Here is a 144,179-nt window from a genome sequence, read left to right as displayed (position 1 = left end):
TGGCTTGTTAACGACAGAGAACAAACAGGGTTGATGGAGAGAGGTGGGTGGGGGGGTGGGCCAGATGGGGGATGGGCATGAAGGAGGGTGCTTGTTGGGATGAGCACTGGGTGTTGTATGTCAGTGATGAATCACTGAATTCTACGCCAGAAACCAATATTGCACTGTATGTTAACTAACAAAATTTAACTTAAAAAAAAATAGATAAACTGATACTGATTTACTGGGGGGAAAAAAAAAGAAAAGAAAATGACACAGCAGGAAGCACTTCCAGGACAGACATGGGGTAGAGGACAGTGGGACCGACAGCCAAGCCGAAGTGCGACAGCAGGCCACGTCCCACCGCGGCTCGTTCTGGCTCACCTCCACTGGAGGTAAGGACTTGTTAGGGGAACGATGCTTGGAAACCGCCAAGCATTGGCAACAAGGCTTCCTGCAGCCCGAGGGCCATTCTAGGACAAAGACACCAGAGACTCAGGTGCTGGCTGGGGACAAAACCAGGATGGTGTGCAATACGAACAGCCCCAGCTAGGGCGTCGTGGCAGTCCTGACCACCTCATTTTGTGGTTGTGCCTCGCTCTGGGTCACTACGTAGTTCACAAAGAACAAAGAGGAGAAAGAGAAGAGGAAGAAGAAGAAAAAGGCGAAATTCTCTGCTTGTCCAGTGGGTTGAACCATACCTTCTTCAGTGAGATCTAAACATCTTCCAAGTTTGGTCTTCCTTGGGTGTGCTCCCTCAGCATTAGGGTACCATATGTTTGCTCTTTTATCTTTTTTTTTAAATTTTTTATTGTTATGTTAATCACCATATATTACATCATTAGTTTTTTGGTGCAGTGTTCCATGATTCATTGTTTGTGCATAACACCCAGTGCTCCATGCAGAACGTGCCCTCCTCAATACCCATCACCAGGCTAACCCATCCCCCTACCCCCCTCCCCTCTAGAACCCTCAGTTTGTTTTTCAGAGTCCATCATCTCTCATGGTTCGTCTCCCCCTCTGACATACTCCCCTTTTCTTCCTCTCCTGTTATCTTCTTCTTTTTTTTTCTTAAAATATGTTGCATTATTTGTTTCAGAAGTACAGAACTGTGATTCAACAGTCTTGCACAATTCACAGCGCTCACCGTAGCACATACCCTCCCCAATGCCAGCCACCCCATCCCTCCCACCCCCAACCACTCCAGTAACACTCAGTTTGTTTCCTGAGATTAAGAATTCCTCATATCAGTGAGGTCATGTGATACATGTCTTTCTCTGATTGACTTGCTCTTTTATCTTAGTGAAATACTCCTTTACGTAAAACTTCCCCTATTCAATTTACTGTATTCTTCTCTCTCCTACTTGGACCCATACTGCTGCACACGCGAAGTGAAGTTCCTTTTTACAAGAGGAAAATATCAAGAAAGCTATCAGGGTACTCAGTTCTGATTAAGGGCCGAAAAAAGTCTAACTGCAATTTTCAAATAATATGAAGCTGTCTTGCCAGCAATTCGTGTTAAGTGCTTTTAGGAGCAAATAGTTGTTTTTTAAAATGATTTATCGGAGCCTAGATTCATCCTTTCAATCATTGGTCTAAAAATGGATAAATCTAAATTACATCAAAAATAGAATATATCAGGTAAGGATCTGCGTGTTTCGTATGACAAAATCAAACAAAACAAAACCAACCTCCCCCTTAAAACCTCCAAAACCTCAAATTGCCTTAAAAATAAATGGACTGTGTTGGCTCATATGACCAAAATACCCGAAGGCAAGGCTGTCTTTAGGAACAGTGTGATTCAGGGCCCAAATGATGTCACCATAGAAAACTCTCTCCTTCTGTGTTTTTAGATTTATTCTCATACCAATTGCCCTTCTTCCAGCAGCTTTAGGCCCTTCTCTTGTATGGCAGCAAAATGGCCCCAGCAAACATATTCTCTCACTAGTTCTGATTGGGTTACATTACTTTTCCTAAGCCAGTCAACATGGTGATTTAAGCCAACCAGGGCCCAGTCCTAGAACTGAGGGTAAAATCAATCCCATCTAAACCAGGTGGCTGAGAAAAAGAAATGGTTCCCTACAGGAAAAGCAGGATAATGTTTTAAAGGGGAATAGATGCTGAGCAGTTTTTATTTAATTAATTTAATTAATTTATTTATTTATATGTAAAATTTTTAAGTAATCTCTAAAACCAACGTGGGGCTTAAACTCACAAACCCAACATCAGGTATCACTCTACATCCCGGATGCTGAGCAGTTTTTAAAGATGACAAGTGTCATCTATAGACACATGGTGAAAATAAAGTAAAGCAAAGAATTTCTGGCTTCAGCTCAACTTCCAGAACTTTGAAGAAACAGATATATCTTAAGGAAGAAAACCTAGTATAGTAATGTGCAATAGGAGAAAAACCCTTCAGAATGCCAGCCCTGAAAATCCTAGGAATCTAATATATCAGCGTGTTTTAAATACACTGTGAAAAAAAGAAGTCATCCACAAGGCCACGCCAGTTAATTTGGTGCCTCTGTACAAAAAAGGGAACTCCTGATCCAAGGCTTTAATGCCAACTGCCAGAAAATTTATCCAGATCTAAAATGCCTACCATGTAAATAGTGCCTCTCCAGATAAGGACTCCTTTGTGCAGTGCACAACTGGTACAGCAGTATGCAAAATACCTGTACATTCCAATGGTTCAAAATGCCAAGGGCGGGAATAATGTATCTCCTTCCAGCCCTAGTATCTCCCTCTAGGGGCAGTGTTCTCACAGAATGTGAGCTTCCCAACATGTTTTCTCATATCACTTCACCTCCTGGGTTTGGAGAATATGGGAAGAGGAAAGAGGTGTCAGAGACAGCTTCAAATCAGATAAGCTGGCTTTCTTCCCAGTTGCAGGCAAGCTACAACGCATTCTTCTCCCCGAATATCCAAGGGAATGTGGCTAATGTGCTTCCAGCAGGAACCCTAGGGCACAACTTCTTTTATCTATTTGAAATATTTATGATCACTCATTACCATAATGTTGTTAACACATGTTAATATACAGGACATCCTTCTAAACTGCAATGTGAATATCATTCCTCTTTGGTTCTATACATGATAAGATTTCTATACAGAAATTACTACCTGCCCCCAGGATTTTCGGAAATTCTTATCATTACTTTCACCAAATGTCCCCTGGCTTCCAAACTTAATTTTCACATAAGCGACTTTCTCCTTGCCACACTGCTGCAAAAACGAACTTTCTACAGCACTGCTATAATTACGTCATTCTCCTGCATAAAATACTTTAATATTTTCCTACTCGTTTCAGGTTAAAATCAATGACTCTCAGCATAATTTTTAAAACTGAAAAACCTAGAAAAATGCTAAAATTTGTTGAAGTCATTAGTGAGGAAACCAGTAAGAAAATAAATCTGGTTCAAGAAACATATGAGGAGGGCACCTGGGTGGCTCGGTCAGTTAAGTACCTGCCTTCGGCTCAGGTCATGAGCCCAGGGTCCTGGGATGGAGTCCCGTGTCGGGCTCTCTGCTCAGCGGGGAGTCTCCTTCTCCCTCTGTCCCTCCCCCCCACTCGTGCTCTGTCTCTCTCTCTCAAAAATAAATAAATCTTTCAAAAAAAGAGAAACATCTGTGGAACTGAGGTTTTACATAGACCTTTTCAAAAAAGAAAGTTAGAATAATTTTGCTAAATGACCTACAAAACTGTTCAAAGTCCTACAAGGCAATACACTGCAAACCTTGAGATGATCTTTTCTGCCAGACAGAATTTATTTGCATCTCTGCTAGAGACAAATCTACTAATTTTCATGGAACTTCCCAAAGTCTGAGTCCTTAAGTAATAGTATGTAGCCAGATCACACAATGCTACAGTCACCTGGACAACTGAGTGATCTTCGGGTTGGGCCTCTTACTCATGGCTTCAGTAGGTCATTGGAAGCATGTGCAGTAATCTCCTTGGCCTAATTGCTAGGTTTTCTATAATTTTCCCTAACATTCTGCATAAATATGACCCTCATGTACTTTGCCAGGCTCACTTCCTGCCACTTCGGAGATAGTCCAGGCAAACGGAGCTGGAGTGCAGTGCCCCAGAACATGTCCTGCTAACTCATGCCCTTCATCTTTTGCATAGACTATTCCTTCTTCCTAAACACCCTTCCACTCTTCACCTCATTCCAGTCCTTTCTCCCCTCAGTTGAGCTGGGTAACATCTCGTTAACTCTTGAAGGACAGCTCCAAAGCTGAGCGGAAGGATCGCCTACAGTGAGGCTTTCTGGGTTAACCCTCTCCCCCAACCCCTTCCCCATCTGCCCTGGATTAGGACCCCTTGTCAGTTCCCCTCCTATGCCTTGCATTCCGTTGCAATAATCATAATGGGGACATTTACTGAGCTGTCACTATGTGTTTGGCGCTGTGCCAAGCAAACTCTTTATCTACTTGATTTATTTCATTCTCCCAACAGCCGCATGAGGTGGGTACTATTATAATACCAGTTATAATATGATCACTCTCATAACTAGGAGATATAATATTATAACGTCTCTCAGTTGTGAAAAATGGAGGCACTGAGAGCTAAAGGAGCTGAGCCAAGGCCACACAGCTGATTGGCGGTGACCTGATTTCAAACCTGGGTCGTCTGACTGGAGAGTCGGGACCTCACTGATCACCTGAACTGTAAACAGTTAACCACTTGTTTCTATCCAGGCCCAGACTATGAGATCTGGAGAGAAAGCTTCTCTTCCATCTCTCCACAGGGCTTGGCACTGACTAGGGGGTCGTTCACCATTTGCCAACCAAATACAAAAGCTATTGCTGTAGGTAATAAGGTAGGAAAGAAGGTAAACCTTATTTCACTGGGGAATTCCACAGTCTTTTCTGAGAGCAACCGTGCTCCTTGGTACCAGTGCTTGGAGGTAGAATACCAGGATGAAGGACGTCCTCATGGACCCGAATGATGCTTCTCATGCACAATGTCCTCTTTGACCAAGTTCTTCTCAGGATTATACACGAAAACTCAATGCAATTAAACTGTGTCCCACGGGAAATGCAATTATTCTATGATTAGGACAGAACGCTCTTTGAAGTGCGTGGTAGGACAGTCAAATGTATTATTTTATTGTACACTGGAGTCAGACATTTCCTACGGAAAGCATTTCCAAAATTATACCAGACAGGCAACTCCATTTTTATCAACTATAAAAACCAGACACAACTATTCTATATTGATAGAGGTCAGGATATGGTGGCTGGCACAGGGGCAGGGATGACTGAAGGGGGGGCCAGGGGGCTTTGGGGGTGCTGGAAATGTTAGTTGCTGATTTGAGTGCTGTTACACAGATGTATTCAATTTGTGAACGTACATCAAGCTGTTACACTATGAAATATGCACTTTTCTGTATGTACATTATACTTCAGTACAAAATGTTTAGGGGCGCCTGGGTGGCTCAGTCAGTTAAGGTCTGCCTTTGGCTCAGGTCATGCTCCCGGGGTCCTGGGATCGAGCTCCCTGCTGAGCCTGCCGCTCCCCCCACTTGTGCTCTCTCTCTCTCTCTGAGAAATTAAAAAAAAAATCTTTAAAAAAATGTTTAATTATATACTAGATAATGGATGGGAAACTGGGACAAGTATATACACTTTTCATTCAATTTTCTAAAAAATATATTCAAGGTATTGCCAGGAAGTTAAACCTGAGGTAGCTAAACTAAAACCTAAAAAAGCTAAAAGCTAACTAAAACTAAAACATAAACTAAACTAGAAACTAAAAAAATCAGGGCTGAATGATAGACATATGCAAGTGAGAGGTGGACCCAGGAGGCGGGGGAGGCAAGGGGCAGCCACTACTCAGCTTGCTCAGCATTGGGAGGTTAGTTTTTTCGGTGTTGGAATGCTCGCCCAGTGTGATCAGCCCTTCCAAATCATCAATGGTAGCAAGAAATCCATATCTTTATAAGGACTCTCCAACATTTTAAATGTCAGCAACAAGTACGGGCCACATGAAACACATCTGTGAGCCAAAGTCCTGCCCGCTGACCACTGGTTCATGAACTCTGTAGTAAAGAGATAAAGCAGTACATGGAGTATCTCTTTACCTGCATTTTGCAGTAAACATTGTCTAACTCTGGGAACAATCCTAGTGGCTAAATGCTACGGGCTCGCAATATCTCACAGGGAACTCATTAGCCAGGGAACTCAGTATCTCAATGGGCCACACCTAGCAAAGTGTGTTAGGCCATGACTCTGATAATATTGAGAACAGTAGGGCAAGCCAATACTGTCCCACCCTTTACCCGGCTAGTGCACCCACGCCCTACGCTACTGTTGAGTTTTGCTGGCTAATAGGTCACAGCTCCTCACCTTCCCCAGAGGGCTGACCTCAAAGCTGCTTTGCTCAGAGACTCCAACCCCCTACATGAGAAGGTGGGGGTACCTAAAGCCATTGACAGACTGATGTAGAAGTATATAAGCCCAGTCCTCTTACCGTAGGGTAGGAAACTCCCTCTACAGGGTTCCCTTGAGATCAAGGTTGAGGCTGGAGTTTGGCTGAACACACATCTTCACGTTGCTTCAATCCCCTGGCTCTATCCTGCCTCCCTTCATCCTTATGGGATTTTTCTGAGATAACAACCTCAACAAATAACTTGCACAGGAGAGTCCTTGGCCCAGGCTCTGCTTCTGGGATCCCAACCAAAGGTAAATGGTTTAGAAGGAAGAGTTGTTGGAAGAATCAAATCTTAGACTGAGCCCTTACTAGTTAGATAATCCTGGATAATTAATCTTTTGGGGCCCCAAGTTTCCTTATGGACTCATTAATTAATTCATTCATTAGAACCAATGGTTCCACTTTTTAAAAAATTTTGCATCAGACTCTTGATCTTGGGGTTGTGAGTTTGGCCCTGTGTTGGGGCCAAAGAACTTAAAAAAGAAAGAACTTAAAAAAAAAAATCTGAAAGAAGAAAGAAGAAAGAAAGAAAGAAAAGAAAGGAAGGAAGGAAGGAAGGAAGGAAGGAAGGAAGGAAGGAAGGAAGGAAGGAAGGAAGGAAGAAAGAAAGAAAGAAAGAAAGAAAGAAAGAAAGAAAGAAAGAAAGAAAGAAAGAAAGAAAGAAAGAAGAAAGAAGAAAGAAGAAAAAAGAAGAAAGAAAGAAAGAAAGAAAGAAAAAAGAAAAAACAACTCTGTCAGCTAAACTAGGAGATAACATCATTTAGAATTTTTATTTTATATTTATTGATAGACTCTTTTACATTTATTTAATTTTTATTTTTTCCATCATTTTATTTTGAAAATTTCCAATCATACAAAAAAATAAAACAATTTTATACCCATATAGCCACATAATAAGGCTCCAAATTAATTTTTGTGCATGGTGTGAAGTAGGGGTTGGGTTTTTTTTTCCTTTTCTTATAGGTATCCATTGTTCCAACACCATTTGTTGAAAAAATTTCTTTCCCTATTAGATTGCTTTGGCTTTTTATAAACTTATACAGACATAGATTTTTATAATTTATCTCTCTTACATATATGCAGAAGGAAGACATATCTGTTCATACATATATATATTTTTATATATAATGTGTTATATGTTATATATTACACACATGTATAATGTGTGCCTATTAATATAATTGTAGTAAATTCACATTTATAGTCTTATTCTTCTGAATCACTTTTCAACCTAGAGTCTTCATGTGAATGATATTTATACCTGATATTATCCTCTAAGACATTAAGAATGTCATATATTCAGGCTCTCAAGATAGTACTCCACTATTGTCTCCAGGATTTTTTTCCAATGTCCTGACTCCATTTTGCAAGTTTTGATGTTGGTGCTTTCTAGATCTTACTAGAAGGGTCAATGGAAGATTTTCAGACAACAGCTAGGACTCATATTCCTTCTTCAAATGCCTCCTAAATGAGTTTTTGACCAAGCCACTGAAGGGTGGCCATTAATCAGTTTTACACCCAGGAATTATTGCTAAATTCACAATATGTAGGCAGTGACAAGTACATCAAAACTGCCATATGGCTAACAGTGATTTTTAAGCCACCTCTCTATTTCTGAGATGTCAAAATGTGAAAAAAATGTCTAATCCGTTAGACACCACTAGCCATTAGTTACCTTTCTATATCTGAGATGTCAAAATGTGAAAAAAAAAAGTCTAATCCAGCATTATGCACCCAGTGCTCAGGCCTGTCCCTGCCTACCAGGTGATCTTTAGTAAGTATTTCTTGAATAAATAAATAAATTTTTTAAAAAAAATTTAAAGATTCCTTTGACCTGCTATTTCCCTCTGTTCAGTAGTTCTGGCCTATAAAAATATACCATCATGTTTTCCAAGCCTCAAACCACCTGCTTAATAACTACAAAACTGCATTGTGGTGATACCCACATTACCTTATAATTTTTTTCTTGGGTGTTGCTGAATGCAATCTCAAGAGTGAAGGAAATGATGCACTAAATGTAGGTGTTTCCCAAATAAATTAAAACCCAGAGCTTTTGAGAAACTAATGTTAAGGGCAGCCTTAGAGGCAGGGTTTTATTTTACAGCTAAAACATTGGTGTACTTTAAAAAAAACTTATTTCCAAAATCATTACTGCTAAGTATACATATGTTTCACCCACTGATGTCATTTGTTACTTTCAATTCAGCTTCTTGAAGCTAGGATGGCACAGAATTTAAACCAACACATAGTCCACCAAAGCCCATTAAATATTCTGTGTTGACATCCATCTGGCCTGTAACTTGACGTCAGATTACACGTAATAATAAAATTTGTTAATTGGTCCTTCTACAATATAGATACTTTGTAGAATAATTTTATTTGGGCATAAAGAATCCTAGGGGCCTCTTGTGTGTAAATAGCAGGACTTTCCCAAAATACTTGGATGCTTCAAAAAGAAATGATCTTGTCAGTGTCCTGGCTTAGCTAGTATGCTATAGTTATCAGATGTAACCATTAGGGGAAGCTGGGTGAAGGGCAGCTGGGACCTCTCTACTGATTTTGCTGAGCATGGAGCCTGCTTAAGGTTCTCTCTCTCTCCCCCTCTCCCTTCCTCTGAGACTTAGTCAGTTTGGGCTGCTATAACAGAGTCCCATAGACTGGGTGGTTTATAAACAAGAGAAATTATTTCTCACAGTTCTGGAGGTGGGAAGTCCGAGGTCAGGGTGCTGGTATGGTCGGGTTCTGGTGAGAGTCCTCCTCTGGGCTGTATCCTTACATGCTGGAAGGAGAGCAAGCCAGCTTGCTGACCTCTCCTCACAAGGGCACTAATCCTATTCATGCGGGTTCTATTCTTATGACCTCGCTCGTCTCCAAATACCATCACCTTGGGGATTTGGGCTGCAACTTATGAATTTGAGAGAAGGAGCACAAATACTCAGTCCATAACAAGACTATCAGCATCTCAAAATAAAAAATTTTTTTAAAAATTAAATGATCTTTTGGATCACTAGATCTTAGCATTATGGCTGGAAAGTGATTTTACACCATTGAAAAGTAAAGAGATACTGCCCTCTGGGAAAAAAAGTGCCCTTGCATTGATGTTAGCATATTTATAATTGTAAAGATTTCTTTCTCTCTTTCTTTTTCTTTCTTTCTCTTTCTTTCTTTCTTTCTTTCTTTCTTTCTTTCTTTCTTTCTTTCTTTCTTTCTTTCTTCTTTCTTTCTCTTTCTTTCTTTCTTTCTTTCTTTCTTTCTTTCTTTCTTTCTTTCTTTCTTTCTTTGAGAGAGAGCACAAGTGCAGACGAGGAAGGGAGAGGGGGAGAGAGAGAGAACCTTAAGCAGGCTCCATGCTCAGCACAGAGCCCGATGCAGGGCTCCATCCCACAACCCTAAGATCATGACCTAAGCTGAAGTCAAGAGATAGAGGCTCAACCGACTGAGCCACCCAGGCACCCCTCAAAGATTTCTTTTAAAAAATCCTGCTTACACTGAAAATGAAAGTGATGGTTACTTCTGGAGGGTGGCCTGGGGAAGAAGTAATTTTCATTTCTTGCATTTCTTTACTGATGGAATGTTATACATAAAGTTTTATTGCTTTTATAATTTGGGGGCATGGAGTGCTGGCAGTGGACATTTCCTTAAACAGTGACAATACTCATATCACTCAATGAAAATGTTCCTGAATATTCTTCATTTTCAGAAGGAAATCTTACTCCTTTTTCAGTGGTTCTGAGAGTTATGTTTTAGGAATAATTTCAGCAAGGGAATAAATTTTAAACATCAAAACTACTATTTCTACCATTCTGCTAAATAAAAGTAAACTACTAAATTAAAACTGAATCTTCGCATGCATTTCTCCAAGTATTCTAGATCTCTTCATGAAGGATTAGACAGTCATTATAATTTTATAAAGTAACATTTTTATATTTTCAAGATCAAAATATATCAAATACAGCCACAGGCAGGCCATACACCATAAATAATTTTGTCTTTCCAGCACATGATAGCACTATAAATATTGAAAGATCTTAATAATTTTTGGCTGCAGGGTACATTGCATTTTCCAAACTAGTCTTACAGTAGCTGATCCTATTAAATAAAAAGATTCTGGAATCATTGCTGTATTTGGAACACTCCCTGGCTTTTGATCATATTTACCTCCTTCTTCATTTCCCCCTGCCTAGTAGGTTATTGTAACTCTATCATTGGCTTTTTCTTTCCCCACCATAATAATGGCCAATTGCTGATTAGCTGATAGGCTCAAGTGTAATTCAGTAAATAGAATGAAATCACTAAGACTGGGCTTAATCAATGTATCTCGATAAGAAATATCCATCCTTTAGTGACTGGTTTTCAATTCTTCAGTGAACAGTTCCTGAGTACCTACCATGTGTCAGGTCCCGTTGTAGGCGTTGAGGACAGAAGGACAGAAAGAAAAGTTTGGGGATCTCCATAGGGAGACACCAGCACTCAGTGTGGCCTGCGCAATAATTGGGGTGACTAGGTAATACATCCTCTAAGACAGCGTTGAGAGTCAGAGGGGACACAAATAATATGGCATCTAGGCAAGACACGTAGACTCAGATTGTCCCTGGTTCTAATGGAAGTTTATACAACATGCTATAAAAAAAAATAAAAAGGAAGGAACTGGCTGGAAAATCAGAACTGGAATAAAAATCACCATCCATTTCGGATCCACCAGTACTTTAAAGCTATGCTCTGAAAAATCACGTGCAACTAAGTTATTTAACTTGTAAAGAATCTTCCTTCAAACGACTATTGTATGAAAGGCATTTTTTAAAGATTTTATTTATTTATTTATTAGAGAGCGAGTGAGAGAGAAACAGCATGAGAGTGGAGAGGGTCAGAGGGAGAAGCAGGCTCCTCGCTGAGGCGGGAGCCGGATGCGGGACTCGATCCCGGGACTCCGGGATCATGACCTGAGCCGAAGGCAGTCGCTTAACCAACTGAGCCATTTTTAAAATCAAGGCTGCCCAGCATAATTTTTTGAAAGTTGTGTGGGCATTTGGATATATGGAGAAGGTTAAAGATAATTTGTTCCTGGAACAAGTATGCCATAGATCTATTCATTCCATATCAAAAGTTAATAAACCAACTCTAACGGAGTAATTATTTGAAAGCTCCCATCCAAATCTCTTTTTCACCTGTTGCTATTCCCAGGACTCTTTAAAACTGCAACCCTAGCCACAGCAATTATATATGCTTCTCCGGTTTAAGGAGTAAATTAATTTTGCACGTAATTCCCCCCAAAGATCTATATGAGAGGCAATTCTATTTTACACTTTTTTTTTCCAGAATGGCAATAAATAGTACAACACATGGATATGAAGCCACACCTTGCTATGGTTAAAATGTCAAGCTCTTTAAAACCTGCTTGCTGAGATAGTTCCAATCCGAAAAACAAAAAGGTTTTCTAGAGGGACTTAGTTAAAACCCTGTAAAGTAACTTTTTTGCATATGCCTTTAATGACTGTGCCTATCAATAGTTGTGTTTGTTTCCACAAATCAGCTGCACTGGGGAAAGGTGGCTGTGGATACTCTGTCTACAGAGGTGTTCGGAGGGAACAAAGTCTTGTTTGCCATCCAAACACGCCACTCCAGCAGGCAGGTTGGAAATGACATTTGCATGTGTGTTGCAGCTATCTGGGCAGTGGGGCCATTGTGAAAAAACACCTGGATACACATTACCTGATATTTTGACAAATGTGGATTGTTCCTGACCTGGAGGCGGGACCCAGGCTGCCGGAGGGAAGAGTACTGAGTTTGTGTCCTAGCTTTGGGCACTCACCCACCGAGCTCGCTCTTGCATCTGTGACTTGAGGGTTTGGGGCTCCATGGGCTCTAAGCCTCCCTCCCACCTTATTAGCCCAGTCCACGGCCTTGAGACAACGTGTCATTGGGAGCAGCTGAGGGGAGCAAATTTTCTTTTCAGATGAGCTTTCGGGCTTAACTAGACGGTGCAATGTGCCAAAGAGGACAGGGGGAGGTGATGGAGGAGGAGACACCGTAACCCCCACCTGGATGCACAAGGCTCTGCCCCCCGCCTGTGAGTACACAAGGGCTGGCTTTCGGTGGGATACTTAATAGCATAAAGATTCAGGGTAATAATATAAAACCTCAGAAGTCACCTACAGTGTTGCCTCATTTCCCAACAAATAATCATGATTATTATCACCCAAATATGATAATTATTTACCACTGATAAAAAACTTTAAGTAGACAAACCCAGGTCTTGCGGGGTCAGAAGCTTTTGCAATCTTGAGGGCCATCTTTAAGAAGGACAATACACAATTATAAATACAAAATTAGGCAAGAAATGTAAAGACATTGGTAGGGGCCCTCATAGAGCTTTTGGAAGGATCTGTGCAATTGAGGAGCTTAGAATGTAAGCATCTTTAAGGTAAGTCTACCTCTGCTGGGTGCTACTAATAGCCTTGGAATGTAAGCTCCAGAAGGGCAGGGATATTAGTCTATTGTCTTCACCTCTGCTCCTCTGCCCCACTCCCCCATGCCCAGATCAGGGCTTGCACACAGTGGCTGGCTGCTAAGTACTTGTTGCACAAATGAACGAAGGGAGAACATACTATCTAACACTCCTATGTCCAGGAACTATGCTGAGTGTTTTACATGTATGAGCTTATTTGATACTTGCCATGACACTATGAGATCATAATTGCCAATGGTTATTGTTAGTTGGCGCCAGGTGGTGGCTGTTCTCAGTGCTTGACAGTGTTAATAGAATTCTGACAAGAGCACTAAAAGGCAAGTGCTTTTATTAAGATCCTTGGTTTCCAGATGAGGAATCCAACGCACAGAGCAGTTAAGTCAGTTGCCTAGGGTCACACAGCTGGAAATGGCAGAGCTGAGATTCTGGCTTCAGAATCTGTGTTTCTGGCTATGCCCCTGCCTCCCAGATAAGGCACAGACCCAGCCATTTGCATTTGCCTACGGTATACACACCTTGGACACCACAAATATTGACTACCTACCAGCAAAGGAGACAAACGTGTCTCAGCTCAGCCCTTATTAGAATCCAGTCGTAGTTGAAACACAAGAGAAAAGTAAGAACTGAGCTGCAGTCACACTGTAAACCTACCTGGAAAAAGGGGGGGAAATGTTGGGTGTCTTCCCATTCCCAGGATGGTGCTTTCCGGGGTTCTGGGGCAGTTACGTCACCACTGTCACCTCTCACCCCCACCCCCTACTCTTAGCCCAGCCTGGGCTCAGCCCAGGGAGAGAAACACTTTCCCAGTCAGGCTAATTGACATAAATAGATTTTAAAATCAGATTGGAATATATTTATGCCCCACTCCCTCCACCACCACCACCAAATAAAAATTTGGCTCTGATAATATCAAGGAACTTGGATTCAAGACGTATTTATAAAAAGGAATGACTGGGCCATCCCTCCAGGGAGAGTCATCCATTTCCTTGTATTTGGGGAATGTTATTTAATCTTTTTTGAGCCTTTACTGGTTTCCCACTGAAAAGTAAATCGGGACAACAACACTGAGGGGGATTATTCTCGTCGCCCTCTGGATCTCTTCCCCACCCCCCCACCCCCCGCCCCCGCGCCACTTTTCCATCCTGCTCTGGCATCAGGCTGCCTTGGGTAGCCAATAGGGAGCCTCAGCAGGTGGCTGGAAGGAGGAAGGACGGGGGAGACAAGGTCAGGGTGTTCATTCTTCCAGCATCTTCCCTGCAAGGTCAGCAGGACCTGGCTGCTTCAGCTTTCGTAGGACAGCAACCCCCACCCCCACCCCCATCCCCATCACTCAGCCTCTCCTGTTCTCCCTCCCCCAGGCCCAGGAGCAGTCACAGCGCCACCTGGTCCTCTCCCTGGGGAACTGCACCCTCCCCCGCAGGTTCTCATTCTTGTCACAACTTCCTAAATAGTCCCTCTGCTCCGCTCTTCCCAAAGGACCAAATCTGAGTGTGCCATCATTTTCCAGCAGGGGCCCTGAGGTGGGGGGAAAGGGAATTTGGAAGACTGTTCCTCCTGCTGGCAGCTAAAGTGAGCCAGCTGGGCCCTGGGTGGGGAAGGGAGGAGAGTGGGTATACAGTTGTCACATGCTCCTGCTTCCTACAGCCTAAATACGTATCACCTGTGGCAGGCGAGGAACTGGGTCTTTGGGCGAAGGATTAGTCTTAAAACTGAAACTGCTTAAGGGACCCCAGCTGAAAGACAACACTGTTGGTTATTAGATAATTCTGCAAGTGACACCGCATACATAAGTTCACGATTAATGGAATAATTATTATTAATGGAATAGTCCATCTGCTTTAAGTTAGCATCATTAAGATAAAAAATGTTAACATTTTGAAGTAGGAGTTAGTGACAAGTCAGTTTTTAGAAAGGAGTTTGTAAACCCTTCCCTGACTGACCCCTCACAAAGAGCCGGTCCATAAATATTTGCAAACCATCTATCTGATAAGGGGTTAATATTTAAAATATATAAAGAACTCCTACAACTCAAGATCAAAACAAACAAACAAATGATCCAGTTAAAAAAATGGTGCTGAACAGACATTTTTCCAAAGAAGACCAACAGGTACATGAAAAGGTGCTCAACATCGCTCATCATCAGAGAAATGCACACCAAAACCACAATGAGGTATCACCTCACACCTGTTAGGATGGCTTTTATTAAAAAGACAAGAGACAATAAGTATTGGGGAACATGCAGAGAAAGGAAACCTTTATATACTGTTGGTGGGAATATAAACATTAGCACAACCATTATGAAAAACAGTATGGAGATTCCTCCAAACAAACAAAACAAAACAAAACTTGCAAGGTCACAGCCCTGAGCGCTTGACCATGCCAAGGAGAACGATAGTGAAAACATTTCTTGAGTATTTGCTACATGCCAGACACAAGTCTTTTATCTGTACTCACAAAAGCCTGATTAGAAAGGAGGTACCGTTATTAGTCCCATTTTTCAGATGAGGCCCTTGAAAGTTTAAGTAGCATGCACAAGGTAAAAAAGTTAATAGTGGCTATTCTGGTTATCTAATGCTACATAGCAAACCACCCCAACAGCTAGTGGTGTAAAACAACCACCATTTTATCATGTCAGGGACTCTAAGGATCAGGAATTCAGACAGGGCAGTACAGAACTGATTTGTTTTTGCTCTATAATGTCTGGGAAGACTTGGCAGTGGGGGCTGGAATAATCTGAGAGTTCTCACTCACTAGTCTGGCCTCTGGGCCAAGATGTCTCCAAGGCTGGGCTTACCTAGGACAGTACTCCAGAGTGCCTAGACATGGCCTCTTCATGGGGCTTGGGCTTCCTCACATCTGGGGGTCTCAAGATAGTCACACTTCCTACATGGTAGCTCTGGGCTTCAAAAGTGAGAATTCCCAGGAAAAAGGTGGAAGCTGCCTAGCCTTTTATGACCTAAGTGTCCAAGTCACATATCATCACTTTCATGCACACACAAAAGTGGGACATAGATGAGGGGACATGGACCCCTCTTGATAGGAGTATCAATAAATTTGGAGCTGTGTTTTAAAACCATCACCATAGTGGAACACAAATTCAACACTAGCCAAGACATCAGATGTGAGTGACGCCCTCTTGGATGCTCCAGACTGGTCCATCCCCCAGTCGAGCGACCTCAGCTGATACAACAAAGATCAAAGAAATCACCCAGCCAAGTCTTCCTCAAATTCCTGACCCACAGAATCCGGGGTAAAAAAAAAAATAGTGGTTGCTTTCAGTCACTTAGTGTTGGGGTAGTTTGTTACACAGCAATAGTCAGGGGAACACATGCTTCTATTTCATGTAATGCATATGGCAACCACTATTGCTTCCAGATTAGGAAACCAGGGCAGGAGACATTAAATAACTCACCTGGCACTGCCCAGCTAATAACTGGGGCTATCTGAGCAAGCAATCCCTGTTCCTTCTACTGTCACACACTGTTCTAGAGGATGAGAACAAATCTGGATTTAAAAAACCGCAGAATGCTAAAGATGCCCTGGGATGCCTCCCTCATGCTTTTGTCTGGACCAGGCTTGTTCAAAGATTATTAATTATGAAAACAAATACCTCTCCCCACGGTTCTAGGGCTAGACTCCAGTACTTGCTTCTATGGATTCAGCCTCAGAAAGTTCTTAAAGAAGTGTTTGTTTATGATTTATACTTCCCTGGGCTTCACGGAGGACAGGAAGTAGCTGGAGAGAGCAACAGGTTTATTGTCACCACATGGGATGCCCCTCTGGAGCAGGGATGGGACTCTCCTTCACTACCCTCCCACAGACTGATTTCCCATCTCAGTTAATGGCAGTTCCATCCTTCCTGATGCTCAGGCTGAAACCTTGGAGTCATTGTCAATCCTTTTTCTCACACCCCAGCCAACCAACAGCAAATTCTGTTGGCTCTATTTTGAAAATACCTCCAGAATCCAACCCCTTCGCACCTCCTCCACTGCAACCACCAGGATTAAGCCCCCATATCGTTCTGCTGGATTACTGGGGTCACCTCCTCACTGGTCTCCCTGCTTTCTGCCCCCTACAGTCTATTTACAGGAGTGGTCCTCATAAAACCCACCTCTGAATGAGCTCCTCCTCTGCTTGAAACCCTCCAGTGGCTTCCTCATCTCACTCAGAACAAATGCCAAGGTCCTCGCTATGATCTAGAAGACCAAGATTTGTCCCCAACACCACTCTGACCTCATTCCTTCTGTTTACCTCTTACAGCTGCATCAGCGTCCTTTCTGCCCTGGGATGCATCTCCTTGGGGACTTTGCTCTTACTGTCCCCTCTGCCTAGGGGATTCTCTCCCACATCCTCCCATGGGCATGAGCCCCATGGCTCCCCTCAGATCTTTGGGGTAGATGCTGCCATTCCCAAGAGGCCCTCCCTGGCCACCCTAGCTGAACAGCATATACTCCCTTTCCTCTTTCCTCCATTATTTTTCTACATGTCACTGATCTCCATTCACAATTTATTTTTTTTCTCCCTCTCTGGTATGTAAGTTCTATGAGGGTAGAGATTTTGTCTGTTTTGTTCACTGTTTTCCACACAGCATCTAGCACAGTTCTTGGTGTGTAATTGGTACACGATTATTACTAATGTTGTTGAATGAATCGAGTCAAAGACTCTCTTGAAAAATCTGATGACAGCAAAGATCTCCTCAGATAAATGCCCAGACATGCATGGTTCTGCAGACAATTTCTGGGGGCTCCCAGGTCCCCAGAATCTGTGTAGGTTAAGAACCTCTGTTTAGAATGGCAGTTGAAATAAAGGAAATCTAACCTCTAACTTCTAGAGAGCTGAATGCCTATCTCTAGTTAGATGCTGGTTAGACATGAGTCACTAGTTAGATTATTCATATATTGATTCAAGCAATATTTACTGAGTGCCAGCTATGACCAAGGTCTGTGCTGATCCCTGGGGAATAGAGATACCTGTCCTCAAGGCACTCAGTACAGAAAAAAGACTGCCAGGTGAACACCTAATTCTGACAAGGTCATTCCAACAATAGGGTATTGTACACGGTCTAATGATGGCATAAGGGAGGCCATGACTAACTCTTAGGTGGGGCAGGCCCTGGGGCAGGGTCTTGAAGCATGAATAGGAGTTTGTCTGGCAGAGACTAAGAAGAAAAGGCATCCAGGCAGAGGGTCAATAAGCACCATTGCATGCACAAAGGGAAAGCTATGCATTTGGTCTAAAAATTCAACTTGAACACAACTTAGTTTAGGTTTTCCCCAGAAGCAGACCTGAGAGAAGGAATTGAGCATGAGTAGTCTACCTTTGCATCTGAAGGGAACATGAGAAGAGAATTGGGAAGTGATAAGGGGAAGGGACGGCAGCCAATAAAGAGGGCATTGTTAAATTAGTTATAGATTCTGAACACCTGAAGCTTAGTCCCTCCAAAAAATGGTATGCAACACATGACATAGAATTCTCCCATCCCAGGGGCAAGAGAGCTGGGGTATGTACACTCGGATTCCTGAGAGCCATCCCTGAGGGCTGCATCTCTGTTTTTCAGCTCAGTCTTCCTCCCACAGTCCAACTTCCCTTCAAACCAATTGGGATGCCAAAGGGAGGTAGGATTCTCCCAGTTGCTTGAACCAATCAGGGTCCAGCCATGGGGCTATGAGTGGAGTCAAACTTATTCTCCCACTATGGCCATCCCATAATGATGGGGGATATGATAAATGTTGGAGAGGTAACCTCAATGTCCACCCAACCCATCCTATTATACATGTACTCATCCTTCAACTTCAAGACCTGGTTCAAAGAAGATCTAAGGAACCGTGGCATATTTTCATAGTTCCAGACGGCTGCTCATTTGAACCAGATTTGGGGAGATGACCAAGCTCCTTGTTCATTCAGTCTTCTATCTCTGGCTGCGCCATATTTCGCCAGCCACTGATGGCTAGAGCCCCTCATTGCCACCTACCTCCCACAGATCTACGTTTTCTGGTTTTGAGTTTCAGTATCTGCCTCAACCCATTTTAGGAAACATGATTCCTCCCCAAGGGGGGAAGAAGGAGGGAGTTGAGAAGATTGAAAGGTGACAATGAAAAGCCCAGGATTGGGGGATGATGGCCATTCAGGGGAGAGCACAGACCCTTTCCTGTGAGGCTAATTTCGAGGATAATAAAGCAAAGGGGTTCCCTCTCCCAGTAAAGGTCACCTTGTTATAAAAGGACAATTGTTCCATAGTAGTTTTCAATTATTTCCCTCTGATGATATCTGGCTGAAAAAAAAAAAAAAACCACATGAGCCTGCTTGATGGGCTCTGGAGTGCTTTTTGGTTTAGCTGCTCAGAGCAGGGGCAAAGCATAAATTGAGCAGCCCAGAAGGCGGAGCTCTTAGGCAAAATGAAAAATCTCTCTGCCCTGAGACATCAAAACAAGAAAAAATGGCATTCTGTGCTGTGGACACAGAAGTGTGCCTCAAAATGTCTTCCCTTTTCCCTGCCTTCAGAAAGTGGCTTGGAGAGAACTCCAGGCTGACACCTAGGGGTACAGCTCTAGAGAGGAAAGGGCTAGAGGATTAGGCATACAGTTTCCAAATCAATACTCATAAAGATTTAAGTTGAATCTTTGGGGCTGTATTTTGCCTGGAGCTATTTACCATCCTTAAGCCTAAGTCAAATAACACAAATAGGATAACTACTTTCTCACAGTTGATTCACCAACCTAACAGAGGTGGGATTTGCAGTGTTGGCTTCCCTAAATTATTTATTTATTTATTTTTGGTTGAGGAGAGGGGGTGTATGGGAAGGAAAGACTGTTACGGCCATGGTTCTCAAATTTTGCTGCCTACTATGGTCATCTGGGGGGCTCTCAAAAACCCCAATATCCAGACTCTACACCAATTAAATCAGAACCCCTGAGGGTGGGACCTAGCCTTAGTAGTTTTAAAAACGGGTATTGTACACGGTCTAATGATGGCATAAGGGAGATGACTCCCCAGATGACTCCAATTGCAACTATGTTTGAAGACCAGGGTCTTAGGGTAGTGCTTCTCAAATTCCAGTGTGTACACAAGGCACCCTTGGATCTCGATAAAATGCGGATTCTAGTTTCGCAGGTCTGAGGTGAGGTGCGGGGCTGAGACTGTGCAGTTCCAAGAAGTTCCCAAGTGATGCTAATGCTGTCAGTAGGGGAACCACTCTTCACGTAGCGAGATCTTCAGATGTTTCTTTAATGTAAGAAGTGACAAACCGTAGAGCAAAGGGGACAGCCTTTCTGAACACACAATTTCATGCTTAAAATCTTTCTGAAAGAGTTCTTTGCTGTTAAATACATTGCAAACACCTTACTATGGCCTACAAAGAATCATCTGGGGGACTTCCCTGAAACATTGAGGCCAGGATTCCATCGCATTTAGACCAATTAAATCATAGTCTCTAGGGATAGGGCTTGGACTTTGGTGGTTTAAGTTTCCCCAGGTGATGCTAATGTTCAACTAGAGTTGAGGATCACTTTACTAAGTCATCTGGCCCCTACTGCTTCAATGGGAATGGTTTTGTCCCCAAATCCACATGGTTGCAGTGCATTTACCATTGTTGATTGGATGAGGAGGTAGGCAAGGGGCTTAAGCCCTTGCTAATTCCGTTCCCTGGGAATTTGGGAGGGAGATGCAGATTCCAGCTTGGTCTGTCTGCCCGTGTTAACCCTGGAGATATGAGGGGGGAAGTTTGAACATTTTCTCCCAAATAGACCAGGAACCGAGAAAGTTGGTCTCCTGCAGGAAAAGAAAGAATTCAACAGTACTTTGGACTCGGGGGTCTCCAGGTCTTCCATCTTGAGGCTACACGTGGAGAGAGCAAGTGAGAATCCCAGTGACCACTGCCTTTGTCTCCAGAAGAAGACCAGCTTCCAGGTTAGGGGGGCTTTATGTAACCATCCCCTGCAAGCTGGAAGGTCTAATGTGACCAACAAACCTTGAACATAGTCAACCTTTCAGGAAAAACCTCTAAAACTCAGGTTAAACACAATATTTCTGTGCTGTCAGCAATTGGCTTTCCTCCCTCCATTGTTAAGATTCATGAAAATGAGAAGACACTTTGTAAGTTTGATGAATAAGGACTCTGGGTTCTCAAATTGATTGTATTGGGAGAAGAGTCATCAGCCCTGAATTTCTGCGGCTGTGTTGACTAAATCTACACCCTCTGTGGACTTTGGGGTGTTTAATTGTTTGTCTTGTCTGTTTTCTCATCTATGAAATGGAACTAAGGATACCGATCTGATCAGATTGCTTTGAAGAGTAACTAATAAAAGGGTTATGAATCACAGATGTTGTGGAAATGCCTCTTATGAGTAAGTCACCTTTCCCCAGAGCATTGCTGTAGAAGAGTGAAAAAGAGGCCTTTGGAGAAGTTTGTTGAAATCCCACCCTATCTACATACCAGCTCTGTGTTCTTGGGCAAGTTACTTAACCACTCTGAGCCTCAGATTGCTCATTGCAGATACTGGCTCACAACACCTATATGCAGAACTTTGTGGGGAGTGAATGAGATAACGTGTGAAGACACTGGATATATAGTAGGTGCTTAGAGACCTGTTTCCCTTCTCTCCACGACCTCACTCTTTACTTAAGATAGATTAATTGGGATATATTAACTACCCGTCCCTCCCCAAATAACTGTGGTTAAAATCAGATAAAGTCTTTCTCTCTTCTGTAACAACCTGAGCATGAGCAATCCAGGCTGATGGGATAGTGCTATGATGCTGGACACACAGTCTCCTTCTATCTTGTCCTGACATCCTTGACATGCGCTTACATCTTGTTGTTTAAGACCGCAGGAAGCAGGAAGCAGGAAGCAGCTAGCAGGAAGGAGAGAGGGGGCAACAGAGAGCAAGTCTCTCGCCTTTGAGGCCATGACCTGGAAGTTCCACTCACATTTCCTTGGGCTGAATGTGGGCCCCACTTCTGGGGCTGCAGTCCCAGCTCTAGCACTTGCTTTCCATGTGGTCTTCCTAAGTCACGAAGTCTTTGCACCTCTGTTTCCTAACACTACCTGTGATGGTGAAAATCAGATGGGCTATATGTCTAAAGCACTTAGAATAGTTCCCTGGCACATATAAGAGAGCAAGCTATTATTTTTATTTCTTTAGGCACTTGGCCACACCTAACTACAAGGGAGGCTGGGAAATGTCGTTTAGCAGGTGGCTGTGTGTCCAGCTAATGCTCTGAAGCTCTGTTAGTAAAGGAAAGAGGGGAGAGGGGACATTTGAAGACAACTTGAGTCTCTGACGTAAGAGTTGCCAAAATAATGAAAAAGACTGCAGATGAAAAGTAATTGAAATTTCTAATGTGGGCCTAAAAAACCCATGTAAATTCCTTGGGTGGTGGGGTGGATGTGACCCATTATAGAGATGGAGACAATATTAAACATATCGTGTGAGGCTCCGTGCTACGCTCTGTCTCTGTCATCCATGGTGACCTGTGGACAGGTCTCATATTACTCTGGTCTTATGAAAAGGACCACTTCTTTTTACTCCATTATCTCCTCAGATTTTGTTGAGTGCTTCCTCTCTCCCAGCACTGGGCTAGGTGTCCATGGTGGACTCCATCTTTGCTGGCACTACCATCATTCTCTCACGTTTACGATATGTTTTGAGGATTCTGCAGGCAAGGCACCAGAATCCCCCATTCTGAAAAGCACAGATGCACTGAAAGCAGTCCACCTGCTCCTTCTCCAGCAGCCTCCACCTCAGAGCATGCCAGGAGGCCTAACTGGCTTTTCTGGTCACAGACAGAGTCACCAGGGAGGGGAGGAACCAGAGTGCAGTTTGTCATCCAGCAATAACTCTGAAGCTACTATGAGTTCAGCTTGTACAAACAAGGCCAAGCTATCCAGGCTCAGAGCCTCTCCTCCAGCCCCCAAAGCAAGCACATGCCTCGACCGAAGGAACAGGTACTAATCTTTGCGCAAAGCAGATCTGACCGCAGGCATTAAAAACCTAACAAGGTGACATTTGGCATTGTAAACAGAGAAGTGATGGAATTTCTAGAGCAAACCTACAATACACTTTACCTTTTATTGGCCCACGAGTCTTCAAGAACGTATCTCTTTGTACAAATCTGGTATTTTATTGGTGCTTCTTGGACTCTGGATAAAGACTCTAGCTACCTTTAGGTTTCTCAGCTCCATCATCTCACCTCAAATGTTAATCATCAATAAGCAAACCCTCCAATTAATTCTTTCTAAAGCAAAACCACTTAATAAGCAAATATCCACTCCCTAAATTCCTTGCTTTTTTTAAAAATACTTTTTTGAGAGAATGCATGCGCATGTGCTCGAGTTGGGAGGAGGGGCAGAGGGCGAGGGAGAGAATCTCAAGCCAACTCCCCACCTTGCACAGAGCCCCATGCGGGGCTCCATCTCATGACCCCGAGATCATGACCCGAGCTGAAATCAAGAGTTGGATGCTCAACTGACTGAGCCACCCAGGTGCACCAACCTTGCTTAATGTGTTCCTCTTAGAATCTTCTGGTGAGACACATTATGGGTATAATTGCTTTGCTTTTTCATCTCTGCTAAATACTTTGGTACAATTCTGCCTTGACTTTGGAAGATTTCTGGCACTTCTTTGGGTGTAGTCAACTTTTAAAGGGCAGATCTTTGCTCATCTAATACCTTGGGCGGAAGAATTTGTACATGGGTGCCTAATTAACGCTAATGAATAAAGGGCATTAGGACCTTCAAATTCACCTCTGTTTCAAATTGTTATGATTGCTTAGAAGTTTTTCAGTCATACAAATAAAACCTGTAGGTTTTGGCCCATGGAGCCTTGACAAGGTACTATTAACAAACACAAGATACTTTTAGCAGCTGCTGTCTTCCCACTTCCCACCATTCTCTGGAACTTCTAAAATGGCTTCTCCTAACTGAGTGGATCTCCTCTCTGAAACCAATGTCCACGTCGCTTGGGCCTCATCCTCAGACACAGATCTCTGGTGGGTTTCCGTCTGCTTGTGATCTGTGCTGTTTCCTTGTTTGAATGTGATAAACAGGCCCCTGCGAGATGTGTTGCAGGAAAGCTGGTCCCTTCCTTCAACAAACCTGTTATTTTCCACTCTGCAATCTGGCATGGGGGGTCAACTAGGCTGTCTTATGGGAGAAAGTTAATGGTACCTACCCCCCACCCCCCCAGTCCTCTTACTGATTTTTGGTTTTGCAAAAATAGTGTTATGTATCATCTATTTAATTTTCTACTGGGTTATAAAAGAAATTGCTGAAAAAGTAAAAAATCTGCAGACCAGAAGAGCCTCAAGTATCTGATCTTGACTTTATTCACCCCTCTAAGAAGATTATATATACATACATAAGCGCGTGCGCACACACACACATCCCTGTGCCTCTGAGTCTCACACAGGAGTGGGTATGGTATGACCTCCAGATGCATAAATCCTCATTGAGAGAATTTCTCCATATCTTCACTTTGCCACGTGCAATTTAATAGATGTTTATTTACCAAATGGAGAAGGAGCAGGAAGGGCCCATTATTTTCTACCCTGGAAGGGTAGTGGCTCTACCCTCTAGCCACTCTCTCAGAAAGCACACTGGTCCAGCGCTTCCTGATGGGGGGTGGGGGGTTGCCTCCCTGCTCCTGGAATTTCCTTCTCTATCCCCTTAGTCTTTGCTTAGCTAACTTTGAAGGGCCCTTACAAATAGTTAAAATGTCTGCTCCTTGGGGAAACTGTCTCTGGACCCCAGGCTAACCTTGCTGCTCCCTGTCTGTGCTGGCTGCCCCTGGGCCCACCCCTGGCCTGGTGGGGATCCCACCCTGCTTGCTCTCCAGCTCCTGATGACATCTTCACTAAGGGAAGGGACAGTGTCTTACTGAACGGTGTAGTGCACCAGTGCATGGCGTCTCGTGGCCAGTGGATGAATGTTTCTTGAGCCAAGAACACAGCCAGGATCTTTGGAGAGTCCATCTTTCTCACTGAGATCAAGACCCCTAAGATTTTTTTTAAATCAATGACTTCATAGAATTATTTAAGGAGTTGAGCCAGCGAATGACACAAAATAGGCCAATAATAAGTTAGTTACTATTTAGTTATTACTATTATTTTCCAGGAACCCCTACTTCTAAATAAGCTGATTCTTAGCATCCCTTTACCTTTTCCCAATCTTAACCTTCCTTGGCTTCAGAAAACCCTCTCTTGCCCTTAGCACCGTTCCATTTATTTCACATTTCACTCACCACTCTCCTTAGAGTTCCCTCCAGCTATTCTGCTCTTAGAGTCACCCTCTCTACCTAAACTCTGCATGCCCCAGCCCTCTACAGGGCCTCCCAGAGGAAGCTGGGGGTCTGAAGGGCTAGAGAGGGAGAAGGGGGCCTTCTCGCTTTGCCTGAATCAGATGGGACCAACTGATGGTTCTCAGATATATTTGTTCGCCCGAAAAAGGTGGAATATACAGTTTTAAAATAATGTACGTTAGCTGCCCATATTTAAAAATCAGGATTTCTAATGATACTAGGGCCCAAATTCTTACATGGTAACAATCAGGTGGAGCAGAAGCCCAGGTGGTGCCTTCAGAGCATTAGAGCTCTTTTCCACCACAGACCCCACTACTCCCTATTACATCCTCCGCAACTGAGTTTTGAAAGTTGGGTGCTGATTTTATTGCATTTCCAGATTCCCAAATGTTGCTTTATGGTAAGAGGAAAGTGAAATATTTCTGGTTCCTGTGTGTATTCTGTACTAAAACATTAAAAATGAAACCCAGGAGGTCATACATTTCAAAAAACAGGAATGAATATACTCCTTTGTATGGCTGAAGAACTTTCTACAAAGTTAATATTTAAGCTCAAGGGTGCCTGGTTCAGAAGAATACAATTCAAGAAGCCATTCTGAAACAAATCTAGCCTGATTCACTTGTCTTACCTTATCTCCTAGCCCCAGAGGATTTAAAACCTCTGCTCATACAGATAGAGCCTCTTGGAACCCAAACAAACCCCAGATCCAGAGATTCATTGGCAAATGGATTTGGGCCGTATCTCCACCTGTTTCAAACTGAAGACAGACCAGACTGCCTGGTAGCTCTTGGCCTGGAGTGGAAGGTACATTCTTACTTCTCAGCCAAGCTCCTGGTTTTCCTACAGGATGTGTTCATAAGAGGAGGGGAAGCAGGAAGTTGTAGGGTGGATAAACCACAAAATCAAACGTGTTTGGAAAATGTGAACTACCAGTGAGTGGAATTAGGTAACTCTATTCTTAATCAACCATAAATTAAAATTATTTTTATCTTAACCTTTCCTTTTGAAATAATTTCAGACTAACAAAAAGTTGTAAAATAAATAAATGAATAATGAATAAAGATTTGCTGTAAACTTTCACCCAGAGTCCCCAAATGTTAACATTTTACAGAACAAGAGTACCAGGATTATAACCGTAGACTTAACATTGATACAATGATGTTATATAACATACAAAGTTTATTCAGATTTTACCAAATGTCTTGCTAATATTCTTTTTCTGACCCAGGATCCAATCCAGGATTTCCCATTGCGTTTAGCTGTCAGGTCTCCTTAGTTTCTAGCAGTGTGGAATAGTTCCTCGGTGTTTCTTTGTCTTTCATGACCTTGACACTTAATTTTAAAACATCCCTTAATTTTGGTCTATTTTTTCCTCATGATTAAATTTGGGTTATTTTGGCAAGAGATTCACAAAAGTGATGCATCCTTCTCAATGTATCATATCAGGACGTTCATGCTGTCTGGTAGTACCTTTGATGTCTGGTGGTATCCCACAGGTTTCTCCACTGCAAGGTTACTTAAGAATTACAAAGGGAAAATAGTATCCTTTGGAGAATCTCTGAAAACATACTGTATGCCCAAAGCAACCTACAGATTCATTGTAATCCCTATTAAGTATCTATGACATTTTTCAGAGAACTAGAACAAATAATCCTAAAATTTGTAGGGAATCACAAAAGACCCCAAATAGCCAAAGCAATCCTGAGAAAGAAGAACAAAGCTGAGAGTATCACAATCCTAGATGTCAAGACATACTACAAGCCATAGTCATCAAAACAGTATGGTCCTGGCACAAAAATAGACACATAGATCAATGGAACAGAATAAAGAGTCCAGAAATAAACCCACACTTATATAGTCAATTAATCTACAACAAAAGGAGACAGGAGTATACGCTGGGGAAAAGCCAGATTTTTCAATAAATGGTATTGGGGAAACTGGACAGCTACATGCAAAAAAATGAAGCTGGACCACTTTCTAACACCAACCGCAAAAATAAACTCAAATGGATTAAAGTTCTAAATATGAGACCTGAAACCATAAACTCCTAAAAGAAAACATAGGCTGTAATCTCCTAGGCATCAGCCTTAGCAGCGTATTTACAGATATGTCTCCTCAAACAAGGGAAACAAAAGCAAAAGTAAACTATCAAGACTACATCAAAATAAAGGCTTCTGCACAGTAAAGGCAACCATCAACAAAACAGAAAGGCAACTTACTGAATGAGAAAAGATATTTGCCAATAATATGTCTGATAAGGGATTAATAGCCAAAATATATATATATATATATATATATATAAACTTCTACAACACACAGACACACACACACCCGCCCAAATAATTTGATTAAAAAATGGGCAGAGGATCTGAACAGACATTTTTCCAAAGAAGACATACAGATGGCCAACAGACACACGAAAAGATGCTCAGTATCACTAATCATCAGGGAAATGCAAATCAAGACCTGAATGAAATATTCTCTCACACATGGCTAGTATCAAAAAGACAAGAAATAAAGGGGCATCTGGGTGGCTCAGTCGGTTAAGCATCTGACTCTTGGTTTTGGCTCAGGTCATGATCTCAGGGTAATGATCTCAGGCTCATGAGATCAGGCCTCACATCAGGCTCTGTGCTGGGCATGGACTCTGCCTGAGATTCTTTCCCCCTCCGACTCCCTCCTCTTCTGCTCCTCCCCCCCCCCATGCACTCTCTCTGAAATAAATTTTTTAAAAATCTTAAAAAAAAGACAAGAAACAGCTAGTGTTGGCGAGGATGTGGAGAAAAGGGAACCCTCACACACTGTTGGTGGGAAGGCAAACCAGTGCAACTACTGTGGAAACAGTATGGAGGTTCCTCAAAAAATTAAAAATAGAATTATGATATGATCCAGTAATTCCACTACTGGGTACACAAAGAAAACAAAAACACTCATTGAAGATATGTGTACCCCTGTGTTTATTGCAGCATTATTTACAATAGCCAAGACACGGAAGCAGCCCCAATGTCCATAAAGAGGTGAATGGATATGGATAGAATATTACTCAGCCCTAAAAAAAGAACAAAACTTTGCTATTTGCCACAACATGATGGACCTAGAGGGGATTATGCTAAGTGAAAGTCAGACAGAGAAACACAAATACCATACGATTTCATTTGTATGTGGAATCTAAAAAACAAAAGAACAAACATAAAAACCAGACTCTTAAATACAGAGAACACCCTGGTGGTTGCCAGGGGGGAGATGGGTGGAAGGATCAGCAAGATAGGAAAAGGGGATTAAGAGGTATATGGACTTGTAGTTATAAAATACGGAAGTCACAACAATGAAAAGTATAGCACAGGGAACATAGTTAATAATACTGTAATAACATTGTGTGGCGACAGATGGTGGTTACACTCACCATGGTGAGCGCTAAGTCATGTACAGAATTGTCAAATCACTATGTTGTACGCTTGAAACTAATATAACATGGTACGTCAGCTATACCTCAATAATAATAAAAAAAGAAAATGACTTTATAAATGATAACCCCCTTGTTCCTCTCTCAAACAGCAGGTAGAAATGACAAGGTGTGCACTCATTTCATTAAATTATTGATGAGCCCTGGGTCCTCATGGAATGGCTTGGGCTCCACGGACCCTTGAAGTGCTAGGTCTCAAAACTTGCTTGTTGGGTGATGCCGTCTTTTTAAATTTTTATTTATTTATTAGATTTTATTTTATTTATTTTGAGAGAGAGAGAGAGAGCACAAGCAGGGGGAATGGCGGGCAGAGGGAGAGGGAGAAACAGACCCCCCGCCAAGCAAGGAGCCCAATGTGGGGCTGGGATCACGACACTTAATTACTGAGCCACCTAGGTGCCCCTGGGTCATACAGTCTTATGGAAACCATATCTCAGATTCTGTATAAACCCTCTACCCCATTACACGCCACATATCTCCCTCATTCCATTCAAACAGATCACCTTAGATTCCTCTGTATCTATTTGCACATGGCCTGCTCATCCTGGCACTGTGGTGTCACTTGGGCTGTTCCTGTAGGCTCCTTCTCCTCCATTTTTATCAATTACATGCTTCCCACAAGTCCCCACTCAAAGCTTTGTTCTGCATGAAGTCTTTTATGGGAGAGTAGGGCCTATCTTTTCTTTCTTTGCTATTTTTCTGCACTTAAGAATAAAGTTGGGTTTCAATATTCATTTAATACCTCCTATGGTTTGGGGAAGGCAAAAAAGGTTCGTTCATAGACCCTCAAGAAGTGGAAAAGAGAAGTGCACAAAAGTAATGCATTCTGAGGCCAAGAAGAAAAGAACAAGCTTTATGGCTATCCAGAGGAAATCACAGAAAAAGGAGGCTGTTGAGCCGGATTTTGAAGGATGCAGATTTTAAGCTGTGGGTGAAGGTAGGAAGCTCGCTTTCTTTCTTTTCTTTTTTTTTAAGATTTTATTTATATGACAGAAAGAGACACAACGAGAGAGGGAGCACAAGCAGGGGGAGTGGAAGAGGGAGAAGCAGGCTTCCCTCGGAGCAGGGAGCCTGAGATTCAGGGCTTGATCCCAGGACCCTGCGATCCTGACCTGAGCCGAAGGCAGACGCTTAACGACTGAGCCACCCAGGTGCCCTGGTAGGAAGCTGCCTAGGCTGAGAGTAAAGCTGGTTATAAAGTGGTCACACCTACAGAGACATATGAAAATGTATTTGGGGCTGGAATAGGAAGCATTCTAGACTGGTTGGGAAGAGACCAGTTGAGGCACCCTACAGAGGCACCCTTACGATGTGCACAGTGGAACGCGAGCCCAGCTTTGAGCCTGGGATTTCAGGATAATAATTCTGGCAGGAAGAAGGAGGGGAGTTTGGATAACGGCATTATTGGAGAAAGGAATACAGATCAGGAGGGTTCCAGGCAGAAGAGGAGCACCGCAACTTAGGCAGCAGTTGGAAAGGGGCAGCCCATTTGTCAGCATCCAGTGTATAATTGCTTCTTTGCGATTCTGGAATTTAAAAGGCTGAAAACTAATAGTTTCTTCTTAAGTTTGCAGAAAATTTATTTTATGGAAAACGTGACCTAAACTGATGTGATGATATTTATGGTCTTTTCTTATCCTACTTCATGGATCAAAAGATGGCCACCATTCATTTCTGCTTCTCCCAGCCAGAGGTGGTATCTCTTTCCCCCGTTTGAATCTAGGCTGCTCTTGTCACTGGCCTTGACCAATAGAATGTGCTGGAAATGGTTCTGTGTAGCTCTCAAGGCTGGGCCTTAAGACATCTACAACTTCTGCTTTTGCCCCTCTTGGAATGTTCTGGAAGACAGTCGCCATGTAGAAGTCCAGAGACTCTGAGCCTACCATACTGTGAGGACACCCAGGTTTCATGAAGAGAGAGAGGCTACGCAGAGGAGCACTGAAGTGCCAGAATGGGAGCCAACAGAATGTCAGCGAAGCCTTTTTGGACTCTCTAGAACTGCCCAGCCATCAGCTGAAAGCTGCTGAGTGAACGACTCCATGCAACACAACACCGAGCAGAAGAAACTGTCAGCCAAACCCTGCCCAAATTCCTGACCCCCAGATTCATGAGCAAATAAGATGGTTGTTATTTTAAACCACTAATGTTTTGGGAGCGTTTATTACATTGCAAGAGATAACCCAAACACACACGTCATTTATATATTTTTTATTGCAGAAAATGACTGCATTTGATGAAAGAGCCACTCTAGACCTCACCAAGGGTGTTATGTAGGATATGGTCTGTGTGTATTTTACTTTTTTAAATTAAAAAAAAATCTGAATTTTGAAATTCACCTGGGCCCAAGGTTTTGTTTTGTTTTTTTTTTTTTTTTTTGAGAAGGAATTGTCCTTTGTATTACAGAAATAGAGTTGTCTAGACTTCCTTCCGGTCTTCCTGCATTCACTAAATGTCATGCGTGATGCCATAGACTTTTTCCCAGCCACTTTCTATGTGCACCCCTGATCTCCCCAGCTGCATGGCCAGGTTCTCTGAAGCAGAAGCTCTCAAACTAAAGTGTGTATCAGAGCTCCTTAGAGGGCCGGTTCAAACACAGCTTCTTGGGCTCTGTCCTCAAGAGTTTCTGACTCAGTGGATCTAGGGTGGGGCTTGAGAACTTGCATTTCTGACAAATTCCTAGGTGAGAGAACCATTGCTCTAGGGGGGAGTGCCATTATTTCCATTTTTGTTGCATTTACCCACCAGCACAAGGTGCTTAGTAAACTCTCATGGATGGAGTTTCTCCAAATCCTCATCTTTATAATGCTGTTGAAGCCTTAACTTTTACTCCCTGAGGTAATCCTGACAAGGCCCTACACTTAAAAAGAAACGAATTCCTTGTTTTATTAGATTCAGTTTTTCTTTCTTCTCAACTGATAGGACATGGTGAATAAAATGTCCCTTCTGACCTCTTTTTTGATCTGTCTTGGAGCAGATCAGAGGGAAGGCCTTTCCTGTGACCTGGAAGCAACCCTCTATTTGTGACCAAATTATTATTCCTTTCCTTTTGGTGGTTTCCGAATAAAATTTGGTTCTTGCCAGCCAGCCTTTTACAAAAGAGAGGGAGGGACCACCCAGAAGATCCTCTTTTTGGCGAGAGGACCAGTCTCTCAGAGCCTGCATTTTACAGGTGGCACCACTGAAGCCGAAAGGGGTGGAGCCCACTGGCTCAGGGTCATACAGCTGAAACACGCAAGTGCCGCGTTGGAGCTCAGGTCTAACTTGACCCCGTAACAAGCTGTCTCACTCACGCGGCACCCTCATCCCCTCCCCCATCCCAGAAAAGCACAGCCCGTTTGACTTAACCCACACCTTTCAACCTTCCACCCCCCCAAACATTTCCTTCCGAGTGCGACGGGATGGTCACACCGATTCATCCTGAGCGGGAACCCCCCCCCCCCAAAACTCCCCCGTCCAGTCTCCGGGCCAGGCGCCGTCACCTAGACTCCACGAATCCCCGATAAAGCCACTGCGAGCGCCTGGAAGAGTCTCGCCCTCGAAGCCCAGCGATTAGGTTGGTTCCTCAAATTGTTCCCGACAGGAGGAGCAGGAAATAACGCCGGCCCTCGGTGGCGGCCGCAGAGGGAGGGGGAGAAGCTCAGGCTGGCTCCCAGGCAGTCGCAGCGGCCTCGCATCGATCTCGGGTCTAAGGTCCGGCCGGGTCAGAGTTCCGGCGGCTCTTTCTCGCGTTGGAGTCACCTCTCGACCCCCGGCCTCTGTTATCGCGCAGTGGGTGGCTCCCGGGGCCTCGGAGCCCCTCAGGGGCCTCGCTTTCCCGGCGGCCGCGCAGCCCCGGCCCCGCCGCCAGGTGGAAGGAGACAGGTCAGCGGAGCAGACAGCACGAGGGGGCGGGGCCTGGCGGAGGCTGGGCGGGCGGGTTGCAGCAGGCGCCCGGGACCCCCGGCGCCCTCTCCTCCGCGCGGCCAGCCCCGCGACCCTGGCCGCACTGTCCCCTGCAACAGGTGAAGAGGCGGCGGACCCGCAGCGCCTCCGCGGGGCGGTCCTTCTCCAGCCCGCCTCGCGCCCGCCCCTCTCCACGCCCCCTCCCCTCCTCCCGGCCTCTGGCGCCTAGCTCGGCCGCCCGGCGGTCTCCCCTAGCGCGGTCTCCTCCTCCTCCCGGGCCCCAGCGCAGCCCGAGAGCCCCGCGCCGAGAAGCGGGGGGCGCCGGGCACTCGCACGACACGCGCCGCGGCGGGACAGTCCCGGGGGGACGCCCCCGGCGCGCCTCCCTCCCCGCGCCCGCAGCGCTCCCCTCCCCCCCGCCGGTGTCCCCAGGGCTCCGGGCCGCCAGGGCAGCGCCAGACGCGCCGGGGGGTCCCCGAGGAGGGGCCAGCCCGGCCGAGGCGCGGCGATGGAGGAGCCGCAGCGCGTCCGCTCGCAGACCGTCACCACCACTGCCAGCTCCTTCGCCGAGAACTTTTCCACCAGCAGCAGCAGCTTCGCCTACGACCGGGAGTTCCTCCGCACCCTGCCCGGGCTCCTCATCGTGGCGGAGATCGTGAGTGCCGAGCGCGCGCGGTTGGGGGTGGGGGGGGCGGCGTTGGTGGACTCGGGCGTCGTGCCTCCGCAGACCCGCTTCCAGGGAACCGTTTTTGCTCAGTCTCGCCTTCTTCCCAGAGTGCAAAACTCAGAGACCCCCTCTTCGAGCGAGGCCCGATCACCTTGCGCTCTCCTGGGCAAGAGGGTCGTGACCCTCAGGATGTCTGCTGGGGGAGAGACCCGACTTGCTGGGCCCTCTCGGTGGTCGTGGCGTCTCTTGGGAGCGGGATGCTTGGTGGGCGTGGAGTTTGTTTTAATGACTGTCATGGACACCTGATGTCTCCCTTCCCTGATCTCCACGTGGATGGCTCCTCCCTGAAAGCAAAGCTTTCTAAAATATAGGGGAGCGGAGGGGACTTTTTTCTTTGCCTATTTATCTCCCTGGTAGTAAAATTGAGGTGAATTAAGAAACTTTTCCTGCGTAAAATCTGAGGGTTTCAGCCCCGTTGAGGACCAGAAGTTTTCCTGCCTGGTTTAGGCTCAGAACATTCCTGGGGAGGAGGCCTGCCTTGGGCATTCTCCTCTTCATAGGACATGGAGGCTAAGAGATCAAGTGATTTCTCCTGAAGTCCCAGCCAGTCCTTCTTGGCTGGAGCCCTGTAAACAGCTAGTGATGGCTACTGTTTATTGACCTCACCATGGGCAGGGGTCCTCTCAAGACCTTTAAATGCCTTTGTGCCCTCATGTAACCCACACAACAGCCCTACCCTGTAAAGGTGGCTTCAATTATTCCATTTTACATGGGAAGAAACTGAGGCAGAGCGAGGGGAAGTCAGTCATACCTGGGGGTGGTGGGACTGTGATTCAGCCCCAGGCCAGCCTGACCCCAGGGCCCTGCTCTTAACTGCTAAGGGGTATCCTTCCCAGCTGTCTCACCAGTCCCCTTTCCATTATATGTCACACACATTCATTTACGCATTTGTGGAGTTGAAATCTAGCTCATGTGGGGTTAGAGAATGCGAGCTATGGTGATATAGATGTGGCAGAAGACTCAGATGCTTTCTCCGAGAAGCCCCTAACAAAACCTGTGTACATCAAGTAGCTTCCCTGCTCCTCGGAAATCTCAGACCCCACCCCAGAATCTACTGAATCGATTCCCCTGCACATAAAGTTTGAGAAGCGTTGGCTCAGCTCAGCCCCTAGCTGGTTCCCGCAGTTGGTATTGAGGACTTCAGGAGACCCAGTAAAAAAAACTAAGGTATTGGACTCACCTTGCAGGGCCTGGCTTATAGGAATTCGACAAATATTTGCTGTGTGAATGAAGTAGTTGGCAGGCTTCCCTGCTTGAGCAGAACAAACAAAGCTAAAGTCAGAGTTGGGGGCTTCTCCCCCAGGGGTGGTTTCGGATCAGGAATGAAGTAAAATGCCTCTTGTTTTCTGATTTCTGACCGATGTGCTCTATGTTCCATGCTTTTTCAGAAAATAGAAAAGTGAAGGACAAAATGTAAATGGCCCACAATCCCATCCCTAGAAATAACCACGAGTGGTTGATACTTTGGCATGTATCTTTTTAGATCTCAATAAATTTTTTTAAGATGGAAAAACAGGTAAGAAAAATTACCCATACCACTACAATAGTTCAATTTTTATTTTTGACAACTATACATGCACATGTTTTAAAGAGTCAGTGTTAACAGGCAGAGTTGTAAGTTTGCCCCCGCGTCTCCTCACTTTCCAATCTCTTAGAGCCATAAACGTTTATAATCTGTTCCTTGATTTTTTCCCCCCAGTTGTAGGTGTTATCCACTGGCTTCCGCCTCTGAGAGAAGAGGCTTTAGCCCTCTTTGACCCATCCCCCCACCCTGTATTATACATATAGCCTTCCTGTCTCCCACAATATTTTGGGTGAGATTAATAACCAGTGTAGTGTTGACCTTAGGACACCATAGACATTGTTCTCAGTTGAGCCACTGAGTGGTCTATGAGCCCTTTTCCTTTCCTGCCCAATTTGTTTCCCTGGAGTCGGTAATTTTCTTTTTCCATTTCTTCATTCTCTAGCTGTTTAATCACTAATTTTACCTTAATTGTCAAAATCTCCTGTCAGTCAAGTGAGAGACATCTGGGAGTCTATCGAGGTCATCTCATGACCAATCCTGTCTGGGAGCCTCTGACCTGCCCGTTCCCCGCCCCCCCCCACCCGGCCTGCTCACCTGGGCATGGGGTCTCGTGCAGCAGCACCCTGGAGAGTCTTTCTCTCCCCTTCTCTTCTGGGTTGGGTCCCCTGCTTCTCCTGACCAGTGTCCCTGTCTGTTTTGCCTTCCTCCCAGTGGGGGGACCACACAGACTTTAGTCGTTTCCTGAGAAAGGATTATGTGTGGATTGAGATTTACATCTTCCAAAACACCTTGAATTGACTCTTACACATAATTAATAGTTTGACTAGGTAAAGAATGTTAGATTGGAACTTGTTTTCCTGCAGAATTTTGAAAGCAGTTCTCCATTATCTTTGAGCTATTCTGTTTTTTGTTTTCATAAATTTCAATTCTTCATCCTTTTCTTTCCTTTCCCTTCTGGATCTTTCTCCTAACAGATCTGTCAGATCACACTAATGTGCTTTCCTCTGAGGCCATTTTCTTCCATTATAATGAGGACCTCATGTCTTCTTTCAATCCGGAAAGCTCATGTATATGTAAGGAGATTTTTTTAAACTGATTTTTACCTTTCTGTTTTCTGGGTTTTTTTTTTTTTTTCTGAAACTCCTTTTATCCTTTTTTTCTATGCATATATTTTCTTGTAATTTTACTCATGGGTTCGGACATGCCGTGTTCAATTACCATGCCATAAACATTTCTCAGGATCTCGGATTTCTCAGTTATTATAGTTTCTGTTGTAAGGAAGTACCGTATTTGATTTCCTCCATTTTCATATTTTGGGGGTGCCTGGGTGGCTCAGTTGGTTGGGTGTCTGCCTCTTGATTTTGGCTCGGATCTCAGGGTTGTGGGATCGAGCCTGCACTGGGCTCTGTGCTGGGTGTGGAGTGTGGAGCCGGCTTGCGATTCTCTCTCCCTCACCCTCTGTCTCCCCCCCCCCCCCCCCCCCCCGCTGCTCATCCATAGCGCACACGTGCGCTCTTTCTCTCTCAAAAATAAATAAAAGTTCAAAAAAAATAAAACCTAACATGTTTCTAGGTTTTACTAGTATAGCTAATGCTATGGCAATTTTCCTGCTTTGTCCCTCTTTCCACATTTATCCAGTGATTTTTTTCAAGGAAAAGTTCTTTAAAGTACAATTGTATGTCAAAGAGTGCACAAATTTAAGGGTTTTGTTACATATTCTGAAATTATTTTTCCACGAAGTTTTGCTGGTTTAAATTATTATCAGTAGTGTAAAGCTATTAAACTAAAAATACTTTTTTAAGTTAGGGGAATTTCTAAAATAAAAAATGTGAAGTATTATCTTAAATGATATATGCTTTCTTGATCTAAGATACTTTTTTGTTCATGTTTTAATGTCTAAATCAGGATGTGGCTTACCGTGGCTGGTTTCTTGGAGGTAATGCAATCCGGTACCACTGATTCTTTATGGGGGGTGAGGGGAGCAGGTTTCAAACTATTGCTGTCCCCGCGCGGGCTGGCATTAAGATAGACCTGTCCCCAGAAGAATATTACTTTCTGCCTTGAAAAAACCCCAAATACTGAGACAAAGAATTGCTAAGACTCTGACTTCCTGCTTGAATCTGGGAGAAATGAAATAATTGAGAACAAAACACAATGTTTCCCCAAATCTGTTGTCAAATTCGCTAGCCCTGGCTTTCCCCCAGGAGTGAGTGGTCGTAACTAACCTACTCAAACACTTCAGGCTGTGCCAATGTAACATTGTGTTGAAACCAAATTGTAGTCATTTCCTTCCGTTTAAAGTTTTATAAAAGCTAGAAGCAATCCAGTACTTGACCTGTGACTTGTAGGATGCTGTGATCTTATGACAATTACGAGTACTTGAAGAATTAAAGTGATTTGTCAGAAGCTGAGTTAATTGCACCCTTCCTGTTATCGGTGACTTTGAAATGAATTACAGCATCGTGTAATAATGTTAGGTCACCTTTCATATGCTTACTGTCATGAGCAGACTTAGGTGGGGAAGGACAAATAGAGTTTACTGAGAGCTGGAATCTAAATCATACTATCCTGTTGAATTCTTAAAAAACAAAAAACAGTGAACATAGTTTCCATTTCACAAAACAATACCTAGTCTTTGTAGAAAAAATAGAAAAATGTAGTTAAGAAAACCCCCCTGTCATTCTAGCCCCCATGGTGGTTCCTAACAGGCATGGTACTAGGAGTGGATAGGATTAAAGAAAAAAAAAAATTGTTTATTGTAATACCTGAAGCTTCTGCTGGTGTTTAGTGCCCTGGGGGTCAGGGTCGCTAAATGTCCTGAAGTGCATGAAGACAGTCCCCAACAATGAATTGCTTTACCAATTGCCAACAGCACCACTGTAAAAGAACTCTGAGTGAATCACTATTTAGCACTTGGAATAAACCATTCCAGAATTTTTCAAGTGGTTATGTATCATTTTTCTGTATTTTTTTTTTTTTTTTTGATGCAGTCACTTGTAAACTATTCTTTGGTTTACTGCTATGGCCATCTGGGCTGGATATCTCCCATTTGTCCCTCAGATCCACTCTACACCCTTCTCCACTCTGTTCTCCACCCTGAAGGCTGACTTGCATGGATTGTCTCAAGGGGCTCCCCTCGGACGTTTCACTGGATTCATCCAAAAGTGGTACCCGCAGGGGATTGGGGGGTGAAAAGGGGAGCTGGTTCTGGGTATTTAGTCCCTGGGATCCCTCCCTGCTGACTCTCAGCAGGTTGACTGTGTCCCTCCATGCAAGGCGGGCTGTCTGGCAACCCTCTGCACACAGCTGTTTTTCCTGGCCTCCGATAGCCATTCACTTCCAGCTGCTCACCACTGCCAGGCCCTGCACTATCACTGTGGTTTTCCTGCACCCTGCTTTATAAATAACACCTTTATTAAACTCAACTCGGATTACCCAATCTGAAAGTGCCAGGTGTCCTGCTGAGCCCTGATAAATTACCTTTCCTCATTAATAATTAATTTCTTATGACATTCTTAATAGCCACATAGTATTCCATAAATATCCAGGCCCTTACTGTTCAGGTTATGTTTCTTTCCTTTAAAAATGTAACAAACTTCCTTTATGCTAACTCTTTCTGGTGGTTCTTTAGTGTTCTCTAAGGATGAGTACTTAGAATTGAATAAAAAGTCTATGAATTTTCTTTAAAGTCAAATTTATTGAGGTGTCCAGGAAAATTCACCCTTTTTAGTGTAGAGTTCTGTGAGTTAAATTTAGCATATGCATTCTTAAAAAGCAGCCCTATGGAGATAGATCATAAAATCGACCTTTTTAATGTGTACAATTCAAGGATTTTTAGGGTACTCACAGAGTTGTACTACTATTTTAGAACATCTTTGTCGCCTCAGAAAGAAACCCCATACCTATGAGCAGTTACTTCTTGTTCTTCCCTCCTCTCAGCCCTTCGTAACCACTAGTCTGCTTTCTGACTCTAGATTTGGCTATTCTGGACATTTCACAAAAATGGCCCTATAATATGTGGTCCTTTCTGTCCGGTTTCCTTTACTTAGTATGATGCTTTCAGTGGTCATCCATGCTATAGTATGTATCAGTACTTCATTCCTTTTTTTGCTGAATAATATTCCGTTGTTTTATATATATATTATTTTGTTTATTCATCAGTTGATGGACATTTGGGTTGTTTCCACATTTTGGCTATTATGAGTAATGCTGCTATCAACCTTCATGAACAGAGTATTTTTGTGGACATATGTTTTCACTTCTCTTGGGCACTACGTAGGAATGGAATGGCTGAGTCATAGGGTAAGTCTTTGTTTAATAGCTTGAAGCACTGCTAGACTGTTTTCAAAGTGGCTGCACTACATTACAATCCGGCCAGCAATCCGAGTTCCCATTTCTCTACATCCTCACTAAGATTATTTTCTGTCTTTTTGATTCTGGGCATCCTACAGGGTGTGAAGTGGTATCTCATTGTGGTTTTGGTTTGTATTTCTCTAACGACTAATGATGTTGAGCAGCTCTTCATATGCTTATTTGTCACTTATATATCTTCTTCGGGGAAATGTCTATTCAAATCCCTTGCCGTTTAAAAAATTATCTTATTGTTGAGTTGTAAGAGCTCTTTACATATTCTGGATACAAGTCTTCTATCAGATAGATGATGTGCAAATATTTTTCTTCCATTCTGTGGGTTGTCTTTTCACTTTATGTGATGATGTCCTTTGAAGTGCAAAGATTCTTAATTTGATAAAGTCCAATTTATATATATTTTTTCTTTTGTGGCTTATGCTTTTGATATCATATCTGAGAAGACTTTCTTAACCCAAGGTCATGAAGATTTACTTTTATGTATCCTCCTAAAAGTTGTATAGTTTTGTCTTACCTTTGAGTCTGTGATGCATTTTGAGTTACTTTTATATAGTGTGAGATAGCGGTCTAAGTTGATTCTTTTCTATATGGTTAGCTAATTGTCCCAGCACCATTTGTTGAAAAGACTATTTTTCTCTCATTGAATTGTCTTGGCACCCTTGTCAAAAATCAAATGTAGCATAAGGGTGTATTTCTGGATTCTCAGTTCTATTCCATTGATCTCTGTGTCTTTTGGCCAGCACCGCACTATACTGATTACTGTAGCTTTGTAGAAAGTTTTGAAATCAGAAGTTATGAGTGTGCCAAATTTTTCTTTTTTCAAAATTGTTTTTTGGCTATCCTGGGTCCCTTGCATTTCCATATGAGTTTTAGTATCAGTTTGTCAATTTCTGCAAAAAGGGGCAGCTGAAATTTCAATATGGATTGTGTTGAATCTGTAGATCAATTTGGGGAGTATTGCATCTTAACAAAATTAAATTTTCCAATTCATGAACATGGGATGTCTTGCCATTTAATTAGGTTTTCTCTAATTTCTTTCAACAATGTTTTGTAGTTTTCAGCACACAGGTCTTATTTTTCATTTGTTAAATTTCTTCCTAAGTATTTTATTCTATTTGATGCTCTTGCAAATGGAATTATTTTCTTAATTTCATTTTCAGTCTGTTCATTATTAAAGCATAGAAATCCAATTGAGTTCTGTATCCTTGATCTTGTATCCTATAATTTTGATGACCTCATTTATTGGTTCTAATAGTTTTTTGTGTGTGTGGTTTAGCATATGTGTTTTTAAGACTTTTGATTCTGCTGCCAAGTTGTACAGAAAAGTTTATACCAATTTGCATTTCCTCTAGTGGTATTTCAGTGTGTAACAGGGTTTGTTTCTGCAAATACTCGAACTTTCTTTTAATATTTGCCAATTTTGTTGGAGTGGGAGATACTCAAAATAATAAAAACTAGTTTGGCATAGACACCATTAGTCAGGAAGAACATCAGCTGATATTTAGGGGACCCCGGATATTTGAAAAAGAACAAATTGTTTTTATTTGCATGTCTGTGATTATTAAAGTTGAATATTTTAAATATGCTCATCAACCATTTATTTCTTTTGGTAACTGCTTGTTTTTTCCTCTTCATTTAAAACATGGGCTCTTTCTTTCTTTAAAAAATGTTTTAAAGATATAAAAGAGAGAGATTACACTTGATCTTAGCCAAAAGGCCGAGAAGTGATAAAAGATATAAAAGAGAAAGAGAAAACTTAAATGACTATTACCTCCCAGGAGAGAAGTAAGATTGCTTTGGAGAATGTGTTTGAATGGGTTGTTTGCTTTTTAACTGCTTATCTTTTTACAGGTTTACATTTTTTATAATGAGGATGTATTTATGAGTTAATGGAATAAAAGAAGCCTACAGCAAAGTAATAAGTGCTCATTGTAAAGATAAATTTCAAATCATTTATATATAGAATGAAAACTGAAAGTCTCTGCTAACCTATGTCCTTCATGCCACCCCTCATCTACCCACCTGCCTTGACGTACTTACCATTCACATTTCTCTCAGACCTCTTTCTGTATATGAGCATGTTACATGAATTCTGTAACTATTTCATCATTTAATAATACCTTGGTATTTTTCTATGTTCTTATTTATAAGTTTCCTATATACTATGGGTATTAATTTTCTCTGTTGCTTGTTAATAGCATGCCATCTTCATCAAAATAAGTTTCTAATTTGCATGAAATCTAAACTGTTATCTTTGGGGTGCCTGGATGGCTCAGTTGGTTAAGTGTCAGACTCTTGATTTCGGCTCAGGTCATGATCTCAGGGTCGTGAGATCACGCCCCACATCAGGCTCTCTGCTCAGGATGGAGTCTGCCTGAGATTCTCTCCCTCCCTTGGATGCTTTCTAAATAAATAAATAAATAACTAAAATCTTTACACTGTTATCTTTATTTAGCCTTCTAGGGTTTACTTTGCTTAAACATGGCTTCCCTACCCCCAGGATTTTGCAGATATTTGAAGAAAATATAGTAGAATTTTTTTTTAGTGTTAAAAGTATTTACCATCTTAAGCCATAAGTTCCTTTTGTGTGTATAAGGTCAGAATGTGATTTCACCTTTTTCCCCAAATGGATATGTAGTCTCACCATTAGTCATATCATATTACATATATGTGTAACTATTTCTTGACCCTAATGTGTTCTATTCCTGAGTCAATTCCAAACCCTTTTAATTACTGTAGCTTCATCATGAATTTTATTATCCAGTAAAGTCTTACAGATTTTTGTATTTGCTATTCTTGTATATTTACACTAATACAAGTGATTTTCAGAATCAGTGTTCCTTCAACCCTCTTTAATACAACTTGAGTTGTATTAAATTTATAAATTAATTTGATAATTTATAAATTAATATAATTAATTATAATTAATATTATAAATTAATACGATATTGAATCTTATAACCTAGGAATATTGTATCTCTCTATTTATTTGGGTCAATTTATGCTCTTAAAGTCCTCAGTTTTTTCCAGATGAATCTTACATGGTTTTTAAAAATATTTATTTATTTGAGAGAGAGAGAGTGAGCGAGAGAGAGCATGAGTGGGAGGAAGGGCAGAAGGAGAGGGACAAGCAGATTCCCCACTGAGTAGGGAGCCCAGTGCACAGGGCTCAATCCCAGGACCCTGGGATTGTGACCTGAGCAGAAGGTAGACGCCCAACTGACTGAACCACCCAGGCACCCCTTATGTATTTCTTACTAGAATTAAGAATTCTCAATTTTGATAAGGGAGATTTGTCAAAAATTGATTGGATTTATAAATTTCTGATTATTTGTGGTTTATAAGGAAGCTGTTATTTTTCTTATTTCAATCTTGTGTGTTGCCATCTTATTTGACTTACTAGTTCTAATAGTTTTATTTCTGTTATAAGTAAATTATAGTAGTATCTGTGAATAAGGATTGTTTTCTTTTTCTCTTTTTTTAAAGATTTTATTTGGTTATTAGAGAGAGAGAACATGAGAGTGAGAACACAAGTTGGGGAGAGGGGCAGAGGGAGAAGACTCCCTGCTGAGTGAGGAGCCTGATGTGGGGCTCGATCCCAGGACCCCAGGATCATGACCTGAGCCAAAAGCAGACACCTAACCAACTGAGCCACCCAGGCGCCCTGGATTGTTTTCTTTTCCTTTTTATATTTATACTTTACTTTTTTTTTCATTATTGCATAGGTTGGCACTACCAGTGTAATGTTGAATGATTGGGATGATATGAGTGTCCTTGGCTGGCTCATAACTTTAGTTGGGCTGTTTCCAATGTCTTAATGATAGTACACGTTTAACTACAGGTTCTGGTATATATTCCTTATTGAGTTAAGGAAAGGAAGTTTAACTTGTACCTGTTTTAATCAAAAACGATTACTGAATTTAGAAGATAGGATTTGGGGGGAGGAGTGTTTATCAATGTGATCATCCAGGGTTTTATTTCCCTTAATTTGCTAATGGAGTGGATCATATTAGGAAATCAAATGTTGAATCATTCTTGTGATCTTGGAATAAATCTCTACTTAGTTATATTCTTTTAATATTCTATTATAGTTTAAAACTTTTTTTTACTCTTGAATTTAATTTGTTAATATTATATTTGGTTGTTTCTACACTCATGTAAGACCAACCTTTTTGATTCATTTGCTGTGATCTATTTTGTTTGACTTTAATATTGACATACAAGCTTTTTTGGCTAACATTTATCTGTTATATTCTTGTCCCTTTATTTTGAATTGAAGTGAGATTCACAAAACATAAAATCAACTATTTTATTTAAGTTTTTATTTTAATTCCAGTTAACATACAGTGTTCTATTAGTTTCAGGTGTACAATATAGTGATTCAGCAATTTCACACATTGCCTAGTACTCGTCAGAATAAGTGCACTCCCCTATCCCCCTCATCCACTTCACCCATACTGTCACCCCTTCCCTTCTGGTAACCATTAATTTGTTCTCTCTAGGTAAGAGTTTGTTTCTTGTTTTGTCTTATTCTCTCTTTTTCCCCCCCTTTGCTTGTTTGTTTGTTTTGTTTCTCAAACGCCACATATGATTGAGAAGCAGGAGAAGCAGGCCTCCCACTGAGCAGGGGGCCCAGGGCAGGGCTCCATCCCAGGACCCTGGGATCATCACCTGAGCCGAAGGCAGACGCTTAAGGACTGAGCCACCCATGTGCCCCAAGGGTTTTTCTACCTTTTAAATATTGTTGATAATGCTGCTAAGAATATTCATGTACAAGTCTTTTGTAGACATATATTTTCATTTCTCTTGCATGTATTCCTAGGAGTAGAATTGCTGGATCATATGAAAACTCTACTTTTAACCATTTGAGAAACTGCCTGAGTTTTTTTTCCAGAGTGGATGCACCATTTTATAATCCCTGCACTACTTTTTATTTATTTTTTAAAGATTTTTTTAATTAATGAGTTTGTTTTTTAAATAATCTCTACACCCAGCACGGGGCTCAAACCCACAGCCCCAAGATTAAGAGTCACACGCTCCACTGACCAAGCCAGCCAAGCACCCCACTGCACTACTTTTTAAAAAGTTGATTTCTTAGGAATTGTTTCTTGCTGGTTGTCTGAAGCTTCCCACCCACATTACTGAACAACTATTTAGACTTAACAAGTTTAGATTTTTTCACACTCTTTTGTCAATTTTTTGTGTCATTTACTTTCTTATTTTTCAATTTCCAGATAACTCCTTGAGTAATTGTTTTAGAAAGACTTTGAAGATGGTAAACTTTTTAAATTATTGCACATCTAAAAACATTTTTCTTTTATCTTCATACTTGAATAATAATTTGGTATAAAATTATAGGTCCTAGCATTTCTTTTCATTAATTCTTTGAAGACCTTGCTTCATTATCTTCAAGCATCCAGTACTGTTAATAAGAGACATGATGGTCTGGTAGACCCTAGATAGGCCTTGAGGTTCAATCCCTCCCAGGTCTTGTCCATTCATGATTGTGCATTCCCCCAGACTTGGTTGCAGCCCAGCCTTGCATGAAGTGACTTGCATGTTGCATTACCCATGAGAATGTAGAAAGATGGCATTGGTGGTATAGCAAGAAATTGTGGGTGGAATGTTGTTTTATTGGGATGAAATAGTTTGTGAAAGGTAGTTTTGCAACCGTATCTGGTAATTACACTGGCGCTTCATTCAGGTTGTTGTGGTTGGGAATTAAAGAAGATTGTTAAACCCTCACTTGGAGTTTTCGGAGTCCTGATGGGGTCTCTCCCTGGGTAGACAGAATGCTGTTGTCCCAACCTGGTATTGATGGAGAGGACCTGAAGTCCCTCAGGGCAGTTCTAGCCTGATGTCCCCTGGTGATCCCTGCTGAGAATATGTCCTTTGCATCTCTTGCAGAACATAATCTGTGTAATATTTAAGTCAGAGGGCTTGTTTGCCCTAGGCTATAAACCCACTCCTCTGTAGGAATAATGTTCTTATTTCCTTTTAAGCAACCAAATGGTTTTTTTTAAATCTCCGTAGAAGCCTTTGGAATTTTCTCCCTATGTTTAGAGATCTGTAGAGATCATATAATTTACCACTATGTGTCTAGAAAAGCATTCTTCATTTATCAGCCTTCATTGGACCCATATAACTAATATCCAAATCTCTCTTCAGCACAGAAAACCTTTTTGTATTTCCTGCATCTGTTCTGTTTTCTCCTTCCAAAAACTCTTTATTCAGTCCAGAAGTTCCAGGAAAGATTAAACTGTCTTCAGTATCTCCTTGCTTTCCCCACCCCAAACTTTCCTTCTCTTTGTTCTTTGCAGAGTTTTAGGGAAATAACAGTTCCAGCCCCAATTCACATTTTCTGTGGAGTATGGTTTTTTTGGGCTTTGATATTTTAAAATCCCAACAGTTTGTCATTCTTTTTAGTTTGTAGCCCGATTGCTTCTTTTTTTTTAATTGAATCATTTTAAGACCCTTTAGTGTATTTACACTTTGCGGAGAGACCTCTTCTGTTTGTTGAATCTGTTGGCTCCTTCTCTGGCAGATTTCCTCAGTCTTTGGTGATTCATGTTTGTTGGTTTGTAATTGTAGATGAGATGGCTGGAGAGTGCTTAGTGTGAGTGAGAATCCTGTGCCCCTGGCAGTGAACACAGGTTTTCATCACATGACCTATACCTAGTCAGTTTTGTTTTGTTTTGTTTCCAGAGGAAGAGAAATATTAATCCGGCGAAGGGGGGACATTAAGGAATAGTGTACCTGTGTGGACTTTTCTATGAGGTGTGCACATAGCTTGTTGAAGCATCTGGCTGTCTTGAAGCTTTGTCTTGGGGACTATTTCCAGAAGTAACTGCTGGAGAGAATCGGGGAGACGATGATTAACTTGGCAGCTTCTAAGCCTTCAAATTCATAATTAGCAGATTACTCTCGGCCTATCCCTTCTCCCACTTCTGTTGTTAACTATAGTCTGGATTTTTCTGAGGGTCTGTTTGGAAGCCTCCCTTTTTTGATAGGTCCTCAATTTTTCTTTCCAGAGCTTTAGGTTAGAAATCCCATGTTTGTCATTAGTTTGTTCCTGCGTCCCTCACTGCCGCTGCTGCGCTATCCAGCTTTTCAGCACTCGTCTATTTTTTTTTTTAAGATTTTATTTATTTATGTGACAGGGAGAGAGAGGGAGAGAGAGGGAGGGAGAGGGAGAGAGAGCATGCACAAGCAGGGGGAGCAGCAAGCAGAGGGAGAGGAAGAAGCAGGCTCCCCGTGGGTCTTGATTGCAGGACCCTGGGATCATGACCTGAGCCAAACGCAGCTTAACCAACTGAGCCACCCAGGCGCCCAAGCACTACTCTGTATTTTTAAGTTACTTGTGGGTTTTGTTTGTTTGTTTGGTTTGGTTTGGTTTTTTGGTCATTTCAGTGGGATTTAGAGAGGATGAAGAGGTAAGCATACAGGTCTGGCCAGCTACCTTGAAAGAGAAGTTCAGCTGTTTTGTTATTCACTTATAGGTATTTTTAATGTACAGAAGGAATATTGACCTTCTCTCTGTGTTGCAAATATTTTTTCCAGCCTATCACACCGTAATTTTATTTGTGATGATTTTATTTACAAAATCCAAAGTTTATCTTCAAATTTATTCATTTCATTCCCCCCCCACATTTGACATCGTGCTTAAAAGTTTGTACCTCACTAACAAAAACCAAATACTTTAGTATTTAGCCTTTTTCTTTTAGTACTTTTTAGTATTTAACCTTCATATTGCAATTTATTGTAGCAGAAGGTATAAATTCGAGCTCTAACTTTGTTTCCAAATGTCTGTTCACTTGTCCCCACAGGATATATTGACAACTGCTCTATTCCGGTCTTTGTTCCCATGTTCTAACATTTGTAGTTCTAGGATACGTTTTAACATCTGCTAGGGGAAACCACCTCAGGCATAACTTTTAGAATTTTTTTAAGCCCTACGCTGCTGTGTCCCCTCTCTCCTGTCAAACTGCTTTGGCTTTTGATTGGATTTTTATATAATGCGTGGATTAATTTTGGGACAAAGGATTTACATTACTTTAGTTCCTACGAAGACGACTTCTCTGTTCCCTTGTCTTCAGTGATGTGTTAGGATTGATTCTTATGCTTTTCAAGGTCTTTTCCAGGTTTTTTTACAGTGTAAGTTAATAATGCATCTTTTATGCATTCAATCATCAGGTATGTGGTGACTATATATTGTGTGCCAGAATCTGTGTCTGGCATTTAGAATATGGTGGTAAATAGCACCTTTCTATTTTTATTACAACAAATGATCAGAGATAGATGTAAGACATGAAAAAAAATATGCTTAGGGAGGTACTGAAGGATAGTTTAAAACTTCAGATTTTCAAATTTGATCTGAAATTCAAAAGGCATTTATTCCTTGTAGGCCTTTGGTCCATTATTCATCTCAAAATCTAAAATATAACGGATGCAAAATATAGTTTGTTTCTTTTTGCTAAGATTTATGACTAGAACTATTCCCAGGAAGGTAGCAGTACTTTTCCTTAGATGCATATTTTACCATTAATTTTCTTTCTTTTTTTTTTTAGATTTATTTGTTTGTTTGTGGGGGGAGGGGCAGAGGGAGGGGGAGAGAGAGAGAATCTCAAGCAGACTTCCCACTGAGCGCAGAGCCAGACTTGGGGCTTGATCTCACGACCATGAGATTATAACCTGAGCTGAAATCAAAAGTTGGATGCTTAACCACCTGAACCACCCAGGTGCCCCACCATTCATTTTCATTTAAAATGAAATGTTTTTGTTTTTTGTTTTTTGTTTTTTTGGATTTTATTTATTTGAGAGGGAGTGAGAGAGAGAGAGCATGAGTGGAGGAGAGGGGCAGAGGGAGAGGGAAAAGCAGACTCCGCAATGAGCAGACTCCCCGCTGAGCAGGGAGCCCGACAAGGGGCTCAGTCCCAGGACCCTGAGACCATGACCTGAGCTGAAGGCAGACGCTTACCCAACTGAGTCACCTAGGCGCCCCACCATTAATTTTCATTTAAAATGAAATGAATTTTCACTCTTATTATTTCAATTGATATTAAGCCAGCCCAAGTTTTGGGGAATCCCTTCTTACATTTACTTTCTAGTTGAACATTGATTTGAGGAAATAGTTCCTAAATGATACATGAATGAGTCAACCATACTTGTGGAGTGCAAGGTGAAACAATTCTCACCTGATTGTTTCTCCCTCTTCTATAACCACCCATCAGGTTCATGTTAACCTGTCCAGTAAAATCTCCTTTCAATGGGAAAGCAGGATATCCATTTGTCTTGGTCAAGGTTCAGTTGCAGATGACAATATCCACTCTAGCTGGTTGAAGCAGCAAGAGATTTATTATACATCGGTAGATGGCTTCCAGAATTTTTTGTGGGGCTGAAAGAGCAGGCTTTAAGCTGCTTCCAGTAAAAGTTTCCAGAATCACACCTCAGAACTCCCCTGTCATGGGTAGAAAGGCAAAGAAGTAGGATCTACTCTCACAACTGCTGGATCCTGGGGCTCCATTGCCGCCATTGTGACACACGGCCCCAAAAGGCTTCCCCCTGACTTGCCTCTCAACACTGTGAAGCAAGGGATGGGACACTGGGATTTCAGGATAGTGGCCACAAACAAACTACTCCTTGGTTTGCAGTGGGAACACAGAAGCAGGCAAAGCATGTCTTCTAACCCCATGATGTTGTCTTTTGCTTTCCAAGCCTTGGATGAGTGTGACTGCCCAAGCTGCGTCATGTATGGAATCTGGGCTATAATCTGGTTTCCAGTCTCTAGTGAGCAATAAGGCATACTGCAAGGGGAACAGAGTGGAGTTGAGTGGATCTACGTGCCGTACTTATCACAGCCACTTTCACTGGCTTCTACCAGGCGCATTGTGTTGGAAGTGAAAGACCTGTGACTTGTCACACTTCTAGGACATTCAAAGGACTTGCCCTTTTTCAGTTTAGACATGCATTCAATTTCTAGCTATACGACCTTGCACAACTGACCTAATATTTCCTGAACTTCCATCTATAAAAATGAGAAGGGCAGTGATGACTTAGCAGAGGGACAGCAGAAGGTAAAATTGCTAAAATACATGTAAGCCCTGTCCCAGAGTTAACATTGGTTTATTTCATGGCTAAATATGGATTTCTTTCTTTCCTTCTTCCCTCAGTAGATCCAGACTATGAAGATTAAACCCACTTGGACAGGGCTGCGTTGAGAATGAATGGTCATATCTTAGCTTCTAGTGAGTGTTTATGCACCCAGCAATGAGCATGAACATAGAATTTAGCTGCTGTGGTATGTACTGAGGTTAGGAATATGATGATACTTCTAATTAAAGAAACTTAAAGGCTACAGTGAACACTACAAAGACCCATTTATTTTACCTTTTAACATGATCAGTTCACTTAGACTGTGAATAGGTGAGTGACCTAGCTACAATTATGAAAGGTGCCAACTTTGTAGGTGTAGTGGAAACATTTCATCCATTTATGTTCCTGTGTAAACTCTATTCAAAGAAGGTCTTAAAAGCTATGGGGTAGGTCAGTTTTCCAGAGGTCTGAGTTTAATGGCCTGTTTTGGAAAAACATGCAAAGTTCTGACCTTCTTATCTTGCCTTACCCTTTCCTCCTTCTATCAAAAACCTAATTATACGTGGTGCCACTTTCTGGGGGGAAAATAATTCAGAGGAGAAAGACATCTTTATTGTTGATTTGTAACCTGCCTTGTTTCCAGAAAGGACTGGAGGCAGGACAGACGTCTTTAAGTTGAGGTTTTAGGGGCACCTGGGTGGCTCAGTCGGTTGAGCGTCTGTGTTCTGCTCTGGTCGTGATCCCAGGGTCCTGAGATCGAGCCCTGCATTGGGCTCCCTGCTCGGCAGGGAGCCTGCTTCTCCCTCTGCCTGTGCCCCCACTCATGCTCTCTCTTGCTCTCTCTCAAATAAATAAAATCTTTAAAAAAAATCTATACAATCATTATCAATCAAGGATTGACAAGCTTCAAAGATCACTTTAGAAAGAGAAGAACTTTATCATAAGCACTAAACCGTGAGCAGACTTGAAGGGGCATTCTTGAATAAGATTCTTTAGAGACAGAGAACAGTTGTGTTTCCTGATACTGTGTGTGGTGGTCAAGAGGAAAAAATATCCAGGACTTGTCAGCTCATCTGCCTTTAACTCTAGGTTTACTTTAGGGGGAAAAAAATCTGTGTGCTTTGAGGCTCTGGCCTCCTTCTGGTTTCACAAGCCCAGAAATTTCCTTAGAGATGGAGACGTTAGAGGAGACCTATGTAATCGCTATATTTAATATTCTACTAGCTTATACTTTGGAAATCATGTCTCAGGTTCCTTTAACTGTGACATGAATCTTGAGTGGTTTTCCTGTTCATTCACATTTCAAATCACGAGCTTATGTTCTCACTGCCCTGGGAAGCTAGTGTTGGATTTTTTTAACTTCCTTCTATGTGACTAGGTTCATTTAATGAAAGGTGGAAGACCAAAGCTCAGTGAACTGGGTCACTGGTTAATACCAGGCTGGCTTAGCTGCTAGCCTGTAGAAAGAGAGCTCAGGTGGGAGGTGGTATTTGTGTTTCCTTTCCCTTGGGGGACCTGAAAAGGTTGGGCCACAGTAGTTCAGTTGGTGACTTGCATAATTGAAGAGTAGGGAGGTATCTTCTGCAGACTCGTACCATGCCCCCAGAACTAAGATTCCTTAAAACTTTTTTGTATGTGAAATATCATACGGTACTAAACTTAAATATGATATAAAGAATAATAAAACAAGTATATGCCAACCACTCACCTTAAGAAATAGAACTCTACCATATCTTAGAGGCCCCTTGTGTGCCCTGCCCTCTTTTCCAGAGGTAACTCCTGTCCTGGCTTTGTATTCTATAAAGTTCAAAGTGTTCCAGCCATTGTTTAGCCTTGACTCATTTTGAACTTTACAGAATATAGAGTCATGTGAGACTTTCTTCTGTTACTTGCTACTTTTATTCATCATTGAGTGTTTTCCATGTTGATCCATGTAGCTGCCCATTAACTTTAAAATTGTATTCTATTATAGAAATGTATCATAATTTGTCCCTTCTGTGTTGATGGGCACCTGGATTGCCATGTTTTAAAATGAATAAGCTTTCCATTTTGTATTTCTTATCTGTTTTTCTTCTGTTTGAAAGTTCTCTATCTATCCTTTGGTGGATTCGTTAGCTATGCTAACATTCATACTTAGTCTGCTATACAGTTTGAAATTGATGTGTATTTTTAACCTGCTCCTAAGCAAAAACAAAGACCTCAGAACTCTAATTCAGATGACATCCCTTACAATTTATAATATTATACTCTTTTCCACCTACATGTTAGGCATTATAATTATTGTATACAGTCAACAGTTTTGTTTTACCCACAACCCACATGGTTGCCCGGTATCTTTGCTCATTGTTTTTTCTTATATCTCAGGCCCACCATCTGTGTTTGTTTTTACAAAAATCTTTTTCTTCCTCATTCTTGAGAGATAATTACACAGATTATAGAGTTCTAAGTTGTCAGTCTTTTTTGTCTCCATTCATTAAAGGTGCCATTCTTTTGTCTTACTGGTTTCCGTGGCTGCCGTTGAAGTTGGCAGTCAAATTGCAATTTGCCTCTCCTTTTTAATTTGGCTTCTTTTCTTTTTTTAATTGCCTTTGTCTTAGTATACAGCAATCTCATTGTATGTCTGAGAATTTCTTTTTATTTATCCTTGGGTTTAATAGGGATTCTTGGATCCAATTATGTGTTTCAACAATATTGGAAAATTCTCAGCCATTCTGTCTGGAAATGTTGTAAATATTGTCTTTCTCATTTTATTTCATGTCTTTCTGAAACTCTAATTAAATATGTATTAGATCCTCAGACTCTTATCTTCTTTTAAATTGATAATTTCCAACTCTGTGTTCCTGGCCTGAATTTTATTATGTTTATTTTTATTATATCTTCTATTTTAATAATTCTTTTTTAGCTGCTTAATCCATACATTCAACTTTTAAATTCAGTTCTTTACATTTCTAGAAATTCCTTAACTTTTTCAGACCTTCTGTGTTCTTTAGAGCCTACATAGACTCAGACCCAACCCAAATGAGAGACAGAGCGTTGCTCTGAATTGAAAGGGATATTTTTTGCTCTCTACCCATTGCCAAGATTGAGATAGCTGTTATCTTGCTGTTCCCTCTGGACAGTGAATTAAGTCTTATCTACCTTGACATTGGAGGGATGGTCCTTTAAGATTCCACCTGTACTTGGGGTGGGGGTGGGAGGTTTTTTCCTGTTAGGCTTTTCACCTTGGATGGGTCCTTGGCTTTTTTTTTTTTTTTAATCCAACTATCGGGATTTTTCTTAAAATTTTATTATGTTATGTTAATCACCATACATTACATCATTAGTTTTTGATGTAGTGTTCCATGATTCATTGTTTGCATATAACACCCAGTGCTCCACGCAGAACGTGCCCTCTTTAATACCCATCACCAGGCTAACCCGTCCCCCCACCCCCTCCCCTCTAGAACCCTCAGTTTGTTTCTCAGAGTCCATAGTCTCTCATGGTTCGTCTCCCCCTCCGATTCCGCCCCCCTCATTCTTCCCTCCTGCTATCTTCTTCTTTTTTTTTTTAAACATATAATGTATTTTTGTTTCAGAGGTACAGGTCTGTGATTCAACAGTCTTACACAATTCACAGTGCTCACCATAGCACATACCCTCCCCGATGTCTATCACCCAGCCACCCCATCCCTCCCACCCCTGGGCCCTTGGCTTTAATTATCTTCTACCATCTAGCACCAAGATGGAAGTTTGGCAAAGGATCTGAATAGCAGTTTCTCAAAGAAAATATACAAAGGGCCAGTAAGCACATGAAAAGATACTCTTTCTCCTTAGTCTTTAGGGAAATGCAAATCAAAAGCACAATGAGGTAACTCTGCACACCCAGTAAGACGACAGTAATTAAAAAGACAGGCAATAACAAGGCTTGGTGAGGATGTGGAGAAACTGGAACCCCCACGTGCTGCTGTTAGGATTGTAAAACAGTGCAGCTACTTTAGAAAACACTTTGGCAATTCTTCAGGAGGAAAAAACAGAGTTATTATATCACCCAGCAATTCCATTTCTAGGCATATGCTCAAAATAATTTAATAAAACAAGCTTCTGTTAAAAAACAAATTGAACACGGGTGCCTGGGTGGCTCAGTTGGTTAAGCGTCTGCCTTTGGCTCAGGTCATGATCCCAGGGTTCTGGGTTCGAGCCCCACATCAGGCTCCTTGCTCAGCGGGGAGCCTGCTTCTCCCTCTCCTCCCCACTCATTCTCTCTCTCTCTCTCTCTCTCTCTCAAATAAATAAATAAAATCTTAAAAAAAATTGAACATGAATGTTCATAGCAGCATTAATCATAGTAGCCAAAAGGTGGAAACAACCCTAATGTCAATGAATGGATAAGCAAAACCTGATATATTCATACAATGGATTAATCTTTTTAAAAAAGATTTTATTGATTTAAGAGAGCAGTCCTGCAGAGCACAAGTGGGGAGAGGGGCAGACGGGGAGGGAGAGGGAGAGAATCTAGAGCAGACTCCGAGATCACGAGATCATGACCTGAGCCGAAACCCAAGAGTCGGACGCTTAACTGACTGAGCCACCCAGTTGCCCCCATAGAATGGATTATTAATTTAGCTATAAAAAGGAATGAAGTACTGACACAGGCTACGGCACAGATGACCACTGAAAACATTATGCTCAGTGACAGAAGCCAGACACAGAAGGCAACATGTTGTAGGATTCCATTTTTATGAAGTGTCCAGAATAGGTGACTGCATAGAAACAGAAAATAGATGAATGTCATCAGGGCCTGGCCCTGGAGGGGCAGTGGGTGAATGATAAGGGAGTGACCGCTAATGGGTATGGGGTTTCTTCTGGAGATGATGTCAGTGTTCTGACATGAGATACTGGTGATGGTTGCACAGCTTTGTGAATATACTAAAAAAAAAAAATATATATATACATTTGAAAAGCTGAATTTTATGGTGTACAAATTAGATCTCAAAAAAGCTGTTGAAAAAAAAAAAAGAAGCTCAAGGTCCCTACGAGTTTCAACAAACTGTCAGCATGAAAACTGGCTTTGGCATTTGACGATTCCCCAGGATTCCTGTTTTATTTCCTTTTTGGCCTCTTAGGGTTCTTTCTTTTCATGCCAGCTCAGTAACATGTTTAAGAATGTTTTATATTTTATCTATACTTGTTTCAGTTGGGAAGATAACCAGCCTGTCATATCACTAGAAAGTGAAGGCAGAATCTTTTTAATGTTTTAATTTTAAAAAAGTTCAAGTTGCTAAGGAAAATTGTAAAAACAATATAATGAATTCCCTCCTCCATTCACTCATTCGCTTTCTCAAATATAAATATCCTACTTCATTCTCCCTCCCTGTCTGTCTACTTAATATTTTTTGTGGAACGATTTTAGAGCAGGTTGCAAAATTCACAAGCCCAAATACCCAAGATATTTTTGCCTGTGTCTCCCAAGGACAAGAATATTCTCCTATGCAACCACAGTACAACTGTCAAGTTCAACAAATGTACCCTGGATACTAAGACAGTTCATACTTAAATTTTACCATTTGTCCCAATAATTCCCTTTATATGTATTCGCTTTTTCCCTATCTGGATGTACTACAAGATTACGTGTCACATTTAGTCGTCCTGTCTCTTTAGTGTCTTGTACCCTAGAACAGTTCCTCAGTCTTTCTACCTTTCACGACTTCGGCAGTTGTGAAAAATCCAGGGGAGTTGCTTTGTGGAATGCTTCTCGAATTGGGCTTGTCTGAGGTTCCCTTCTGAGTAGATTCAGGTTACCTTGTCCGAGATGCCACTGCAGTGAGGTGTGTCCTTCTGGGTACAGCGTAGCAGGAGCCATGGGATGTCGCTGCATCTTGTGATTAGCGAATCTAACCTGAGTCCTTTTCCAAATGCTAAACATGGCATATTTCTGAGCAGAAATGGCAGAATTTGGAGTCAAACAGCTTTCAGTCTTGGCCTAGCAACTATTAGCTCTCTGATCGTAAACTAAATATGTAACATTTTAAAGCCATCTGTGAACCAAGTCCAGTAACACCTACTTCTTGAGACTATTGAAAAATCAAATGCAAATTCGTGTAAGTTGTTTAGCATGGTGGCTGGCACAGGAGGAAGTCATAACTCTTGTTTTGGGAGAGGTGATGTTACCTCAGTGTCCTAGGAGCCTTCCTGGCCCTCAAGGGTATTGGTGAAATTACTCAGAATCTCAGTAAAGGAGCCTAAAGGCCTCCCATACGCTTCTTTGATTCTCAGAGAACCAGTGTTCCCTTGGTCTCCTCTGCCTTCTCACCCACCTCCCCTGCCCCTTGCTACTGTCTGTCTCCAGTGTCCCTAAGAAGCCCACTTGCCTGACAGTTGGATTAGTTTTGGGCATTCACCAATGATGGGCAAGAGGCTCCTGGCAAATGTAAACAGACGTCCCACTCTATTCTCCTCCCCCTCTCGTTTGGTCACCTTCCCTCCCCGATTAGTCATCCTTCTCACCTCCAAATCCTTCTCCCTCCACTCAGGGAAGCTCTCCAGCTCCTACCTCCAAATTTGTGTATCTTACCCAGTGGGAGCACCCACAGAACAAGGGCTCTGCCCCGAACTGGACCCCAGCTCCCTAGAGGGCAGATGGTGTTAGGAGTAGGAACCTCTTTTCCTGGAACATGATCTGTAGAGTCTGTTCATTGTGCTGCTTGTGCAACAGTAACACCATGGTATTTCTCTTATCTTTAAATCGGCTTTTGACGATGTGCGTGGTTTGAACCTGTATGGGGAGTATCTTCATGGAGACACTGCCCTGCTGGCAATTAGAGCGATCAATCGCCTGCGGCTAGCCGTGGACATTTGTGTAGACATTTAAACCTGAATTCCAGGGGAAAGATGGGCTCAGCTGACGTTGCATCACACGGGATCTTACTTTTTAGAAGTGACTATAAGTTGGGACGCTGCAGAGTGGTGAGGACACCTAGGCTATTTTCTTGTAACCTGTCTCATCAGTGGGTCCTACAAAATGAGCATTGGATGTCGCATCTCCTGTGTCTTATGCCACCACCCACCCCTTCTGCAGGGAGTGGTTTGTCTGGGTGAACTTGTTTGGTGAGGCTACCAGACCTTCCGTATGAAACGGAGGGATGCCTTTCTCACCTTTGATTTTTTGCATAAATGGGTGACACTGGCATGGTACTGTTGTCTATCCCGATCTCATGAGAAATTCCTTAATCTCGAAAAGGAGGGGGAAGGGAGAGAAAGAAAAGGGCCATGTTCAGCCTGGTAAAGGCCACTGGTCTCCAGGGAGGCTGTGCAGTAGGCTGCGGGCAGGTGAGAGCCCATTGCTGTTGGTGCTGCTGACTTACAGGCTTGGGCAGTCAGTGCTCCAGGGAACAGAGCCACCTTAGAGACCGTATTTGAGGGTGGTGTTTGTGGGAACACTCTTGTTTTGCCCAAGCTTTCGGGACTCTGAATATCTTGCCACTGTTATCACCCTAAATTATGTTGCTCATTCCAATAAAAAGTCTTTGTTTCAGGGAAGCCTGTGGAAGAGAAATGAGGTTGGCCGCCAGACTGGTTTTGTTGGGCTGTATAGTGTTGGAAATCAGAATTACTTGCCAATATGTAAAAGTCAGATATCTTAAGAAAATCTGCATTTCCATCTACACTGGGCAAATGTACAGCATCGGACCCACTGTCTCTCATGGCAATAAACCTCTGGAGCCAAGAAATGGCTGCCGCCGGCATGTAAGAGTGTTGGTCAAGATGCATGTTTGACTTTTGTGACAAAGACCAAAATAAGTGACTCAAACAAGATACGAACTTGTTTTTCTCTCATTTGACAGTCAAAGCGCTAGTTGTCCAGGGTAGAGAGGATGACTCCACAGTGCCAGAGTTCCAGCTGCTTCTGTCTTGTTTCTCTGTGTCCTCCACGTTGGGTACCATCGTGCGGCCCCTGTGCTTTGTTTCCCACCATCACGTCCGTTCCAGCTGGTATAGTAGGTAGGGGAAGTGGAGGGTGTGTGCCTTCAAGCCCCAGCCTGGAAGTTGCATGTATCACTTCTTCTCCCACCCTCTTGGCCAGAACGTACTGGTGTGACCACATCTGGTGGCAGATAAGGCCAGGGAAGCATGGTCTCCATCTCTATGCCCACGTGAATAGGTAAAATCCAGTTCTCACTAAAGGAGAAGGTGAGAGCAGGTATTGTGGACAGCTAGCGTTCTGTGCCGCCACAGGCCAAGAGTCATGGCTATTCACTGCTTTATACCTGATGGGTTTCATTCATTGATGTTACCTGTTTTGTCCCTGTAGACAGTTGAGGTTCCATTCTCAGCTCTGCCCTGATAATCTCATGCAGAACATTTCCATGCTTTAAAAATATATATATAGATAGATATCTATATATATAGATATATATATTTAAATTCAATTTAGGGGCACCTGGGTGGCTCAGCTGGTTGAGTGTCTGCCTTCGGCTCAGGTCATGATCCCAGGGTCCTGGGATCAAGCCCCTCATCCGGCTCCCTGCTCCGTGGGAGGCCTGTTTCTGTCTGCCACTCTGCTTACTTGTGTTCTCTATCTCTCTGTCAAATAAATAAATAAAATCTTTAAAAAAAATAAATTCAATTTAGTTAACATATACTGTGTTATTAGTTTCAGGGGTAGAATTTAGTGATTTATCAGTTGCATATAATACCCAGTGCTCATTATATCATGTGACCTCCTTAATGTTTATCACCCAAGTTACCCCATCCCCCGACTCACCTCCTCCAGCAACCCTCAGTTTGATTCCTAGAGTTAAGAGTCTCTATGGTTTCCCTCCCTCTCTGTTTTAATCTTTTTCCTTCCCTTCCCCTATGTTCATCTGTTTTCTTAAATTCCACATATGAGTGAGATCATATGGTATTTGTCTTTCTCTGACTGACTTCATTTAGCACAATACCCTCTAGTTCCATCCATGTCATTGAGAATGGCAAGATTTCCTTCTTTTCGATGGCCAAGTAATATTCCAGTGTTTGTGTGTGTGTGTGTGTGTGTGTGTGTGTGTGTGTGTGTGTGTGTACATACCACATCTTCTTTACTTTCTGCTGCCTCTGCTTAGAATTCCCTTCCCTGCCTTTCAAGCCGGTAAACTCCTCCTCAGGGTAGCTTGGCCCCTTCTTTCCCTTCCCAAATTGACTTCTCTCTCCATTGTCTCATCCCAATACATAAGTGCTAATTTTTATATAATACCTTTTCGTTTACTTACCTTTATGTGTTCAGTATACCAGGTGCCTGGCAAAGCACTTGGCACATAACAGACTAGTGATCAGTACCATTTACTGACCATTCAGAGAAAGACACTTTCTAAAACTTCTATAAACGTTATTTTTAATACCCCACAGTGAAATAGTGTGTTAGTCATGGCTTTTGCAGTTGTAGATGATGAAAACTCGGCCCAGACTGATTTGAACAGCAGCAAAAAAGGAGGGAGCACTTGTTAGTTCATGTATCTGGCAAGTGGAGGTGTGGATCTAGCTTCAAGTATGGCTGGGACCAGGAGCTCCAATGATAGAACTAGGTCTTTTTGGCCATGCTTTCTTCGTTATAGACTTCGTTCTCAGGAAAACTTTCTCTGCATGATGGTAAAGATGCCACTCATAATTCTGTATTATCCATATAGTTTACTGATTCCAGAAAAAAGAACATGAATCCATTTCTTCACAGTGGTAACCAAGTCCTGGAGGAAGTCCCTCATTGACTTGCCTCGGGTCCTATGGCCATTCCTAGTCCATTCAGTAGGGCCAGGGAGATAGAGTCCACTGGCCGTACTTGGATCATCTTTCTACTTCTGGTTCCCGGGTGTGGAGTTAGCCCTGCTCAAATTACATTACAAAAACACGGGCCTGCTACGTTTGGAACTATCATTATCCCATTTACAGATATGGTGCCTGAGGCTAAAAGAAGTGTGGTGACCTAAGGTCAAAACAGGAAGTGGCAGAGGTAGGGATCTTACCAGGTCTTTCTGGCACCAGATGGTAGGTAGGCTCGTCATTCACTGCACTTAGCTTTTCCTGGAATGAATGATGCTGGAACTTCTCTCTGTGTGTGGGGAATACTCTGAGGTTTGATGCTTCTGTGTGTGGCAGTCAAAATAGAGAAATATCTTGTAGCCCCACCAGGGCAGGATTTTATGTAGAAATACAAATGTAGCTGTGAGTTCTGTTTTCCCTGGAACACCTGCAGCGGCTATACCTGAAAACGTTTCGTTGGCCAGCAAAAGAACTTATTTCACGTTGATGAGAATGGGAGGATTTAGGTAGCTAGATTCGTCTCTTCTCTTGGAGCATTTTGGTTATGTTAGCACATGGATTCTCAGCAGAGGTGTTACTACCCTCAAGGAAGTAAAAACTCATTCTTGGGGGGAGGGTAAGAAAAATCTTATACTTTTTGTGTATAAAGTACATATATACATATCATATATAAAAATACAGTTTATGGTATTAAACTTGCATGAGGAGGATATGCCATGGTAGGTCCCCTCTTGAAAGCAACAACAAATTTCCACTCAAGGTCGTCCATACCTCCAGGTGTCCCCTCTTTTCTCTGCTCCCCTTTGGAGCAAAACTTCTTGAAAGACTTGTCATTATTTCCTGACTGTTCCTCTCCAGTCAGCCTGTCACTAACCCACGCAGCCTGCTCTGGTCAAGGCCAGCAGGGGCATCCGCTTCGCCAAACCTAATGGTAAACTTCCCATCCTCATCTCGCCGAACCTGTGGACTACATTGACACAGCTAACCACTCTCTCCTTAAGTACCTTCTTTTCTTGAATCTGGGGTTACTGTCCTAAATTTCTTCTCTCTTAATTGGATGTACTCCTCATCTCCCCAGCTGTAAGCATGGGAGTGCCAGGGTTCGGGCCTTCCAGCCTTTCTGTTCTCTGTCCAGCCTCATTCCCCCAGTGCTCTCCAGAATCATGGCTTTACATGTTTTCTGTCTGGGACTCGCAGTTTGTACCTCCAGCCTGGACCTCTCCCCTGAATCCCAGATTTGTAATTGCTCGTACACTGTCTCTCCTTGTATGTCTCATAGGCAGCTCAACCCTAAGTACCAATTTTCAGGAAATGTAGGGGACAGAGAAACATGTAAAAGGACTCATGAGAATGCAGTCAGCAAAATCCAGACTGTGTCACTAGGACAATTTCCCCAAAAAACCAATGTTAAACTAAAAAACAGAAAGGCGTAATGGAGGAGAAACCTACCGATGAAGGGAGACTTAAGAGATAAATGTCAGTCAGTTGCAATATACAATATATAGACCTTATTTGGATGTTGATTAAAACAAACAAATGGTAAAAAATTATGAGACAATCAGGGATCTTTGAATATTAATAAGTATTGATATTAAATAATTATTGTTTTTTTTTTTAGCTATGACAGTGGTGATTTGGTTGTGTGAGTAAAGAAAGTTCCAAAAAAAAAAAATGTACCCAGAATGTTATCAGTACTCACCACCTCCAGTATTTCCACCCTCAGCCAAACTAACATCCTCTCTTGTTTTATTTTGACAGTTGCCTCTTTTTTAAAAAATTATTTATTTGAGAGGGAGAGAGCGAGCAGTAGGAGTGGCCGAGGGAGAGGGAGACAAGCAGAGTCCCCGCTGTGCATGGAGCCTGTGGGGGGTGGTGCTGGATCCCAGGACCCGGAGACCACAACCTGAGCTGAAATCAAGAGTCAGATGCTTATATGTTAATTAATTGATCTTAAATAAGAAAAAAGAAAGAGATACTTTTAAAAAGAAATTTTTTTTAAGATTTTATTTATTTGACAGAGAAAGACAAAGCAAGAGAAGGAACACAAGCAGGGGTGTGGGAGAGGGAGAAGCAGGCTTCCCGCTGAGCAGGGAGCCCGATGCGGGGCTCGATCCCAGGACCCCGGGATCATGACCCGAGCCGAAGGCAGACGCTTAACGACTGAGCCACCCAGGCGCCCCAAAAGAAGAGATGCTCAATCGACTGTACTACCCAGGCCCCCCTCCTTGACAGTTGCCTCTTAACTGGCCTCCCTGCTTATACCCCCATCTCCGACCCCCCCCCCCAAGTCTGTTCTCTACCGTATGTCATAATATGCCACTTCCTGCCTCATTTGGAGTCGGAACCCAAGTCTGTTCAATCTGCAAGACCCCATGTCCCATAGCCCCTCAGTGGTTAGCCCCTCCAGCCACTCTGGCCTCCTCCAGTCTGCTTTCCTTTCTCCATACCATTTATCACCATCTGACAGTCTTTTTTTTTCTTTTTTGTTCTGACACTTCCCCTAGAATGTGAGCTATGTGAGAGTAGAATCTGTATTGTTCATTACTGCATCTCCAGGGCTTAAAATAGCTCCTGGCACATAATAGGCACTAAGTAAATGTTTAAGGAAAAAAATTTTTTTCATGGGAAGAGGAGTGGGGGCATTAGGACAAAAGTGTTTTTGCAGAGGTTCCTTGGAGGTGAGAGGCAATAAGGAGAAAAGGTTGAAAAACAAGGCCTTAGGCCAAGCCATGAGGACGGACATGGTTATCTAGGGCCTGCTCTTGTTACTGAATTTTTCTTTCCTCTCTTCCCATCATTGGGACAGTCTGTGTTGTTTTATCTCTGACGTCTGGTTGTCAGACAGCAGAGTTTTACTAATTGGCTCCCACTGGGAAAAGGCCATTTGAATTTCTTCTTTTGGGACTGTACCACAACCCCTTGAGCTCTTCCTGTGTGGCTCATATTCTACTAGTCGCCATGGGGAACTGCAGGAGATGTTGGCATGCTTTGCCCTCTGGAGAAGTCTCAGATTTGCAGAGACAAGGCTCCCACCCATAGTAGGTGTATGCAAAATAAGCAGCACACAGGAGGGCTGTTAGCTTCCTTTCCCCTATGTGAGCTGGAGCATATGGAGCAGTAACAGGGTAGTTTACTGCGGTGCCATCATCCCTGGGGCACCTGGCATTTTAGGCTGGGCAGTTGACTCTTGTGTGGGACCGTCTCCTCCAGGGCAGGATATTCAGCATCTCTGCCTCCCAGGATTTATCTCAACACCAAAAACGCCTGGAGGCGTTTCACACATGGGCACACATCCCCCCAACTTTGAGAGCTGAGGTAGCAGAGGAGGAATAAGGAAGACATGAAGGCAGTCCATTCGGAGACTCAAATTCACCATGAGTTTGTGGCCAGAAAACGATGCTCTAGACATGTTGAGATGCCTCTGGTATCTTTTCTGAAACTGTTTGTAATAATTTGTAATTGCAGCCCAGTTCTTTCTAAAAAGGGTTTGAAGTGTTTATGAGTCCATATAAACCCCCATGCACATACACACTGAGATTTAACAAAACAAGTGGAAAAAAAATCTGAGAGAACAAGAGGAGGCAGGAAAGTGAGCCGTCGGGCTAGGATGGGGCCTCTGGTGGAGGACCACATGCTGCCTGCCACACGTGCCAAGGGGCACGAGCTGGGGGGGGGGGTCTGCCCCTCTGCAGCCGCTATACCTTTCTTCATGCTGCCTGTAATTTTTCTCCTTTATTCATCACATTGTGTGTGTGTGTGTGTGTGTGTGTGTGTGTGTGTTTAAATTAAGTAAACTCTACACCCAATGTAGGGCTCGAACTCATGGCCCTGAGATCAAGAGTTTCATGCTCCACCCACTGAGTCAGCCAAGTGCCACCCCCATTGTATTTTTTTATTGAAAAATCTAAGTAACTGATTCTATAACCTTATTTTAAAAGGGGATCTAGGCATTTTAGTAGACATTCTAGACGATCTGTGTCTGTCTTCAACACCAACTGGCGATCACAGCTCACGGAGGCCACGAACTATATCTATTCATCTTTGTTCTCCAGTACCTGGAAGACAGGAGGAACTCAGTAAATATTTTATTGAATAAATGAATGGTGTTATAGTTCTCCTTACTGGAAAAGAAGAAACCAGTCGATTGAGGGTGAGTTATTTTTTTGTTTCCCCACCCCAAGTCTATTTTGAGAATTTTCCATGTGGGCAGTTATTATTTTTTTTAAGATTTTATTTTTTAAGTAATCCCTACGCCCAACATGGGGCTTGAACTCACAACCCCAAGATCAAGAGTCGCATGCTCCACCAACTCACCCCTCGTGTAAGCAGTTATATCAAGAATGTTAAATGGTGTCCTGAGTATTGTTCTCAAGAAAACTTGGGAGAAACTTCTCAGAATTCATGTGACCTTTACTCATAGAGGGGAAGGTGAAGGCCTGATACTGAAGGGCAGTTTAGTGGAGGAGAGTCTCAGAGGCCAGAGCTAAGGCAATCTAGGTAGGCACGCATACCTTTTGGTCATCTGCCCTGATCCAGGAACGAAGCTTAGGATCCTTAGGGAGGGTGGAGAACAGTCCTTAAATATACTGCTTCCAGCACAACTGTGTACACATTGGAGGTGGTTCTGTTTGAGGTTATGTAATATAGCAGTAAAGAGCAGGCACCTTGCATAGAATTACAGACAAATCTACACCCCCATCCTCCCAAAAAAGACTATATGCAAAAGCGGGTGAAAATCCATAAACTTCATAGACTAGTTAAGTATACTGTGCATGTTTCCGTGTCTTGGTTTTGGCAAAGTACTGTTATATAAGATAACACTGTTGGGAGAAGCTGGGCCATGGGTACAAAAGACTTCTGTCCTATTTTTACACTTTCTTATGAGTTTATGTTTAATTCAAAGTAAAACTTTTTTAAAAAGCGGGGTCCCAGGGGCGCGTGGGTGGCTCAGTCTATTAAGTGTCCGACTCTTGATTTCGGCTCAGGTTGTGATCTCAGGGTCCCGGGATCGAGCCCCTCGTTGGGCTTCCAGTCACTGGCAACAGAGCTGGATTCAGTCCCATACCACCCCATGCTGAGTGGTGACTCTTTTCTTAGCACTTACCATGCCTGGAAACTATGTATTTGCTCTTTGCCTTTCTTCCCTTGGAATATAACCTCCTTGAAAGGAGAAGTGGATCTGTTTTGTTCACTGCTGAATTCTCCAGTACCTAGCATGGGGCCTGGCACCCTTTTTTTTTTCTTTTTTTTTTTTTTGTATTTGAATGTTTGAGTGAAGTTAGCACGACTGATTTAAACTCTCTGAGATGGTTCTGTACTTGTTACGGTGAGAGCAGTGCCACCTCATCAGGATCTCGGGAGGAGAATTATGTGTATGGAGAGCAGATGCTCAACTCCAGAGTTCAGAAGACTTTCTGTAGAGGACCAGACAGTCAATGTGCTAATAAGCTTTGCAGGCAACACAACCTTGTCATTGTTGTCCCTGTTCCCCTCGCCACTGTGGCACAAAAGCAATCATAGATCATATGTAACTAGTGAATGTGGCCATGGCCCAATGAAATCTTATTTGTGAACACTGAGACTTGAATTTCATATAGTTTTCACATCACAAGGTATTCTTTTTCTCCCCCACCCAGCCATTTAAAAAATATGAAAACCACCCTTCGCTCCTGGGCCGTACAGAACAAGGCTGTGGGCTCCGTCTGGCCTACAGGCTGCAGCTTGCTCAGTACGGCAGGCACCACGCTTTCGGGCACGTCCATTCTCCATGTTGCTGGCCACAGGCGTGCACACACTGTGGAAACTAGACACTTCAGTGGCAAAGTTAATGTTCCCTCGCAAAAGGGGATGTGCGGCCTGGACCATCTCTGGGACTGGGAGCAGAGCTGCTCCCGTGGCCTCAATCGACCCAGTCTGCATTGTACTCCGGAAGCTCCATTTCCCACGTGAATTCTTAAAAATCTTGCTCTAGGCACTCTAGGGTATTCTCCACGTGAACTTGCCTCGTGGAAAGGTCAAATAGATTTGGGCTCAGACCGTGCTGGAACAGCCTCTTCAGCTCCATGAGCTTGGGCAGGTCACTCCGACCCTCTGAAACTCGTTTGTCTCCATTTAAAAATCAGAATGGTGCTGTATAGTGGAGTCATGTTTGTGGCTGCTTTGCATCTTGTGTTTTGGGCTAGGTAATATCCATTAAATTCCTTTTCTGCCTAAAGTAGTTCTACTCACCTAGTACATTAACAGGTTGTTTGAGGACTGGCACAAAACGGTATATTAAGGGACTGAACACTTACCCACCATGTTCATTGGGCACCTTCTGTAATATTTAAACCTAGATGAGGTAGGGAACTTCCCACCTAGAATGGATTAAGGTAAGATTGTTTCCATTCTTTAGATACTCACACACAGAGCTACTCAGTTCTCTCAGTTTGAAGTTTTTCTTCAGTATTTTGTCTTTATCAGAATTAGCTTGACATGTAGTCATCATCTTTTTTTCAAAGTTTTACCTAAACCTCTTAGATATTTTGTTCCTGAACAGGATGGAGACCAATGTGAAACTGCTTTTACTCTTAAAATCATGAAACACTTCAGCTGTTAATACTATTAACTTATTACTAGCTGAATTCTTTTTTTTTTTTTTCTTGAGAGAGAAAGCGAGAGACTGGGGGAGGGGGGCAGAGGGAGAGGGAGAATCCCAAGCAGGCCCCATACCCAGCATGGAGCCCAGTGCAGGGCTCAGTCTCACGACCCTGAGATCATGACCTGAGCTGAAATCAAAAGTTGGACGCCTAACCGACTGAGCCACCCATGTGCTCCTAGCTGAATTAATTTTTTTGTGTTCAGTTAAGTTGTAGGTAGATTGATTGGGTGAAGACCACTAGTAAAGGTTTATATTTTGTCTTTGTATATGCTAGGAATTACAATTTTTTGCCAGTTCAGAATAAAGTTAAATTAGAACATTAGGGAAATAATAGTTTAGTGGAATATATAAATGCCTCTTGGAAGGCTTTTAAAGGTTGATTAGATTGATAGAATCAGAATAATATATTCAAAAATTATTGGTTAACTAAAAATCTACATTATGTCATGTGTTTCCTCAGCCTTATGGAGACAGCCAAATCAAAAAGGCACAAGTCTGTTGATTCAGACTTTTGTTATGAGCGAAGGAGATGTGAAAATCATCTGGAGGCTGTTGATAGGATTATAGAGAACACCACAAGAGAAGCTGGAAATACATTCATATGCCAACTGACTCTCACAAAGCAGCAGTGTTCTGGACTTGAGGTTTGGCAATGAAAGAGACACTCTGTCCAGGGCTTTTTAAAAAAAACATTTATGAAATCTTAACTCATGTGATCTATACTATTCACTTGACATATTTTATTGTGGATCGTAAAACTGAGGTTCCAGAAGATTAAGTCACCTGCCAGATAATAGCTAGCCCTGGGAACTGAAGCCATGCAGCCAGACTGAACAACCCATGATCTTTTCGCAACATCTCTGTGTCCAGGAGTCTGCGAACACGAGATGATAGACAACAGAATCCCTGCCCTCAAGGGGCTTAGAATTTCGCCAAGGAACTGACTTTCATGCATGATGGTAATGAGATGAAAATACAGCCATCATTTCCAAAGCCCTTTTTTTCCAAACGGGCTATCTCATCTGAATTTCCTGCAACTACAACGGAGGCACATGCCATTAGCTCATTTTTTTCCTGGTGAGGAGACCAAAACTCAAAGAATTAGTGACTTATCTAAGGTCATTACCAGCAAGTGACAAAGCCAGAGTCCTGATCCTTTGTCTCTCGCAGTTTCCTTCATACCAGGAGTTGCAAGAGCCACTGCGAATAGGGGCCAGGCAGGCAGCATTAATGAACAAAGCAGGCTGGTCATTGGGCAGCACAAAGTGGTGGGTTTGTGGTGAGCCAGGGATTGCACCTTCCATTTACGGGGTGCTGCTGCTAGTTGCTGTTGGAGGAATAAAGGGGCTTAGCAGTAGCAGACCTGCTGATTTTTCAGAGAAGCTGTCGTCTGAATTTTAATATGAATTTTCTTACTAACCTTCTCTTGAGAAATTCTCAAACCACTGTATTTGTTGGTGAGAATGTAAAATGGCACGGCCACTGTGACACACGGTATGGCAGGCAGGTCCTCAAAAAATTAAAAATAGGAGCGCCCGGGTGGGTCAGTCAGTTAGGCGTCCGACTCTTGGTTTCGGCTCATGGCATGATCTCAGGGTTGTAAGATCAAGCCCTGTGCTGGCTCCACGCTCAGTAGGGAGTCGGCTTGAGATTCTTTCCCTCTGCCCCTCCCCCCTGCTTGTGTTCTTTCTGTCTCTCTCTCAAATAAATAAATAAAATCTTTTAAAAAAATTAAAAATAGTACTACCATATGATCCTGCAATTTCACTTCTGGGTTTAATCCCAAAAGGATTGAAAGCAGGATCTCAAAGAGATATTTGTACATCTGTGTTCATAGCAACATTAATCACAATAACTAAAACATGGAAGCAACCCGAGTGTCCGTTGATGGATGAATGGATAAGCAAAATGTAGTATATACTTACAGTGAAGTATCACGTAGCCTTAAAAAGGAAAGAAATTCTGACGTGCTGTATACCACATGGACGAACCTTAAAGACCTCATGCTAAGTGAAGTAAGCCAGTTACAAAAAGACAAGTACTGTATGATTCCATTTAGATGAATTAGTTAGAGTAGTTAAAATAATACAGACAGAAAGTTAGAAAGGTGGTTGCCAGAGACTGTGTGGAGGGGGAATGGGGGTTAGTGTTTAATGGGTATGGAGTTCAGTTTTATACAATGAAGAGAATTCTGGAGATAGAGGGTGGTGATGGCTTCACAACAGTGTGAATGTATTCAATACTACTGAACTATGCACTTAAAAATGGTTAAGATGTTAAATTTCATGCGGTGTGCACAATTTTTTTTAAAAATTTAAATTTTTTTTAAATTAAAAACAACAATATGAAAAAACACTGTGCGTGCTAAACAGATTTGGCCATTGGTCCTCAAGTTTGAGAATGAGGTCTGCTGTATACTCTGTGGCTTCTAAGACAAACTCTGATTGCATTTTCCCAAATCAGTAGGAAGTCAGGAAGCTTCAGACAGCCATGGTGTCAGAGAAGGCTTCCTGAAAGAGGTAGAATATGAAAGGGGGCTTTAGGATAATAAGAAAGAGGGGCGAGGTCTTTCCAGGCTAGGAAGAGTAATACAAAAAGAGAGAGGATGTACAGTAAGTGCTGAGCACCATGACACTCAAAATATTAGCCAAAGTAATAATACCAACAGTGACACCATTATGCTCTTAATGGCATATTCACAAGAAAGCCAGTATAGTTGAAATGGGTGCATGGAGAACGTGGGGCCAACACCAAAAACTTCCAGCAAGCCGCATACTTAATGATAGAGCTTTAAAAGCAATCTAATCTGAATCAGGAACATAAGCGTGTTCATTATCACCATTTATATTCATGATAGTATGGAAGACCCCAACCAGTGTGGTAGAACAAGAAAAAGAAATAGCAAATATAAGGACTGAAAAGAAAGAAATCAAGCTGTCCTTATTCGTAGTCAATATTGTCTACATAGAAAATCTACAAGTGATTAGAATTATAGTGTTCAGCAAGGTTGCTTGATAGAAGATCATAATACAAAAGTCAATTCCATTTCTGAGTACAAGCAACAAACGGTTTGCAAATATGATTTTTAAAACTTATGTATGACCTTTATGGAGCAAAACTATGAAACCTCATTGAAAGCTAAAGATCTAAATAAATGGAAAGCTATACCATGTTCATTAATGAGAAGCATAAATATTATAAAGATGGCAGTTCTTTCCCAAATAAATACATTCAAAGTAATTATAATTCAAGTCACAAGAATTTTGTGTGGGTAATTATAAGGGTGTGTAACTTAAGCTGTTTCTAAAATGTGTTTTATGTGAAGCAGTCTGAGCCAAATTTAGAGGACTTTGGTGCCAGAAGATGGAATTTCGATCTGATCTGAATGCTAAATGGCAGTGTTTCTTAGGCTGGGGTCAGTGTTTGTATTTTTAGGGATTTAAAAAATTGTGTTATTTTAGTGTGATAGGCAAATTCTGGACATTCTGAATTTTCCCAAGGGCCTCCAGGTGATGACTTCACGGCAGACACTTGTGTTTGTAGTCAACTTGGTGCTGTTATAGAAATATGTCCTAGGCTAAGGAGAAAAGAACAAATGGACTGATTGATTATGTAAGTGTCTGGTTAGGCCATGTAGGGTGACAGTCCAGTAAGGGGCTTGCAGCCACTAGAAAATAAGTGATTGAATAATTCTTTTTTTTTTTTTTAAGATTTTATTTATTTGACAGAGCACAAGCCAGGGGAGCAAGAGAGGGAGAAGCAGGCTCCCCACTGAGCAGGGAGTCCAACATGGGGCTCGATCCCTGGACCCTGGGATCATGACCTGAGCTGAAGGCAGACGCTTAACCGACTGAGCCACCCAGGCGCCCCTGATTGAAGAATTCTTATCACATAGGATATGTTAGATGATACTGGTGTAGTAAACACAAAAAAACTAAGAGATGACGGGGGCCTCTGGGTGGCCCTCTCTCACTCCCCCTGCTTGTGTTCGCTTTCTCGCTGTCTCTCTCTCTCTCTCTCTCTCTCTGTTAAATAAATAAAATCTTTAAAAAAAAAAAGAACGAAGGTGACTGCTGTCGGTACCATATTTCAGTTGCAAATGGTGGTCCAGTTTCATAAAATCTTACTACCTAATAATACCTAACGTCGATTTGAATTTCTTTGGATTTATGGTTTTATTCTATTTAATTTGCAAATTTGATTTGGTTTTATCATTGTGGAGGAACCATAAGTAAAACATGTACGTTTAAGTCCTGTTCCTACTGACACTCCCTGACTTAGCCATGACTGAAGTTTGTTTCAAGAATTACTTCCACTTTAAAGAGGCCCATACACTATTCAAGCTTGAGAAATACTGAAATAGGCTGAGCAGGGCTGGGATAGGATGTAGATTTTATTTTTGTTACTCTGCTGGCAGTTTGCAGGATAGATGGGAGGTGAGAGGCAAGGATGAGTTTGGGTAGAGAAGGATATTCGTTGAAGGTCAACTGTTGACAGGTCTCGAAGCATTTCATTTAATCCCCTTAAGACAATCCTGTGAGTTAATTTCCTCAATTTTTTTTTTTTTTGTAAAAATTACAAATGGGGAAACCAAGGCTTAGCGAAATTAAGTGACCAGCACTACAGAGCTAGAAGTGAGGCAAGTGGGGTGTCAGTTCAGACTGCATCCCTTTTCTACCAAGTGATAATACAGCGGTGAATGGTGGCCTCGCCGGGACGGTCACAGCTGGATCCAGAAAAAGGAATGAATCTGGAAGCCTCATATCTTGAATTTTCCTTTCCCCACCAAAAGGTCTGAGGTGCCCAGTAGCACCTGCCTGGTGTGTGACAAGTCAAGCCAGTGACCCTGGCTTTGGAAGGCCTGCTCCTCAAACTGTCTCCTTAGCCCACATTCCTCTCATGTGAATTTACTTTCTAGAGGAGCAGAGACAGTCTCTGCACCTACTCTGCGTATGGCTAGCGGGAGATAAGATTCCCAGCCTGTGTTACTGTTGTTTTTTCCGTACATGGTGATTGAACATAGGATGTAAACTTTTTCTTGGATGTTGGAAAAATAAATCTGGTGAGATTATGTGTCCTTAAGCCCCTCCGGTGCTTTGTTGCTCTCATGATCTTCTATCCAGATTTATCTTGTGGTTTGATTTTTAGCAATCTGGTCTGGAAACAGAATGTTTTGTGTCTTTCGAGGTGATTATTGGGGAAAATATTCAGAAAAATCTGAGCATACCTGTGCTTGAGTTTGTTGTGTGGTAGAAAAGCCTGCCTCTCTCATTCAACCCATATCACCTTAGATTGTGACCCCCACCCCCTTCCCCAGTGGTGCAGGGCAGCTTGAAATTGGAGCAGATTTTGAGGAGACTGTCAGCGGCTCGTATAGAGATGCCACACTTCACAGTTGAGAAGGCTGGGGTCTGGAGATGGGCACACTCCATGTTTCTGACAGACTTGAATCCCCAACCCATGCTTCTGACTCCCAGTCCCAGGGCTCTCCCGTTGCTCATACATCACAACTTTGTGTGTGTTTCTTCTCTCTTAATTTCCAAATAGGTATATACTAGGTACTATGTCTACATGGTTCAAAAGGCAAAATCTGGAAAAGCGGCACAGATATCTTGTTGTCCACCCCCCCCCCCCGCCACTGCTGCCATTAACCCCGCCTCTTACACAGGGCAACTTTGAGTTTCTTGTTTATCCTTCTGTTGTTTCTGTGAGCCGGGGTTTCTCTACCTCAGCACTACTGCCATTCGGGGATGGGTAATTCCTTGCTGTGGGCGGCTGTCCTGCGCATCGTGGGGAGCTCCCCATCCCTGGCCTCTACACACCAACTGCTAGTAGGCTCCTGTCCACCCTCCTCCCCCCAAGCAGTGACAATCAAAAATGCTTCCAGACATCGCCAAACACTCCCTGGGGAGCACAACTGTCCTTGGTTGAGAACCACTGCTTTAGGCAAATAGAAGCAAATGTGGATATATGTATCTTTATTTCCCACCCCTTTTTCATTTAAAGGTGGCAGTCTATGTACAGTTAGCCCTTGAACAACACGGGTTTGAACTGTGTGGGACCGCTACACTCAGACTTCTTTCGATAAATACAGTAGAATACTGTAAATGTATTTTTCTTCCTTGTGATTTTCTTAATAACATTTTTTCTAGCTTTATTGTGAGAATACAGTATAGAATACATATAACATAGAAAATATATGTTAATGGGCTGTTTATGTTATCAGTAAGGCTTCTGGTCAACAGTAGGCTATTAGTCATTAAGTTTTGGGGGGCTCACAAGTTATACACAGATTTTTGACTGTGTCAGGGGTCAGGGCTCTGAACCGCTGTGTGGTTCAAGGGTCAACTGTACACAGCTCCTCTTCCTGAGTTGCCTATCTGTATTTTTTCCTTTTACATGTATAGATATCGTAGAGATCCCTGGTCAGTACACGGAGGTTACCCTCACTTTTGGCAGCTGCATGGCATTCCCTGCTGTGGAGGGGCCATAATTGATTCAGCCAGGCCCCTCTTGTTGGGCACTTCTGTCCAGTCTGCTGTCATTTGGCCATGCTCGGTTCTTCCTTGTGCAGGAATATCTGTAGGATAGACTCCCAGAGGCAGGGCTTCTGGATCAAGGGTAAATGCACTGTTGGCAGATTTCCCCTTCCCCAGGGCCATGACCTTCGATACTTCCATCAGCAATGATGCAGAGGCCTGCTTCCCCACGGCCTCACCAGACATGTTATACAGCCTTTGGATCCTTGCCAATTCTGTAGGTGCGAAATGCTTCGTGTTTCCTAATAGACCAGCACTGCATTTATTTTAATAGTCTTATTCATTCTGAGCAAGAGCTCAGTGAAACTCAGCCTTCTCTGTTTTCCCCTGAGTGGCAGGTACCCTACACTGCTCTGTTTGGGGGCCTCTGCCCTTGCCATGCCCTCCACTAGGAATGCTCTTCCTCTTTACTTCCGAATTTTTTACTGTTCCCTGAGGCTTCCAAGTGCTATCTCCCCTGAGAAACTTCCTGATTCTGCTTTCTACCCCACTTTGCAGTCCTTTCCTCTTCCGTATCCCTCTGGCTTACCACCGTTGCCTTGTGCTATTGCCCATCACAGGCTGTCCTGTTCCCCAGAGTCAGGTGGGAGTCCAACATCAGACAGGTCTGGTTTGGAATTCCAGCTTTGCCACTTACCATCTATATGTCTTTGGTCAAATTTCTTAACTCTGGGCCTCCCTTGGGGCACCTGGGTGTCTCAGTTGGTTAAGCATCTGCCTTCAGCTCAGGTCATGATCCCAAGGTCCTGGGATGGAGTCCTGAATTGGGCTCCCTGCTCAGCAGGGAGTCTGCTTCTCCCTCTCCCTCTGCAGCTCTGTGCTCTCTCTCTGTCAAATAAATAAGTAAAATCTTTTTAAAAAGCCCAAAAAACCTTGAGCCTCACTTTCCATGTCTGTAAAATGGGAACAATGCTTCCTTCTAAGATTATGGGAAAGAGGAACCAGAGAACCCACATGAAGTATGTAGCAGCATATAGGCATTTAATAAATGCCAGCCCCCCACCCCCGAGCAGATCCATCCATTTGTTTTCTACAGTGTCTTCCGTGTACTCTTGCACACAGTAAATAAAGGTATCACATCTGTTCTTTAAAAAAAAAAAACTTCATATAAAATGAATAATAATTTATTCAACAAGTACTTGAGCAGCTATTGTGTTCCAGGCATTGATCTCAGAACTGAGGATTTAGCAATGAAAAGAGACAAAATCTCTTCATGTGTGGCTTACATTCAGTTGTGGTGACAAACAATTAACAGAAGTGAATGATAGAAGCCTCGCCACCATCATGAACGACACAGTAACTATCCGGACCAGGAAGTTCATGACTAACCGACTACTTCAGCGGAAACAGATGGTCATTGATGTTCTTCACCCTGGAAAGGCAACGGTACCTAAGACAGAAATTCGGGAAAAACTAGCCAAAATGTACAAGACCACACCAGATGTCATATTTGTGTTTGGATTCAGAACCCATTTTGGTGGTGGCAAGACAACCGGCTTTGGCATGATTTATGATTCTTTGGATTATGCAAAGAAAAATGAACCCAAACACAGACTTGCAAGACATGGCCTGTATGAGAAGAAAAAGACGTCAAGAAAACAGCGAAAGGAACGTAAGAACAGAATGAAGAAAGTCAGGGGGACTGCAAAAGCCAACGTTGGTGCTGGCAAAAAGTGAGCTGGAGATTGGACAACAGAAGGAGTAAAGATGCTGCAGTGGCTTTATCTGTGGTGGTTGTGCAGATTTTTCATGAGAGGATCAATAAACTAAGAATGTTAATAAAAAAAAAAAAAACAGAAGTGAATGATACATAGTAAATATAGATACATCTATTCAGTACCATTTCTGAAATCCCATAGCACCATCTTTTCGTTAATTGCTTCAAGAATTACTCATTTCATCTTTATTGCATGGTAAGTTCCTTGCCATGCAAGGGGCAGGAATGATGACTGCTTTCTGCAGAACCTTCTTGGTGCCTGGTCTGATGGAAGAAACCCAAACCCGAACCTATGCATGTCTGCCTTCTGCTCAAACCCCTCGAAAGCGATGCCGTCCAGCCTCCTTCTGGGGCCTGCCTGCTTTTCAGCCTTGTTTATTATTACCTGCCAGTTTGCCTGCCCCTGAACCCTACACAGGCTTCAGCTCCACTGGACCTCTGCGTTCTAGAAAGCCCCGTGCTGTCTCATGTCTGCTGCTTTGTGTGTGCCGTTCCATTTGCCTGGAGTAGTTTCCTTGTCTGCTGCCCCTGGTCTCCATTAGATGTCACTTCCTTCGGGAAGCTATTCTTGATCCAGCCCCACCCCCCAGTCTGGGTCACATGCCAGGCTTATGTTTTAGTAATAATCAGGATTTCCTTCTCTGCAGACTTCCACAGCCTTATTTTGAAATTGCCAGTTTACTTGTCTCAGTCCCACTAATTGTGAAGCCCCCCTGGGAGTAGGGACATGTTTGTCTCTCTCATCGAGTAGTATGTCCACAGTGAGTACCTGATGATGAGTTGGATGGACAGAGGGAGAGTCAAAGCCTAGAGTGGGCCATGGGTACATGTTCTAACTTGTCTTTATTCAAGTCAGCCCAGTTGGAACCTGTTTTCCTTTGTGGGAATCTGGTTTTTCTTTGCCACTCCCTTGAGATAGGCAACATGTTCTACTTCTGGCTCTATTACTGGTCTGATGACCCTCGAGAGATCACTTATTCTTCTGGAGTCTTTATTAAATGACCTACTGGGGCTCTAGGGTTGCTTAACTCTGAGGGCTCTGTTGACATCGTATTCCATGGGAATGATATGCTGTGTTGCTTCACATGTTCCTGCCAGATTTGAGGTTCCATACGTCAGGCCCCTGCCTTTCCTACCCAGGTTCCCCCCCCCCCCAGGAAAAGCAGTGCCTAATTCAAACACGGGGGGGGGACAGGAGGGGCGTGCGTGTGCACCTCTGAGTGTGCCTTTGTATGTCTGTTGATCCTAAACCTAGCCAGTAGAGGGCAGCAGAGCAGCCCATCATAATGTCCACATTTTAATTTTTTAAAATTTTTTAAGATTTTATTCGAGAGAGAGAGCACGAGCAGGGGGAGGGGTAGAGGGAGAAGCAGGCTTTCTGCTGAGCAGGGAGCCTGATGTGGGGCTTGATCCCGGGACTCTGGGATCATGACCTGAGCCTAAGGCAGACATTTAACCAACTGAGTCACCCAGACACCCCTAATTTTTTTTCTTTTTAAGGATGATCCTTTTTTTTTCTCTAAGTAGGCTCCACACCTGGCATGGAGTCCAACGTGGGGCTCAAACTCATGACCCTGTGATCAAGACCTGAGCTGAGATCATGAGTCAGACACTTAACTGACTGAGCCGCCCAAAGCGCCCCTTACATTTTAATTATTTTGATAAACCATCATGAGGTTACCTTTTCAACTCACCCTCTATGTGTTTGCTCCCAAAAGTTGGTTGTTTTCCTGGAAGATCTGTGGTCTAACCACTGAACAGAGAGAAAAAATCCTCCTATTATGTGTTAATGTAAGAAGATGATTTTAGGAAAATGGCTCTCTGCTTTTGAAGAGGGATCACACCATTTCCTTGCCTTGAGTTGGCGCAGTCTACCTAAATTTGAACTAAGCCATTCTCTTCTGTGAGCCAGCATCTATGACTAAAACTCCTCTCGTGGAGTAAATGGTGGCCTCACACAGAGAATGCCCTAGCCTGTGTCAGCCTAGTTTGCTGCTGGGTTGGATCTTCCAGGCTGCCCTGTCCGTCTGAAACCCAGCAATAACATCACAGTATCTTGTGCAAAATGGTGAAAGATAACAATTTCTTCTATTGTTCACCAGCCTTATCTGGAGGAACATTTAATTACCAGCTGTGGGAGTTAAGGAAAAATAAAATTCTTAAACTCGGGGGCATTTGGCAGTTTAAAATAAAGGCCTGTGTATAGGAAAATAAGATCTGTACGTGGGAAGGATTTGGGGAAATCGTTCGGGTACTAATTTAAGGACTTGAAGTGTTTGTTTATGAGGGAGCTCTGGATAAGAATAACATTTTAAAAGTCAAGATGGTGAGAAACTCAAGGGCAAAGAGGTCTGGTTTGTGTTCTCTAGCAGGGTTCACGGTCATTAGCCATGTTCATTGCTCATAGAATTCCAACAAAATCTTTATAATCTCCTGACCACAAGCTTTCTGTGGATATTAGAATATCTAAAATAGGAGAAATGCTATAGACATGTGACTTTTGCTTTTTGAAATCTTTCATTCTCTTAAAAAAGTTTTTCAGAATAAGAACTCTTGGTGTGTTTCCAGGGAGACCCTAGCTAGGAATTTTCCTTACATTCAGCTTCCGCTTATTAAATTAAAACAATCCCGATTTCATATTTTATTTGCTCTCCTATCATCCAGCCCCTCATCAGATGAGGTTCACATCTCAAAGAGTGCTCTTTCCATACAGAATACTCTGTGGACCTGGACATATCGTGTATGAAGGGAGAGAATGTCAAGGCACCATTTCTAAATGTAAATGTTTATTCTCTCTACCTCTCCTTTTTGGAGAAGAATTCAAAAGAGAACACTGGTTTGAATCAATGAAAATATTGGCTTGGTTACCCTGCATTTTGTAAACACGTTGGAATGCCACACTTCTATCTCCTCTGCTCTCCCTGCTCTGGAGATAGAGATATGTTCTCCCTTCTACCTCCTCTGCTCTCCCTACTCCCTTTTATAGGAGTCATTGACTCGGGGAAAACACACATAAATTGGTAGAAAGGCATTTAAAAAAAATTATCTCAATGTTGGAAATAAGGCAAGAAAAGATTACTGAGTGCCCTTTTAGTATTCTACTAGAACATTGTTTAACAAGTTCACCAAAGATCACCTGATGTTCTGGGGCAGAAGTCAACAATTTTTTTCTGTAAAGTGCCAGATAATAAATATTTTAGGGTTTGTAGGCCATATGGTCTCTGTGGTAACTCCTCAACTCCTCCATTGTATTGTGAAAGCAGCCATAGGTAATGCATCAGCAAATGCGCGTGATAGCATTCCAATAAAACTTTATTCATGGGCATTGACATTGGGATCTAATATAATTTTCATGTGTCATAAAACATTTTTTTAAAAACTTCGGCCAATGGGGCACCTGGGTGGCCCAGTCATTAAGCGTCTGCCTTCCGCTCAGATCATGATCCCAGGGTCCTGGGATCGAGCCCCATGTTGGGCTGCCTGCTCAGCGGAGAGCCTGCTTCTCCCTCTCCCACTGCCCCCCGTTTGTGTTCCCTCTCTCACTGTGTCTCTCTCTGTCAAATAAATAAAATCTTTAAAAAAAAATAAAAATGTCGGCCATTTAAAAATATAAAAATCATTCTTCACTCACAGGGGTTATGAAAACAGATGGCCGATATTAAGTTGCAAATGATTTTTGTCTGGTTGAGATGCCATTGATTTCTCCCAGGCAGAAAAGGACCGTGAAGGGTGTTACTTTATGCGCTGCAGCACATTAGCTTAGTTTTGTGCTGTTTCCAATCTTCTCCATAATTCATATTTCCACAGGTTCTTTCCTTCACTTAGATTTTTGTAAGCCCCCTTTGAGCCAGTTCTGACATCCTGTTGAGGCCGTCATCAGTAAGTTAAATAAATCTGTCATGTGCTTCTGTATATTTATATGAGAGAAAAATGTTTAACTTTTTGAAAATGATAGTTAACCACATAGACAAAAATACGTGGAACATTCTGAACAATGTATAAATTTCAGTTCATTGAGTTTTAGAACTAAGAACAGGGCAATTCAACCAATCATTCAGTATAACGGTAAAAGGTTTACACCTCATCTTCCCTCCTGCCAATTAAATGCAGGAAGTGGTCAAGGGAGAGCGAAGGTGGTTGAAGCGGGGCAGACACGGAGGGTGGGGTCCCCTCTTGTGCCCACTTGGACTTGGCGGGGTTGTAGTATTGCTATTCCAGGCAGAGTGGGGGCAATGCACTGGGGATGCTTGACATCTCATACAATTTTCCGGAGCGATTTTGATTTCCAGTCAGAGGTTCTTATCCACTGGTAATATATTTAGAAAGAAGAAGAAAAAGAATTTTTTCTTTTAGAAGGCATTAATGTGACGAAGCCAGGTGAGGTCCCCGAGAACATTGAACTGGGTGTCAAGAGGTTTGTAGTTTTGAGTCTGTGACCAACTAACTATGTGACATTGGGTATCACAGGACTTTTATTTTTGCATATGTAAAACGAACAGCTTGCTCTCTGTAGTCACTGACATTTTTTCTGGTGCTGAAATTTCACAACCAAAAATAGACTCAAATTCCATTTGGTAGAATTGAGTGGTCACTGATTCCTATTTTTTTTTCTAAATAAGAATAGTCTGTGTTCAGAATCTAGATTTCCAGATTTGATTTCTTTTTTATAAAAGCTATAAAAGACTTATAAAAAATAAAATAATTGTATATAGTAAAATGATATGTGAAAGATAACCACTTTCAAGTTAATTCTCTACTTGGAACAAATCATGGTGGAAAAGTACAGAATGGAATCATCTGCCTTTGTTTGCTATTCAGTTTATGGTGCCAGGTGCCTCCAAAAGGATCTTTCTGTTACTTAGACTTTAGGGTTACTTACCTGTGCAAAGTTGGTTTTAAGTCTGAGAGCAAAGATTTCCTTGGCTAAGGGAGGAAACGATGAAACAGAGCTCCAAAAAAGCAGGTTGGTGTCCTGACAAGCCAGCACGTTGGTGAAAGAGATGGAAATAGAAGATAAGGGATCTGGGGCCCCTTTGAATGTAAAAGTACACTTGTGGGTGCTTGAAATTCCCCGGGTATTTCAAGCCCTGGGAAGAGATTATAGCCCATCTCAAAAGGCATCGGCTCTAGCCTTTTTGGAAGCCAGGAATCTGTTGAGAACTGAAGAAAGTGAAGGCCCCATTTCTGATAAACATGTGGGCATGTGCATGCGCCCCTGCACCCCCTACCCCCCCACACCCCCCAGTCTCACCCCACACATCCCCACCAAGTTTTCCCTTAACTTTAGGATCTTCTTTTGAGACCCAAGACACAAAGAGATTGCTTGCTAGATTTGAACAAAGGGACCAGGGCATTTGGTGTAGAAACTTGTTGTCTTTGAAGAAGGACCTGGTCTCAAAGTTTTAACACCCAAGTGGCCTTATTAAAATAGTAAACTAATTTTTTCTCTCTAACCCCTTGCAAACACCCACATGCTCGATTGTGCAGCTTTCTCCTTTTTGCAGCAAACTCTTCTTGTTGACTATTATGTGAACTCTAAACTGAATGTCCAAATTGCACAAGTCCAAAATCCAAAATAAATAAATTCAGGTTGTGAATAAGTAAGGTTTACTAAAGGAAATCTTTGTCATCTTATTCTAAGTTGCTGATAGTCACTGCTTGCTGGAAGTGCAGGCCTTCCCTGGCAAGATTTCTCTATATTCTCTTGAGAGCATTTGCGTTAACAAATTACAAAGATTACTTTAATCTTTGCCTGGGATTCATTTGGTGTGTGCATAAATCTTCAAGCCCATTATCATATCGATGAGAAATTTCTAGGGTTTTTAAGAGCTCTGATTCATCAAAACTTCTGATTTCCGCTCATTCTTAATGTGACAACAGAGTCAAAACATGTTGGATTAGAATCAGAGTTTGTTTTTTTTTTAACCTTATGCTTCCAAACAAAGTAACTCTGGTTACTTCAGATTTGAGGCAGAATATAATATTTCGTTCTTTTTTAAATAATTAAAAAAATTTTTTTAAGATTTTATTTGAGAGAGAGAGTGAGTGAGAGAGAGAACACGAGCAGGGGCAGAGAGAGAGGGAGAAGCAGGCTCCTTGCTGAGCGCTGAGCCCAATGTGGGGCTGGATCCCAGGACCCAGGGATCAGGACCTGAGCCAAAGGCAGATGCTTAATTGACTGAGCCACCCAGGCACCCCTAATATTTGGTTCTTAATACCTTTTCCCCCTGTGTAATGCATCTCTGAAGCATTCTGGCTTGATTATATATCATAGCAAACAGATCTATACCTAGCGTTCTCTGCCCCTCCCCAACTTTAATTTTGAAAAATTGCAAATCTGTAGGAAAACTGAAAGAACAGTTCATTCTCCCTCACTTACATTTTGTAGACTCCTTCGTTTGCATTTGCCAGCTAATGTTTTGCCACATTTGCTCTATTTCCCTGTGTGTATGTGTGTTCATTTATTTTTGTTGTTGTTCAATCACTGTGAGATAAATTGCAGACATAACACTTACACCCTAAATACTTTGTTCCAAGAACAAAGATGCTCTCTTATATAATCCCAGGACCTTCATCACACTGAAGGGATTTAGCATTGATTTAATGCTGCATAATGCAGCCCCTATTCAGATTTCCCAAAATGCCCCTCTCCCCCACTTTTTGTTCAAGGATCCAGTCAGACTCTAGAAATTGCATTTGGTCTCCATGCCTTTTTAGTTACTTCTAATCTGGCAAAGTCCCCAGCCTTTTCTTGCCTTATGACATTGACATTTTAGAAGAGTCCGGGCCAGTTTCTTCTAGAATGTTTCACAGCCTGGTTTGTCTGTTTCCTCATGATGAGATTCACATTAGACAATTTGGGCAAAAACCAACCTAAGTGGTGCTGGATGTTTCTGATCATATCACACCAGGAGGCAGATGTTAGCAGATTGTTTCCATACTGGTGTCCCTGTTTGGTCACTTGGTTACAGGGGTATCTGCAGGATCTTGTAAAAGACTCCCTTTCACTTATAATAAGTCTGTGGGGACCTGTTTTGAGACCATGTGAATGTACTTTTTGCCAACAACCTTTCAGCCACTGATTTAGGCAGCCACTGATGATTTTAGCATTATTTTAATTTGAAGTCGGAGGTGGCAGAGGAGGAACGTGAAAATATAAAGGAAGAGGACCCACTCAGATCCTTGTAGGACCGTGCTTACTTGTATAATTGCAAGAAGTGAATGATGTGAGTGCTCTGTATTTTCCAGATTGTTACACTCCATCTCTGCGAACAAAAGAAACGTAGTTCAGCTCTGTCTGTCCATAGAGAGGCCTCCAAGGCAAATACTTGTCTGGAGTCAGTCGCCTACAATGATTACTGACGGTCTGAATGAGGTTGTTAAAATGCCTGATGTTTGCCCTGGTGGCACACACAAGACAAATAAGCCAGAATTCTTTTAGCTTGGTTACACATTGGTTTGCATGTTTTAGTTAATAGTATGGAGCAGGAACGTCTGCTTCAGAGGCCTCGGCCAGTGAACAGCCTGTACAGTGTAATAGAGAAAACTTAGCAGCCTCTCTTGTGGACTTAAAGACAGAGATCTAAACTTTGCAAAGAAAAGGTTTGACTAAAACTTATAAGGAGAAATATTTCTGTGTGGATGTGAAAACTCTCGTGAATTCTGTATTCCGTCTTACCCCTAGGATAGTGAGCTAAAACAGCTTCGGGCTGGTGGGTGATAACCATCGAAGAAGGAAAAGTGTTGGTCGTCTAAGTCCTCCCTGGGAAGCACTATATACAGAATGATGTAATTTGAGCAAGCTCTAACAATATCTGTGTCAAACTCGTTAAATGTTTCTAGGGTGCCATCTCAGGATGGTAGCATCGTGTAGCCCAATCCTTGATGTCAGGGGTTCTCAATCAGGGAGGATTTTGACTATCAGGGAACAGATGGCAACATCTGGAGACATTTCTGATTGTCACAGCTGGGAGGGCGCTATTGGCATCTAGTGAATGGAGGCCAAGGATGCTGCTAAGCATCCTTCAGGACACGGAACGATGCCCCCTACACACACACACACACACCACTGTCAACGACAAAGAAAAGTCAGATCCAAAATATCAGTAATGCCAAGGTTGAAAACTCTGTTACAGAATGATAGAGTTCTTTTATTTCCCAGTGTGTACAGTGTATTGCTGTGTGGGCACAGGGTGTTCCAAGAAAATGAAGACTCTGCATTCAGAGCTACCATCTAGTTAGGAAAACAGACCTGTAAACAATCACAAAACTGTGGTAAATGCACTTTCTTATTCTTTTACAAGCTCTCTTCACTGTTTGAGAGAAAATGGTGCAGCAGGCTCTAAAGAGAAGCGTCATTTGAGCTGGGGCTTACCAGAGGAGTGGGCATTACTAAGTGTGGAGGGTTGAGAAGTTGTATTCCTCAGTTTACATCATTATCATGGGTACATGTGAGGCCTCATGTTGTTTCCCCATTTGTCCCTCCTTTTCTGCCACACCATTGGCAACCATGTTTATGGGTTAAACGTGAATCTTTAATTTGGGCATGATTTTTTAAAAATGAAATACGCACTATTGACTTGCATGGCTACCTTAATACAATTACATCTGTATAAATGACCTCAGTTTCTTTTTCAGGTAGCTCTATGCTGTTAAAATCAATTCATGTTGCTATGGACCCATCTATTCCATTACTTCTAATTGCTGCGTAGTACTCCTTGGGGTGTGTATCAGTTAGTGATGCTTCACAATAAACCACCCCAAACTTAGTGGCTTAAAACAACAGTCATTCTTTTGTATGTGTCTTTGTCATTGGTTGAGTGGTTTGGCTGATCTGTGTCTGGTTCTGCTCATCTCAGCTGGTGTCACTCAATCTGTGGTCTGCTGGGGGCTGGATAATTTAAGAGGGCTTTGGTATATATTGTCATCCATCAGGCCAGCCCAAGCTTGATCACATGGTGGCAGGGCAAGTCCAAGAGAGGGAAAATGCACGAGGTCGGGACTTGGAACCTACACACAGTCATTTCTGTCATATTCCATTGGCTGAAACAAGTCACAGGTCTCACCCAGATTTGGAGTGTGGGGGGGAAAGAGTCTACCTCTTGAGGGTGCGGACTGGAACGTCATATTGCAAAGGGTTTGGTTATGGGGAGGTCCACTGGGGCCATTGATACAAGTAGTCACCCAGAGCATGCATCTGCTGCCTTTCACCTGTCCAGCCTCCCAGTGACACCTGTCCAAGTTGCTTCCAGCTTGGATACTGTGACAAACATCCTTGTATGTGTCAAGGATCGACCTTATGGACCTAAATAAGAGCTGTGGGGCTATATTTCCAAGAATAGGGTTGCTGAGGTATTGCACACACCTATCCTTACTTTGACTGCACACAGACATTCTCCCAGACACCTGCTGTGGTCCTCACTGCCACCAGCACTGCTCAGGGCTCCTATACGTCCACACTGCAGCCAGCTCCTAACACTACCCAACTTTTAGATGTTGGCTGGCTTAATATGTGTAACGTGATATCTGGTTGTCCTGATTTGTTATGCATTGCTCTGATGACTGAGTTGGGACATCTCTTCCTGTGCCTGTTAGCCTGCGGACTTCCTGAGTAGAGACAGAGGAGAGAAGCTGCTTGGGGCAGATGGTGACATCTGTCTGGTATGGCCGCAGGAACAGCAGGAGGCAAGGCTGGGGACTGAAACGAGACTCCCTTGTCGACAGGTGGGGACTCGGTGCTGAGGGCAGCGGACAGCCTGAGGTTGGAGGTGAGGCCTTTGCATTTAGGTTCTTGTTCTAGAGGGGTTCTCTCGACAACAGTATGAAGGGATCAGAAGGGACAGATACTGCATTATTAGGTGCTGGATGTCTCATTAGAAGCTAGTGTAGTTCAGCTGAGGAAATGATAAGGTCCTGAGGTGAGGCCATAGAAAGGAAGAGAACAGGTACAGTCCACCTGACCTGGTGGTGGCTGATCAGAAGGGGGAGATCAGGGGAAAACAGGGGTCTACAGTGGCTTGGTGGTGTCTGTCTTGACTAGGAGGGGATACGGTGTTGGCATGAGTTTGTGGGGAACGTGGGAGGATGCCCAGACCCTGGGGGAGAAGAGAAGTCCTTTTGGAGCAGCGTTAAGTTTCAAAGCCTATGGAGTGACAAGGCAAAGATGTCTAGAGAACACAGCTGCAGGTGTGGATGTGCAGCTTGAGAAGAAGCTGAGGTTCAAGGTGAGGGAATGGGAATCACCAGACAGTGGGAGTGGGTGCCTGCCAGGCACAGGTTCATCAGAGGCAGGGAGTCTCAGTCTTCAGCATGCATCAGAATCACCTGGAAGATGGTTAAATCACGGGCCACAGATCCCAGCTCCAGAGATTTTTAATTCAGTAGGTCAGGAGGGAAGCCACGGTGACAAGCTTCCAAGTGATGCTGATGCTGCTGGGCTGGGGACCACACTTTGAGAACAAAGCAGAGCAAGAGCACAAATGGTGAAAGGCCATGGCTAACGGTCAAAGAATGGGGGGAAAAAACAGGGGTGCCTGGGTGGCTCAGTCGTTAAGCGTCTGCCTTCAAGCTCGGGTGTTGATCCCTGGAATCAAGCCCCGCATCGGGCTCCCTGCTCAGTGGGAAGCCTGCTTCTCCCTCTCCCACTCCCTGCTGCTTGTGTTCCCTCTCTCGCTGTGTCTCTCTCTGTCAAATAAATAAAATCTTTAAAAAAAAAAAAAAAACACAAAGCCCCCAAAATAACCTGAGACAGTGTGAGTCCTTAGAGTACAAGAGAAGAGTGTCTTAACAATGCACTGAGATGCACCTTAAGGCCAGTCATTTTAGAAGCTCAATTCAAAAGGAAAAGAGAGGGACATAGAAAAAGAGAAGATAAGAAGCATTATTTTCCTTGCCTTCTTATTTTTATTAGTAGGAACATTATTTTAGGATGGAAGAGACCTAAGCATCTTTTTAGGACAAATTAAAAACCAGGTGAAGAGTCCCTCCTGCCTCAGACTCCACCCCACTGCTGTCTCCAAGTGGGCATGGGTGGGAGGGGACCTTTGGGCTAAATGGCTCTGCCCTCTGAAGCATCAGAAAACACAGAGGTCTATAGATTGCCAGGGCCATCAGTGATAGATTATAAAGAAGGAAAAAAATCAAGCTGTGGAGTAATATGTTGAGTTTTCTATATAAGGGAAAACAAAGGTGTTAACTCTCCTGCCCCATCTATGTGTATATTTGCTTCAGGAAACCAGACAAATCTACAGGAGAGCTCTTTAGCATACCCCTGAGTCATTTCCATCCCACAGCTTCCCCAGAGCCATAGAGCACTGGGTGGAACAGTGGAAAGGACGTGGGGAGATCTAGACTCTCTTTGTGCATGACCTTAGTATTAATCTGTGTGCCTCGGTTTTCTCATCTATACAGTGAGGCTAATCATGGTACCTAACTCACAATCCTGGTGAAGATTAAATGAGAATATGTATACAGTCCTTAGAACCCTGCCAGGCACATAGTAAGTGCTTAAAATAAACATGATCCTCGATTATATTTTAACGCGGGTTGAAAGACATAGTGCGGCTTAGTGAATTTTATTTTGTTATCTGTTAGATCACATGGCATAAACTGTTAGGAAAATAAGGTGGTAGCACCTTTAGGAATCTAGGGTTCAAAACTTTCTCACAGTTTGGGGTCACAGCAGCCCCACCAATTAGAGATGCTCCTTCCTCCACATGCTGTCTGCTGGGAAGTTGTCATGATAGCTCTTAATTGACAATGACTAGAGGTGAGTGACCCCCACCCGGCAATAGCCAAGGTTGTCAGGGTGATGGCATTAGGAGGTTGGGAGGATTTAGGATGTTTGAATATTTCACACATAGGACCAGATAGCCTTGTGTTCTGGGGAGTACTTGTGTCTTGGTCATATGTACTGAGTTGCTTATTTCTAGACAAACATTTTAAATAACCCTCTACTGGCCCACTGAAATGTCGAGTAGTTGCAAAGCATTGCCTGGGCCTGCCTTGACTTCTCCTGGTGCAGCAGCAAGACCAGCTAATTTGAGTTTAAACTTGGAAAGGCTCATGCATGCCTGAGCTGAAAACCAGTTTCTTCTTTTGCCCCCATGCTGGACTCACGTGCCCACAAAATGTCCCAAACATACGGCATCTGGTATCTCATTTTTCCTCAAAGGCCAGCCCCGTGAGAGCCCAGCCATGTTTTGAGTAATTCAGCTCTTTGAACTGAGCCCTTGGCCCATCAGGAAGTCCAGAATGGATGTTCAGATCCTGTGGTAGCCTTATCTGTATGCTCTGGGCTTTGTGGGTTCCCAGCTCACAACAGGGCACGGGAGCTTTGCAGGTGACCCCACACCCACCTCGGGCTCTTGGCGTTCATGATGGGAGAATTTGTTTGCTCCCCTGGGCATCCGATGACTGCGTTTGTTTACCCTGGACTGTGTTTGGTTGGCTCTGCTTTCTGCAGGATTATTTGAGATTCTCACAGCCGGTCTTTAGATTCCTAGCTCAGTCTTCAGAAGGGAGAAGAGGAAGCAAGCAAATGACACTCAAAACAGGACTAAGCCAAAACAGAGCAGGAAAGTCATCCACTCTAATTTTTACCATATAAGTTACACGTGTGGAAAAGAGTGGTGGAGTTCTGGATGATTTTGTAAATTCTGTGGGTTTTTTTCCCCTGAATAACTCAAGGATCTCAAGGCAAATATGTAGCTTTGAAGAAGCCACATCTGTACTCATCTGTGGGGGAAGGTTCTGGAGATGATTTTGTTGGAAGGACGGGCCCATCAGAATGCTATCAGAGGAAGTTTGCTACCACTGCTAGGCTACAGCTTGAATTTACAGTTCAGCTGTGTTTTTGTTCCAAGAAAAATTATACCTGAGCTGCAGATATGCTGTCTGGAGGCTCTTCAGAAATCTCCCATTCAGTAAATAACATCCTTTTTTTTTTTTTTTTTTAAGATTTTTAAGTAATCTCTACACCCAACATAGGGCTTGAACTCACAACCCCAGATGAAGAGTCACATGCTCCTCCAACTAAGCCAGCCAGGAGCCCCGAGTAAATAACATCTTACTAGGAGGCTTTGTCCTTGCCTACGAAGGGTGCCAAAGGAAGAAATGAGTTTAATGAAATTAGGTTGGAGTTGGAGGTAGCCCTTTAACCACTTCCTTCTAGGGTTATTGTCCTGCAATATGAGGAAGAAATCATACTGCTAGGGGCACACTGCCGTTGTGGGTTTTCTCCTAGGAGCCTGAGAATTTCACCGCCAGAATTATGTGTTGGTAATCCTTTATCATCAACTATGGGCACAGGCCTCGAGCAATGCCAGGTACCCAGTATGCCTCTGAACCTGCAAACTATTTAGGAAATACTCTGACTCATTTTATAGGATTGGTTTGCATTCTTTTTGATTTTTTTTATTTGAATTGATTTTTATTTTACTTTAGTTAAGTAGGCTCCATACCCAATGTGCGGCTTGAACTCATGACCCTGAGATCAAGAGTCACATGCTCTACTGACTGAGCCAGCCAGGCACCCCTGGTTTGCATTCTTATGTTATACAAGTAAAAGAATTATAGAAATTTGGAAAAAGTTATAGAAATTTAGAAATTGGGGGAAAAAATTAAATACCTATGCTAGTATGCTTTTCATCCTGGACATTTTGTAGAATATATTGTTAATGTTTTAACAATTAATAAAGATTATGATAAAGAAAATGTAAATAGGGATGCCTGGGTGGCTCAGTTGGTTAAGTGTCTGCCTTTGGCTCAGGTCATGGTCCCTGGGTCCTGGGATGGAGTCAGTCTTCAGGCTCCTTGCTCAGTGGGGAGCCTGCTTCTCCCTCTGCCTGCCACTCCCCCTGCTTGTGCTCTCTCTCTCTCTCTCAAATAAATAAATAAAATCTTAAAAAAAAGAAAATGTAAATCGTCGGGCCCGTTTATCCACTGGTAAACAAATAAACCGTTGTGGCAGAGCCATACAATGGGATACTGCACAGTAATTGGCATTGCTGATATATACAACAATACAAAGGAATTTCAGACATTATACTGAATAAGAGAATCCAAACACAATAGAGTCTATACTGTACCAGAGGTCAGCAAGCCCCAGCCTACAGGCCAAAGTGGGCCCACCGCCTGTCTTTACAAAAACACCGAGAGTGACTTTTCCATTTTTTTTAGTGGTTGGGGAAAAAATTAAGAATGCTAATTTTGCGAAATGTAAAAATCACATGAAATTCAAGTTTGTGTCCACAAATCGAGGTTTGCTGGAACGCACCCACACTTCATTTATGTGCTGTCCTTGGCCGCCTTTGTGCTCCTCAGACAGACTTGGCCGGTCGTGACAGACTGCAGCCCACGGAGCCTAAAATAGTTACTGTCTGGCCCTTTACAGAAAAAGCTCTGCTGGCCCCTATGCTGTAGGATTCTATCCTTGTGAAACTCAAATACAGATTAATCAGTAGGACAGAAAACAGATCGGTAGGCTCCCAGGTGGCAGTGGGAGGGTCGGACTGGAAATGAGCCCAAGGGAGCTTGGGGGCAGCAGAAATGTTCTGAGTTCTGACTGTGGTGGTGGCTCATGGATGAATACATTTGGCAAAACTTATAAAGCTATATACTTTAAATGGGTGTCATTTATTGTATGTAAATTATAATTCAGTGAAGTTGTGAAAAAAAATTGACTCCAAATCCCCCCACCCGCATGGTAATTCAGCTACTTTAAATTTTGAGTTCCTTCCTCTTTATACGGATGTATAAATATTTTCTGCAGCTGGGATGATAAAGCATGTCATTTTTTTGAAGGTATTTGTAATATATTCATTCTTTTGTGCCCATTCCTGGGTCAGTTCTGGTGGGAGGAAGTTTGTCACCTAACTTAGGATGATGCTTTCAAAAGGTGCTTCCTGAATCCAAATTGTACCCCATGGCACTGGGGCCCCACACCGCAGCTTTGCTTTCCGATTGATGAAGAGTCTGGCTGAGTACGGGCATTTGACCCTTAGGTCTTCAGAGCCATCCTAGAATTTTCCGCTCCGTGGCTAGTCACCCTGGCCCCCCAGCCTACCTGTGGCTTCCATGTCTGGCCTGACTCTGTCTCCTCCACCCTCTAGGCTACTGGGTTGAACTCCACTGCTTGCTGTGGGCAGCTTCGCTGACCTAGACTTCCTCCCTCCCGGCACCTGCATCCCAGCACAGCTCGCTTTCCCTCCCTGGGTTCCGGCTGCCTCGCCTCGCGCTCTCCAAGCCCCGCCCCGCGCTCTCCAAGCCCCGCCCACCCCTGGAGACCATGAGGTTGCTGCCTCCGCCACACCTCCCTCTTCCTCTCAGTGAGGTGGTCAGCTGCCCTGCCAGGTGGTAACTGTCCGATGGAACTGTGAAGACGACGCGAGCTCACGCATGGGAGAGCAGGACGGCGCCTGGCACAGAGCAAGAACCGGGGGGCGCGTACCTCCTTCAGCGCCACCGCTGACATGCCCCACAAGCTGTTCCTGCCTTGGTCTTCTTCCTCCGCCTTTAGGGCCAGAAGCATTTAGATGCTTTCGCCAGCTGGCATGTTTCACTTAAAATATCTGCCTCTTAGGAAGGAGATATATTTGACATCTGGGCTACAAGCTTGACGCAGTGCTCGTTTTTTTTCGGGCTTCTCACTGTTTTCTTTTGTGTTAGATTTCCTATCGAGTCTATAACAAACTATGACAGATTTAGTGGCTTAGGGCAACACAGATTTATTCTCTTACAGTTCTGGAGGTCGGAAGTCCAAAATCAGCCTCACTGGGCTAACCTCAAAGTGTTGGCAAGGCTGGTTCCTTCTGGTTGCTCAGAGGGAGAATCTGAGTCCTTGGCTCGTGGCTCCTTCCTCCGTCTTTAGAGCTATCTCCAGATCTTTCTCTCTGACTCCCCTGCCTCTGTTTTTCACTTTTAGGGGCCCTTGTGGACCCTCGGGCCCATCCAGTAATCCAGTATAACCTCCCTGTCTCAGGATCCTTAACTTAATCACACCTGCCATGTAAGGTTCTGGGGACTAGAACGTGGATGTCTCTAGGAGGCCATTACTCCTCTAACCACAATATCCCTTCTCCCACTTTTTCCTCTTCACTTAGTCTTTTAAAGCAGCAGTTTTCAAAGTACCGGGCATCCATCAGTCACATGTAAGTTGTTAAATGTAGATTGCTGAGCACACCCCCACCACCCACCCAGAGATTCTGACCCAGGAGTTCTGGGATGGGGCCCAGGCGCCTGCATTTTTAACAAACTCACCAAAAGATTTGGGTGCCAGTAGTCTAAGCATCACGTTTTAAAAGGAAGACAATTCAGTCTCAGAGGTGCTCCTAAGGCTAATTCCTGCAGAAGGTTCTACAGGATTTATTTCTCATCTTGGAGGCTGGTCCAGCTGCAGTAGCAGCCAAACCCACGCAAAAGTAGAGCCTTAATGCTTTGTTCTGCATCAGCTAGTGACCCCTCTGGAGAAGGAGGAGCAGTTGATTCAAGTTAAGAAAGCGGCAGCTTTGTTATTCTAGGGTTGTGCTGGGGTGAGAGGAAACACTGTGTATGGGGATGCCTGGGGAAGAAGGGGATGAGCGGGGTGCCTTTTGGGAGCACCTGATCCACAGTCACTATGTTCAAAGTTGAGGGACAGTTAGAATGAATCTTCAGGGGCTGGCAGTGTGAAGGCAGGTCTGGCTCAGGGGGAGTGTGGGTAAGAAGAGTAAGACAGGAGCTTTTTTCTTAATATGTCCATTTTCTTTCTTTTCATTATCAGTTAGGAGGGAGAATCGTCTGGGGTGGACTCTGTGGATCCCTTTGAGGCATTGCCGATAGGGATATTGACAGCCTTTTACAGAAATCTAGGGTTGTGTGTTCTAGTGAACATAGCTTTAACACTTTTGTAAATGCTAGAAATCTCCATCCCAGCTCTCTGGTTTCTCTGTTCATGCTTCCTGACTTTGAGTGCTGCAGTGAGCCTCTAGGGTCAGTCATTCAGTGGTAAACTGAGTGCTGTGGGAAAAACAAAGGTGGCTAAGCCACAGTCCTGCTTTCAAAACTTTACAGTTCAAGGGAAAAGAGATGTGGAGACAGTGACCATGAAGCACAAGGCAGGGCGAAGAAGGTGATAGAACAGAGATGTGATTGGCCAGGTGCTCCAAGAGGACTCCCCACAGACATCCCCTGCCTTGTTGGGTTTCAAAGTGAAAGGGGTTCCATGGCCAAGTGAGTAAGGAAAAGGCCAGGTTGACAAAGTTAATTTTATTACTGTGAATCCCTTCAGACCCTCTAATATACTACATTTCCAAGGGATGGCTAGAGTCTACCTTTCCCAAATGAATCTAACTATCCACCCTGTTTTCCTTGAGGACCTTGGAGAACATACTTTGAAACATGCAGGTGGCATATTTTTTGGTGGCTTTTGGTATTAGATACTAATTCCTAAATTATCTGGAATTGACAACCTATACTTCACTCCTTTTAAGAAAGCCAAATGCTTCTCACTCTCTTTTTTTAAAAAAATAAATTAGTTCTATCTTGAGAATCTGTTGACATTCCTTGAAATAACTATAGACATACTCTTGGATGTTACAAAAGGAAATCGCTGAAATCTAAAACTTCTGTGATTCTGCCTCTTTACTTGCTCAGGTCCATCGACTGGTGAAGCAGATTTGATAAAGTTTTGGCCATTGTCTTTGAAAAGAGAATTCCTCTGAGGTTAACTCAGAATTTTCCAGATGCCCAGTGTTTCCATGTTGGGTCTCAAGACTTGACAGATGGGCAGCTTTTTCAGAGCAACTTAGAAGACTGGTAACAGAAGACATGACAAGAATGTGACCTTTATTGTTAGAAGGTTTGTGGCTAAATGTGTAAAGCCTTATGGAGACATTGAATCATTTGTCGATAGCTATGCTATCTGAATATGAAATGAACGCTGAATATAGGCGTGCCTGCTTGCTAATTCTGGGGTTCTTTTTCCCAAGACAGCAGCACATTGAGACTCAAAATGTATTCAAAGGGAATGCTGTTTGGGGTTGAGGAGGGAAGGCAAGTTGAATGATTTGAATTGAAAGTTGAATTTTTCAGTAAAGTTTTTAGAAACCAGTTGGTTATATGGCAAAAGACTCCTCAGGGCTAACTTTCTTTTTTTTTCTGAGTCATAGAATATATGGACTGTTGTGATTTTTTTTTTATGTGAAACATTTTCCATTTATAAATATTTCAGGGCTTACACTCGGATCAAATCCCTGACTGACTGCAAGCCCAGATTTGAAGGTCCGTTTGCCAATATGGTAGATATTTTCCTATGATAGGAAATTGCTTTTGTGTTTAATTTATTCCTAAAAATGTAGGACAAGCCAGTGTTTGAAGATTGAACACCAGACTTACATATTACTGTAAGAGACCTAAATGCTGGGAAGTGGCTTGGGATCTAAATTTGGAAGTTTTCTGAGTCTCTAGGGGGTTGTGCACAGATAGGCAATAGAGGGAGAGGGTGCGGTGCATCTGACATCAACTTGTCGCTCACAAGCCGTATGACCTGGGACACTTACTCACACCTGGGCTTCTTTCCTCATCTGAATTGAGGTTGGCAATAGAATTGCCCTCAAGGCCATTTAGGTAAGGATTTAGCTCAGAGCACTGTCTGGCCCTTGGGGGCTGCTCAGTAAATGTTAATTTATTGTTTTATGTAAGTACTTAAAACATAGATTAAACAGTAAGTATGGACAATTGCGATTGCTTTTCTAAAGTGCATTCTTCACGTCTTCACGTCCAACTTGGTCCATCTTACTTGAAATGACATTTAGTAGGAAAATAAACGTCCATATTGGAAGAAAGACTTGCTGCTAAAGAAGAGGAGGCAAGCAATGGTCGTAACCCTGTGCAGGTTTTATTTTTTACATTTGGTGGTAAAGTACATAGAAGCAAATGAGAGTCTTTTAGGAAGGGCCATTTAACAATAGCTATCACAAGGATAAATGCAGGTATTCTTGGACCCGGTAGTGCCACTTCTGTATAAATGTACCCACAGCAAACCTGAATGCATACAGAATGGTATCTGTACAAGGTGATTCTTTGCAGCACTGTTTGCAATAGCAGGAGACTGGAAACAACCAGAATGTCCACCAATAGGGAACTGTCAGAAATATTATGTAGCAGCTGAATGAAAAATAAGGATGCTTTCTAAGTTCTTAGAACAGATCTCCAAAATGCATTAAGTTGGGCAGGAAGTTGAGTAGAATTTTGGAAAGATACTAATAACAGTGTTTGCCTCAAGGGGTTAAGGAGGGAAAGCTGTGACAAGAGAGAGACGCAGAAGGGGATTGGTGATAGACTTCTCACCATCTCATTTCTTCAACTTTCCAATTTCTGAGCCATATCAGTGTATTACCTATTTGAAGAATTTAATCAGGATGAATTTCAACCCAGTCTTCCTCCTTTGATACCAAGGTGTCTGCAGCAAGCTGTTGCCCTATTAACGGTGCAAGACTCTGGGAATTTCTCTCTGCCTTTAGGTCTCAGTAATATGTGGTTTTATTTTTACTTCTTTATGGAAATTTCAAACTGAGCATGATACACTCCATCTGCCCACTGCCCAGTTTCAGTAATTACTAATTTATGGTCAGTATTGTTTCATCTATATTTTTACCCATTCTTCCTCCCTGAGGATTTTGCAGGATATCCTAGATGACATGTCATTTCATCTGTAAATATTTTAGTATGTAGCTCTAAAAGATAGGAATTTTCTTTTAATATTTTTTAAATGTTATATTTTAAAATAGGATTTTCTTAAATTTTGTCCCCTGTGCCCCCTCATCATACACAAAACCATGCCACTCTCACACTTGAAAATGGACCATGCTGGATTATTTTTTGAAATATGAATCCTCAACCCGGACTTTTTTTTTTTTAAGATTTTATTTATTTATTTGACAGAGGGAGACACAGCGAGAGAGGGAACACAAGCAGAGGGAGTGGGAGAGGGAGAAGCAGGCTTCCCGCTGAGCAGGGAGCCCGATGTGGGGGCTCAATCCCAGGACCCTGGGATCATGACCTGAGCCGAAGGCAGATGCTTAACGACTGGAGCCACCCAGGCGCCCTTCAACCCGGACTTTTAAAAGTTTTACCACTTCATCCATTACTCTCCCTTGCATTTCAGACGCTCTTCAGAGAGTGACTTTCAGCATCTCCTGCATGTTAAGTTTGTCCTTCTCAGTTGACCAGTCTGGTGGCTTTCATCCTATGAATGTGTAGTTAACAATATTATCACTAGCACCAGCGATTCCAATTTTCCATTTCCCACCCAGTTAAAAAATCTAATAAGGATAAAAGGCAACAAAATGTTGAGATATTGGTGTAAACTAGCTCTGTTGTGAAGGTAGGCATGACAGAGCTGTCAAAACCACCATTGAAAAAACAACACTCGGTTGGAAATATTGGTTTGTCAGCTGATGTCAGGGACACTTACCATTAAAGGCGTTTGAGGGTTGCAATCAGTAATGTGCAAAATTGAACTTGAAAGTTGAGGCCCCTGTGTATTTCCTCATATAGTTCTTCTCTGCTCTGAGCAGCTGTGTGGGAGAGGGGTTGCCTGGAAAAAACTTCTGCTCCTTCTGACTAGAGGTTCTGCAAGCCCGTTACCTAAAACTCTAAACTGACCCCCGCAGGGCCACTACCTTGGATCCTCAGCAAGTTTCCCTTGTACGTCCGAAATACGATTGGATTTAAGAGAAATGAACATGTATGCACACAAAAACTTCTACGTGAAGGTTCACAGCAACATTATTCACAAAAGCCAAAACATGGAAACAACCCAGATGTCCGTCAGCTGATGAAAAGACAAACACACTGCGATATATCCTACAGTGGAATGTTATTCAGCCATTGAACAGAATATACACCACTGATACCTGCCACAACATGGACGAACCTTGGTGGCATTATGCTACGTGAAGGAGACCAGACACAAAGGGCTGTATGTCACATGATGCCACTTATGTGAAATGCCCAGAATAGGCAAATCTGTAGCGATAGTGGTTGCTTAGGGCTGAGGGTGGGGCTGGGGGGGTGGGGGTTGGTGACAATGAATAGTGGCTGCCGGTGGGTCAGGGGTTTCTATAGGGTGATAAAAATGTTCCACAACTGTGGTGATGATTGTACAGTTCTGAGGAGACACTAAAATCCATTCAGTTGTACCCTTTAAATGGGTGACTTTTATGATGTGTAAATTATATCTCAGTAAAGCTGTTATTATAAAAATAGGATTTGACTAAAGTACCATGCCTCAAGATGTCCCTGAATCCCCTCCTTGGCATCTGTCTTTGTTTTCTTTTTTCCTGGAGTTGGGGTGTGGTGCATTCCCGGGGTGGGGGGTGTGTGGTAGAGTTGTTCTTTTAGCAGATAATAGCTTCTTTCCCTCACTACCCACCCCTGCCCCTGCCAAACTTATTTTAAAGCATCATTGTACTTGTTGGGTGACAGCTGATGACTTTCCTTTTCTGGAGTTTTCCTGCGTTGGAAATTGCTTTGGTCTTCAAAAACAGTACTGGTGAGGAGTAGGAGACCTAGATTTCGTCTGGTCTCAGGAATTCAGCTGTATAGGGATCAGACCATTCTGAACACCTACGAAACTCAACAGGAGATCGAAGAGGAGAGTAGCAACAACTCTCTGAACAGAGAAGCGACCCCTTACTGGAAGTAGGACGTGTGGAGAAGTGAATCCGAGGTGATATTCGGGAGGATAGACGGCGGGGGAGGGGGCCTCCGTCGGCCGCTTCTGGCAAGTGATAGAGCCGCGGAGCACAAAATCGGAACTTTTAGAAGTCGGCTCCGCTGAGGGACGTCGCTCCAGTGGCTAAGCGGGGGGTGGAATCCTCCCTGGACAGTGTGGTCTCAGGACCCTTGGGGTCACAGAAAGACCGGGGGTGCCTGAGTGTGGCAGAGCTCCCAGCTATCGGAGCGGGGAAGCCAGCTGCAGAGACGGAGCGGAGGCGCGGGCTCTCAGCTCGGGGTTGCCATAAACTGTGATTCGCGGCCCAGTCGGGCCACTGCTCCTCCAGCAGGGACCCAGCAAGCGGCAGAGCCGGGGAGACTCCCCTTTCTCCCCCGGGAGGAGCGGCGCCGGAATGCACCGCAGGGATCTGCTGGGTTTGGAGACTCCACACAGGGTCGGGTGCCAGAGATAGAAACGCTCGGTCACAGGCCGGGTGAGCACGGAGTGTGGCCAGAGACCAGGAAGACGGGAGTGACTGCTTTTCTCTGGGGGCGCACTGAGGAGCGGAGCCCCGAGTTCTCAGCTCCTCCGGGTGGAGATTGGGAGGCCACCATTTTCGCCCTGGTCCTCCAAAGCTGTACCAGAGCTTGCAGGGAACAAAAGCTCCCTAGAGCAAACTCGGGCAGCTTGCTTAGCCCAGACCGACAAGGGCGGGGCAATTCAGCCTCCAGAAAAGACATTTGGAAACCACGGCAACAGGCCCCTCCCCCCAGAAGATCAGCACGAGCAGCCAGCAAGCCAAGACCAAGTTTACCGATCAAGGAGAATGGGAGAACTCCAGCGCTAGGGGAATACTGCACATAGAATTCATGGCTTTTTTTTTTTACCATGATTCATTAGTTCATCAAAGTTAATTTTTTTAACTTTTTTTTTTAATTTTTCTTTTTCCCTTCTTCAACCAACATCTTATCAATCCCTTCTTTAAAAAAAACATTTTTTATTTTTCATTTTTAGAGTCCTATTTTATCCCTTGATAGTAGTTACCCTTATTTTTGGCATATATATATATAAGTTGTTCTCTCTTTAAAATTTTGAGATACAGTTTCTTCTAACAGATCAAAATATACCCTAAATTACTACTGTATGGCTTTGTTCTAGTCTCCTGCCTGATCACATTGTCTCCCTTTTTTCTTTTCTTTTTTTTTTTAAATCTTCTTTCTTTTTTCAAACAACTTACCTTATCAATTCCTTTTATAAGGTCTTTTATAATTGTCATCTTTACAGTCATCTTCCATCCCTTCATTGTATCAACCCTTATTTTGTACATATATGTCTTTCTTCCTTTAAAATTTTAGGAGGCACTTTTTTCTAACAGACCAAAATACGCCCAAAATCTAGTGTGTGGCACTGATCTATGCACTAGCCTGATCATATTTGATCATCTTCTGCTTTTTTTGTATTGTTCTGTTTTTGTTTTTATCTTTTTTTTCTTTTTTTTTCTCTTTCTTTTTTCTTTCTTTCCCTTTCTTTTCCCCTGGTTTCAGGTCTTTTCTGATTTGTATAGAGTATATTTGCTGGGGACGTTGTTAACCTGTTAGCATTTTGTTCTCTCATTCGTCTATTCTCCTCTGGACAAAATGACAAGACGAAAAAAATCACCTCAGCAAAAAGAACAAGAGGTAGTACCGTCAGCCAGGGACCTACTCAATACGGACATTAGTACGATGTCGGACCTAGAGTTCAGAATCGTGACTTTAAAGATACTAGCTGGGCTTGAAAAAAGCATGGAAGTTATTAGAGAAACCCTTTCTGGAGAAATAAAAGAACTAAAATCTAACCAAGTCGAAATCAAAAAGGCTATTAATGAGGTGCAATCAAAAATGGGGGCACTAACTGCTAGGATAAATGAGGCAGAAGAGAGAATCAGCAATATAGAAGACCAAATGATGGAAAATAAAGAGGCTGAGAAAAAGAGAGAGAAACAACTACAGGATCACGAGGGCAGAATTCGAGAGATAAGCGATACGATAAGACGAAACAACATTAGAATAATTGGGATCCCAGAAGAAGAAGAAAGAGAGAGAGGGACAGAAGGTATATTGGAGCAAATAATAGCAGAGAACTTCCCTAATGTGAGGAAGGAAACAGGCATCAAAATCCAGGAGGCACAGAGAACCCCTCTCAAAATCAATAATAATAGGTCAACACCCCGACATCTAATAGTAAAACTTACGAGTCTCACAGACAAAGAGAAAATCCTGAAAGCAGCTCGGGAGAAGAGATATGTAACCTATAATGGTAAAAATATTAGATTGGCAACAGACCTATCCACAGAGACCTGGCAGGCCAGAAAGGACTGGCAAGATATCTTCAGAGCACTAAATGAGAAAAATATGCAGCCAAGAATACTATATCCAGCTAGGCTGTCATTGAAAATAGGAGAGATCAAAAGCTTTCAGGACAAACAAAAACTAAAGGAATTTGCAAACACGAAACCAGCCCTCCAAGAAATATTGAAAGGGGTCCTCTAAGCAAAGAGAGAGCCTAAAAGCAGCATAGATCAGAAAGGAACACAGACAATATACAGTCACAGTCACCTTACAGGCAATACAATGGCACTAAATTCATACGTTTCAATAGTTACCCTGAATGTAAATGGGCTAAATGCCCCAATCAAAAGACACAGGCTATCAGATTGGATTAAAAAACGAGACCCATCAATATGCTGTCTGCAAGAGACTCATTTTAGACCCAAAGACACCCCCAGATTGAAAGTGAGGGGGTGGAAAACCATTTGCCATGCTAATGGACACCAAAAGAAAGCTGGGGTGGCAATCCTTATATCAGACAAATTAGATTTTAAAACAAAGACTGTTATAAGAGATGAGGAAGGACACTATATCCTACTTAAAGGGTCTCTCCAACAAGAAGATCTAACAATTGTAAATATCTATGCCCCTAACATGGGAGCAGCCAATTATATAAGGCAATTAATAACAAAAGCGAAGAAACACATTGACAACAATACAATAATAGTGGGGGACTTTAACACCCCCCTGACTGAAATGGACAGATCATCTAAGCAAAAGATCAACAAGGAAATAAAGAATTTAAATGACACACTGGACCAAATGGACTTCACAGACATATTCAGAACATTCCATCCCAAAGCAACGGAATAGACATTCTTCTCTAGTGCCCATGGAACATTCTCCAGAATTGATCACATCCTAGGTCACAAATCAGGTCTCAACCGGTACCAAAAGATTGGGATCATTCCCTGTATATTTTCAGACCACAATGCTTTGAAACTAGAACTCAATCACAACAGGAAAGTCAGAAAGAACTCAACTACATGGAAGCTAAAGAGCATCCTACTGAAGAATGAATGGGTCAACCAGGAAATTAAAGAAGAATTAAAAAAATTCATGGAAACCAATGAAAATGAAAACACAACTGTTCAAAATCTTTGGGATACAGCAAAGGCAGTCCTGAGAGGAAAGTATATAGCAATACAAGCCTTTCTCAAGAAACAAGAAAGGTCTCAAATACACAACCTAACCCTACACCTAAAGGAGCTAGAGAAAGAACAGCAAATAAAGCCTAAACCCAGCAGGAGAAGAGAAATCATAAAGATCAGAGCAGAAATCAATGAACTAGAAACCAAAAGAACAGTAGAACAGATCAACGAAACTAGGAGCTGGTTCTTTGAAAGAATTAACAAGATTGATAAACCCCTGGCCAGACTTAGCAAAAAGAAAAGAGAAATGACCCAAATCAACAAAATCATGAATGAAAGAGGAGAGATCACAACCAACACCAAAGAAATACAAACAATTCTAAGAACATATTATGAGCAACTCTATGCCAGCAAATTAGATAACCTGGAAGAAATGGGTGCATTCCTAGGGGTGTATCAACTACCAAAACTGAACCAGGAAGAAATAGAAAACCTGAACAGACCTGTAGCCACTAAGGAAATTGAAGCAGCCATCAAAAATCTCCCAACAAACAAAAGCCCAGGGCCAGATGGCTTCTCAGGGGAATTCTATCAGACCTTTCAAGAAGAATTAATACCTATTCTCCTGAAACTGTTCCAAAAAATAGAAATGGAAGGAAAACTTCCAAACTCATTTTATGAGGCCACCATTACCTTGATCCCAAAACCAGACAAAGATCCCATCAAAAAGGAGAATTACAGACCAATATCCTTGATGAACATGGATGCAAAAATTCTCACCAAAATACTAGCCAATAGGATCCAACAGTACATCAAAAGGATTATTCACCATGACCAAGTGGGATTTATCCCTGGGCTGCAAGGATGGTTCAACATCCGCAAATCAATCAACGTGATACAATATTAACAAAAGAAAGAACAGGAGTCATATGATCCTCTCAATAGATGCAGAAAAAGCATTTGACAAAGTACAGCATTCTTTCTTGATCAAAACTCTTCAGAGTATAGGGAGAGAGGGTACATACCTCAATATCATAAAAACCATCTATGAAAAACCTACAGCGAATATCATTCTCAATGGGGAAAAGCTGAGAGCTTTTCCCCTAAGGTCAGGAACGCGGCAGGGATGTCCACTCTCACCACTGCTATTCAACATAGTATTAGAAGTCCTAGCCACAGCAATCAGACAACACAAAGAAATCAAAGCATCCAAATCGGCAAAGAGGAAGTCAAACTCTCACTCTTTGCAGATGATATGATACTGTATGTGGAAAACCCAAAAGACTCCACCCCAAAACTGCTAGAACTCATACAGGAATTCAGTCAAGTAGCAGGATATAAAATCAATGCACAGAAATCAGTGGCATTCCTATCCACCAACAACAAGACAGAAGAGAGACAAATCAAGGAGTCGATCCCATTTACAATTGCACCGAAAACCATAAGATACCTAGGAATAAATTTAACCAAACAGGCAAAGGATCTGTACCAAGAAAACTATATGAAAGAAATTGAAGAAGACACAAAGAAATGGAAAAACGTTCCATGCTCATGGATTGGGAGAACCAACATTGTGAAGATGTCAATGCTACCTAGAGCAATCTACACATTCAATGCAATCCCCATCAAAATACCATCCACTTTTTTCAAAGAAATGGAAGAAATAATCCTAAAATTTGTATGGAATGAGAAGAGACCCCAAATAGCCAGAGGAATATTGAGAAAGAAAAGCAAAGCTGGTGGCATCACAATTCCAGACTTCCAACTCTATTACAAAGCTGTCATCATCAAGACAGTATGGTACTGGCACAGAAACAGACACATAGATCAATGGAACAGAATAGAGAGCCCAGAAATGGACCCTCAACTCTATGGTCAACTAATCTTTGACAAAGCAGGAAAGAATGTCCAATGGCAAAAAGACAGTCTCTTCAACAAATGGTGTTGGGAAAATTGGACAGCCACATGCAGAAGAATGAAACTGGACCATTTCCTTACCCCACACACAAAAATAGACTCCAAATGGTTGAAAGACCTAAACGTGAGACAGGAGTCCATCAAAATCCTAAAGGAGAACACAGGTAGCACCCTCTTTGACCTGAGCCGCAGCAACTTCTTCCTAGAAACATCGCCAAAGGCAAGGGAAGCAAGGGCAAAAATGAACTATTGGGATTTCATCAAGATGAAAACTTTTGCACAGCCAAAGAAACAGTCCACAAAACCAAAAGACAACCGACAGAATGGGAGAAAATATTTGCAAATGACATATCAGATAAAGGGCTAGTATCCAAAATCTACAAAGAACTTATCAAACTCAACACCCAAAGAACAAATAATCCAATCAAGAAATGGGCAGAAGACATGAACAGACATTTTTCGAAAGAAGACATCAAATGGCCAACAGACACATGAAAAAGTGCTCAGCATCGCTCGGCATCAGGGAAATCCAAATCAAACCTCAATGAGATACCACCTCACACCAGTCAGAATGGCTAGAATTAACAAGTCAGAAACGACAGATGTTGGTGGGGATGTGGAGAAAGGGGAACCCTCCTACACTGTTGGTGGGAATGCAAGCTGGTGCAACCACTCTGGAAAACAGTATGGAGGTTCTTCAAACAGTTGAAAATAGAGCTACCGTATGATCCAGCAATTGCACTACTGGGTATTTACCCCAAAGATACAAATGTAGGGATCCGAAGGGGTACGTGCACCCCAATGTTTATAGCAGCAATGTCCACAATAGCCAAACTCTGGAAAGAGCTAAGATGTCCATCGACAGATGACTGGATAAAGAAGAGGTGGTATATATACACAATGGAATATCATGCAGCCATCAAAAGGAATGAGATCTTGCCATTTGCAACGACGTGGATGGAACTGGAGGGTGCTATGCTGAGTGAAATAAGTCAATCAGAGAAAGACATGTATCATATGACCTCACTGATATGAGGAATTCTTAATCTCAGGAAACAAACTGAGGGTTGCTGGAGTGGTGGGGGGTGGGAGGGATGGGGTGGCTGGGTGATAGACATTGGGGAGCGTATGTGGTATGGTGAGCGCTGTGAATTGTGCAAGACTGTTGAATCACAGATCTGTACTTCTGAAACAAATAATGCAACATATGTTAAGAAAAAAGAAAAAGAAGAAGATTAGCAGGAGGGGAACAATGAAGGGGAGTAAGGTCAGAGGGGGAGACGAAGCATGAGAGACGATGGACCTCTCAAAAACAAACTGAGGGTTCTAGAGGGGAGGAGGGTAGGGGATGGGTTAGCCTGGTGATGGGTATTCAAGAGGGGCACATTCCGCGTGGCGCACTGGGTGTTATGCACAAACAATGAGTTATGGAACACTACATCAAAAACTAATGACGTAAATATATGGTGATTAACATAACAATAAAAAATTAAGAAAAAAAAAACCAGTACTGGTATCTGCAAAGGACAGGCCCTTTTATTTATACGGCCCAACCAGAAGGCAGGGTGTAAAAACAATGCTCAAGTCAGAGGGGTAGTTTCCTGCTAGCAAAAGAGCCATGCCAGCATTGTTTCCAGGAAAACGCAGAGCTATTTAAACAACACCGGGGACCTACGTGAGGCTCGGGTCATACACCAGCCTGTCCACTTAAAAATCGGCTGAAAACGGAAGACCAGTGTAGGAAGAGGGAAGAACTTACAGCCGGCAAAAGTGTGTATGTACCATGTGACTGTGGGTGAGTGTGGACAGACTCCACAGGCCCCTCTCCAGAGCCTTGGGAGGAAGAAGGAGAGGCAAGCCCCGACTTCTTCATGGAAATGGAAATGATACGGTGAGGAGCAATGTCCCTTTCTGGGTAGGGAGGCCCACTGCATTATCCCCAAGTTCGTGCGATATGAAGGGAAGCTATAATCTGCTAGATTAGGAGGCGGCAAACTACAGCCTAGGGGCCAACTCTGGCCTGCTGCCTGTTTTCAGAAGTTCTTGTTCAAACATAGCCATGCCCATTTGTTTACACATTGGCTGCTTTCAGGCCTCAACCATGGAGATGAGTTATTACAACGGTCTGTCCTGCAAAGCCTAAAATATTTACTATCTGGCCCCTTACAGAATAAGTTTGCTGACCTCAGTGCCAAATGCTGGAATTCCCTTCCCCTGGGGAACAGGCCTTTATTCGTGGTACTTGGAACGTGAGCCTAATATGTGTTTGAGAGGAAAAAAAAAAAAAAACCACACAGGTCTCAGAGGTATACAGCCAGGGGTTCAAGAACCCCAGTTAGCATGCAGTCCCATTTAGATTATTCCAACATGGCATACTAGCTCTGTATTAATCAGAAGGTTTCTTATGTTTTTCTTCGTGGAGTGGTCAAAAAGGCAATTATTTGGTCATCTTTCAAATATTTATTGGCAGCATTTGGAGTCAGTGCTGGCTGGCATGAAAAGAATTTAAATTTTGTATGACCCCAAGTTTAATATTTTCCCATAAGGATTTTAACCTCCTCATAGATAAGTAGCTTCTTGGGTGGGCCACTTTTAATGCTCTCCTGGTCATGGAGCCCTGTGGAGTTCTTTGCTCTTGGACTTTCTAGGAATCGTCAGTCCTTCTCTTTACACAGGGTGGTAGCAGGAACAACCGCATTCACTTACTGAAACATACCCCTCCCAGACCCTGCCCCAGCCCAGGCTACCGTGGTGTGGACAAGGGGCAGGCACCTGACCCAAGCTGGGCCAATCATTGTGTTCCCCAGGAGTCTGGACTTGAGACTGAGTTGCTGTAGTTCCCCCTGCCTAAGTGGCTAGAGCCCTGACGTTGACAACGCAGGTGGCGTTTTTCTTCTATGTGGCTGGGATACAGAGAAATCCTGAGACAGAGACAGCAGAGGGAGCGTCTTGTGCTCCCCACAGCATCTTGGTAGATCTTGGTTCCTGCTTCTCCAAACTAGATGGTTTGGGGGCTGGGCAGGGTTAGACCTCATGGAGAACTTCATGTGCTCTCATCAAAGACGTTGGCCCAGGTGCCAGCCCTGAGCAGGGTGGCAGTGAGGTCAGGTGGCCCAGGGATGCACAAGCCAAGAGAGAAGGTATTCAGATGGTCTGGTCGGAAGACGGGGGGTGAGTCCTCCCGGCTGCTCATCTGGCAGCTGCTGAGCTCCCCAAGCCAGGCCCCTCTGGAGTGAGCTGGAGTGATAGGGACGGCTGGGTGGCTGTTGTGGGCCAGTCTGGTAGCTTTCCACTGGCCACTTGTCTGTCAGACCTCCTGGCCCCCATTTGCTTCCTGGCGATGTATTCATGGATTTCTAGGAGTAAGTAGCAGTGATGAAACAACCATTTCCACATGTCCCCGTGATTCACCATCTCTATCTTAGGTAATTTATAAATCAAGGTTGTTTATGTATATGTATATAAAATGAATTCTTAAGTTTAATCTCAGCATGGCCAAACTTTGACTCTCAAACTTGGTAACTGTTGCCCATAGTGTAGGCCTATGGCTTTTATTCCTTTTTTTTTTTTTTTTAAGATTTTATTTATTTATCTGACAGAGAAGAGAGAGCACAAGCAGCGGGAGCAGCAGAGGGAGAGGGAGAAGCAGGCTCCCTGCTGAGCAGAGAGCCCGTCACCGGGCTCGATCCCAGGACCCTGGGATCATGACCTGAGCTGAAGGCAGATGCTTAACCGACTGAGCCACCCAGGTGCCCCCTATGGCTTTTATTCCTAATCGTGCTTGCACATAGTTCCCTGTTGTTCCCAAACCAGAGACCAAGTTATCCCAAGCATCGCTCTGTAGCCCAGAGACTCGGAGAGCTTTGTGGCAAGAGCCCCCTTCCTGCTCGAGCTTGCCCAGAATGGTGTCTGGTACCCAAGGAGTCTGCACTGCTATATCCCTTTCTGGCTTTTTGAGCATAACTCAGAAGAGGTGGCCAAAGATCTTATAAGTGAGTATGGCCTTTAGAGGTTAGAAGAATCAGGTGCAGATCCTCCACCTGTTGCTGGCTTTGGGCACATTGCCAATTTTGTCTCTATGTCTTCATTTTTTTAAAATGTGGACAAAATTACCTTCACTATCAAGCTATTGCAGTGACTGGTGGTGATACTTAGGAATCCCTCAGTTCATGATATGGACTCAGGGAATAGCTAGCTGTTTCTTTTTTTCTCCTCTATAAAATGAGGCAGGCCAAGGCCAAGACTGGTCAGTTTTGCTAGTTGCAAAAATTTAGGTGGATGCAGCCACGAAAGGCTTTGAAACTGGTGAGGTGAATTTTGGGGATTTCTGGCCAACTTTGATTTGGGTTTGCCAGCCCCATGTTGCTTCCCTTCATGTCTATGTTGTTTACAATTATCAGACTTTTAATTTCACCAGTGGTTTGCAACATGACCCATTGCACCATTACGAACAGTAAAGCGTGGTGTCCGGAGTCTGGTTATAAAGCCTGTTTGCTTATAACATAAAACCATTGTTTCCAGTCTGGGAGCTGTACCTGTATCTTGTGAGTTCTGAAATATAACAGCATTATATATATTTGTTATATATATTTGTTAAAATCGTCTGCCTCCAGTGGGCAAGCCACAGTTTAGTGTAGTCATCTTGGGTTTATTGGCATGTTGTGGTGTGACCTTCTCTGACATGGAACTGTGCCCCACGCTTCTCTGAGATGGGGAAAGAAGCTTGCAGTCTCATTTAGGGAATTATTCCCTCATTTAGGGAATTATTACTGTTAAACTCCTCTAAGGTGAAGGAGACTGGGGTCTCCCACATCTTGCTCAGGAAGGAGTTTAGCAAACTTTAAAATCTCAGCCTAACGGGCAGCTGCATCTTGTCCCCGTTTTAATGGGAGCACTGATTTATGACCATCCCCAGTGGATCATTACATGCCTATTTAAATTGTGAAGCAGAGCAAGGGGTGTTGAGATGTAACTCAGTTACAGGGGGAAAAAGAAGTTCCAGTAATAGAGATGCATGGTTATTGGCAAGCTTGAAAAAGCCCCCATGATCGCCTGTTCTTCAGAGAAAAGTCTGCTGAGCTACAAATAATATGCTTGTTCCTACAGTAGGGGAGGGGGCTTGTCTTTTTTCCACATTCAGTGGAAGAAAAATGTCACAGTAGGTGTCTAAATTAACGGGTCTTGTTTCTGTAAGCCTGGGTTTATCATGTTTTTCAGCCAAAATATCCCAAACATCTGAGAGTGAACTCATTCTCTCTGGGATCTGAGGATGAGGCCTGAAGCTGCCCAGGTGAAATTTGGGGGAGGGAGTTTGGATTTTATTTTTAAATTCCTGTGAGCTCTCTTTTCCTCTGCAATATTTCTGGTTTTGACTTCCAATGAAAAGGCACTGTCTTAGTCTGTTTGGGCTGCTATAACAGAATACCATAGACTGGGTTGTTTATAAGCCACAGAAATCTTTTAAAAAGATTTTATGGTTTTTTTTATTTTTTTAAGTAATCTCTAAATCCATCATGGGGCTCAAACTCACAACCCTGAGATCAAGAGTAGCACGCTCTACCCACTGAGCCAGCCGGGCACCCAACAACAGAAATGCCCGTCTCACAGTTCTGGAGGCTGGGAAGTCCAGTAGGAAGGCAGATTCGGTGTCTAACGAGGGCCTACCTCCTGGTTCATATTTTTGGTCTTCTCACCGTGTCCTCTTGACAGAAGGGGAGAGTGAACTTCCTAGGGCCTCTTTTATGAGGACACTAATCTCATTCATGAGGGTGGAGCCTGATCACCTTCCCAAGGCCCTAGCTCCAAACACCATCCCACTGGGGATTAGGTTTCCACATGGTAATTTTAGAGGAGCACAGACATCCAGTCTGTAGAGGTGCTGTGGAGGGATTTATCTGTGATTGTACTTCTTCCCCATCGTACCCCCAAATCTTTGGATAAAACTGACACTAATGTGGCTTCCCATAGTCCCAGCAAACTGCCAGGTCCTTCCCAAAGATTAGCTGTGTGCTCTACACTCTTCCTTTTCATCACTCAGTCTCAGGGCAAGTCCCAGGGGACCAGCGGCTGACTATAAAATACTAGATTGAGCATCTGAACCCACTAGGCAGAGGAGTGTTATTTCCCCAGGAGCACGGCATCAACCAGGGTGGAGGCGCTTAGTGGGACCCGTGAAATAAGCCAGCTTGGGACATCTGGCTTAGAACCTTCTCTCAGGAATTCAGGTCTGCTGCCAAGGTACAGAGGCAGCCAGAAATCTATAGGCCAGCCTGGCAGGGCTCCCGATCCACACTCTGCCCACCCATTGGCCTTCTAGGCAACACGGCATTGAAACAAATCCTCCTGATGACTAGCCTACCCTCAGTCACATGACTGGTTCTCCCATTGCCAAAAGAGATTTTAAAGGTGTGCTGGTCGCCTGGGTGGCTGAGTTGGTTAGGCATCAGCCTTTGGCTCAGGTCGTGATCCCAGGGTCCTGGGATCGAGCCCCACATTGGGCTCCTTGCTCAGTAGATCTGCTTCTCCCTCTGCCCCTCCCCCTGCGCTCCTATTCTCTCTCTCTCTCAAATAAATAAATAAATAAAATCGTTAAAGATGTGCCAGTTCTGAAAAGCTGGTGCCAGGAATACCTATTTCAAAAAAATGCCTCTGGTTCCATCATGCCTGTCAGGTGAATAAACTCTGAACTCCTTAACGTTCCATCTGAGCTCTCCACAGGGTGGCCCCTGCCACCCTTTCCCTCCACAACTCTCACTGCCCTCCCAACTATTGCCAACCCTCTGGCCTTTTTTGCCCACATCTTTAAAGCACGTAGGTGCCAAGTGTCAGCCTCACCCCTGCCTAGAGAGCAGCTACTCCCATAAGGTCTGGCCTCCCTGATGCCCTTAGTCCTCTCGGAGCACCCAGAGTTATTTATTACTCTGTTGCTCCCCTTGAAGAAATCATCCAGCATTTCATGACATGATTGCACTTCTTTGGTCCTTACCATTGGCTATGCCACAGGGTTGTTTTCTGTTTATTTCCTTGACCACACTGAGCGTTCTTCAAGGGGAAGAGCTGTATCATCTTTCTTATATGCACTGGCCATGTGCAGGGCTGTCTCTTTGGCTGTCCTGGTGTCCGGTAACCTTTGTGACCTCCATTCAGCTGCTGGAAGAATGAAAAATGGAGTTTTATACAGATGTGCTATAAATAGATGCCACACAACTTTTAGTTGTGTGCTGTGTTATGTGAGTTGTAGCTCATATAAGCTGTTATTTTAAAAAAACTGGGGGAAAAATATATTTTCTACCCAGCCAGATTGTGGGTTCAGTATAAAGGCAAAATAGGCATTTTTAGATAAAGGACTTCGTTAGGAAGCTGCCAACAGTAGCTTCCAGTGGCAGCCTGAATGCTGAACACTTCAACTTACCTGATTATAAGGACGATAAGGGGAAACATCTTAAAATACAGATGCCCAGGGTTTCAGAAATGCTGCTTTAGTAGTCTGGGGTGTACCCAGACATCTGCATTTCTAACAAGTGCCCACATTATCTCCCAGCAAGTTACTGTGCCGGGCGTGGTTTCCAAGAGCCTTACAAATGCCAACCCTTAACTCTCAGAATGACACTAAGTATTATGCTCTTGATGTTCTATATTGGAAACATTCTTAAGCATTTGAAGCGCCTTTCCCAGAGTGTTAGCGGTAGTGTTCTCTGACTCAAAAAAAGAGGGTGAATGATTTGTTTTTGTTTTCTTAAATGGTTTTCTGGATTTTCCAGGTTTTCTACCATACATAACATGCCACTCTTCTAATTAAAAACAAAGTTCTCAAACTGGCACAAGTTGTTGGGATGCACGTGCTGAATCTGACAAAATGACTACCTTGAGAATCCTTCCCTGACAAGATATCAGGGCTCAGGGCGAGTCAGAGTCCCAGCAGAGAGAAGCCAGGCCAGTATGTCATCACTGTTGAAGCCGGAAGACCTAGCTGTTGGGAGATGCTGTATGAGCCATGGTTCCCCGCCTAGTGGAGGCTCTGTTGGCTTCTCGCAGCAGAATTCAGGCTTGTCTGAACTTCCGAATGCTGGCTGGAGTCTGTAGCATGGGGAAAGTGGGCCTCTCGCCTGGGGCTAGTGTCTGCATGCTGGGGGAGAATGCCTCCTCAGTCAAGTATCACGCTGCCCTTCACCTTGAGAATCCAGTGGTTCCCACCATCTTGGTGTGTCCCCTCCCCAGCCCTTGACTATTCAGTTTCTTGTTGGCAGTATCCCCTGCAACTGCGGGAGCCACAGAAGATGGAATTGTGTTGTCTACAGTTGCTTCTGAGAGGTAGTATATGTAGGTGAACCATTCGTCTGAATGTGAAAAGCTGTTGGCTTGTTTTAGAATTCGTTATCTGCCAAGGGGAATTTTATCTTTAAGGAGGTTGTCTTACTTTGATTTTTTTTTTTTTTTTTTTGAATGCCTGAAGGTTTTGGTTTTTCACTCTGGGAGTGAAGTTTGAATTTGAGACTCCCAGGCAAAATTGCCAAAATTATCCCATTGTGTTTTTCTTAGTTGCAAAGTAGAAGATTTGGCACTTGAGGAGTTTCTGAAGGGGAATTTGGAGGTTCCATTCTGAACCACTAAATGGTGTAAGCTGTGCCGAAGCCTCTCCTAGCCCTTAACGTAGGTAGAAATTGTGTTTGTTTTTTTGTTTTTTTTTTTTTATGTCAGGTCAAAAAGATTAAAGTGTGGAATGTACTGCTAGGGGAAGCTGCCTGGATGATCTTCAGTCATATGGCAGATTAGCCGCCTTCTCCATGCAGATTTTTCTGTCATGGTAATTCCTTACTCACCGAATATTAGAACCCGTGAATATGTACAGATATCTCTGTGCTATAAAGGCATGTGACCTTTGCCATTGAGAAAGCAGCACTGGGCGCCTGGGTGGCTCAGATGGTTAAGCGTCTGCCTTCGGCTCAGGTCATGATCCCGGGGTCCTGGGATCGAGTCCCGCATCGGGCTCCCTGCTCTTTGGGAGCCTGCTTCTCCCTCTGCTTCTCTCTCTCTCTCTCTCTCTCTCTCTCTCTCTCTCTCCCCCCCTCTGTCTCTCATGAATAAATAAATAAAATCTTTAAAAAAAAAAAAGAGAGAAAGCAGCACTGAACTGATGTTTTGAAAAGTTCCACAAAAGTGACAAACCCTTAGCTAGACTAAGAGAAAAGAGAAAAGACTCGAATAAAACAGACATGAAAAAGAAGATACTAAAACTGAAGCCACAGAAATGAAAAGGATGATGGAGACTAGTAGGACAATGATATGTCAGCACGTGCTAGGATAACCTAGAAATGGGTATGTTTCTAGAAACATACAGCCTTCCAAGACTGGATCATGAAGAAATTAAAAATTTGAACAGACCTGTGACTAGTGACGAGGTTAAATCGATAATCAGAAACCTCCCAACAAAGATAAAGTCTAGGGCCAAATGGCTTCACTGGAGAATTCTACCAAACATTCAAAGAAGAATCCCCACGGTCCCCCGGCAGCCCCTGGGCTATCTTGGGGTGGGGGGAGGCTAGGGAGAGGCTGCTGGCCCATTTGGGGGTACATCTCTCTTTAAGTGCCTGCCCGCTCCCCGAGGAAGAGCACACCTCTGCCACACTCCGCGCACGTCGGGAGGGTGGAGGCCTGGCCAGGGGCATGACCTCCATCTTTCCAGGGCTTCTCCGTCTGAGATGGAGGCAAGAGCTGCCTTGGTCTCCAGGGCCACCCGTGGGTCTGTCCGACTGGTTCCGGGCTGTGCCCTCTGCACCACGCCATTTCTGGGAGATCTGGGGTGGTGTGATACCTTCCTATAGATGCCGTTCTCCCTACCTGTGTGTTTTGTGCCCACTTCCTGACAGGTGTGGACAAGGGAGGACCGTTCTGTTATTTTGGGGTCAGGTGCATAAGCTGACAAGGAGTGGGGCTCTCCCATCAGAAGCAAACCAGCTGTATAAAAATGTGGAGGTCAGACTCACCTTAATCCACACCTGGACATTTCTAAACTTGTTTCTAGGGACCAGGTGGTTACCTTTCTCTGTGTCTGCTGCTCTGACTTAAGTGCCCATGCCCTTGGCCTCCACTGAACCTGCTGCCGCTGCTGCCACTGGGGCAGAGCTTGACTGGGTAGCACAGATGTGTCAAGGATTGCCTGTTTCCAGGTGTTTCCTGGACAGACCATTATGGTTTAGGGCTCCGTACATTTCCTGCTGTTTGAAACAGAAAGGCCTGCTAATCCAGGAAGCACAGAATCAAGAATGGACACAGCAGAGGAGTATGGACTCCGAAGAGGCAAGCGTGTTGGCTAGGGCCCTTTCAGCTCTGTGGAGGCAAGGAGGCTTGCAGGCCAGGAGGCTGGAACTCTCGCTCGAAGATGAAGCATCTCCTATCCTGCACTCAGAGATGGTTAAACATCTGGGGGTGAGTGGAGCCCGGAGAATAGCAGCCCAGACAGAGCGCTGGAGAGCCTCCCGCCCGGGGTACAGTTCTCCACGTGCGGGCTCGGCCCTTCACACCCAGCCTCTTTGGTGGAGGGAATCATGCCATTGTCCTCCCTGTTTGATTTTTATTTCAGTCCTTTTGAGAGCCACATGAAAGAGTGGCTGTGTGACTTCTGATATCATAGTGTTTACCTCTGGTCGGAACCTTTTGGTCTGATCTCCTCCCTCCCTGTGCCTAAAGGTAAGGATAGAGGTGCAGCCAGCCCTGGTGGAAGCAGGCTCACCCTGAGAGCAGTCCCTGCAGGGCACCTGTGATGAAGTGCAGTCGGCACAAATCAAGGCTTGTGCGAATACGATTTCTCCTTGACCTCCGAGGGAGCTGTGGACCTGTGGGCCGTGCTGGGAGGTTCTGCCGCAGAAATGAGTCCTCGGACCTGGCTTTGAGCCAGGGCGCTACCCGCTGTGTGGAGTATGGTGTTGGACATGGCCGTTCACTGCTGAGCCCTGGAGCCCAAATGGAGATGGTGATTGTCTATGTCATGTGGCGGTTGTGTGGCTAAATGGGATGAGAGCGTGTAACTGGTGATGCAAGATGGTTAGTTGTTATGGGATCGAGTGTCTCCCATTTACAAGTGAAAGATGCAATTTTGCAGTGACTCTCTCACCCCCATTCCTCACTCATCCGCCCTTCCTATTACTTCTTTCCTATCAACCTTTCATCTCCTGTTCCTTAAAAGACATCCTTTGTCCTTTCCCTCTTTGCCTTTTATATCCCCACACTCCACTAAAACGGAAGGAAACCAGCCTTCACATAAATTTGCTGAAAGAAGCGAGTCGGGCAGGGAGCCAGGTTGGCATCTGACCACAAAGGGTGCATCCATGCCATGGGGTCTGAGGTGACCTTGACGTATCACCACTTCCCATCCCCTCGCTCCCGGAGGGCCCCTACCCCACAGCTTGTTCTGGCTCTTTGAAGACTCTAAGCTGTTTGTCTAGGACTGGCTGCTGCCTTGCCTTTTGGTGACCCGGGACCATGAATGAAATATTTTTCAGTGATTCGTGGAGAAAATTGAGATGCTCTGTGTTCTTTGTGAGACCTGAAAAGATCTTTGATCAGGTCATTGCCATCCGAGATTCCTCTGAAGTCCCTGGTGCCTGGGGCTCCAGGGGGAAAGGAGGAATGGGAGGTGGGGCTTCTCGAACTTGAACTTCAGAGGGGGCTTGTGAAAACCTATCGCTGGGCCCCTTCCCCACGAAGGCTTGATTCAGCAGAGCTGGGTGGGCCTGAGTGTCGGCATTGCTGGCAAGCTCCTGGCAGTGCTGATCCTGCTGCTGCAGGGACCACACACTTGGTGAAGCAAGGCTCGAGGGCAGAGGCTGGCAAATGATAGCCTGCCCACCAAATCCAGCCTGCCGCCTGTTTTTATAAATACAGCTGTAGTCATGCAGTTACTCCCATCCATTTGCATATTGTCTATGGTGGCTTTCGTGCTACAGTGGTAGGATTGAGTGGTGGGGACAGAGACCATATGGCCCACAAAGCCAAAAATATTTACTATTTGAAACAAGTAAATATTTTTGGAATATTTTGGAATATTATTTAAAACAAGTCTGCCAATTTCTGCTCTAGCAGTTCCTCAGCACCCTGAGCCCACTGGTTCTGATTACGGGCCTGGAACCCCCCCATTCCTGCTTCTTTCACTGGCTAAGTGGTCTAGGGTCCTCACTGTCAGTTTGCCAGCGAAGCTGAGCATGAAGTCATGTTTCCCAGAAGAAAAAACATGAGACTCGTAGTCACTGCTGTTCACTTAGATCTTTGCACATCACAAAACACCTTGAGACCCTGCAGCTACCTAGCTGGTGCTGTACCCATCCTATGGAGGTACACACTGAGGCCCAGAGGAGAAATGGCTTACCTGTGCTCACACAGCAAGTTAGTGACAAATTTAAGTCTTCTATCTTCTCTGCCTACCACGCTGCCTCTTGTGTATGAGCCCAAATTGGGCGGAATTTGGTGTACTAATCATCGATTACCATGTAACAGTCACCCCCAAAGTTAGCTTCAGAGATCAGTAAATATTTATTATGCCTCACATTTTATTATGGATCAGGAACTCAAGATCAACGTGGTCAGGCCGTTCGGGCTCAGGTGTTCTCCTGAGGCTCAGTCGGATGTCATCTAAGGCTGCAGTCTTTGATGGCTTGACTGGGCCTGGAGGACCCGCTTCCAAGGTGATTCATTCACCTGGTGGACAGGTAGGTGCTGGCTGTTGTTGGGAGGCCTCAGCTCCTCTCCACGGGGGCCTTCCTACAAGGCTGCCTGAGTGTCCTGACATGAACACTGACTTCTGTAGAGCACACCCTCCGAGACTGAGACAGCAGGGGACAGCTGATGACTTAGCCCCCCAAGTCACATAGCATCAGGTCTGCCATGTTTTGTTCATCAGAAGGAAGTCACTACATTCAGGAGGAGCCCACACTCAAGGGGTGTGTCAAAGAATTGGTGGGCGTATTTTAAAGCCAGCCCAGTATGCAGATTTCCATTCCATTGCCTGCTGGGAATATTGGGGTCCTGAGGTATTGTCTCCAGGCAGATCTTGTTGATCATAGACTGAAGTCCTAAGTAAGGGCAAGGTCAAGTCACAAGTTCTTAGCCACACCTAGGTCTCAAGCTTTGATTTGCTCTGGAGCACCCAGGCGTGCCTGAGGAGGGGTCAAGGAGGGCCAGAGGGAGACACCCACTCTGATGGCATATGTGAAAGTAGGAAGAAGACCACATGCTCTGAAATCCCCCAGGTGATTCAGATATGCTCCTCCCTTGTGCTGACCCCCCCCCCCACTCCCACTGGAAAACTGCTTTTCTTATCCCATTCTTCCCATTTCCCAGATTGGAAAGAAGAGGCCCAGAGAGGCGAAGTTTCTTGCTGGAGAAAGTGGCAGAGTCTAAGGCCCCTTGACTGCACTGGTGAATACTCCTTGCAGTCCCTCCTGTAGAGTATTAAGCACACTGCATTTAAAACCTCACAGGGCAACACAAAGAAGGCCGTGAACTGCTGGATTCAATTTGTCCTTCTGAGTCTTTCTACTAATTAATCCTTATCTCATTTGGTTGGCTACATTTCTTGTCAGATCTGTTTTGCAGGCAACGTCTGGTTCTAATGGGTGAGTACCAGACCAAGTTTATTCTTCCACGTCCTGCCACCTCTGTGGAATGTGCTGTCAGGATAGGAACTCATGCCCATGGTAGACTCTGATGTCTCTCCGTGGAACGGCATCTTAGCGCCTTAATCTTTCATAAGCAGGGTTTGGCTACCCTCTAGTGGAGAAATGGAGAAGGTCACATATTTGCCAAGCAGAGGAGCTACATTATAATCTGGAAGGGGCGTCAGCAGTCAGCTTGAGGGTAATGTCGTTCTTTGATGGTGCGGGAAAGGGGTACAGGCTTTTATCCTATGGTCTCTTCTGGCTCAGTGTGTTAATAATCTGGTTTATTTGAAACAATGTAGGCACCAAAAATATTAAGTACATGTGTATAGGTGCATGTGTGTGTATTTCTTGGGCAGAGGGTGGTGTGGGTGCTGGTCAACAGAAGGGGCTAGGTTTCTTTTCCTATAAAAGGCAAGATAGTGAATACTTTAGGCTTTGCAGCCAAAGGCCACATATGTGGTACTCTGCCATTGTAGCATGAAAACAGCCGTAGGTAATCTGTAGGTTAATGAGCATGGCTGTGTTCAAGGGCTGCACCTACAGGCGGTGGGCTGCATGCGGCCACAGGCCATAGTCCTCAATGCCGTGGTGAAGAAGAGTGAACTGAATTGTGTTTGTCCCACGCTAGATGGTAAATTCCTCAGGGGCAACGATTGCGTGCCTTGCCCGCCTTTGGACCCTCCACCCAGCACTGGGTCTGGCATGTAATGGGTGCTCAGAGCACATTTGTTGACCCAAGCTGGCTCTTCTTTCAACCTCTGTAACGTAGCAGCTTTCTTCCAGGATTCCTTGGAATTCATTGAGTTAAAAGCATACTCTGAATTGGGGGTTTAAACCATCAGAGCAAATAGGATTCGCTGCCATCCCTCTTTTCTTTCTACTTGTCCCTCTTTAAGATGAACCCAGGTGTCACATGTGAGACTAATAGATAAAAAGTCCTGGTCATGATCAGCTCCATGCCAGCCTCAAGATGGCACTCCCCAGGGGCCCCACATTAACGGGCAGCTGCTGGGAAACTGGTTTTGCAGCAGGGATGGGTTTGCATCAAGGCATCTGCTCATTTTACCAGAACCTATTTCTGCCCAGAGACTTGGACTCGGGAGGGGGCTAGCTGGTGACCTTCTGGGTAACACTATCTCCCTAACACAGCAAGAGCACCTCCCGGGAGCCAGCTTCTCTGTCTCTAGCACCAGCCTTTTCAGCCCTGCAGGTGGCTCTTCCTCCTGGGCAGGTTTGTGGTCAGCCAAACCACTGTTTCTGCCGTTATTAATCACAATCATAGTGTCCTTGATAGAGCAGATTGTCTCATCATGTAGAAAACACATATCGTCCCCCTACTACAGATGGAGAAACCGAGACACCGATCAGTTCAGTGATTTGGGCGTGATACGGGTATTGTACAGCAAAATCGTTAAAAGTTTGGACTGTTATTTAACACACCCTGCCTCAGTGTCCCCATAAAATGGTAGAATGGTCATGATGGAAGTTATGTCAGTTATCGTGTGGGTTAAATGAGGTAAGGCATGAGAAGCCTTCCTTACTCTGTAGTAGAAATTATGCTATTGCTGTTACCTGGAGCCTGGGCATAGAGTAGCTGCTCAATGAATATTTGGTAAAAAGATTAATTTGCCCAGTCACACAGCCGGTAGGAATTCAAAGCCTGAATCTTTCTACCAGGCCAGAAGACCATGGCATCATACTATTCAACCAAGCAGGAGCAGAGGACGTGGTAATGGTGACATTGAAGGTGCCCACGCTGGACAGGGAGAACAGAGCTTGAGTCCACTTAGCCTGTCACCTTGTTGGTATTAGTGCTTACAGGAGAGCCCTCAAGTTCAAGCCATACATCCAGGGAGCTGGAGATAGAAAGGGCTCCTTGGCTCCATGTAAGTGTAAAGATCCTGAATTGCAGAGAAAAGGCTGCTTTTTACCTAAGAAAGGAAGAGAGGAGGCACCCCTGAGTCTTTGTAAACCTGCTAATAATACTAGCATAGTAGTAATAACGGACACAGCATCTAGCTGGTACCAAGCACTGTTGTGCATATATTACTTAAATGTTTGGTCTTCTCACACTCTGCAAGGTATGTTTCTGTATCCCCATTTTACAGATTAGAAAACTGAGGCTCTGGTTAGCGATGTGAAAATGTTGGGGTTTGGAGCGAACGGTCAAGAAAGAACTCTTGAGCCTTCAGTGAGAAAAGGGTGGTTTTATCAAAGCACGGGGTCAGGACACATGAGCAGAAAGAGCGGCAATGGGATCGTGAGGAGTGGCCCGTTATATACTTTCAAGTTGGGAGGGGGTCAGGGATAGCGTAAGTCTCTAAGGAATTTGGAAGCAAGGTTTCTAGGACCAGGACCTTGCTGTTGTTAGGAAAAGGTCATTTACTACTGCCTAGTCAAACCTTAGTCATGAGACCTTTCAGATGTATATCAGTGGGTCATATGCTTGGGGGATGATTGCCAACATGTATCTTGATGTATCTTGGGGTGAGGGGGAGAGGTGGAGATGAAGTTTCCCAAAGGAATTTTTACATGTTAAAGAATACTTATAGGATCCTGGAAGTCAGGCTAATGTTAAGCTAAGATTGCCTTTTGCCCTTAGCAAAGTAACAACATTGAGGCAGTTGAGCTCCTAAAGGAAGGTCACTCTGCCTGTCTCCAGGACTTATCAGTGGACTATAAGTTATAAGGAAATTTATTTTTCTTTTGCCTTGGTTTTCCATGTCTGTTAGTAGCCTGCCCAAGGGCAGGGAGTGGAAGTCAGGCAGGCTGACTCCGGAGTACATGATTTCCTCACTGAGCATACTGTGCCTCTCAGTCTGAATTACCATGAGAGGTAGCGTCATTCTGACAGTGGGGAAGAAGGAATAAATGGGAGAATAAAGAAATCAAGACCTTACAGTACAAATTAAAACATCACCAGACTGGAAGTCCCAACTGAATGCTGGTTCCACTTTGACCACTAACTAGCTCTGTGATCATAAGCTCATTGCTTCTGAGCATCTCCTAAACTTCTCTTCCAGCACTAACATTCTTTGGCCCTCAGACCACCAGGGAATGAGCCTTGACTTTGAGAAAGGGTGCTGTCTGGAGACTGCTATCCAAGTGCGGGGCCCTGGGTCAGCCTGCTCTGGAACTGGACCTCCCGCTGATATTCCTATATTAGGACAGACCCTCTGGGAGACTCACAGCACCAGGCTAGCTGGGGCATCTGTCTCAGTTTTAACATTCCCTCTACCTAGCACATTTTGCCTGGCTAACTCCCATTCACTGATCAAATGTCAGATTTCCTCTGACCATCCCGGCTTGGTTGGGTCCTTATGCTTTGACATTGTCATATCAGCCTACTTCCTTTTATGGGACTCACACAGTTTAGAGTTAAATACCCACCGATGCACCTACTCTGAGGACAGTGGATTGATCCACAAGAGCTGATTTCCAGTGCCACTTCGTTGCAAGGAATTAAATATGGTAAATGATGGAAAGCGCAGTGAGGTGTAGCAGAGGTGTGCTGAGCTCACACCTGCAACGAGGCAGCTCCCCGGGGCAAAGCCAGCTGGGCACAGCAGGTACCTTGCTCCTAGGGTAGCCTCGTTAATCATCAGAAGTCACCTATCTGTCTTCAAGGCTGAATACAGATGCACCAATGGTGCTTGTAGCAGTCATGACGAAACACAGAAATAAGTCAGCCAACCTATGCGCTAGAGCAGTGGAGCATTTCCGCCCCCCCCCCCCCCAAGTGGTGCCAGAGAAACTCCTGCCTCATCATGGATGCTCGGTGGATATTTGAATGAATAAGAGCCTTTAGCATTGCCATCAGGTAATTCCTCTCAGCGGCAGAATGGCTGTCCCAAAGTTCACAGGCTTCATAGACTTGACTTCCCAGGAGAAGCCTCACAGACAAACTTATTTTGTCTTTCAGTGTGATTTTTAAAAGTCTAAGGCATCTGTTTTCTTAGTCTGCAGGATATTCGAATAAAGATATGTGTGGGCATATACACAAAAAGGCCGGAGGAGGGCTGTTGGAATCAGCTCACTGAGAGCCTCAAGAGGTGATCATTGATGATTTCAATTAAAAAAAAAAAAACCAACACAGATATCTGGTACCATTCAGAGTTGAGGCAAGCAATCCAGTGCCAAAGCACAAGGCAATAATTGAAATCTTCAGTGTTCTTAATGACCCTGGCTCATCAAAAGGTTTAATTGTGTTAGGAATACTCTACTTAATTGTAAAAGGGAGATACAAAAAAGTCCATTCGACTGAGCTCATTACCCTATCGTTTATGGGGGAGGTTGGAGAAGAAACTTTATTTCACTAAAAAATGAAAATCTTTAGCTTGACAAAGGGTATCCATCCACTGTCAACAACAGACCTCATATAAATGTAAACATCAAAATGAACCATAAAGTAGAATAAAAAGGATGGTCACTGACATGTTGTGGAAGATGGTTCTGGAGATTCTAGTTAATGCAACATAAGAAAAATAAGTCCTATAAATATTGGAAAGCATCAAAACTGTTGTTGTAGATGGCTTAGCCAGAAAATTCTAGGGAATCAATTGAGGTCAGTACTGAAGGGCTTATAACAAACCTTCTCACTCCCATACCTCCTTACTCCAGGGTCTCCCTCCCCAGAGACTACCACTTAGGACACCTCTGGCTTTACTCATATCCGTAGTTACAAATAATGTGAGCAGTGCCATCTTCTGACTCGATTTTACGTGTTTAACTAGTAACTTTCTGTTACCATCTGTCTTAGCTTGGGCTGCCGTAACAATAGTCCATAGACTAGGTAGCTTCCACTTACAGTTCTGGATACTGGAAGTCCACGATCAAGGTGCTGGTAGGGTTGATGTCTGGTAAGACCTTTCTCCTTGAGTTACAGACAGCTGCCTTCTTCCTGAGTCCTTACGTGACTTTTCTTCAGTGCATGTGCAGGGGTGGGGTGGGGTCGGGGGTGCTTTCTGGTACCTTTTCTTATAAGCATTGATCCCATCCCTGCCCTTATGACCTCACCTAAACCTAGGTACCTCTTAATGGTCCTATCTCCAAATACCATCACATTGGAGTTCAGGGCTTCAACATATGAATTTTTTTTGCATGGGGGACACAATTCAGTCCAGAGCACCACCCCCATTATTTCCCTTCTCCGTGTTATAATTCATTTAAGTCAATGTTTAGTGTTTGTTATCTCTATGCAAATATTATTTAGGGTGGAGTGTTGTATTGAACACCTAACTACAAACAACTGTTGTAGATTCTTTTGGTTTTTACCGAAGTTAATAACACAATACTGTTGTTTCTATTGCTGTTTCCATTTGCTTAGGGTTTTTGTTTTTGTTTTTGTTTTGTTTTTGTTTTTGTTTTTGTAGCTAATTTGTCTCACATTTTTCCTATAATAGCCTCTCAGGAAGGGTTCCCACAAGGGCAGTCACATCAGATCATCACAGTCTAATTTTTATCCTGGATGAATTTCTCCTGGGGACCTCGCTTCACCTTGGAATTCCCTCTACTTTGTGTTGGCCTGAATTTTTTGTTTCCTGGATCCCTTATCTTCCTGTTTCTTAGTTTCCTCCCTCATTTTGGTGGAGCCAGTTTCCTAACTGCCTCACCAGGTTAAAGAGAAAGTAAAACGACATAAAGCAGGTGGTGATCGCCTTTGCAATGCCTGTCTTCTGAGTCACCGTCCCAGGCTGGCCCAGGATACCTGTCCTGCTTGATTTCCCCTCCTCCTGGGGATTGCCCTCACCTCCCTCCTGTGTTAACTCTAAGTCTAGACTATGTTTCCTTTTTAGAGTTTGTGCCCTCATTTTGGTGAGTCATAGCCGACTTTGCATGTCTGGGGGAAAAAAAATGTATTCTCCTCTTGCTCTTCATTGATAATTTTCCTGGGTAAATTTATGGGTTAGGAATCATTTTCCGATTTGAAAGCATTTGCCTGTGTCTTCTAATATCCTATTGCTTTTAGTAAAGTTTAAAAGCTATTCTTTAAAAAAAAAAAAAAAGCTATTCTTGTTTCTGATCCTATTCAGGTCTGTAGGTGACCTGTCCTTTGGTCGTTTAAAAAATCCTTTCTTTGTACCTGATATCCTGAAATTTCATGATGTACCTTTTCCATTTGTGTCTATTTTCATCCATTGTGCTGGCTTCTCAGGGGAGCCCTTTTGTGAGAAAGGACATGAGAAATTCATGTCCTTAAATTCTGAGGTTTCTCGAGTTATTTTGTGGTTGATTTCTTTCCCTCTTTTGTCTTTAGCCTCTGTTCCTGGAACGTCTCATTCGGATAGTTGACCTCCTTCCTGAACCTGTCCTCTAATTGTCCTCTCTTCCTGGTTTTTTTTTTTTTTTTTCATCTTTTTGTCTTCTTACTATCTTTTCTAGTAGGTTTTCTCAATTTTATCATGTAACACTTTCATGGGGTTTTTAATGTCTGCTATCCTATTTGTCATTTCAAAAACGAATTTTGTTCCTAAAGGACTATTTGTGTCCTTCTGGGAACCTGTTTCTGGTTCACTACTGTAATATCGTTTCTCCCTGAGGATACTGATCTTTTTTTCTCCCTCTTCAAAGTTACTTTCTTCCAGTTTGGTTTTTTGATCTCAGTTCTCTGCCCCATTATATGGGCTTTTTTGTCATCATAGATCTGGTAATCTTGGTTGTCTGCCTATGTTTTAAAAATGCAAAGCTGTTCGGATGCTCTAAGCACATAGATGGGGCTTATCAACCTTGAACTCCATTGTGGACTGACCAGGCCAAGCTGTGTGTTGGTGAATCCCCAAGGTCTTTTCTCTTGTGCGAGTGAAGGCTTCACTGCCAGTGCCCTAAGAACCCAGTGGAAGGGAAAGGTTAGGGATTGAGAGGATGGGGAAGTCTTCACACCAAAGAGTCATTGCAGTCTCTTATTTCAGCATGATACTCAAAGCTTCAACTGTGCCCTTCAATCCCGAGACCCCCCCCTTTTTTTTTAACCTTCTTTAGAGTGGTTCTCAATCAGGGGTGATTTTGCCTCCTAGGAGACACTTGGCAACTTCTGGAGACAAATTTGATTGTCATTAAGAGGGAGATGGGGAACTTGCTGCTAGCATCTAGCAGGTAGAGGCCAGGGATGCTGCCAAGCATCCTGTACAGGGCGGCTCTCAACAACAAAGAGTTGTTGACCCCCTGAGTCAACAGGACTGAGGTTGAGAATTCCCTACCTAGAGAATAAACTTACAGACCAATCACAGAGGTGGGGCAATCACCTGGTAACTTAGAGTAGGGCGGAAGGTTAAGACATGGCTTCTTTCTTGCTTTCTCGCCTTTCCTTCCTTCTTTTTCCTCCCTTCCTTCCTTCCCTCCCTCCCTTCTCTCTTATCTCTATGCCCAGTTTGGGTCTTGAACTCATGACCTCAGGATCAAGAGTCACACGCTCCACTGACTGAGCCAGCCAGGTGCCCCCGCCCCTTTTTAAGTGATCTAGGACCCAGCTACTTTCAAACAGCTCTCCGCAAATCCTCCTCACTTGAGCCATCCCCTCTTCTCTCTCGGTCCCTGTCCCAGGCCCAGAGATGCCTGAGTCTTTTCAGACCTTGCAGCAAGCGTGGTTGGGTTCTTTACTTTCCCCATCAACCAGCTTAGTTAGACTCCAGCCTCCTCACAGTGGCCAAATCTGTTATCCTTCATCCATATGTGTCCCAGGCTTCTAAAACTGTGTTGCTTTTGTCTCCTTTCCTATTCATCCCATTCTCGTGATAATTTTAGAAGCATTTGGGGAAGAAGCAAAATTAGACTCATGTGTTCAATCTGACATCTTTATCCAGAAGCCTGAAATACATGCTGAAGCTACCATGGCTGGCACTGGTATAGCCGTCTCACAGATGAGCGGAATAGAATAAAGATTCCAGAAACTGACCCAGCATATGAAAAGTCGCCAACACCTGATAACAGATCAATCGACTAGCTGCTAGAAAAAAAATAAAATTGGCCTTTCCTCGCCCCATATATAGAACGCAATTCTAGTTGGATTAACGCCCTAAACATATATACAAGCTGTAAAAAAATATAGGAGAATATTTGCATAATCCTGTGTTGAGGAAGACCTTCTTAGGCAGGTGGGAATAGAAGAAGGCTTAAAGGGGGACCAATTATGGAGACGTTTAAAACTTCCATATGACAAAAGACTCTGTTTAAAAAAAAAAAAAAAAACAAACAGCTAAAAAACAAACCTGGATGGGGAAAATATTGCCCAATATGTAGTTGGTTACCATGCCTCTTCTGTAAAGACCTTTACAAATCAGGAAGAAAGTGGTTTTTTAAAACATATCAATAAATAAGGAAGGAGCTCAATAAATAAGGAAGGAACTCGAGGTGGCTAATAAGCATTTGAAAAGGTGCTATATCATCCTCACCACTAATCAGGAAAATGTAAACTAAAAGAAAAAGGGTACTATACATCAGTGGTTCTTAATGTGTGGTCTCTGGACCAACAGCATCAGCACCACCTGGGGACTTGTAGACCTACTAAAAAAACTCGGGAGAGTGGGACCCAGCCCTCCATGGTTTAACAAGCTGGGCAGGTGATCCGTGTAGCCGGGAGAATGAACAAACGACGTTCAGTGTCATGCTTGAATCTCCCTGTGCTGAGTGAAAGAAACCAAACACAAGAATACATACTGTAGGATTCCATGTATATGAAGTTCAGAAACAAGCAACACTAATCTAGACTGTGGGAATCAGGACGATTGTTACCCTTAGATGAGGGAAGGAGTGACCAGAAGTGAGAATGGAGCTTCCAGGCACTGGTCACGTTCCGTTTCTTGGTGTGGATGCTGGTTATTAAGGTTTGTGCAGTTCGTGAAAATTCATTGAGTTGTTCAGTGCAGATTTGTACGTTTTTCTCTATGCTGCAATTCAGTGAAGCAGGGCAAGGTAAAATGTGAGATCTCTCTCTTTTTTTTAAGATTTTATTTTTAAGTCATCTTTACACCCAACATGGGGCTTGAACTCACAACCCCAAGATCAAGAGTCTCATGCTGTACAGACTGAGCCAGACAGGTGCCCCAAGATCTCTTTTTTTAAATTCAGGTTTTAAATTATTTAAAATATGGGAACTCAGGGTCGAAGGGAAAAGCATGCTTTAGTACAATTAGTACAAGGCTTGGATGAGTAAGTTGGCGGTACCTCTAACATTTAAAATAGCCTAGAAATTCTGCCTCTCAGGATCCTTCCTGGGATTCAGGTATATATTATAAGAATGTTCCCTGGGCATTTTTATATAAGCATAAAAGAGACAACCTAAATTGCTCTCAATTGGGAACTTGTTACATGAATTATAGAAAACTGGGCAACTGTCAAAATTGGCATAGATCAGTGTGTAGTAGCACGAAGGAAGTCCCCCATGATACTGTTCATGGAGAGAAGCAAGTCATAAGCACCGTGTACAGCTTGATCCATATTTTCAAGAGAGAAAGAAAAGGATGTACAGATGGTAGTTACAGATTCAAGGAAAAGAATTTAAGAAAGGTAGATTTAAAGTTTTTATATTGGTTTCTCTTGAGAATTTACAACTGGTGGATGGGGGTTGTTGCTTCTTTGTATATTTTTTATATACTTTCTATATTTCTGTGTTTATTTTTACCTGCCTTTATCACTTTGGGAATTTTTTTTAAGTCTTAGCTTTACCATTCAAAAAAGTCTTAGCCTAAAAAAAATGCTCATCAGTGAAAAAAAAAACAAACAGTATTCTTGTAGTCTAAGCAAATAAAGATTTAAAGTTTGTCTTAAGCAAATAAAGATCTAGAGTTTGTCTTAAACACACACACACACCCAGCAGGAGATGACTAACATTTTTGTAGAGTGATTTTCATCAGTATTGGTTATAGTGAGAGACAAAAGGCTTGCTTCTTCTTTCTGTTACCTAGGAAATTCACTTGGGTAGAATCCTTTTTCTTGACAGGGGCGTTCTTTTAACTGTGTTTTCTGGTGAGGTCATGGGTCAGGTATTCCTGCTCTTTGAGAGATAGCTCAGTTAATGATATTGTCCCTTTGTGTAAAAGATGACCACTGCTAGCACATTAGACAAAGCGTCTCTAGACAGTGGACCCTGCTTGCTTTAATAATGAAAAACGCATTCAGAGCCAAGAGCTGTTAGGTGAGCCGGTCTAGCCGGACACAAACTCCTGCTGGAGACTTAAACCCTTACGTTCCCCTGGGGAAACGACCTAACCCTGTTTGCCGTGTTATGTTTCACAGCAGTTATGTTTCCTCTGTGCATCATCAAAAAAGGGCCATTCTGACCTTTTCAGTTTGAAGCAAGAACCCCGTGATGTTATTTCAGACCCCACTGTGCTGGATTACATCTAACTACCAGTCTCACTGATCCAATGAGTATCACATCTATGTGTGTAGATTACCTGTCAGTTATGATGAATTCAGGCCCGAAACCCCATTAGTGTGAGGCTTAGCACTTTCTGGAATTCTATCTCATTTTGTACATCTTCACTTTTGATAAATTCTGCTGCCACGAATGTAAGCATAAAAGCACATCTCCATTAAGCATTGCTTTGGAATTTATATACAATATCAAAGAGATAAAAGGAACAGCAACTTTCAACTCTAAAGAGGGGAAGCAGCAACATTTAGAGTCTGTTTTGTGCTCCCCAGCACAGCAACCAAACTGTAGCAGAGAGGTGGGCTTCTCGCAGTGAGCCGTGTACAATGTCCCTTGGAAACCTGTCTGAGGGCTTCATGGCCTCACAGTAAGTCTCCTTCTTAAAGAGGGGCCTGCACCCTTGTGCTTGCAGCATCCGCTTATCCCCATCTGGAGGTCCTGGCCACCTCAGGCTGGGTAGGTTGAAAACTGAGCTCAGGAGCTGTGGTAAAGATCAGCCCCTTCACCTGGTCCTGTTTCATTGTTCAGGTGAGGAAGTGACAGCCCTTGTACGCATCATACATCTTTCCAGAGACTCTGCGTGTCTTTCCACTCTATCCTAACCTACTAAATCTATTCGAGTCCTGGCCCAGCCACTTTGGAAGTGTGTCTGGAATTCCCTCACTTCCCAGTATTCACTGCCACCATCCTGGTCTTGAATACATCATCTTCTCCCACTGGGACTATTGTGACAGTCTGTGAGCTTGTCTCCTCCCACACACCCCCTCTTCCCCTCCACGTGCCTGTTCTCCCCAAGCAGCCAGAGTGATATTGTAACCAAACTAACGTGCATTTGCTCCTTGGTGAGACTCAGATGGAAACCACACCAGGTGGAGTTGTCACACAGCAAATGAGATCACGGAGAATCCCTCCCAAAGCCGTGACTCCCTGAGCAAGGGTGAACGGGTTCCTTTTATTTAGGGTTAGGATGAATATTTAGATTTGTAATTGCATGTAGAGGGGAGCATAAGGCTGCGCATGCACCTTAAGGAAACCTGTCTGAACATACGTTGTATGTTATATAAATGAGGCTGGGCTCCTCCTTGGAACTTGTGTGGAGATTTCTTTTTTTTTTTTAAGATTTTATTATTTTTGTGAGAGAGAGAGAGAGCATGTGAGTGAGCATGAGCAGGGGAGAGAGGCCAAGGGAGAAGCAGACTCCCCACTGAGCAGGGAGCCCAATGCGGGACTCGATCCCAGGACCCTGGGATCATGACCTGAGCCTAAGGCAGACGCTTAATGGACTGAAGCCACCCAGGTGCCCAGAGATTTAGTATTATAATGAGGTAAAGGTACCTGTCAGTCATTCCCTGGGTCCCTCCATGGTCTCTCTGTAGAGGCGTGAGTGGGGGTTAAGTTCAAACTGATCTGGGGGTCTGGGCCACCAGAACTCTTTGGGCAGTCGCTGTTTCTTGAGGGGTAGTTTCAGTTTTCATCACAGGATGTTATACCCGTCAGGTCTTCTACCTCAGTTAAGAGATAAGCTAGAAAGAAGAGCTTAAGAAGAATATGGGACAAAGGTCAGTGGGTACAAGCAGGTGAGCAGTAAAGGTCAGGTTTTGGGGTCTAATTTACCTTACCTACCAGGTAAATTAAAAATTTACCCTGGTCCTATCACTCTCTTGCTCAAACCCTGTCACCTGCCTAGGAGAAGGTACAAAATTCTTAGGCCACCTGGGCCCATATAATCTGACCCACCCCGACCTCTCTTAACATTTTGCACCAATGTCCTAACTTAGTATACTTTTTTTTAATAGGTTCTAGAAGGCAGCAAAGCCCCTCCCTGCTCTGGACCTTTGCCCATGCTGTCTTCTTGCTTAACTCTCGCTAGCTCTTACTGGGTCTTAAGGTATTCTTCAGCATGGCCTTCCCTGACCACTTCCCATGCTTGCAACAAGGGTATATCTCTCTATTATATACCCATATCATACCCTTCAATTTCCTTCATAGCATTTTTCACAATTATAATTATTCAGATATTTCCCCCCGCTAGACTTTAAGTTATGAACAGCAGGGTCTGTTCAATGTGTGCCCCACCCATCCTTAGGGCCTGATAGCAGGAAGCCTGGCAGAGTTTAGTGCTCTCAAGGGTTAAACAAATAAGTGAAAACAATCTTCCTAGATTTGTGATTAAAATTCCTGTAATAATTTGTTCCGTATGCCACAAAGAAAGCTAAAACAGAATTATTTGTCCTGAGTCTTATCAGCTAGAGCCTGCCCTGACTCCTGGGGATATGGTTTGGATACTAACTTTTTCATGACCTAGGCATAAAGTCCTGGTCCCTGGAAGGTGCTGGAATGCGAGATGCATCCTTTGCTCTGGCCTTCCTTTGTTCAGGACTAAAGATGCGCACAGTTCAGATCAGTTTCTTTTCCCCTGATGAAATCTTCCTCTAGTCAATTGGTGACATTGATTTGGCTTTGGGTTTGGTCTTATTCATCAGCAGTGACGATTTGGATGGCTCTTGCTGGAATAAATGCACAACTTATGTTAAAATGCTGAATGCCGGTGTCTGCACTGGGCCCCTGTGTGTTCTCCTTTCTGAAGGCTCTCTCAGGCCATGTGTTACTTGCCATCTGCGGGGGGAGAGGGGCAGCGGTGGCAGGTGGGGAATCCTCAGAGTTTCATCCCTTGAGAGCAGATCAGTTCCATGGACCACCTCAAGTGGACCTGCAGTCTTGTTCCTTGACAAGCATCAGCCTGTGAGCAAATTCCAGCCACAGGTGTGTGTAGCACGTCCCCTCGTAGTATTTTAAAAATCGTTATTAGTGCTAACATTTAAAAATTAAGATTATCATGTACAAACTTGACTTTCTGTGTTTTCTTGAGGGGAAAAAAAATAAAAGGAAGATCTAGCAAAATTGACACACAACTGGGGAGCCTGCCTGGCCCAGTCAGTGGAACATGTGACTCTGGATCTTAGGGTCATGAGTTCAAGCCCCACATTGAGGGCTAGAATTTACTTAGAAAAAGATTGGCCCACAGCAGTTGGCTGGAGCTGAGTAGAGACTGCCCCTTACAAAAGACACCGTTTTTCTTGTTTTCTGGTCTCTCTTCAGCCTACCATGTTCATCTTTTGTACCTTCCTGGCATTTGTGGGCACGTGAGTTTGCAACCCCTGTTTTGTATTCATAAGTCACGTGTATGTGTAAATATGAACAAATGCTATAAATGACACTCTGTATAATTGTTTTTTTTTTCTCTGTCCCTGCTTCCTTCTTTACTTTCTCCTTGTGTCTCCGTTTTCTTTCAAACTGCCTCTGCCATTTTACAGGTTCTGGGACTGCTGGTGTGGACACTGATCGCTGGAACTGAGTACTTCCGGGTCCCTGCATTTGGCTGGGTCATGTTCGTAGCTGTATTTTACTGGGTCCTCACCGTCTTCTTCCTCATCATCTACATAACAATGACCTACACCAGGATTCCCCAGGTGCCCTGGACAACGGTGGTAAGGAAGCCAGGGACTGAACTTTGTCCTTCCTAGTCCTTAGTCCAACAATTCAGGATTCTCTCTCTGCCAGCAAAGCAGGGGACAAAGCCAGGGGGAACCTAACACAGCAGGTGTTTTATGCCTGAGTGTGGAACTGGGCATGTTGGAAGGTCTAGGAATTTCTTTTAGGCAAAAATAGCAAACCAGTTCTCAGAAGACTGAATGAAGAGAAATTCAGTTCTTCATTAGTTCCTCATAAACACCATCACCTGGAAATAAGTACATCAAAGCACCAGCCTCGGCAGATCTCACTTCCTTTAAACCCCTCCTGGGGCCACGACCTTGGCCCTTTGTGCACAGAGCTCTTTGAGGTTGGGATGCACAGTGTGTGCAGAGTTAGAATGAAAAACAAAACTGCTGTTAGAATAAATAGGTGTCTTCATATTTGGAAGCAAGTGCGGTCATGGGTGATTGGATGTTTGTCCTGGCTCCGGGCACCATGGTGGGTGCGGCATAAACTAAGGGGAACACACAGTCTGGGATGAAATAGATAAGAAAAATTCTTGTCTTAGTCGGCTCTGGCGCCATAACAAAATACCATAGACTGGGTAGCTTAAATGACAGAAATTGAGTTCTCATACTTGTAGAGGCTGGAAGTCCACAATCAGGTGTCAATAGAGCTGGTCTCTGGTGAGACTCCCTTCCTGACTTGCAGATGTCTGCCATCTTTCTGTGGCCTCACATGGATAGGAACGGATGCTGTCAAGAGGATCCCACCCTCTTGATCTCATCAAACCCTAATTACCTCTCAAACGCCTCATCTCCAAATACCATCACGTTGTCAGTCAGAGCTTCAACGTGTGCACTTGGGGGGACACAGACATTCAGTCCATAACATTCTGCCGCTGGCTCCCCCAAATCATGCTCTTCTAACATGCAAAATACATTCATTCCATCTCAACATCCCCAAAAGTCTTAACTCATTCCAGCATCAACTGAAGTCTAAGATCCAAAGTTTCAACTAAATATCATCTAAATCAAGTATGGTGAGATTGGAGGTACAGTTAATCCTGAGGCAGAATTCCTCTCCAGTTGCGAGCCTGTGAAACCAGACAAGTTATGTACTTGTAAAATACAGTGGTGGGACAGGCACAGGATTAGATGGTCCCATTCCAAAAGGGAGAAATAGGGAGGAGGGATGGGGTGGCGAGTCCAAGGCAAGCCCAAAACTTACAAGGCAAATTCCATGGGATCTTAAGGCTCCAGGATAAGCCTCTTTGGTTCAGTGCTCTGCCCTCCAGGCCTACTGGGGTGGCACTGTCACCCCTATGCGTTTGCAGGGTGACCCTGCCCCTGAGGCACTGGGGTGGGCACGTCCTGGCTCACAGAAACCAGAGAGGCAGCCCAAGCCTTTGACTGAGGAGGAACCAGCCTGCCCCCAGGGCTGATGATCTCTGAATCAGCCTTTGGGTAACTCATTCTTTTTTCTTAAAGATTGGCACATATTCACAGCCAAATGGCTCTATGGTTCTATCGTATAGATTCCAAGAAGCTCAACAGCACTCCTTTATTTTGTCCCGTCTTCACCCCTTTTCATTCAAACTAACAGTGTTTCACCAGTATAATCCCTTACCTGTTCCTGGCTTCTACTGACACATGATTAGATCTGTGGTTTGCAAGTGGTTTGCACCCATGATCTCTTTATCAAATGGTTGTTTGGCTACACCTGTACTGTTCTCTTCAGAGCAAGCTTTTTCTTTTTCTTTTTTTTTTTTTAAATAGATTTATCTATTTGAGAGAGAGTTGGGCGGGGGGAGGAACAGAGAGAGAGGGAGAGAGAGAGTCTGAAGCAGACTCCATGCCGAGTGCACAGCCCAACACAGGGCTTGATCCCATGACCCCAAGATCACAACCTGAGCTGAAACCAAGAGTTGGATGCTCAACCAACTGTGCCACCCAGGAACCCCAAGTTTTCTTATTTTTTTGCAATATGGATAGGCTGAGAACTTTCCAAACCTTCACGTTCTGCTGCCTTTTTGCTTAACAATTTCTTCTTTAATTCACCTCTCTCCTTGGTGCATTTTACTATAAACAGGAGGAACCAAGCCGCTCCTTTAACACGTTGCTTAAAAAATCTCATTTAAATATCCAGTTTTTTGCTTGCAAGCTCTATCTTCCATGAAGCACTAGAACACAGTTCAGCTAAATTCTCTGCCACTTTATGACAAGGATGACCTTTCCTCCAGTTTCCAAAAACATGTTCCCCATTCCATTTGAGATCTCTCCACAATGGCCTTTAACATCCATATTTTTACTAAGATTCTGTCTGTGGTTATTTATGCATTCTCTAAGAAGATGGAAGCTTTGTCTTAGCCTCTTTTCTTCCTAAGTCCTCACTGGAATCACCTTCAACATCCATAGTTCTAGTATACTCCTCAAAACTCTCCAGCCTTTACTTATTATCCAGTTCCAAAGCCAGTTTTATATTTTTAGATCTTTGTTACAGCACCCCACTCCTGGTTCTAAAATCTGTCTACCCCACTCTCGATATAAATTCTAGATTAGTCAGAGTTCTCTAGAGAAGCATAGGCATTAGGGTGTGTATGTGTGTGTATATGTAAAGAGATTTACTAGAAGGAATTGGTTCACATGATTGTGGAAACTAAGAAGTCCCAAGATCTGCTGTCCACAAGCTGGAGACCCAGGCACGCTGATGATGTAGTTCCAGGCTGAGTCCAAAGGCCTGAGAACCAGGGAACCTGATGCTCTAAGTTCTAGTCTGAAAGGCACCAGGCCTGAGACCCAAGAAGACCTGATGTTTCAGTTCAAGCCCAAAGGATGGAAAAAAGACTGATGTACCAGCTCAAGGTAGTCAGGCAGGAGCAGTTCCCTCTTACTCAGCCTTGAGCACCTCAGAGTAACAGTCACATGGGAATACCAGGTGAGGGGATATAGTCCAAGGGACCTGGGGGAATGTAAGGAATGCTGTTTTGGAAAAAGAGGGGTCTTAAAAGGATGTCTTGAGCAAGGTGCTTGTGAACTTGGAAGAAGAGAACTTGGAAACTGTCACAGGAGAGCAAATGGGTAAAATGTGGGAATGAGTGGTACCTTTCATTCCACTCCTGCTGAGTCTCAGTTCCTAGGTATGCTGTCTGGATCAGGGCTTGGCAAACTTCCTCTATACAGGACCAGACAGTAAGTATTTTCTCCTTTGGAGGCTATGCAATCTCTGTCACAACTACTCAACTCTGCTTGCAGCATGAGATCAGCTGTAGACAATTTGCAAATGAATGAACATGATCCTCTTCCCAGTAAAATTTTATTCCCAAAAACTGGCTGTGGGCCAGATTTGGCCTGTGCCCATAGTTTACTGACTTCTGCTCCAGATCATCTCTGGTCTCTCTCTTCTCTAAGCCTAAAACACTTCTCACTGATTTTTTACATTAGAAATTTTAAATTTTAAAATATTTAAAGATATTTTAATACATTAAAATTTTAAAACATTAAAGATTGGGGCACCTGGGTGGCTCAGTTGGTTAGGCGACTGCCTTCGGCTCAGGTCATGATCCTGGAGTCCCGGGATCGAGTCCCACATCGGGCTCCCTGCTCGGCGGGGAGTCTGCTTCTCCCTCAGACCCTCCCCCCTCTCATGCTCTCTCTCTCTATCTCATTCTCTCTCTCAAATAAATAAATAAATAGATAAATCTTTAAAAAATAAAATAAAACATTAAAGATTGATTTATCTAGAGAGAGAGAATGGGAAGAGGGGCAAAGGCAGAGGGAGAGCGAGAATCCTCCAGCAGATTCCCCACTGAGGGGCTCCATCCCAAGACCTTGAGATCATGACCTGAGCGGAAATCAAGAGTCAGCCACTTAACCACCTGAGCCATCCAGTGGCTTAAAATTTAAAATGTAAATTTAAAATTTTAAGATAAATTTTAAAATGTAAAAATAAAATGTTTAAATAAAAATTTAAAATGAAAATTATAATTTTAGGGGTGCCTGGGTGGCTCAGATGGTTAAGCATCTGCCTTTGGCTCAGGTCGTGATCCTGGGGTCCTGGGATCAAGCCCCACATGGGGCTCCCTGCTGAGTGGGGAGCCTGCTTCTCCCTCCCCCTCTGCCTGCCGGTCCCCCTGCTTGTACTCTCTCTCTAATAAAAAAAAAATAAAAAATCTTTTTAAAAAAATTACAATTTTAATATTAAAAAATTAAAATAATGCTCTAGCTTGGTCGGTAGAGCATGAGACTTTTTTGTTCTCCTAAGCAATAACATTTAATTTACTCATAAATTTGTAATTTGGGAAAGGCTCAGCAGGACAGTATATCTCTGCTTCCTTAGTCAGCTGGGCTGACTTGAAGGTGGTTGGAGGCTGGAATCATCATATGTCTAGCAGTTGATACCACCTGTCAGTGGGACCTCTGGCCAGAGCCAGGGCCAGAATACCTACACATGACCTCTCTGTGAGCCTGCTTGGATGGTCCACAGCCTGGTGCCTTGGGTTCCAAAAACTATACATTTTTTCATTCTTTATTTAAATTCAGTTTAGTTAACATATACTATATTATTAGTTTCAGGGGTAGAATTTAGTGATTCATCATCTGCATATAACACCCAGTGCTCATTCCATCAAGTGGAGCATGACACTCTTGATCTTGGGTTTGTAAGTTTGAGCCCCATGTTAGGTGGAGAGATTACTTAAAATTAAAAAAAAAATTGAAATTTTTTTTTAAAGATTTTATTTATTTGACAGAGAGACACAGCGAGAGAGGGAACACAAGCAGGGGGAGTGGGAGAGGGAGAAGCAGGCTTCCCACTGAGCAGGGAGCCCGAAGCGGGGCTCCATCCCAGGACCCTGGGATCATGACCTGAGCTGAAGGAAGACGCTTAACGACTGAGCCACCCAGGCACCCCTGAAATATTGCTTTTAATGGTACTTTTTTTTTTAAATAATGCTCCCTTCTGGCACTTCCTAGTTTTAAAATGCTTTGATTTGCATGATCAGAATTTATCATCATGAAGTGTGTCCCCATTTTATAAATAAGAAAATTGAGATTTAGAGCCTCATGACTTTGCCCAGATGCACACACAGCTGGGGCCCATCTCTCTCTTGACTTCCATCCAGCATTTTTTCTTATCTTGTCCCACTCCAGGCATGCCTCTCCCTGAGTAATAAATAAGAACCCCAACCAGCTCAGAAGACCAGGACTTGTAGGTCCTTTAGAGTTGTTTAATCCTTCATCTTTTTTTTTTAAGATTTTATTTATTTGTCAGAGAGAAGGAAAGCGAGCACAAGCAGGGGGAGTGGCAGGCAGAGAAGAGAGGGAGAAGCAGGCTCCCCCAAGCAGGGAGCCCAATGTGGGGCTCAATCCCAGGACCCTGGAATCATTACCTGAGCCGAAGGCAGATGCCCAACCGACTGAGCCACCCAGGCGCCCCTGGAATTTTACACACATGTGAGTGTGTAACTACTAAGGTGGAGGCTGACGGTCTTGCTTGATAAGATGAAGGATTCAGGGGCGCCTGGGTGGCTCAGTCGGTTGGGCATCTGCCTTCGGCTCAGGTAATGATTCCAGGGTCCTGGGATTGAGCCCCACATTGGGCTCCCTGCTTGGGGGAGCCTGCTTCTCCCTCTCTTCTCTGCCTGCCACTCCCCCTGCTTGTGCTCTCTTTCCCTCTCTCTGACAAATAAATAAAATCTTAAAAAAAAAAGATGAAGGATTAAACAACTCTAAAGGACCTACAAGTCCTGGTCTTCTGAGCTGGTTGGGGTTCTTATTTATGTGTAAATTAAGTGTAAATTCAGTGAGTGTTGAATTCTCGCCACCCAGACACAGTTTTTGGGCATCTTAATCAACTGGGGAATATTCTTCACTTCCCGGAGAAATAAATTGGAAAGGTGCTCTCAGAATTGTTAGATTTTCTGTTGTTTATTTCCCTCCCTAAGGCAATCCAGAAATCTGGGCTTTTGTGTGAACTCTTTCACTTTTAAAATATTTTTAGCCAAATTTTAAAAACTTATTTTGTTGCCAGCAGCTGCTACAGGTCAAACATGTCTGACTTCGGGTTGGGGGGTTTTTATTTCCTGCTCTGAGAAGCCCCTTTGTGACCTCTCAAAGCATTTTTGAATGGGGTAAGCAGTGTTACCTGGATATCCAAAGTGGGATCTGGGAAAAGTTTTCATGTGTAACAACTAAGGTCTCAGATCTTTATTACCTGTGCCCAGCAGAACCTCTTGCAGGAAAAGACTGGTTCAGATGCTGGCCCTCACTGTATGTCCTACACTAACCGGAGCATGGCAAGGATCAGGCCAACCCAGGACTCTGCTGAGGCAGCTGATGGGCTTCTGGTGCCAGAGTGAGCCTTGTAGAATCTTACTGCTCAAAGTGCAGTCCCTGGACCAGTAGCATCACATGGGAGCTTATTAGAAATCTTTGGTCCTGCCCCAGACCTACTGAATCGGAAGCTCTATAGAGGGTCTGGCAATCTCTATGAGAAGGTTCCCAGATAATTCTTAGGCACCTAAAGTGTAGGAAACACTGGTTTACAGATAATTATAGGTCCACACCCCTTCCCTGGAACCTTTAGGCTGGATATGTTTGCAATCACAGTTTTTTTTTTTTTTTTTCAAATTTTAGAAGTAATCTGGTGCATTTATTACATAAGGTGAGCCCTCCCTCTGAGTCTGGGGGCAACACTGTAATCAGACATGTCAATGTTTCTGCAAGAACACCTGCATTTTCCTGCTAAGAGGAATGCTAAAGACTGCATTGCCCCTGTGTCAGTGCAAGCCAGCTTTTGCTGCCTAATGACTTTGGGATTTACATTTGGTTGTCAGAGCATTTGAGGAATCTAAGATTAAAGAAGAGGGATCAGTAGACCTGGTTTTAGTCCCCTGGGAGCTTGGCTGGGAGACTGCCCATGGAACACTGCAAAAACCAGAGTCTCCTAAGTTTTGCCTTTAGCTCTTTGCTTGACAAGGCATGAGCTTTGCACTGGACTTGGCTTGACAATAGGCATTTTTCTTATTGCATCTGAGGAGAATACAGGTGCAGAGTTACTATGTCCATCCTTAACATGGAGCGGGAACCACAGCAGGTTCCCGCGAGCACCTCTGAGCTCCTGGGCAATATCATTTACCCAGAGAGGCTGCAATGAATGCTTTCTGACAAATCTGATCTGAGCTAAAACTTCAAAGCAATACAGTCTGTCCTCCTCAGAGCACTAAGCACCAGGACCTCCACAAATTCTGAGGATTTGTCCTCTGCAACTCCTCCCTGTTGGCTTCATTGCAAGCACTCTGAGCAGTACTGGGCACAGGGCACAGGGCGGAGGGTGAGGCCTCCTTCTGTTGGCAACATCAGCCACCATTTATGAAATACCTGTGTGCCAGAGGTCAGGCTGGGTCCTTCATACCTTACAGCATTTCACCTCACACTAACTGCAAAGAGGGAACAGATTATTTCTGTTTGGCAGGTAAAGAAACAGACGCTGAGAGGATTTTGATAGGAATAGGGCGCAGGTCCCTGGATGCCAACCACAGTTGTCCACCCTGGAGTCTGCTTGGCTCTCAGGGGACACGAGTGCCCTGGTTCCAACCTTCAGGAATTCTCTGAAACTGAAAGAACCTACCTCCCCTCTACTGGGAAGGGATGAGATGTTCTTAGCAGTTAGGCTTGGTCAGTTGTGGATACCAATAATACAATGTGGAGGGTCAACAAGGGGGCTAGCTGCTTGAGGGTTTTTATCTATGGGTGCCTTTATTTGGGGGAAAGGACATTTTATACCAAAGAGGGATCGAATTTCAGAAGAGAATAGCCTCCCTCCACCTTCTCCCAAAAAGGAACAGTTGGAAACCTTTTGTAAGACACCGTATTTGTTCTCTGTTCCCTGGGGCCCAGGGGTGGTTTGAGAACTGGCATGGGAGTTGGAGGGGCTCCCTGATCGTTCAGCTTGAACAGTCTCGGACTCGGGTCCTATTTCTTGAGAGCAGTACAATCTGTGTTTCTGTGAAGCTCAGTGCTATTCCGGAGCCCGCTGAAGCGTCGCCCTCGCCCTCCTTCCCTTCTGTAGCCACACAGATCTCTTTTTTTAACCTCTATAACAATCTCAGATCCGGGTTCTTTGCCCTTCTTTTTTCTTTCCTCTCTCCACCTATTTTCACTAGGTTCCCACTCCAGGCATTCTTCAGACATACTTACTTTGGGAGTCCTAGGAAGATGGTGGGAGCCAGCAGGTTCGGCTCTGAGGTAGCAAAATGGAGGCTGTGAGAACCCGTTGGGACCCCTCGGGGTGGTGTGTGGGGGAAGGAAGCCCTTCCCCACTTCCCTCCAAGGGAAATAGAATTTCTCATTTCCTTGGAAAAATGGATTGGGCCACACTTAGTATGGAGCCGTGTCCCCACTCCCTCTCCAGCCCTTCACCCACACGGCAGAGGGGACAAGGCCCGGGCCTGTGTCCAGGTGGTCCTGGCCAGGCTGGCCTCCTGGAAGCGCTCTCATTCGTCTCTCTCCTTGTATGGGGACTGGACATGCATGGGTGCCCCCAAATACATGTTTAAAGACGTTCCTCACAGCAGTGTTGGTAATCCCAAGAAAGCTAGGAACATCAAATGCCCATCAACAGGGGAAGAGTTAAATTCTGAGGTATTTGTGTCATGACAAGAAATGAGGTCCATCTGTTTGGACTGACAAGTAAAATTGCCCTTGGTATCTTTCTCAATGAAGGAAAAAATCCAAACAAAACAGAAAACCCCCCACTGAGATGCCTGACTATATGGCTCTGTTTGTATGAGATTGGGTGGTTGTTTATATCTCAAAGGAAAGGGTTGAGGTGAAAGGAGTAGACTGACTTTTTACTCCAGATTGTTCTGTCCAGACGGGATTTTGTTTGGTTACCATTGACATGCATTACCTTTTAATTTTTTTCTTAAGCCTTTTAATGTTTGAGATGTACTACATGGCTAATTTATTAAATAAATACCGCCACCTGTAAAAGGCCACAAAACAAAAACTAAAGTCTCACACCCCTCAGAGGTAACTACATTGAACTGTTTCAGCATTTAAAAAAAAAAAAAAGTAGGAAGTCCTTTACTTGGCAAATAGCCAATGTGCAAATCTCTAGAGGTAATGTGAAATGAAAAAAAAAAAAAACACTAGATTTTTTAAAAAATGCACAGATGTGTTTCTGGACCAAAACCCCCCACAACCAGCAAGCATAATGAATCACCAGGGAAACCAGGACTTCATGGGGACACATGTCTTTTTTTAAGACTTAGTTATTAGAGAGGGAGAGACAGAGTGAGGGGGAGGGGCAGAGGGAGAGGACAGGAAGAGAGAGAATCTCAAGCAGACTCCCTGCTCATTGGGGAGCCCAATGCAGGACTTGATCCCCGGACCCTAAGATCATGACCTGAGTCGAAATCAAGAGCCAGACACTTAACCAACTGAGCCACGCAGGCACCCCAGGGGACACGTTTCTAATGGCAGATGAGCATGCTGGGCAGCCTGAATCCTGGGACTGACCCTTATCATAAAGTTTAATCTCCTTAACCCAGAACAGTATAAGTAAAGTGTGGAGGTGGTAAGAGGGGATACACAACCCACCTCAGAAGCACCTGCATCTGGAAAATTCTATGTGCCTTTCTCCTAGAAGAAACAGATACTGCTTCCCGCCTACCCCTACCCATTCCTGTCTCTCTGAATGACTGAGGGAGAGCTGTAAGACCATGGGGGGCCTACTCCTTTGGTTTTCTGCATCGGTTTTGCCCCACCCCATCCCCACCTCTCACCCTTGTTCAGATGGGGTCAAGTTTGGCACATTTCACAGTTTGATTTCCTAGAGTTTAAATATAACTGAAAACCAAATACCTACTTGGATTTATACCTCTCTCTTCTCTAAGAATAGGAAAAAATAAGATGAAGCCAGGAGTGAGATTAGTTCCCAAAGGGCTCCGTTAATATGTATAATCTTCTTTTCATTTTTAAGAACTTGCTGCTGGGATTGAGGAGTTCACCTAAATGTCCCCTCCCCTGCTTAGGCTGGGGAATAGATCAGCTGGGCCTGCTTTGGGAAGAGCTATCTCGCAGCTCTGGGTCAAGGACAGGTGCCGAAAGGCTGTGGCTGCTGGGGCCCCCCAGCTGCCTGCCTTCCTCAGCCAGTAGGTCACCAAGGCTGAAATCTGAATGAAGCAAGGATCAAGAGCAAAGTGAGAGAGAGAGGTGGCCAAAGGGAAAAGCAAGGCAGCCTGGGTGTCTTGGGGGCAGGTGAGGGGTGTCTGGGTGTGCTGTGTAAAAAGTTGGTAGGAAGCCCCCTCCTCCTGGAGGCACTGATGAGCTGCTTCTCAGAGCCCTCATCCCTGCCCCCTCCAAGTGTCCAGATGCACCCCTTACCACACGTGGCATGCAGGTCTGACCACTTCAGAGATCCAGAGGTGCCCAGATCTTCCACACTCCCTGACCACTCCACCCCTCTCTCTCCCCCAGGGTCTGTGCTTTAATGGCAGTGCCTTCATCTTATACCTCTCAGCCGCTGTGGTGGACGCATCTTCTGTCTCCCCCGAGAGAGACAGCCACAATTTCAACAGCTGGGCAGCCTCATCGGTGAGTGAGCAAGCCCTTTCACCTGCCCCACCTCCTTCCTGCATGGTCAGGGTCACGATTTCCTCCTCCCAGTGGGGCTGGGGATCCAGGAGGAGGACCAAGTTATCTGTAGGGGCGGGAAAGCCTCACCTGCATTCTTGACACTGGCAATTAACTTGTTGGTTTGAAAGCATTAGAAACTACTGGGGCCTCCTGATGGCCTGAAGTGCACAGAGGTTAAAAGACCCAGCTTGAGTAAAAGCCAAATAGCTGGAACAAAATAAGTATTCGAGGAAGAAAAAATATTTGAGGCACTCTAAGAATAATTCTGCTGACTACAGTTCAAGTGGGGAGACAGTTGCAAAAAAAAAAAAATGAGCACACTATGATTCTATTTTTACTTAAGAAGTGGAGATGTTTGTTTATGCTATGCGAGTGCCTGGGAAAGCATACATGAACAGAGGTTCCTTCCAGAGACTGTGGTTGGTTGATGAGGGGAGAGCCTGAGGGGCTTCTGCTTTTTAATTTATGTGCTTCCACAGTATTTACATATTTAAACCATTAATGTGTATGGTAGTTCTGATTTTAAAAACTAATTTTAGAAGTTTCTCTGAGATGGCCTTAAAATATTCCATTCCCAAAAGAAGTAATTGGCAGGGGTTTGGGGGGCAGTTAAACAGGAATACCAAAATGATCATGTTAAAACTGATGATACACAGCCGTTTATTATATATATATATATATATATATTTTTTTTTAAGTGGGCTCCATGCCCATGTGGAGCCCAACATGAGTCTTGAACTCACGACCCCAAGCTGAGATCAAGAGTTGGGACACTTGATCAACCCAGGCCCCCCTTTCCCTATTTCTTGTATTCTGATATTTATATTCAAAAATCTCTATCTAAAGGTAGAGAGCATGGTGCACATGGTTCAGTCAGTTAAGTGTCTGACTCTTGATCTCAGCTCAGGTCTTGATCTCAGGGTCGTGAGTTCAGCCCCACATTGAGCTCTATGCTGGCCGTGAAGCCTACTTAAAAAAAAAAAAATTTAATCACAAGCTTTAGCAGCACTAAGCTCAAGCTATCATACAGCAAGAATCAGACAGACCTGGGCAGTGGCTGCCCCTTCAGAGGGACCTGCTTTTTCCCTGCTCACCGTTCACACCCTGTGGGTTCATCGCTTCCTCCCACCCACTCAACTCCTTTATGTAACTGACCCTATGGCAATCTGAGGTTAAGCCCTGGTCTAAAATTGTCTATACTAAATTAGGAATACATGTGCTTTTCTCAGATACACACCACCATATTCACCCTGAAGTGAACACCCTGTGGTTATTTGAGCAAAACTACAAGCTTTCCAGATATGTTTCAAAAAGAAAAACAAAAAACAAAACAAAACAAAACAAAACCCCAAATAACCAGCATAGCCAGAGATCATTTCAGAAGGAAAGTAATTGAACCAATAAAGCAATTTTAGATGAGAAAGCCTGGAGTCAAGGGATGCTATGAGTGCCTGATTCAATGGAGGTGAAATGATAACTTTTGCTAATTAGAATGTGCCCTAAGCCCTCTTTCTATTATGCTCTGTTTTCTCCAGTTCTTCGCCTTTTTGGTCACCATCTGCTATGCTGGAAACACATATTTCAGTTTTATAGCTTGGAGATCCAGGACCATACAGTGATTTGCCATTTTGAGAATTAAACAGGAGAAAGCAGGAAGAATCTCACTAAAAAAACAGCAACAACAAACTGTAGGTATAATGTATATTTCCAGAGAATTATATTTAACTAATGTTTTTATATACTTAGTTAAATTTGCTCACAGTGGTTTGTTACAATTAAACTGGATACTTATTTGCAAATTGTTGTAGCCATATAATGAACTCTTAAATATCTTATTCATGTCTTCATGGACCTTATTTTCTTAGACAATGTATAAATAGATAAATTGCTAATGTTAAGACTGTGTCGAGTTTGTAAACCTCACTTTTAAAATGCCAGATTCTTTTCTGATTAAATGTTTCAAAATCTTGGGTAAGGTGTCTGATTTGAGAAAGGAGACCTACTGCCAAAGCCCAAGGTTGGGTGCTGTGGGTAAATCTTCATCCTCACAAGGCTGCCCAATTGTAGTATTGCCCAGACACCCTTGTCCATAGCCACCAGGCCCGGGTAGTAGGAGAGACCCTTCTCCCCGAGACTGGGGATCATCAGTGGCCATGATTCTCACATGCTAACCAGCTGACCCAGAAAGCATGTAATGAGACACTGGCCTTGCAGTTCGGTAATAAACTCATCCTGAGTGATGGTGCTAAATGCCCAGACTGATGTGCTGTGTGGCAATTTTTTCCTAATACATATTAAAATAAGTGCATAACCATTAAGCCGATAAATACTTGCATGTACCTTAAGATACTTGCTGACCACAGTGACGCGTGTACCGTACTTTGTGGAAAACACCTGACCCCACGTCTCCAGTCTCCAGAACTAATATTTTGTGGCACTGTTATGAGATACCATCAGATGGTGGGAAGAACCCTAGGCAGCAAGGCAGATGTGTATTTAGAGGAAGTGTGTTGAGGCAGTATGGTTCTTGCTGGTACGGCAGTGTATCTTGGGTGATTTTTCAACATGGGCTTCTTTTGAAAAACAAAAAACCACAGAAACATTAGTATAGTTGATGACAGTGAAAAATCTTAGTTGCGTACTCTGTGGGCATAACTCCTGTGGCCTCCACTCTCCTGTGAGCAATGCTCTTTCTTACTGCTGCTAGTTGTTTGGTAGGTCTTCTTGCTTAACCGTAAGTTCTTATCCAAGTTCTGTTTACCTCTACGTAGGAAGGTTAGGATTTCTTCAGCGTCTAACACCCACCCCAGACCCATCCACAGTTCTGGATCCAAATAGGTAGTGGGGAGGGGGGCACCCAGAACAAGGTGAGTGTAGAGACCCAATGTGTGGGAGTGGGTGGGTGTTGGGGGTACAGGAGGCCAGTCTGAGTCCAACGTGCAGATGATCAGGGCTGCAATCCGAGGGAAGTTGCCTCCCTCGCCATCACTAGGACAGCCTCCACCTCGCCCATTTTGCAAGAGAAGCTGAAATACTAGTCAGAATTTGTGTGCTCTGCCTCTCTGTTCATCTCTCCCTCTCACTCACAGAGGCATATTCACCTTCCATGTACTCAGTGGGTGTTTTAAGCACTTTGTATTGCAACCAGAGCTCCACACAAGGCAGAAAAACTGTAACCTCCAGATGGGTCTGTTTCTGGAAACTTCTGGAAACAGCCGTCAAGAAATAAGCCTGTTTTATGTCCTCCCCACCCCCTGTGGGGTGTGTGTGTGATTTTTATAATCATGGCCCCATTTGTAGGAAGTGACTTCTATGGTGAAAAGTTCCATAAACCACTTTGAAATATTCTCCAAAAAGACTACAGCTATAGGTCTTTTTTGAACCAGTAGAATCGGAGATTGAACCAGTAGAATCGGAGAGACCGGTTTCAAGAGAACAGTACTCATTTGTGTCCATGCAGGAGTATTTGTTGTTTGTATGTGTGGTTTCTCGGAGCTTGACCATTTGTGTGATCCTGAGAGTTTGCCAAAAAAACAAAACAAAACCCAGAAAAACATAATTTTTTAACTGAAAGGAAATTCTTATTTCCTCTTTTGAATACTGACTTTGTTCATGAATTTTTAAGTGTGGGTTTTTAGACAATAAAATGATTCTCTTGTTCAGATGAAGCTATAAGTTTTGAACTGCTTCAGTTTTTCTCCTAAGAAAGAAAAACAAACAGCCACATGTGCTACACCCAACATAACAAAAAGAATAGGCTTCTGGGGTTTGAAAAATATTAGTACAAGGATAGTATACAACGTGCTTAAACTGTTCTCTGGTATCTCTGCTCACCATCTGCCCTCCCCAGACCATCGTGCCCTTTTTGGTGGAGCTTGGTGGGTTTTGAGTTTGATGCATTTACCCACTTATGGCCAATCAATGACACACTTTAGGCAATTAATCTCTCTCCATTGCAAGGTCCAACTCACAGCCCCAAAAGATAAATATCTAGCCAATATTTGAAAACTATAAGAAAACCTAGAGACAAGACTGTTCAATATCAATTATTTTTGTACATTTAAAAGTCGCTGCTTTCACAGAAAAATCCCTTCAGGCTATCAGCCCACAAAAAGGTTTAAATACATAAAGTTCTCTCTGCATAGAGCTTGGACATTTAAAAATACTAACTGAAGATACAGCCCTGGGTAGAAAATCAATTTAAAGTTTGTATTTCTATCCCCTAGACAATTATTATTTTAATGGAGAAGATGGATTTTTCACAGGAAAAAATAATTCGAGCATATAAAGCTGGGCACATGAGCAAACACATACCCTGTAAGGTGACAACCTAAGAAGCATTTGTTCACTTGGCCTTACATGGAAGTTCTGGCAGTGTGCTGCTGCCAAATGTGGGGCTCAAGCAGATGGCTGTGGAGGAAAGTAGGATGACTATCCCCATGTGGCTGACTGAGAGTAATGGGCAAGATTAGAATAAGTCTGGTTACAAGTTAGGGGGTGGGTGAACTTAGGTGTTTGCTCTAGAGAAGAAGATAGGGCTTGAGGGAAAATGCTTGGCAACACAGGTGATGATTTCAGAAACTAAGGAAGGTGGCTGACATAGTTGTTGACTGAAGAGACATTAAATTTGGAAGGTATGTTTTGAGAAAACTTGAATGTCAATGACAGAGGTTTTTTTCCCTAGAATATTCAGAATAACTAAATCCAGGAAGGAAGGATGTAGAGGAGCTCGTCGCTGCCTGGCCCACATCTCTTCTCCCTCCTCTTGTTGTCTTTGTTTTTATTTAATAAATAGCCTCCCTCTTATGCCTCAGCTTCATGGGGGAAGCTGACTGCACTTAGATGGGGGCCTGTGGCTCTAAGCTAATTCCACCTCCCTGGCCACACCGATTGGTTCAGGGATGGGCATGTGACTCAGGGCTTGCCTGTTGTGGAGTTCTGAAGTAATGAGTAGGCGGGAAATGGTTGGTAAATATTCTGTGACCACAAGGGAGAGCCAGTCGTGGGATGAAGATGACTGGAAGGAAGAGCAAAGGGATGGAAAGAAACTTCATGGTTATGTCATTGAGCCACTG

The 144,179-nt window shown here is 43.5% G+C and overlaps 1 protein-coding gene and 1 pseudogene across 1 annotated transcript; one reads left to right on the top strand and one right to left on the bottom strand.

Moving 5' to 3' along the window:
- Window positions 1-32,393: 32,393 nt before the first annotated feature.
- CMTM8 (CKLF like MARVEL transmembrane domain containing 8) lies at window positions 32,394-141,074 on the top strand. Its single transcript, XM_027585055.2, has 5 exons — window positions 32,394-32,498; window positions 32,952-33,174; window positions 128,305-128,478; window positions 138,946-139,062; window positions 140,640-141,074. Exons 2-5 carry the CDS (start codon window positions 33,028-33,030, stop codon window positions 140,721-140,723), a joined length of 522 nt encoding a protein of 173 aa, XP_027440856.1. The 5' UTR covers window positions 32,394-32,498; window positions 32,952-33,027; the 3' UTR covers window positions 140,724-141,074.
- On the bottom strand, window positions 40,782-40,868 carry LOC113919150 (annotated as a pseudogene).
- Window positions 141,075-144,179: the final 3,105 nt, after the last annotated feature.

Source organism: Zalophus californianus, chromosome 1 (genome assembly GCF_009762305.2).
Source record: "Zalophus californianus isolate mZalCal1 chromosome 1, mZalCal1.pri.v2, whole genome shotgun sequence".
Taxonomy (NCBI): domain Eukaryota; kingdom Metazoa; phylum Chordata; class Mammalia; order Carnivora; family Otariidae; genus Zalophus; species Zalophus californianus.
The sequence above is the reverse complement of the archived record's forward strand: the minus strand, read 5'-3'. Positions and strand labels throughout refer to the sequence as shown.

Bases quoted from the DNA above. Each gene is read 5' to 3' on its own strand.
- CMTM8 (XM_027585055.2), top strand. From the start codon at position 33,028: ATGGAGGAGCCGCAGCGCGTCCGCTCGCAGACCGTCACCACCACTGCC. The intron at 128,479-138,945 runs GTAAGGAAGCCA...TCTCTCCCCCAG, and splicing joins AGGTGCCCTGGACAACGGTG to GGTCTGTGCTTTAATGGCAG. The intron at 139,063-140,639 runs GTGAGTGAGCAA...TGTTTTCTCCAG, and splicing joins ACAGCTGGGCAGCCTCATCG to TTCTTCGCCTTTTTGGTCAC.